This window comes from Oncorhynchus clarkii, chromosome 6, assembly GCF_045791955.1.
Source record: "Oncorhynchus clarkii lewisi isolate Uvic-CL-2024 chromosome 6, UVic_Ocla_1.0, whole genome shotgun sequence".
NCBI classification, from domain to species: Eukaryota; Metazoa; Chordata; class Actinopteri; order Salmoniformes; family Salmonidae; genus Oncorhynchus; species Oncorhynchus clarkii.
The window spans coordinates 56,440,876-56,585,054 of record NC_092152.1 but is presented as its reverse complement, the minus strand read 5'-3'; the positions used below and the strand labels follow the sequence as shown (position 1 = coordinate 56,585,054).

The 144,179-nt window shown below is 41.8% G+C and overlaps 5 protein-coding genes across 7 annotated transcripts; 2 read left to right on the top strand and 3 right to left on the bottom strand.

Moving 5' to 3' along the window:
• Window positions 1–38,634: 38,634 nt before the first annotated feature.
• On the top strand, window positions 38,635–78,672 carry LOC139411336 (anoctamin 1, calcium activated chloride channel a). Of its 3 annotated transcripts, XM_071157584.1 has the most exons (25): window positions 38,635–38,943; window positions 40,877–41,049; window positions 45,517–45,861; window positions 51,895–51,993; window positions 52,425–52,576; window positions 55,010–55,064; window positions 55,468–55,519; window positions 55,697–55,752; window positions 55,839–55,880; window positions 59,057–59,121; window positions 59,299–59,433; window positions 61,041–61,201; window positions 63,043–63,125; window positions 64,592–64,663; window positions 65,753–65,827; window positions 66,700–66,901; window positions 67,168–67,279; window positions 67,475–67,532; window positions 67,884–67,984; window positions 68,173–68,315; window positions 69,872–70,024; window positions 70,545–70,597; window positions 70,756–70,940; window positions 75,920–76,025; window positions 76,188–78,672. In XM_071157584.1, the coding sequence occupies exons 1-25, from the start codon at window positions 38,883–38,885 to the stop codon at window positions 76,398–76,400; spliced, it is 2,952 nt and encodes a 983-aa protein (XP_071013685.1). In that variant the 5' UTR covers window positions 38,635–38,882; the 3' UTR covers window positions 76,401–78,672. The 3 variants fall into 3 exon arrangements, with proteins under 3 accessions (XP_071013685.1, XP_071013686.1, XP_071013687.1); XM_071157585.1 differs by lacking the exon at window positions 65,753–65,827; XM_071157586.1 differs by lacking the exons at window positions 75,920–76,025; window positions 76,188–78,672 and having other exon boundaries at window positions 69,872–70,029; window positions 70,756–70,891.
• A 1,952-nt stretch (window positions 78,673–80,624) lies between these two features.
• LOC139412139 (Fas (tnfrsf6)-associated via death domain) lies at window positions 80,625–82,434 on the top strand. Its single transcript, XM_071158949.1, has 2 exons — window positions 80,625–80,970; window positions 81,407–82,434. The coding sequence occupies exons 1-2, from the start codon at window positions 80,673–80,675 to the stop codon at window positions 81,694–81,696; spliced, it is 588 nt and encodes a 195-aa protein (XP_071015050.1). The 5' UTR covers window positions 80,625–80,672; the 3' UTR covers window positions 81,697–82,434.
• On the bottom strand, window positions 82,282–100,011 carry LOC139412404 (low choriolytic enzyme-like). The gene is made up of 10 exons (XM_071159209.1): window positions 99,961–100,011; window positions 99,772–99,862; window positions 97,800–97,806; window positions 89,921–89,995; window positions 89,680–89,826; window positions 89,458–89,575; window positions 88,502–88,680; window positions 82,904–82,985; window positions 82,566–82,719; window positions 82,282–82,344 (listed from the first exon to the last, which is right to left on the bottom strand). Exons 2-10 carry the CDS (start codon window positions 99,847–99,849, stop codon window positions 82,282–82,284), a joined length of 903 nt encoding a protein of 300 aa, XP_071015310.1. The 5' UTR covers window positions 99,850–99,862; window positions 99,961–100,011.
• A 16,029-nt stretch (window positions 100,012–116,040) lies between these two features.
• Window positions 116,041–119,800, bottom strand: LOC139411335 (low choriolytic enzyme-like). Its single transcript, XM_071157583.1, has 7 exons — window positions 119,680–119,800; window positions 119,437–119,583; window positions 119,215–119,332; window positions 117,130–117,308; window positions 116,755–116,836; window positions 116,450–116,574; window positions 116,041–116,190 (listed from the first exon to the last, which is right to left on the bottom strand). Coding segments are annotated over exons 1-7 (753 nt in total). The 5' UTR covers window positions 119,780–119,800; the 3' UTR covers window positions 116,041–116,188.
• A 12,905-nt stretch (window positions 119,801–132,705) lies between these two features.
• On the bottom strand, window positions 132,706–138,490 carry LOC139412403 (low choriolytic enzyme-like). The gene is made up of 10 exons (XM_071159208.1): window positions 138,416–138,490; window positions 138,266–138,305; window positions 137,461–137,538; window positions 137,221–137,373; window positions 136,992–137,109; window positions 136,643–136,821; window positions 136,190–136,271; window positions 135,912–136,036; window positions 134,896–134,920; window positions 132,706–132,832 (listed from the first exon to the last, which is right to left on the bottom strand). Exons 1-10 carry the CDS (start codon window positions 138,482–138,484, stop codon window positions 132,706–132,708), a joined length of 996 nt encoding a protein of 331 aa, XP_071015309.1. The 5' UTR covers window positions 138,485–138,490.
• Between the last annotated feature and the right edge of the window lie 5,689 nt (window positions 138,491–144,179).

The window sequence follows — 144,179 nt, the reverse complement described above, 5'->3', positions numbered from 1 at the left end:
AGGTTGCAGTGACACATCCATAACCCTAGCGGAAACCAGATTGCATACCTGAGAGAATATTATAGACATCAAGAGATCAGCTTGATCTCCCCTTTAAATAAAGGATGAACCATAGCTGCCTTACAAACAATGGAAACCTCCCCAGAAAGGAGTGACAGGTTAAAAAGGGTCAGAGATGATAGGGGAAGCAACCTTAATGAAGAAAGGGTCTAAACCATCTGACCCAAATGTTTTTGTGGGGTCAAGTTGAACCTTTTCACACGTACCAACAAAAGCCTGTGATCATTCTACAGTGGTCCCTACCGGTGTGATTAGAACGCTTATTTAGAACGTCCAGTTTCAATTGGGGCAGCAATCAGCATTTGGAGCTGGCCACACTTTTTTCACAGAAACATTTTTCACAAACACAGTGATGTCCAGAATGTGACCAGTTTATTTTTTGGATGCAATGTTCAGACATTCACAGAAGTTGCTACAGCAAAACACAATCATCCAAACTGCAAAATGTAGGCTACATTTGTCCTAGCGCTAACTGAGGAAAGATTTACATAACACAAGCCGTCATATTTTTATAACTCTCAGCTGACAGAAACTACAATATGAATTAGCTAATAGCAATTACTATTTATAATTAGTCACATCACGGGTGAGCTCACCATTGATCAAAATAATTGCGCAAATACACTTTCTAGAAATCAAAAGTAATCTGATGGGTAGTTTGTGCACTCCAGCATGTTTGTTTTTTCACATCAATCAAGATAATAAGAGGAGACAAGATGAGTTTGGTCTGTTTATAGTATGCATGTGGAACGGGGCAGGGGGGGGGGGGGGGGGTGTCATCTACGAAAATTCACTTCCGGAAGTTTACCCGAAAGATGAGTGAACCATTCCTTCACCTCATTATAACATCTTTGGTCTGACAGAATGCATTGTATAATGTCAAACATGGCAGCACACATAGCTGGCAAATAGCTTAGCATTAGCTCATTATAATCAGTACAACCCTCAAAAAAGTATTTTACACACATCGTAGGTGTCCATTACAATCTATGCAATATCAGAATGCATTAGTTGTCACCAGTACTTGAAAACATGCATATAACTGTAAATGCATTATGCTCCACACATACATACTGTATGCGCCTGCAGTAGAAACGACAACACGATATACAGGAAATAAGGGACTTACTTTGATAGCAGTGTCCAAAGTTATTAATTATAAGGAAAACAATACAGAAGGCAATGCAGGCGACAGCCAGAAAATGTTCCAATTCATGCAAGACTGTGCAAATATCTGCATACTTGATCTGCACAAACATTAGTGAAGTGTGTGGACTCTCCTCGAAGAGAGATGTTTGTCCAGCTCAGTAAAGCCTCAAATATAAATAATCTGCAACGCTGAAATAGGCTACTTCTATATAAATTAATGAGGCGGAACACACCTCAATTCAAACTGTTGTTAGAAAATGCAACTTGTTAGAAAATCATTTGAAATTGACAAGTTGAAACATAGCCTATAGATAATTAGCAGGCAGTGCGTGTTTACTGTCCTGTTGGAACAGTGAGTGCATTCTGATGTAATACAACTCACGCTGGGGGCGACCATTAGAAATATTTGAAACTCATGTGAGGATAACAGCGAGGAGAATAGCCTTTACTGGGTGTTTGGAGACATACCTTGTGGGATTGGTAATACTCTGAGAAGGATTTGGGGAGTCCCGTTGCTTCAGAACTTGGTCAGGTGGTTTAAGCATGTCCCAGTTTAGGTCACCTAGCAGGACAAATTCAGACTTGGTGTAAGGTGCCAGGAGAGAGCTTAGGGCAGGTAGGTGCAGGCCGGTGCTGATGGAGGACTATAGCACCCAGCAACAGTCAACAGAACTATTTGAAAGTTTAATGCTTAAAACCAACAAATCAAATTGTTTGGGGACAGACGTGGTGGAGACAACCGAGCACTGAAGGTGATCCTTGGTAAATATTGCCACTCCCCCACCTTTGGAAGATCTGGTTATAACCTTTTGATCAGCAAGACAGAAAGGCTAACATCAGTATTCAAAACACTCTTCCTTAACCACATCTCAGTAATGACCAACACATCTGGATTGGAGCTGTGAACCCACACTTTCAATTGATCCATTTTAGGTAATAGCCTTCTAGTGTTAACGTGCAGAAAACCCAGGCTTTTACGAGAGCAGAAATCAGTGATGCAGATATGAGAGCACAAGTCAGAATTGGGGCTAGCAACAGTAGGTGTGCGAGGGTGTACATGCACATTTCCAGATATCATCAACAGTAATACAATCAAGGCACGACATAGCACAGGGAGAGCTCTGCAGTGCTGATTTATGACATCTGAATGTGCATCAGATGGCAACAAGATTATATTGTACAGGAATTTCATTAGGTATCATGAATACAAAACTGTTGAGAGGTGGTTAGAATAGGATGGGAGGCCAAAAGTCTGTAACCAATAGAGAGTCAGAGTCCCAAGTGTGGGAACAAACGTAGTCTATCCCATGTTTGGGTAAATAAAGTTTGTAGTTAACAAAGCATGCAGGAGTCATGAGGCAAATAGCAAAACGCACAAGAAATATATAACGACTTGGGGCTAGCCATTGTAAATTCAGTCACTTGCCCCAACAGTGCTTGTGTACTGGAGGCGAGTGAAAGCTTGGGAGAGAGGGGTGGAGTGTGGTGGGGTACAGGCCAGGGCAGACGGTGAACAGATCGCCATGTGGAATCCAAGCAGCAGTGCAGCAGGCAACTGGAGTAGGTGTCACACCCACTTGGGAGAAGCTTTTATATCTGGAGGGAGATTTCTTGTAGAAAATGCCAGTGAATGGTCTTTGAACAACAGGAGGGGGCTTCATAAGGGTGCTTCAAAGACTCCTGCCACTTGTTGGGCCCAAAGTCCTCCACATCTTTTACTTCATACCTCAGTGCTAATTGAAGTTGTATCTGGTCTGTCCTTGCAAGCCCTGCAGCCTTAACTCAGTCTTCAGTCCCAATAAAGTAAAATATATCATTGTAATGTACTTTTTTTCCCTTTTTCGTATTGGCTTTCAAAATAGCATCAGACCAAACACTACTCACTCAGTTCCAGGTTGGATGGTGTCCTCAGGTCTCTGCTGTTTGTTTGCTAGACCACCCTCCGTATGGCTTGGAAAAGGAAAATTTAGTAGCAGTAATCGTTCCGGTTAATTTTGGTCATAATTAGGTTGTAGGTCTGGAGTTTTGATCTGGAACAGGCAGAATGGTCAGGCAGGCGGGCTCAGAGTCAGAACAGGCAAGGGTCAAAACCAGGAGGGCAAGAAAAAGAGAGACTGGGAAAAGCAGGCGCTGATAACAAAAACGCTGGTTGACTTGACAAACAAGACGAACTGTCAATGAACAAACAGAGAACACAGGTATAAATACACAGGGAATAATGGGGAAGATGGGCGACACCTGGAGGGGGGTGGAGACAATCACAAGGACAGGTGAAACAGATCAGGGTGTGACCATAGGCGGAAATCCAAGGGGGGACAGGGGGGACACGACCACCCCATCCTGGGGCAAATCCCCCCAATATATCACTGTAAACATAACTATGTAATTTCAATAATATTAATACGCAATGAAAGCACTTGTGCTGATTATAGACACTTAATAGCACGTTTTTAAGTTTCAAAAGATTGCGACCCCCCGCCTTTTGTCTCACAATGGTTTGATCCACTGCCTCCAGCAGCGGCACATGATGCAGGTACTGTGCATGTGTGGGAATCTTACATAGTGTGTCAGACACAACGTTCACCAGTCTTAATTTTTGCTGCATTAAATTACAGGTCACTCTCTGTGTTAGCTAGCAGTTAGCTGATGTTCGTTTGCTAGCCAGCTACAGTAACATCAATCAGTGTTTGACTCAAATTCAAATAGCTGCAATGAGAGAAGATAGCAATGCAATGTAGTGTAGTGTTCCTTAGTTGGCAAGGTAACAGAGGGTTCGTGTCTACCGTTTGAAAGGCATTTAATGCACATACAGTGGGGAGAACAAGTATTTGATAACCTGCCAAATCGGCAGTGTTTCCTACTTACAAAGCATGTAGGGGTCTGTCATTTCTTTCATAGGTACACTTCAACTGTGAGAGACGGAATCTAAAACAACAGAAAATCACAATGTATGATTTTTAAGTAATTAATTTGCATTTTATTGCATGACATAAGTATTTGATACATCAGAAAAGCAGAGCTTAATATTTGGTACAGAAACCTTTGTTTGCAATTACAGAGATCATATGTTTCCTGTAGTTCTTGACCAGGTTTGCACACACTGCAGCAGGGATTTTGGCCCACTCCTCCATACAGACCTTCACCAGATCCTTCAGGTTTCGGGGCTGTCGCTGGGCAATATGGACTTTCAGCCCCCTCCAAAGATTTTCTATTGGGTTCAGGTCTGGAGACTGGCTAGGCCACTCCAGGACCTTGAGATGCTTCTTACGGAGCCATTCCTTAGTTGCCCTGGCTGTGTGTTTCGGGTCGTTGTCATGCTGGAAGACCCAGCCACGACCCATCTTCAATGCTCTTACTGAGGGAAGGAGGTTGTTGGCCATCTCGCGATACATGGCCCCATCCATCCTCCCCTCAATACAGTTCAGTCATCCTGTCCCCTTTGCAGAAAAGCATCCCCAAAGAATTAAGTTTCCACCTCCATGCTTCACGGTTGGGATCATGTTCTTGGGGTTGTGCTCATCCTTCTTCTTCCTCCAAACACGGCGAGTGGAGTTTAGACCTAAAAGCTCTATTTTTGTCTCTTCAGACCACATGACCTTCTCCCATTCCTCCTCTGGATCATCCAGATGGTCATTGGCAAACTTCAGACGGGCCTGGACATGCGCTGGCTTGAGCAGGGGGACATTGCATGCGCTGCAGGATTTTAATCCATGACGGCGTAGTGTGTTACTACGTGTTCTTTGAGACTGTGGTCCCAGCTCTCTTCAGGTCATTGACCAGGTCCTGCCGTGTAGTTCTGGGCTGATCCCTCACCTTCCTCATGATCATTGATGCCCCACGAGGTGAGATCTTGCATGGAGCCCCAGACCGAGGGTGATTGACCGTCATCTTGAACTTCTTCCATTTTCTTATAATTGCGCCAACAGTTGTTGCCTTCTCACCAAGCTGCTTGCCTATTGTCCTGTAACCCATCCCAGCCTTGTGCAGGTCTACAATTTTTTCCCTGATGTCCTTACACAGCTTCCTAGTCTTGGCCATTGTGGAGAGGTTGGAGTCTGTTTGATTGAGTGTGTGGACAGGTGTCTTTTATACAGGTAATGAGTTCAAACAGATGCAGCTAATTCAGGTAATGAGTGGAGAACAGGAGGGCTTCTTAAAGAAAAACTAACAGGTCTGTGAGAGACGGAATTCTTACTGGTTGGTAGGTGATCAAATACTTATGTCATGCAATAAAATGCAAATTAATTACTTAAAAATCATACAATGTGATTTTCTGGATGTTTGTTTTAGATTCCGTCTCTCACAGTTGAAGTGTACCTATGATAGAAATTACAGACCTCTACATGCTTTGTAAGTAGGAAAACCTGCAAAATCGGCAGTGTATCAAATACTTGTTCTCCCCACTGTAACTAACGTGAGGTTAATCCAGTCAATCGCACCATAGCGATGTTGTTTGATGTTGGCAGGGTTCACACAGAATAGCTGAATTTGCAGCGCTGGCGCCCAAACTAAAGCAAGTGTTTGCTAGCTAGCTAGTACCTATTCCATTTATATGGCGTCGTCAAAGATGGAATCTTTGCCATCGTCAGTTTATTCCAAGATCAGCATGCAGCTGTAGTGCTTCGAAGTCCCTGTGTTCAGGTTAGCGATAAACTGAACTCCAAACTGAACACTCTCTTCTACCATTGTCTTAAATATATTTAATGTTCTCGTTGCAAAAGCTAAATTGTCGGTAGGGGACTTTGAAGCACCTGTGTGCCAATCTTAGAGTAAACTGACGATAGCAAAGATTATAGCAAACACCACAGAAACGGAATTGGTGCTCGCCAGCTCTGCAAATTCAGCTATTGTTGGAAGCCAGCCAATATAAAACAAACTATATTAAAATTACAAAAGGTTGGAGCATACGTTGTGTAAATGGTGAACTCATCCAGCTGTCAACCCTTGTCACTGCAATCCGTTTCACATTTACTAGCTAACTAGCTAGCTACCTTTAGATTGAAGCCCATATAGAATGATAGAAGATAATAGATGATAGAAGCCCATCTCCTCCTGTAAATAACCTGCACACTGTGTGTGTGTGTGTGTGTGTGTAGCCAGCCAGGTAGAAAAATGGCAGAAAAAAAGATGGACATTAGAGTATTTTTCAGTACACCAAAACGCAAAGTAAGAACCCCCTAGTAGACTAATATCTCAGACTAAATGTTCATAAGAATGAAGAGAAATGCTAATGGAAATGTTTCACAATGATGTCATCAGGCAGAGCAGGCAACAGATGGCACACAGACAGCAGAGCTGGGTACAGATGGGCAGGGACAAATGGGCAGGGACAGGGAGTCTCAGGTAAGTTTGTTGAGTCTTTGTTTGGCAACATTATGAAAGGTTCTCTCTTTTTTAGACTTGTAAAATTGGGACATAATTGGAAAATGTCATGGATACCCCCACTCTCAACTTAAACTGGTTACTGAACTAAGATTTGTTTAAGGCAATGGTGTTGCTGTTGTGATTAATTGAGTAGTTTTGGGTACCGGTAGTTAGGAGTGTGGCAAACACCTTATTTCTTTTATAGGAGATAGTCAGTGAGGGTGGTGAAAGGGAAAGAGCAAGGGAGAGAGACTTCAGAGGACAGTGTCACCGCCACGGCAGGACCAGGTGTCAACCTTGCTGCCAGCTGCACCAGTATAGGGGACAGTGGCACAGCATTGTCCAGTTACCTCAGTGATGGCACATCAGCCACACCACAATTTATAGAACCGCAAACTCTTGCCAGCAGAGTGTTGACGTTTCAAGAGAGAAGGTTTCGCGATTTCCCCTGGCTACATTATAATCCATCAATAAAAGGAGTGTTGTGTTTTCACTGTAGCCAAGGGTTTTCAAGCCAGCCATCTTTTGGCCAAAGAGCGGATGCTGCCTTCATTAGTGCAGGATTTAGGAACTGGAGAAAAGCCATTGAAAAATTCACAGCACATCAAAACGGCCAAACCCACCGCCACTTTGTAACTGTAACAGCACACCAGCTAAATCCAATCAGTGCCCAGTTATCCAGCGCGTGGGGTAAACAGCAGAAATTACGAAAGCTACCTTGCACTGTATGAGAAAGCAACAACAATGATTGAATCCATTGAGATACACTCAATACGTTTTGCTGGCAAAGCAGTGGATCACTATAGGGCAGAATTATTTAAAGTGTTGGATGGTATGGAGGTTCAGTTTGGCGACAGTTTTGACCAGGACAGTCTAAACGTCCTGTAAAAGTTGGAAAGAGCGCCTCTCACGGGGGAGTTGGATGAGTCTCTAGATCAGTACCCTGAGCTGAACATAGATTCTCTTTCAGTGCAGTTGCCTCTCTTTTGCAACAAATACCCCTGTAGCAGTGGTGGAGAGGCAGCAGAGGTCCTCAGGAGGCTTCCAGTGGAGTTGCGGGGGTTGGTTGACCAAGTTGAGGTGCTGATCAGAATTTTTTGGGGTGGTGCCAGTGTCTTCATGTGAGGCTGAGAGGGGTTTCAGTGCACTCCGCAGGTTAAAGACTTGTCTACGGGCCAGCATGTGCCAAGAGAAACTGAGTGGCGTAGTTGTCTGTAATGTACATAAAGGCAGACTGGATGGTCTAGAGGGAAATATCTGCGAGCAATTTGTTGGATCCATTGAAACCCGCAACCATGTTCGGTTCTTTTGTTCAGTAGTGTGTATAGCAGTGGTTCTCAACCTTTTTTGGGTACTGGAACCCCTGCATATATTGAGGCAAGGCGGGCAAGGTTTTGAGTGGTCCTCAGGAACCTCCACCCCCTATATTATATGCAAAGTTACTGAAATCCTTGTGCTGAATACGTTCATTACACTTTTTTATTTAACGGTCCCCTTGCAATTACACCAGGGACCACGGACCCCTGTTTGAGAACCCCTGGTGATGGTATGATATTTGTCCTTTTGTTTAGCAGTTTTTAGTACATGATAGTATATGTTGTTATTTTATCTTATTTTATTTACAATTGCATACTTTGTGTGACATACTTGTCCATAGCTGCTGTTTGAAGTGTTGAGACACTGACTGAACAATAAATACGTATTTTTGAAGGATATTTTTGTTGATTTGTTTGGGTTATTCATTGAAGTAGTTCTTTCGCTTTTAGAACTGCACTTATTTTGAATGTTTTGCTCTTGTAAAGCTATTGTAGTACACTCAGGCCAGTGGCACATATTTCATGACTTTATAAATGTATCAGAAAAAATAAAATAAAAAGGTCAATTCAATACGGAGACCAACTTTGATAGTTCTCAATGGAGAGTCTTTTAGATGAGCTCACGCCATGTTCATTGTATTTACGAAAACTGCACCCATACAGTACCATTGCTACCTACTGGCCTTTCTTGGTATTGCTGGTTGTAAATACAAATACATGCATACATACTGGACTGATAAGGAACACTGCTATAACTATTATTAGTAGTAGTATTATAATTATTTAAACATTTGAACAAGTTGGGACAACCCTTCAGTTAACTACTGTAGCTATCAATTTTCCAGTAGTAGTAATTATGGTTCCTCAATATACATTTTAACATATTACAACGTTGGCTGTGTTACAGCACTACTTTTGGTGTCCCCCTCAGAAAATGTCCTGTAATTGTCCCCTCAAGTTGATATCAGATTTTCGCCCCTGTGTGTGACAGTTACATATGAATAATGTTGTATAAATGTGTTATGGAGGTTATTATGAATGATACTGCAACATTCACCAAGGAGTTTTGAATGGTTTCATGAAGGTGTTTGGTATGCATTATGTATACCCCCTTCATTTAAAGTGTTTACCAAAACACACATACTGGTACCAACACATACAGACTCAACATGTATTACAAACACTCACTTGCCAGTAGAGAATTGCCAATGCCATCCTCCTCTCTTTCATGTTGACAAAAGGGTCAATGACTCTCTTTTGTTGTCCTGGGCTACCAGGCTAAAATGCTTGATCAATAGCCTAGCTTCATGGGCAACGTTAACATTAGCCTACTACATCTAGCTACATATTGAACTTCCATCCTCTCAGGCCAGGGACACAATGTATGAATGTATGGTTGGATCAGAGCCGCCATTATGATCATTGGCCAGTATGGAGAATTAAAGTAAAACCACAAGTCCAAATCTCTATTTCCATCCATATCCATGGCTAATTTAGGAAAGGGACAATTTTATCTGCCTAGTTAGCCACCAGAGGACAACAACACAATGAGATGCAACAATTCAAGTTTTTTCTGTCAATTAATTTTTGCTTTTGATGTGATTGGTGTGAAGCCAAATTCAAACTGGCTTCCCTTGACCCTTTCTTTTGGTGCGCCAGGACCATTCACAGTTGAGCTCACTCAGTTTAGCTCAATGCTGACTGGCTATTATTTTATTTATTTTTTCCTTGAAGTTTTGATGATTTGACTTGATGATCAGATAAATGGTTGATTTAGGTGCAATCTTACTGGCAGCAATATCCCTGCCTGTGAAGCCCTTTTTGTGCAAAGCAATGATGACGGCACGTGTTTCCTTGGAGGTAACCATGGTTGACAGAAGAAGAGCAATGATTCCAAGCACCACCCTCCCTTTGAAGCTTCCAGTCTGTTATTCGAACTCAATCAGCATGACAGAGTGATCTCCAGCCTTTTCCTCACTCACACCTGTATTAACAAGAGAATCACTTACATGATGTCAGCTGGTCCTTTTGTGGCAGGGCTGAAATGCAGTGGAAATGTTTTGGGGGGATTCAGTTCATTTGCATGGCAAAGAGGGCCTTTGCAATTAATTGCAATTAATCTGATCATTCTTCATAACATTCTGGAGTATATGCAAATTGCCATCATACAAACTGAGGCAGCAGACTTTGTGAAAATTAATGTTTGTGTCATTCTCAAAAGTTTTGGCCACGACTGTAGGTGTGGAGTAAACTTGTCTGAGAGCTTAGAACTGAAGACCTAGATTATGCCTATACTTAAGCTTATCAGCGTGATGCAGTCTTGTGGCTTGAAGAAGACCTACGTTAGAAACCAGTCTGTCCTGTTGGTGACGTGACCCAGATTTGGTGAAGGAGGTGAAATGAGTGGTGGAGCGTAAAACATGCTTTTGTGTTGAGTAACATGTCTTGATACTTAAAGAGGATAGAGTGGCAGGCCAGTAACTGGAGGGATGCCAGTTTGAATCCCAGGACTGACAGAAACAATCTGGGGGGGGGTGAACCAGACAGTTGCTGGTGTCCTGGGGCCTCTTGTTACCTTGCTGAACTATGCTGGTTTAAATTCTGGGTCTGATGGGAAAAATCTAGTGAATGTGACCCTGCAACTGGAGGTTGCTGGTATCCAATCTTAGATGCTATCTCCTGCCGTTGTAACTCAGTTGGTAGAGCATGGTGCTTTCAGTGTCAGGGTTGTGGGTTCAATTCCAAATAGAGACCATTAAAATAAATATATGAAAATGTATCCACTCAGTACTGTAATTTTCTCTGGATAAGAATGTCTGCTAAATATGTAAAATGTTGTGCCCTTGAGCAAGGTACAACCACAAAATGGTTCCAAGGTGTAATCTTCTTAATCTCGGGGGAACTAACACAAGTCTTCAGGTCAACATGCACTCAACATGAAACTACCAAACCACCCACCTCTGTTACACTTCACCCCCCTTTGACTTCCCCTTCCTAGAAGAGACCCATCCTGGTACAGACTCGATTCTAACCCGGGTCTCAAGCAAGGTTACTCATCATGATACACAGCCTGTTTTGTGTTTGGTGTGTCAGGGGTTGGATAATGTGACATCAAAAATACAAGTTCCAGTTGTACATTGAAACTTTTTTTGTTGAAAGTCTCTATCCAATGATGTCATGACTGGTTTCATAAAGGTGCTATGAATGACTATCTATAATCAAATATAATGTTACCTGAGAACGTGTGTGTGTGTGTGTGTGTGCGTGTGTGGTCATCGCAGGGGCCAACAGGCGGAATTCCATCAAGACCGCCACAGAGGCAGCCGATAGAGCCTCTAAGTCTGTTTACTGTTAATTGAGATGATCAGGACTATCATACTTTCTTGTATGTCTGTGACTTTAGTTTTAAAAAAGGGGTGTCATAACTAGGTCAATTTTGGAACGAAATGAGAAATGTTTTGATATAAAATTCATGTTCAGTATATCTTATAAAACAAGTAACAAGTACAGACACACACACACACACACACACACACACACACACACACACACACACACACACTGTAGTGTTTGTAATTGGTTAGTGGTGGTATGTGTATCAAATTGAGGCAAGAAATACATACAAACATTGATTTTGGTATGGAGCTCGAGTACAGCTTGCCATGCAGTAGCAGAGAGAATAGTCTATGAGTAGGGTGGATGGAGTCTTTGACCATTTTTAGGGCCTTCCTCTGACACCGCCTGGTATAGAGGTCCTGGATGGCAGGAAGCTTGGCCCTGGTGATGTACTGGGCCGTACGTACTACCGTCTGTAGTGCCTTGCAGTCGGAGGCCGAGCAGTGGCCATACCAGGCAGTGAAGCAACCAGTCAGGATGCTCTCGTTGGTGCAGCTGTAGAACCTTTTGAGGATCTGAGGACCCATGCCAAATATTTTCAGTCTCCTGAGGGGGAATAGGTTTTGTTGTGCCCTGTTCACGACTGTCTTGGTGTGCTTGGACCATGTAAGTTTGTTGGTGATACGGACACCAAGGAACTTGAAGCTCTCAACCTGCTCCACTACAGCCCCATCGATGAGAATGGGGGTGTGCTCGGTCATCTTTTTCCTGTAGTCCACAATCATCTCCTTTGTCTTGATCACATTGAGTGAGAGGTTGTTGTCCTGGCACCACACGGCCAGGTCTCTGACCTCCTCCCTATAGGCTGTCTCGTCGTTGTCGGTGATCAGGACTACCACTGTTGTGTCATCGGCAAACTTAATGATGGTGTTGGAGTCATGCCTGGCAATGCAGTCACGAGTAAACAGGAAGTACAGGAGGGGACTGAGCACGCACCCCTGAGGGGTCCCCGTGTTGAGGATCAGCGTGGCGGATGTGTTGTTACCTACCCTTACCACCTGGGGGTGGCCCATCAGGATGTCCAGGATCCAGTTGCAGAGGGAGGTGTTTAGTCCCAGGGTCCTTAGATAGTGATGAACTTTGAGGGCACTATGGTGTTGAATGCTGAGTTGTAGTCAATGAATAGCATTCTCACATAGGTGTTCCTTTTGTCCAGGTGGGAAAGGGCAGTGTGGAGTGCAATAGACATTGTATCATCTGGAATGGAGTTGGTCTAGGGTTTCTGGGATAATGGTGTTGATGTGAGCCATGACCAGCCTTTCAAAGCACTTCATGGCTACAGATGTGAGTGCTACTGGTTGGTAGGTTTTGGGCAAGTTACCTTAGTGCTCTTGGGCACAGGAACTTGGGTGGTCTGCTTGAAACATGATGGTATTACAGACTCAGACAGGGAGAGGTTGAAAATGTCAGTGTAGGCCTCCCGGGTGGCGCAGTGGTCTAAGGCTCATGGCTGTGCTTCCCTTTGTAGTCTGTAATAGTTTGCAAGCCCTGCCACATCCGACGAGCATCGGAGCCGGTGTAGTGCGATTCGATCTTAGTCCTGTATAGATGCTTTGCCTGTTTGATGGTTCGTCGGAGGGCATAGAGATATTTCTTATAAGCTTCCGGGTTAGAGTCCCGCTCCTTGAAAGCGGCAGTGCGGATGTTGCCTGTAATCTACTGGATAATGTATTAACTATTTACATTAAGCAGAGAAATGTATTACGCTACCCGCTCAACATTTTATTACATTAACTGTGAACAAAACGAAATAGTCCTGTCTGGTGACATACACAAAGACAGAAAACAATCACCCACGAAACACAGGTGGGAAAATGCTACCTAAGTATGATTCTCAATCAGAGACAACTAAAGATGGCAGGGGCTTGGCAGGGTAGCCAAGTGGTTAGTGGCTAGTGGCTAGAGCGTTGGACTAGTAACCGGAAGGTTGCAAGTTCAAATCCCCGAGCTGACAAGGTACAAATCTGTCGATCTGCCCCTGAACAGGCAGTTAACCCACTATTCCTAGGCCGTCATTGAAAATAAGAATTTGTTCTTAACTGACTTGCCTAGTTAAATAAAGGTAAATAAAAAAAAGTTGAAAAAAAGACACCTGCCTCTGATTGAGAACCCTACCAGGCCAAACACAACATAGAAAAACGAACATAGACAACCCACCCAACTCACGCCCTGACCATACTAAAACAAAGACATAACTGTGTCGTCCTCGTCTGAGGAGGAGTAGGAGAGATCGGACCAATATGCAGCGTGGTACGTGTCCATGTTCATATTTATTAAACAGAACACTAAACAAAATAACAACGGAGAATGAAACGAAACAGTTCTGTAAGGTGACATACACTAAACAGAAAACAACTACCCACAAATCAAGTGGGAAAAACAGGCTACGTAAATATGGTTCTCAATCAGAGACAACGATTGACAGCTGCCTCTGATTGAGAACCATACCAGGCCAAACACATAGAAAACCAATACTAGAACAACACATAGAATGCCCACCCCAACTCACGCCCTGACCAACGTAAACAAAAAACATAACAAAGGAACTAAGGTCAGGACATTACAATAACAAAGGAACTAAGGTCAGAACGTGACAATACACTTAGATGCAGGGTATCAGGTAAAGGCTTCCGGGTTGGATAAAGGCTTCCGGGTTGGATGCGCGCTGTGTTAAGAAGCAGTACGGCTGGTTGGGTTGTGTATCGGAGGATGCATGACATTCAGCCTTCGTCTCTCCCGAGCCCGTACGGGAGTTGTAGCAATGAGAGAAGATAGTAGCTACTACAACAATTGGATACCACGAAATTGGGGAGAAAAAGGGGTAAAAAATAAATAAATAAAAATAGGCCGTAGTGGCGAAGTAATTACAATTGAGCAATTAAACCTGGAGTGATAGATGTGCAGAAGATGAATGTGCAAGTAGAGATACTGGGGTGCAAAAAAAATAAAAAAAATAAATAACAATATGGGGATGAGGTAGTTGGATGGGCTATTACAGAAGGGTTATGTACTGGTGCAGTGATCTGTGAGCTGCTCTGACAGCTGATGCTTAAAGTTAGTGAGGGAGATATGAGTCTCCAGCTTCAGTGATTTTTGCAATTCGTTCCAGTCATTGGCAGCAGAGAACTGGAAGGAAAGGCAACCAAAGGAGGAATAGGCTTTGGGGGTTTTGGGGGCGAGGCAGTCATTTGAGAAACCAAGGCTGTTGAGTCTGCCGATAAGAATGTGGTGATTGACAGAGCGAAAGCCTTGGCCAAGTCGATGAATACGGCTGCACAGTATTGTCTTTTATCGATGGAGGTTATGATATCGTTTAGGACCTTGAGCGTGGCTGAGGTGCACCCATGACCAGCTCGGAAACCAGATTGCATAGCGAAGAAGGTTAACTTGGCTTTCCTTAGAAAGGCAGGGTAGGGTAGATATAGGTCTGTAACAGTTTGGGTATAGAGTGTCTCCCCCTTTGAAGAGGGGGATGACCGCAGCAGATTTTCAATCATTGGGGATCTCAGACGATACGAAAGAGAGGTTGAAAGGCTAGTAATAGGGGTTGCAACAATTGCAGAGGATAATTTTAAAAACAGAGGGTCCAGATTGTCTAGCCCAACTGATTTGTAGGGGTCCAGATTTTGCAACTCTTTCAGAACATCAGCTATCTGGATTTGGGTGAAGGAGAAATGGGGGAGGTTTGGGCAAGTTGCTGTGGGGGGTGCAGGGCTGTTGACTGGGGTAGGGGTAGCCAAGTGGAAAGCATGGCCAGCCGTAGAAAAATGCTTATTGAAATTCTCAATTATTGTGGATTTATCGGTGGTGACATTGTTTCCTAGCCTCAGTGCAGTGGACAGCTGGGAGGAGGTGCTCTTATTCTCCATGGACTTTACAGTGTCCCAGAATTTTTGGGAGTTTGTGCTACAGGATGCAAATTTCTGCTTGAAAAAGCTAGCCTTTGCTTTCCTAACCGCCTGTGTATATTGGTTCCTAACTTCCCTGAAAAGTTGCATATCGTGGGGGCTATTCGATGCTAATGCAGTACGCCACAGGATGTTTTCGTGCTGGTCAATGTGCAGTCAGGTCAGGAGTGGACCAAGGGCTATATCTGTTCCTGGTTCCACATTTTTTGAATGGGACATGCTTATTTAATATGGCGAGGAAAGCACTTTTAAAGAATAAGCAGGCATCCTTTACTGATGTAGTGATGTCAATATCCTTCCTGGATACCCAGGTTTTAGGGAGCGTTTGACAGTGATGAGGGGTGGTTGTTTGACCGCAGACCCATTACGGACGCAGGCAATGAGGCTGTGATCACTGAGATCCTGGTTGAAGACAGCAGAGGTGTATTTAGAAGGCAGGTTGGTCAGGATGATATGTATGAGTGTTTACAGATTTGGGGTTATACCTGGTAGGTTCATTGATAATTTGTGTGAGATTGAGGGCATCTAGTTTAGATTGTAGGACGGCCAGGGTTTTAAGCATGTCCCAGTTAAGGTCACCTAACCGTACGAGCTCTGAAGATAGATGGGGGGCAATCAATTCACATATGGTGTCCAGGACATAGCTGGGGGCAGAAGGTGGTCTATAACAAGCGGCAACAGTGAGAGACTTGTTTTGGGAAAGGTGGATTTTTAGAAGTAGAAGCTCAAATTGTTTGGGCACAGACCAGGATAGCATGACTGTCTCTGCAGTAGATTGCAACTCTGCCCCCTTTGGCAGTTCTATCTTCTCTGAAAATGTTATAGTTAGGGATGGAAATGTCAGGATTTCTGGTGGCCTTCCTAAGCCAGGATTCAGACACGGCTAGGACATCCTGGTTGGCAGTGTGTGCTAAAGCAGTGAGTAAAAAAACATAAGGAGGAGGCTTCTAATGTTAACATGCATGAAACCAAGGCTTTTACGGTGACAACAAATCAACAAATGAGAGCGCCTGGGGAATGGGAGTGGAGCTAGGTGCTGCAGGGCCTGGATTAACCTCTGCATCACCAGAGGAACAGAGGAGGAGTAGGATAAGGGTATGGCTAAAGGCTATAAGAACTGGTTGTCTAGTGTGTTCGGAACAGTGAGTAAAAGAAACACGTTTCTGGGCATGGAAGAATAGATTCAATGCATAATGTACAGACAAGGGTATGGTAGGATGTGAATACAGTGGAGGTAAACCTAGGCATTGATTGACGATGAGAGAGGTTTTGTCTCTAGAGACATAATTTAGACCAGGTGAGGTCACCGCATGTGTGGGAGGTGAAACAAAAGGGCTAGCTAAGACATATTGAGCTGGGCTGTCTTATTTCACAGTCTCTACAGTGAAATAAGACAATTAACACTAACCAAAACAGTGATGGACTAGACATATTGACATTAGGGAGAGGCATGCGTAGCCGAGGGATCATAGGGACCAGTGGGAGGCTAGGCAAGCTGGAGACACGGCTATTCAGATAGCTAGCGGGCCGGGGATAGCAGGCTAGCAGAAGGGCCTTAGGGGAGACATCGCATAGGAAGAAGTCTGTTGTAGCCCTCTCGGACGGTCACGTCAGCAGACCAGTCGTGTTGGATTGGCAGGGCTCCATGTAGGCAGTAAAAGGGTCCAGGCCAATTGGCAAAATAGGTATTGTAGCCCAAGAAATTGGCCGATGGTCCTCTTCAGCTAGCAGTCCGATATGCGCTCAACAGCTAGCGGGCCGCTGCTAGCAGGCTAGCAGATGGGCCTTCAGGGGACGCTGCCACGGAAGACCCTGTTGACACCCATAGGGCAGATTATGTCGGTAGACGAGTCGTGCTGGAATCAGCGGGGCTCCGTGTCGGCAGTAAAAGGGGTCCAGGCCAATTGGCAAAATATGAATTGTAGCCCAAGGAGTGGCTGATGGACCTCTTCAGCTAGCCGGGGGATGGGCCTAGCTCGATGCTAGTTCCCAGGCTCACTGCTGCTTGCTTTGGGACAGAGACATTAGCCAGGGGGTAGCCACTCAGATAGCAGCTAGCTAGCTGCGATGATTCAGGTGAAAAAGTTCAGAGCTTGCGGTAGGAAACCGGAGATGTGGAAATAGAGCAGCCTGGTAAGCTCTGGGTTGAAAAGCGCTGTGCAGACTGGCAGGAGTTGACCAGGCTAAAGTTAGCTGATGACTGCTAGCCGTGGCTAACTGACTATTAGCTAGTAGCTAGTTAGCTGGCTAGCTTCTGTTGGTGGTTCCGGTTCTAAAGTATAGAAAATAGCAGATCCATACCACATTAGGTGAGGCAGGTTCCAGGATATTATGTTGAAACTGTGGTTAAAAATATATACGAAGTTAAAAACAGATATATACATGGGACACGACAAGACGAAAACAAAGACGTCTGAACTTCTACGCCATCTTGGAATCGAGAGGAAGCAAGAGGAACCTGTGGTGGCGCCATAAATATAATGTGTCTACAATTTGGCCTACACGATTGCTGTATTTCCGTCTGACCCTCGTTGATTTATACTGTGTGTAACTGCTAAATATTTTGGTTTTCCGGAGAAGGCCAAGAAGAATAGGCCATAACTTTTAGTATATTAAAGGTTTATAAAATAGTGGTACAGTCTGCGGCCATTTAGTAAGATGGCTGCCATGGCTCCCAGGGGCCAAATCTGTGGTGGCTCCATATTTAAATCTTTTTAGGGTACTTAAATTGACCTCTGTGCCAAATTTGGTGTGTTTATAAAAAAAGGCCTTCAGAACTGTACAATTTTGTAAGATGGCTGCCATGGCTCTAAGGGGCTAAATCTGTGATGGTGCCATATCTAAATGTTTCCAGGCTACATAAATACAGCTCTGTAACACATTTGGTGTGTTTGTCACAAAAAATATTCTGAACTAATAAATAGTGCTGCCACAGCCCCCAGGGGCCAAATCTGTGGTTTCTCTATCTTTTCAGGGTACATAAATCAAGCTTTGTGACATATTTGGTGCCACTACCTCAAAGCAGTCTCTCTGACGTGAAATAGGGGCCAAATATGTGGTGGCTCCATATTTAATTATTTTAAGGGTACATTAAACAGCATCTCTGCCAAATTTGGTGCTTTTATCAAAAAGTGAATGATTTATCAGCTTAACTGCCCCGCTAGAGGTGATAAGTGAAATAAACATAAGCATGTTTAGTTATGTTAAAATGGACAGAGGTTTGTATAGCAGCTGAAAATAGTCATACTGTAACTGTGTGTTATTCAAATATGCATTCGGAAATAAACCTTAACAACAGTAGATAATATGATGACCCCTAACATACTGGGCTCAATCATGGCAAAAATAAAATGTATGTCAAAATGTTACCTTAATTCATGATGCCCAGGCACTATGATGTCTCTTACAGACTATCTTCCAATAGGGAAGTGTTTAAAATGTATTACTGATTTCACCCACAGTTGTTGCCTTTTAGAGTATTTGTTTTTCCTTTATGGCTGCAAGAGGACTTCAGAGAGGCACTGTGGTCGAATAACCTGAAAAGTGTGCCTCCCACATGTTAAGGCACGGCTTTATCAAACATTATCACATTGTGTAAACATAAAACACCATGTCTGACAATTTATGGAAAGGCATGTATGGCTACTGTGCAGAGTAGACATACTGATTCCCCATAAAATAACACTTCACTTGCCCTTAGGGCATCACACTAACCAAAGCGAGTAAATCGTGTCTGAGAATTAGCCTGTGATATTTGCCTCCAAGTCTCCAGAAATGAGAGAGTCAAAGCATCATAGCCACAATGCACGACACTGCCCCTGTACTAGAGGCTTGTAGAGTATGTTTCTATTAAAGGGGCAGTGCAGTGTTTTGATGACATTATCACACTATGTGGTCGAAATAATACTCTCAAAATGTGAATATTATGATAATGCCCTTTTAGTGTAAGAGCTTTAAAAAATAAATAAAAATGACTGGAATTTCAGCCTGTTCAGGTGGGATTTTGGCCCACAGCATGACATCACAATCTGATCTCATTATTCTGACCAATGACCAGTCATCTTTAATTTGCTTATGTATCCTCCTACTTTCAAGGTGTAAGCGGGGTAGGCTCTAGTCCAGAGTCTAGACAATCCTATCAGCCAATCCGGGCTGTGTACTGTATGTAAATATATTTCAATTTTGTATCAACATGCCCACACGATCAGACTGAGCACTTCAATGGCAAAAGGAGGCTCAGGGAAATAAATGATAAAAATATATTTTTATAGTTATTTTCATGAAATAAATACACACTGTGATTTATTAGACACAGAGTGATGATTTAAAAATGACATAAAACACACAGCATTCCATTCCAGTTGAAAAGAAATCACTCCAGCATCCAACGGTGCTCTACCAATCTCGATTGCTACTCCCTTTATCTGTGAGAACATGTTCTTGCTGTCTGCTCTAATGGATTGGATCTGCCAGCTTGTTTTAATTTCAGCCTTGTCATGACAGGATGTGTAAGGGGGCAACAGGAAAATGACGGTGCATGGGAAATGGTTAATGCACTTATTTTAGACTGGAGTGTTTGCTGGTGTGAAGAGGACACTTGAAACGCTTCCCATGGAGAATTAGAACCCATGTTTTGCAAAACCATGACTGGTGATTTTGCCACAATCAAAATATTAGGGTATTTGTTTTGACTTTGTAATTGACTCTGAGGTCACATCAATAATGTTTTACTGATGATGAAAGATAGGCTTGAAAACACATTCAAGCTGTTCTCAGCCAAACCTAAATAAGCTGATAATGAGAATAAGATATGAACATAGATCTTCTTTCTCAAACAAACTCCAGTTATGTTTAAATTCCATTCTTTGCCATCTGTGAATGTCAACCATCAGAGTATAAAAAGGAGGAACACTGGTAGTATGCAACATTCCATCCCGACCCGTCTCTTTGTTTGACCTGTTTAGCAGAAGTACGATCATCCATGCAAAGAGATCCCTTACACTAATCAAAAGGCCACAGGGCATGGGTAAAAGTGGAAGCGGAGCTGGGGAACTTAATTGTATTCATTGAGGTGTCTGTGTGTTTGTGCGTGTGTGCGTGTGTGCGTGTGCGAGAGAGAGAGATAGTTAGAGGAGAAAGTAATTCAGTCTGGCTCGGTCTATGTCTAGCAAGACACACAGATGTTGACCAGAAGGAAGCGTTTGTGAAACTGTCCAATCTTCTGTTTGTCCAGCATTCTCATGGGAGTGTGTGTGTGTGTGTGTGTGTGTGTGTGGGGGGGGGGGGGGGGCGGGTTCATAAAGTGTAAACAACTTCCTCTCATGCTTGTCTTCCTCTCCTATACATATCAACTTTTCCACAGTGAAGTTTATGAAATGATGGCCTTATAACTTTCAGGGACGGAAAAAGAAACGAAGCCCCAGGGCCTATGATTTCTTAATCTGGCCCTTCATGCGCAAATGACAGACCACTAAGTATTTACCATTTGGGTGCACCTCAAAGTGGAGGTATTACTCATGGAGCAACACATTTATTTATTTTTACTAACGAAACACCTGCAACTGGACATAGACATTTTGGAAGATATATGTTTGGCCGAATCGAAAACAAAGATAGTATCACCAAGTTAAGGTTGGTTTAAAATTCTCTGTGCTACCCCAAACAGTACCTATCCTGTAACGGGCTAATGGAGCATCGCATTAGCCCGTTACAATCTGCTAGCTATCCTCCCCCACAACTACACACATAGCTCCAATGAAGATGTTCTGCACTCAATGGAAGCAGAAATGCCTCTTTTTTTTTTTCATCGTTCAATAAAGGGTGTGTCCAAACAAATGTCACACAAGGAAGTGTAGGGAAATATGACAAAGACAAAAGGAGTGGCAGAGAAAGGTTGGTTTGTTTAGAGTAGGGATAGGCAACACCAGCCCTTGGGGGCCGGCCAGTCGTGTAACACGATATTGGTGACCTTATTTGACCTTTTCTGTCGTGTTTTGAGACATGGTTCAATCCCACCCAAGGACACATGAATTACAGGAGGAGGGAACCAACTATGATTAACTAGTTTTACAGAAGAGGAGTGGACCCACTGTGATTAACTGAGTGCCTCTTTAGAGCAAGGCATCTATATCCTGTGAGATGTAAAGAAAAAAAATCTAGAGTTAAAAACACTTTCAATATTCTACCTTGGCAGTTACATGCTTCATGATCAGCACCTATTTATTCATTTCTTCATTCAACAAACCTAGATAGTTGTTTTATGTCTGTTTAGTGTAAACGGTTTGATATGGGAATGTAAATACATAGCTTTTTATTTTCTTAAAAATGGCACTCCTTTACGCCTCATGTAACACCTGATTTACTTAACAAGAGGCACATCTCAATAGGTGTTCCAGGTAAGTCATGACATAACAAAAGTGGGGGCTTTCCTCTTTTGTTCCCTAATGTTCCTCAAGCAAGATTAAATCACAAATTCCCATCAGATCAACACCTTGAATGACTGAAACGTTCTGTCTAAAAAAACATTATTTTGTTAAAAATGTATTTTGTAACCTGTGTACTTTACTGTATTTATAGTTGGGATATTGCTCAAAAGTAAAACATCTTGCATTTGGAGGACGTTGTATTTGCCATTGTAATGCATATATATAGACAACATGAAAAAACAAGAGAAGATTTGCTGTACGTTGAGGTTTATTTTAACGAAATCATACTTGAGTAAAAGTAAAGTTACCTTAATAGAAAATGACTCCGTAGAAGTGAGTTATCCAGTAAAATACTACTTGAGTAAAAGTCTAAAAGTATTTGGTTTTAAATACACTTAAGTATCAAAAGTAAATGTAATTGCTAAAATATACTTAAGTATCAAAAGTAAAAGTATAAATAATTTCAAATTCCTTATGTTAAGCAAACCAGATGACACAATGTGTTTTTTCCCCTCAAATTTACAGACAGCTAGGGGCACACTCCAACACTCAGACATCATTTACATAGGAAGAATTTGTGTTTAGTGAGTCCGCCAGATCAGAGGCAGTAGAGATTCTCCTGATAAGTGCGTTAATTGGACCATTTTCCTTTCCTGCTAAGCATTCAAAATGTAATGAGTACTTTTGGGTGCCTGGGAAAATGGATATATTTTTTAGGAATGTAGTGAAGTTAAAGTAAAAGTTGTCAAAAATATAATTAGTAGAGTACAGAACCCCCCCAAAAAATACTTAAGTAGTACTTTAAAGTATTTTTACCTAAGTACTTTACAGCCCTGATAATACTGTATATCCAGTGAAATCCAGCAATTTATGTACAGTAAAGTAAAAGAATGGACAGTACCTGTGAAATAAATACAAATCAAACAAACCACTTCCATCAATGGACATTTTCAGCTCCTATTTACTTCAGTCACTCTCCCTTCCCCACCATCCATCTCTACTTTTCAGTCTCATAAAAGGCAGACTGTTGGCGCATCCGCCAATGCCCTGTATCATTTTCAGAGAAAAAACTTTGGCTAGGCAGTAGATATTTTCCTGCCACTCAAGGAAAGACGGTATGTGTGTGATGGCTGTTGGAGCCTTGTTTCAGCGACTGGTGGCAGAACCTGTACAGATGTAGAGAGGGGTGTTGCGCTAAGGATTTTATTTTTCCTCAGTTTGCTCCTTCCTCACTGCCTCCCTCTGCTTCGAGGCCTCCAGCTCCCACTGAAAGAAGGCAGCGGCAGCAAAATACTGAAATGGCATCCTTGAATTGGGTGAGGCTTTCTGCTGTGTAAGTGCAGGTTGTAGGGGACGTGACTGGGACACTGACCATTTTACTCTCTGCAGTAAAATAATGCCACATCTGTGTGTCTCTAGGAGCTTCTCTGGGCTGGTGTTGAGAGCAAAGCAAATCTACCCACTTCAGGATCTCTTCCTCCCCATGGTGTTTGGCCAGTAGGACATCACTGGCAGCTTTAATGGGCTCTGTCCATCGGTCGTGGTCCAAAATGAAGAGGCAACCTCATCTCTTGATGGGTCCAGTGGAGAAGCTGTCAATGGCAGTGGTGATGTGGCTGGCAGAGGTGTGCTTGGAAGATCTGAACGAGGCACAACATTATTTTAATGACAAAGTCTTTACTATACATGAACCTAAATCAAGTGTGTGTGTGTGTGTGTGTGTGTGGTGTGTGGTGTGTGTGTGTGACAGAATGAGTTAGTGCCTGCGCACACAAGTATGTGTGTGATATCATTCAAATGACCTGTATCCAGCAGGAACTCTTTAAAGGAACCTGTTGAGTCTATAGGGGCGCTATTTCATTATTGGATAAAAAACGTTCCCGTTTTAAGCGCAATATTTTGTCACGAAAAGATGCTCGACTATGCATATTATTGACAGTTTTGGAAAGAAAACACTCTGAAGTTTCAGAATCTGCAAAGATATTGTCTGCGAGTGCTCCAGAACTCATTCTACAGGCGAAACCAAGATGAAACGTCAAACAGGAAATGAGCAGAATTTCTGAAGCTCTGTTTTCTAATGTCTCCTTATATGGCTGTGAATGCGACAGGAATAAGCTTAGACCTTCTGCCGTTTCCCCAAGATGTCGGCAGCATTGTGACGTATTTGTAGGCATATCATTGGAAGATTGACCATAAGAGACTACATTTTCCAAGTGTCCTCCTGGTGTCCTGCGTCGAAATTGGTGCGCAAAAGCCAGGTGCAAGTATTTTTCCATTTGATAGAGAGGAGAAACCAGGCTTCCACGAACGATATATCATCGAAGAGATATGTGAAAAACACCTTGAGGATTGATTCTAAACAACGTTTGCCATGTTTTCAGTCGATATTATGGAGTTAATTTGGAAAAAAGTTTGCGTTTTGAGGACTGAATTTTCTGGTTTTTTTGGTAGCCAAATATGATGTACAAAACGGAGCTATTTCTAATACACAAAGAATATTTTTGGAAAAACTGAGCATTTGCTATCTAACTGAGAGTCTCCTCATTGAAAACATCCAGTTCTTCAAAGGTAAATTATTTTATTTGAAGGCTTTTCTTGTTTTTGTTGAAATGTTGCCTGCTGGATGCTAATGCTAATGCTAACGCTAAATGCTACGCTAAAAGCTACGCTAGCTAGCTACTGTTACACAAATGATTGTTTTCCTATGGTTGAGAAGCATATTTTGAAAATCTGAGATGACAGTGTTGTTTACAAAAGGCTAAGCTTGAGAGATGGCATATTTATTTCATTTCATTTGCGATTTTCATGAATAGTTAACGTTGCGTTATGGTAATGAGCTTGAGTCTGTATTCACGATCCCGGATCCGGGATGGGGAGATCAGAGAGGTAAAGGAATCCTCTTTTGTAGTGGCAGGAGCTGGTGCCAAAGGGGAGCGGAGCAGGACAGCCTGTAGAGAAGACCACTGTTAGAGCTGGGCCTGTTCTGCTGGGGCCTGAGCAGAGAGGAGAGCCAGAAGGTCATGTATGCCATGCCTCTCCTGAAATAGAGATCCAATTACCTTAAATGAGAATAATCATAAAACTAAACTATGTGAGTAAGTGAGTGCATGAGTGAGTCTGTGATTGAGAGGCAAAGAGTGAACTGTGTGATCATGTAGCTGTGCTGTTTCTTTTTTGTTGCATTCAGTCACAAAATGCACAATATTAGCTTTTCCAGACTGCTCAGTGTACCCTCCCTGGCAATCCCTGGTCAGATCTGTATTGACATACGCTTAATCATGTGAAGTTACAAATCTTCTTGGGCTTAGTCATCACTCAAGTTTAACAACGGATGTAGATTACAGTGTGTACACACTTCTCGACCGTTGTGGTATGCATTAATTGGCACAATTAATTGGCACAACAAATGCATTACATATCCGTTTTTCCACCTGAGTGTAAACTAAGGCTGGTCATGATCCAATTCTTGTCAGTTACTCTAAATTTAAATATGAACATGAGTGATCTTAATTTTACTCAATACTAAGTCATAACTCCTAAGCCCCTTTTTTTCACATGTTTGACTACAATGACATGCCAAAATCTAACTTCCTGTAGCTCAGGCCCTGAAGCAAGGATATGCATATTATTGGTACCGTTTGAAAGGAAACCCTTTGAAGTTTGTGGAAATGTGAAAGGAATGTAGGAGAATTTAACACATTAGACCTGGTAAAATATAATACAATGAAAATAACAACATTTTTTTTTGTACCATCATCTTTGAAATGCAAGAGAAAGGCCATAATGTATTATTCCAGCCCAGGTGCAATTGAGACTGTGCCACTAGATGGCAGCAGTGAATGTGCAAAGTTTTAGACTGATCCAATGAACCATTGCATTTCTGTTCAAAATGTTGTAACAAGACTGCCCAAATGTGCCTAATTTGTTTATTAATAACTTTTCATGTTCAAAACTGTGCACTCTCCTCAAACAATAGCATGGTATTCTTTCACTATAATAGATACTGTAACTTGGACAGTGCAGTTAGATTAACAAGAATTTAAGCTTTCTGCCAATATCAGATATGTCTATGTCCTGGGAAATGTTCTTGTTACTGAGTACCTCATGCTAATCGCATTAGCCTACGTTAGCTCAACCGTCCCGCAGGGGACCCACCAATCCTGAAGAAGTTTTAATTAAGCCAACACTTTTCTCTGGTCCTCTTGCTAGGGTCAGGCGGCTTCATGTTCGGGAATGGAGGACCTAGTGTAATGGAATATTAACATGAACTATGCATAACTTAGGTAGGCCTAATAACCACACATATAGTTGGTATAAATGAGAGAGAGGAGAGAGAAGTGTCCTCCCTGTCTCCTGGGACGGCAGGAGACAAGGAGAGCAGTTCTCGTGTCAAAAAAAGCAGATACACCCCTCTTCCACTTTGGGGGAGTCTGTCTTCTGCCCGAGAAGTGGCAGGGCCGGACACTGTATGAGCTGTGCCCTGCTCCTCTCTGCCACTGGGGACAGACCCTTTAGGTCGGCTGCAGTGAAGGACCGCTTGCCCAGGACTGCGTCGGTGGGGTCTGGAGCCCCTGGAGCCCCTAGGCTTTTATAGACATAACAGGGCTCTGTGCCCCTTGGCAAGGGGACATAGAGTGATATATTTCTGGAGGTGGTGACTGATATTTACCAGTCCAGCCTCTGCTTGAATTTAAATCGGTACAGAGGGGACAACTTTAGCTTGGAAGACACTTGTGACCAGAACAACCGTCTTTTAGCCCAGCTTCGGTGAGTAGTTGTAAAAACTAGCCTTGACGTGGTAGCTGGCTTGGTTTTAGAGTCTCTTGGACCGTAGTACCGTGTAAGTGGGACGATTTAAGTAAGCAAGGACAACTGACAGAAAGTAGGTAAACTATATTTAAGAGAGCTAAGCTAGCCGTGTGCTAGCTAAACGAGGGGAGAAGTAACGCTACAAAGTGTAGGTAGAAATAGCTAGCACAAAGAGTGAGCTCTAATCATGTGCTGTCCGACGTTAGCTGTGGAGCTAGTCCAGGCGTCAGCTAGCTAGCATTCACCCCTTGGGCTAATATCCTAGCTATTGCTAGCACACTGCTAGCTGGAGAGAAAGCTTGTTCTTCACGATCTAGATAGGTTAGCTTTGCCCTGCAGCGTAATCTCAAAAATGATATTTTCTCTCTTCCACAATGGTGTGAAAAAGAAGCACGAATCGGGAAGCTAAGTGGGCTAGAGGGGGGAAGGCTGTGGTGCTAGCTTCGACAGGAGACTGAGACGTACATTTTTCGGTACGTGTGCTCAATCCTCATGAAGAGCTTGCCTTCTCTGCAAGGAAGAAAACTAATATTGAATTGGAGGATGGAAGTGTGGCACTTTATAAGGAGTGGGGTTCTCTGACAGATGTTGTGTGATTGGAGCTTCCTGTGACTCTGCCTAGAAGGGTGTGTCCCCATAGTGAGACACCAAAATTAGTATTTGAAAGAGGACCCACTTCCACCATACCAAACTGTTAGTTGAAAGAAAAACACATATGGGTTGTTTCACAGTTGTAACTTAAAGTGAAAGAAGAAGAATGCCTGAGTAGTTGGCCACTCGCACAGATTGCACAGTCGCACAGTCATTGGGATTGTGGTTCGTCACGTGAGAGTTTAGCCTAGCTCAGGTTACCAATGACCTGACATCATGAAAAGGCTCCAGAAAACTCATCAAATTAACAATAGAATGAAACTAATGCTTGGATAAATTTGAAGGGAAATGATTTTTGGCACCACCCAGAATGACATCCCTATTATTCTATTTTCCACTTGTGGATTAAACTGATGTGTTTAATGTTAGTGGTTATCAATTGAGATAGGCCTGTAGGCTATGCACCAGCATTTGTCAAGAGCACTGCAGGAAACATTTTACATATGTAAAGTCACTGTTGTTGCAGAACCATTTAGTAGGAAAATATATTCACATCGTCCCTCGTTGAAACTTGGAGACACAAGCCATATGGGTATACCATAGAGCATGATAGAGAGTGCTTCCCTATATACTTCCCACTATGGTGTCTGTGAGGGCAATGGCAGTGCCATTGAGGCAATCTCCATTTTGAAGTCATCATTTTTCTTTTTCACGATTGGCTGATCCCTCCTGATGATGTAGTTGACAACATTAAAATGGTGGAAGCTCTCTGTGGCGCTGCCATTGCTAAAATGGCCTTTAGGCCACTAGAGGCCTCTATCATTCTCTATTTGGTGCAGGTACTGAAGATGCAAAGCATTGCGGCAAGTTTGACCTTTGGGCACTCCCAAAGTTTCAATTACATACGCTGACTTTCTCTGTTTCCTATTTCTATCAGAATCAAACGTCAGTAGGTCTAATAAGCACACATATTTAACTGCCAATTGGCTGTTAGTTCCCTTCAGTTGGTATAGCTTTCCATTTAAATCTTTGTTTCTTTACCTTAATTTGTTTCCTCTGTAAACGACGTCACGGCCGTTTGGTTGTTACTGAGAATCTCTAACAGTTGAAAATATTTAATGTAAAGTAAAAAAATAAATGTAACCTACCGAGTGGTGCAGCAGTCTAAGGCACTGCATGCAGTGGTTGAGGCGTCACTACAGACCTGGGTTCGATCCCAGGTTGTGTCACAGCCAGCCGTGACCGTGGGCGACCCATGAGGCAGCGCACATTTGATGCTGCGTCGTCCGGGTTAGGGGAGGGGTTGGCCGGCCGGGATTTCCTTGTCCCATCGCGCTCTAGCGACTCCTTGTGGCAGGCCGGGCGCCTGCAAGCTGACTCCGGTCGCCAGCTGGACGGTGTTTCCTCCGACACATTGGTGCGGCCGGCTTACAGGTTAAGCGAGTAGTGTGTCAAGAAGCAGTGCAGCTTGGCAGGGTTGTGTTTCGGAGGATGCATGGCTCTTGACCTTCGCCTCTCCCGAGTCCGTAGGGTAGTTGGAGCCATGGGACAAGACTGTAACCACCAATTGGATATCATCAAAAGCGCTAAAAGTACAACATATGTAGGCTAATTAAATTATTATGGAGTGGAGCACAGACCAAGCAGTTTGAATGTGGCGCATAGCGCAATACTTGACGTGTCATCACAGTTCCGTGGACAACAAACCAGTTTATTGCACACCATTCTCCCTATTATAATTCCATATACAATAATCTTCCAACATTACCTTGGGTTAAAGAACTGAATTAATCAAACCCCCCCTTTTCTTGGCGTAAAGGTTCTCCAACCTATTTTTCCATGAGTGTCTAGGGATCATGAAAACTTCCCTAAAACGACATATTGTGAAATATCTGATTGTTTTTAAATCTACACATGCGTTCTGAAACACAGATATCCAATTGCGATCTTGTTTCATCGCTGCAACTCGCCAACGGGAGAGGCAAAGGTCGAGTCATGCGTCCTCCGAAACAGGACCTGCCAAGCCGCGCTTCTTAACACTCCGCCCACTTAACCCAGCTGCACCAATGTGAAGGAGGAAAGACCGTTCAACTGACAACCATCAGCTTGCAGACGCCCGGCCCGCCACAAGGAGTCGCTAGAGTGCGATGAGCCCACCCGGCCAAACCCTCGAACCCCAGGCTGTAGTGATGCCGCAGTGCCTTAGACCACTGCGCCACTCGGGAGGCTATATGCCTATGTTTTGATGACTATCTTCCATTGAGCTCTAGTTGTACCTTATGAGATCTAGAAAATGTTGCCATTTATAAAATTGTTCTAGAGTAATTCAAAAAAGTCAGGTATACTTTGACCATTGGGGGTTGAAATGTAATGCTTCCCAAGCTGAAGGTGTGCGCTGAGTATAGACACTGTGCAGGAACTTTGCAGTCAGAATTCTAAACCAGGGCTGCCCACTGGGCACAGACGTCCATTCAACATCTATTCCAAGTCTATTCCATGTTGTTTCAACGTAATTTAATTGAAATTATGTGGAAGCAATCTTGATTCAACCAGTGTGTGCCAGTAGATGGGCACCTCTATTCTTCGGGGGTCTGATTGGTGACATCATTTTGCCCCAGACCCTGCTAACACATCTACTGTAACTCCAATAAATTGAAGACCACTAATCATGGTCTTCCGTTTGGAATGCAATTACTTTTATCCGGTGTGTTAGCTATTAGGGATGGGGAAAACAGTGTGACACCAATCAGGCCCCCGAGGGCTGGAGTTGCTTATCCCTGCATTAAACAAATCAAACTTTGCCACTCCTTTGGTCTCTGTCGTATTTCCCTCCACATCCTTGTGTGATGTTTTTCTTGACACACCCTTTATCAAATAATATATATATTTAAAGAGGTGTTTCTGCTTCCATTGAGTGCAGAACATTTTCCTGGGGCTGTGTGTGTAGTTGTGGGGGAGGGTAGCTAGCAGTCTAACAGGCTAATGTGATGTGTCAATAGCTGTTACAGGATAGGTACAGTTTGGGGTAGAGCAGAGAATTTTAGACCAATCTTAACTTGGCAATACTATCTTCGTTCTCGATTCGGCCAAACATATATCTTCTAAATGGTTTGTGTTCAGATGCAGGTGTTACGTTATTAAAATAAATACTTGTTTTGCTCCATGAAGTAATACAACACACTATCTTATCTATTTTAAATATTCTCTCAGTGATCGAAACACCCCACTTAGGTACGCCAGTTCAACGTCTAGTTTTGATTTTCATTTGGTTGAGTTGTCAGCTAACGTGAATTCAACTAGAAATGAACAAACAATGTCACCATGTCATTGGATTTAGGTTAAAAGTTGGGTGAAGATGACGTTTTTCAAATCCAATGAGTTTTCCATTTTGATTCAAGAACTGCAACACTGCTCGGTTTTTCACGCTCAAGTTTCCCCTGTGTATCAAGAATGGTCCACCTCCCAAAGGACATGCAGCCAACTTGACACAACTGTGGGAAACATTGGAGTCAACATGGACCAGTATCCCTGTGGCACGCTTTCGACACCTTGTTGAGTTGCCCCTACAAACTGAGGCTATTCAAAGGGGGAAGGGAAGGTGGAACTCAATATTAGGAAGGTGTTCCTAATGTTTGGTATACTCAGTGTATATATCTTATTTTTTTGCAGGATGTAAAAAGGATAATTCAAACTTCTGAAAGATGCATTAAAGGTTTTGTTATATTTCAGCCGGTAGATTTGAAAGTAGTGCTCACGAGCCAAAATAGGTCCCCAAAAATTGTGCACAACTGTGTACAACGTCATCCATCTCGTATGTTGTACACAGTTGTGCACAATGTTTGGGGACCCATTTTGGCTTGTGAGCGCTACTTTCAAATCTACCGGCTGAAATTATACAAAACCTTTTACGCATCTTTACGAAGGTTGAATTGTACCCTGACAATGTACACCTAATAGCTGTAATTTAAGGTTGCTTGTGTGACCCCGGTTCTCTGATAATATGATTGAGATCTCTCACTATGGGGACACGCCCTTCTAGGCAGAGTCACAGGAAGCTCCAACCACACAACATCTGTCAGAGACAGAGTGGGGAACCCCATTCATTATAAGGTGCCACGGTCCCATCCTCTAATTCATTATCAAGCATATGTTTTCTTCCTTAAGCAAGCGTGAAGGGAAACTTGGTGAGAGACCTCACTCATATTGTCGGAGAACCGGGGCTACGCAAGTAACCTTAAGTTAGCTTGAAGATACTTGTTTTGTTGTCTCACTATGGCGATATAGCCCCCCGAAGCTAGGTAGTCGTGACAGAACCATCTCTCAGAGGCCCCGAACTAAGAGACATATGCGCCGACCAGGGGCAAAGACATCTATTCTGTAGAAGCTTAAAAACAAATGAGGGGTAACCAACGTACCGGATAATAAGTCTCTATACAGATGTGCTGCAAGAGATGCCCTTGAGTGGTCCTGAACATGGTAGCAAAGAAACCCTCAAGACTCACCAGGGTAGCCTACCAGTGCAAACTAAATGGAGGAGAGAGAGGCGTCCTGCCCTTTAGGGCGACACCTAGGAGACAGGGAGAGCAGTTCACGTGTCAATCCCAACTCTAGAAAGCAGATGCACCCATCCTCCGCTTTGGGGGTGGTCTGTCTTCTGCCTGAGAAGGGGCAGGGCCATACACTAAGAGAAGTGCCCTGCTCCTCGCCGCCGCTGGGGATGGACCCCTAGGTCAGGACTTCGAAGAGGCTGCAGTGAAGGACCGCTTGCCCCAGGACTGCGTGGGTGGGATCTGGAGTCCCTGGATGCTGAGACCTGTCCACAAGCCTGATGACTCACACACACCAGGGGTAGGATTTTATAGACATAACAAGACTCTGTGCCCCTTGGCAAAGGAACATTAAGTTATATATTTCTGGAGACAGGGCGCTGTAAGCATGGAGTGGAGACAGTGCTAGGTGGCAACTGATATTTAGCCGTCCAGCCTCGGCTTGAATTTAAAGCGGTATCGAGGGGTGAGCTTTAGCTTGGAGAGCACTTGTGACCAGAACGACCATGTTTTAGCCCAGCTTTGGCTAGAGGTTGTAAAAAATAGCCTTGACACAGTAGCTGTCTTGGTTTTAGAGTCTCTCGGACCGGAGGACTGCGTAGGTGTGATCAGTTAAGTAAGCAAGGACGACCTACAGAAAGTAGGTAAACTGTGCAGGAGAGCTAAGCTAGCCACATGCTAGCTGAGGTACGCCACGTGAGAGTTTAACCTAGCTCAGTTTAGCAGTGGTAACACTAGCCTTGCCAGGTTAGCTAGCCTGTTTAATGCTGTCTCGTGGACTAAATCACTGAGTAGTTGGACCGCTTCAAAAAGTAAGCACAAGCAACTGGGTGCTAGGTGAACTATATACGAGAGTTAGGCTAGCAATTTGCAAGACGGTAGCTAATACTCAGCAGGAATTTGCCGCAAGTGCTAGTAAGCCAGTAGCCTGGCTTAAGCTTGTGGTCTGGCTTAAGCTTGTGGTCTGGCTTAAGCTGACACAGACCAGTTCTACATAACACTGTACAACACTCAAAGGACTAGGGGTCGCCGAGAACTGCCTGAGCATGTTAACTGGGTCATGCGTGTGCTAGACGATGCTTAACTGTGAAGTTCTTGTAATTGGCATTAGCTAGCTAAGTGGTCACCCAGTGGACTACTAGCTTAGCTATAGCTAGCACAGTGTTAGCTGAAGAGAACCATGTTGCTATTCGGTCTAGAGAGCCTCTTTTGACCATACTTCCCTGCTCTATAACTGGTCAGTTTATCCGTAACGAGTAATTCCAGAAATTTGAGTGCTTGGCTTAGTTCGCCCAGTACGGTGAAATCAGTAGACATAACTCCGAGAGAGACTGTTCTGTCAGCCAGGTTATGTGGGTACTACTCAAAGCCTGATCGTGGGGTCTGTAAAGCTTAGCTAGCTAGTAGCAGCCTAGTGGGCTAAACACTTAGCTGTAGTTATCACTTCGTTAGCCGGAGAGCACCGCGTGTGGGTGATACTCTAAAGGCTGAAAATCTCCCACAACTGTAGTACGGAGAGGCAAAACCAGTTTGTCTAGCCAGTGCGGGTGCTGATAAGCTAAAAGAGCAGATAAGTAATGCTACCAAGTGTAGTTAGAAATAGGTAGCAGAAAGAGTGAACTCTAATGGTGTGCTGGCCAACGTTAGCTGTAGAGCTAGTCCTGGCATTAGCTAGCTAGCATTCACCCTTTGGGCTAATATCCTAGCTATTGCTAGCACTCCGTTAGCTGGAGAGAAAGCATGTTCTTTGTGAGCTAGCTAGGTTAGCCTTGCAGCGTGTTCTAACAAAAAGCAGCATGAAGCGGGTAGCTAACTAGGCTAGAGGGGTGAAGGATGTGGTGCTATCTTCGACTGGAGACTGAGAAGTACATTTTTTGGTAAGTGTGTTCAAACTTCACGACGGCATGCTGTTATCCTACGCTCAGTGGCGAGGGCTGAACAGGTCACCTGTGAACAGTTAAGCAGGGCAGTAATGGGTTCAAGTCGTGCTAAGGAGAAATAGAGATCTTGCCTTTGCCGTAAGGAAGAATACAAATCAAATCAAATGTTATTTGTCACATACACATGGTTAGCAGATGTTAATGCGAGTGTAGCGAAATGCTTGTGCTTCTAGTTCCGACAATGCAGTAATAACCAACGAGTAATCTAGCTAACAATTCCAAAACTACTACCTTATACACACAAGTGTAAAGGGATAAAGAATATGTACATAAAGATATATGAATGAGTGATGGTACAGAGCGGCATAGGCAAGATGCAGTAGATGGTATCGAGTACAGCATATACATATGAGATGAGTATATAAACAAAGTGGCATAGTTTAAAGTGGCTAGTGATACATGTATTACATAAAGATGTAGTAGATGATAGAGTACAGTGTATATACGTATACATATGAGATAAATAATGTAGGGTATGTAAACATTATATTAAGTAGCATTGTTTAAAGTGGCTAGTGATATATTTTACATCATTTCCCATTATTAAAGTGGCTGGAGTTGAGTCAGTGTGTTGGCAGCAGCCACTCAATGTTAGTGGTGGCTGTTTAACAGTCTGATGGCCTTGAGATAGAAGCTGTTTTTCAGTCTCTCGGTCCCAGCTTTGATGCACCTGTACTGACATTGCCTTCTGGATGATAGCGGGGTGAACAGGCAGTGGCTCGGGTGGTTGTTGTCCTTGATGATCTTTATGGCCTTCCTGTGACATCGGGTGGTGTAGGTGTCCTGGAGGGCAGGTAGTTTGCCCCCGGTGATGCGTTGTGCAGACCTCACTACCCTCTGGAGAGCCTTACGGTTGTGGGCGGAGCAGTTGTTGTACCAGGCGGTGATACAGCCCGACGGGATGCTCTCGATTGTGCATCTGTAGAAGTTTGTGAGTGCTTTTGGTGACAAGCCAAATTTCTTCAGCCTCCTGAGGTTGAAGAAGCGCTGCTGCGCCTTCTTCACGATGCTGTCTGTGTGGGTGGACCAATTTAGTTTGTCTGTGATGTGTACGCCAAGGAACTTAAAACTTACTACCCTCTCCACTACTGTTCCATCAATGTGGATAGGGGGGTGTTCCCTCTGCTGTTTCCTGAAGTCCACAATCATCTCCTTAGTTTTGTTGACGTTGAGTGTGAGGTTATTTTCCTGACACCACACTCCGAGGGCCCTCACCTCTTCCCTGTAGGCCGTCTCGTCGTTGTTGGTAATCAAGCCTACCACTGTTGTGTCGTCCGCAAACTTGATGATTGAGTTGGAGGCGTGCGTGGCCACGCAGTCGTGGGTGAACAGGGAGTACAGGAGAGGACTCAGAACGCACCCTTGTGGGGCCCCAGTGTTGAGGATCAGCGGGGTGGAGATGTTGTTACCTAGCCTCACCACCTGGGGGCGGCCCGTCAGGAAGTCCAGTACCCAGTTGCACAGGGCGGGGTCGAGACCCAGGGTCTCGAGGTTGATGACGCGTCTGGAGGGTACTATGGTGTTAAATGCTGAGCTGTAGTCGATGAACAGCATTCTCACATAGGTATTCCTCTTGTCCAGATGGGTTAGGGCAGTGTGCAGTGTGGTTGAGATTGCATCGTCTGTGGACCTATTTGGGCGGTAAGCAAATTGGAGTGGGTCTAGGGTGTCAGGTAGGGTGGAGGTGATATGGTCCTTGACTAGTCTCTCAAAGCACTTCATGATGACGGAAGTGAGTGCTACGGGGCGGTAGTCGTTTAGCTCAGTTACCTTAGCTTTCTTGGGAACAGGAACAATGGTGGCCCTCTTGAAGCATGTGGGAACAGCAGACTGGGATAGGGATTGATTGAATATGTCCGTAAACACACCAGCCAGCTGGTCTGCGCATGCTCTGAGGGCGCGGCTGGGGATGCTGTCTGGGCCTGCGGCCTTGCGAGGGTTAACACGTTTAAATGTTTTACTCACCTCGGCTGCAGTGAAGGAGAGTCCGCATGTTTTGGTTGCGGGCCGTGTCAGTGGCACTGTATTGTCCTCAAAGCGGGCAAAAAAGTTATTTAGTCTGCATGGGAGCAAGGCATCCTGGTCCGTGACTGGGCTGGTTTTCTTTTTGTAATCCGTGATTGACTGTAGACCCTGCCACATACCTCGTGTCTGAGCCGTTGAATTGCGATTCTACTTTGTCTCTATACTGACGCTTAGCTTGTTTGATTGCCTTGCGGAGGGAATAGTTACACTGTTTGTATTCGGTCATGTTTCCGGTCACCTTGCCCTGATTAAAAGCAGTGGTTCGCGCTTTCAGTTTCACGCGAATGCTGCCATCAATCCACGGTTTCTGGTTTGGGAATGTTTTAATCATTGCTATGGGAACGACATCTTCAACGCACGTTCTAATGAACTCGCTCAACGAATCAGCGTATTCGCCAATGTTGTTGTTTGACGCGATACGAAACATATCCCAGTCCACGTGATGGAAGCAGTCTTGGAGCGTGGAATCAGATTGGTCGGACCAGCATTGAACAGACCTCAGCGTGGGAGCTTCTTGTTTTAGCTTCTGTCTGTAGGCAGGGAGCAACAAAATGGAGTCGTGGTCAGCTTTTCCGAAAAGAGGGCGGGGGAGGGCCTTATATGCATCGCAGAAGTTAGAATAGCAATGATCCAAGGTTTTACCAGCCCTGGTTGCGCAATCGATATGCTGATACAATTTAGGGAGTCTTGTTTTCAGATTAGCCTTGTTAAAATCCCCAGCTACAATGAATGCAGCCTCAGGATGTGTGGATTCCAGTTTGCAAAGAGTCAAATAAAGTTTGTTCAGAGCCATCGATGTGTCTGCTTGGGGGGGAATATATACGGCTGTGATTATAATCGAAGAGAATTCCCTTGGTAGATAATGCGGTCGACATTTGATTGGGAGGAATTCTAAATCAGGTGAACAGAAGGACTTGAGTTCCTGTATGTTGTTGTGACCACACCACGTCTCGTTAACCATAAAGCATAAGGATACAAATGCTTGGATAAATTTGAAGGAGAAATTATTTTTGTTACCGCCCAGAATAACATACGTATTTGTCCAGAGCACTGTAGGAAACATTTTACATATGTAAAGTCACTATTGTTGCAAAAGCATTTGGTAGGAAAATGTATTCAGATGGCCTTTCATTGTCCATTGATTATTTGCATTAAAAAAGTCCATCAACTGAATATGATTATTTATTTTTAACCTAATTACATCCATCCCCTCAACAGGTATTTCTATTCCATTTCCCATCTGTGTTTTCAACATTTTAAACAAGACTGTATGCACAGACACAGGCTACTTTTTAAAGATGTGACAGAACAGGTAGTTGAATCCAGATGTGAATGATGCACAATATAATACTTTTTATGCATGTACTGTCACTTTCCTACTGCATTTAGAAGTCTCAGGTTGTCTGGCTCTGATCTGAAAACAGCTGAGAGTGCCATCCTGTTGGACCTTATTCCCTGCTGCATACCAGTCCCCACACGCCCAGGCTGGAATGTGTGTGCAGAGATTTTGAAAGCATTCCTAATGTGTTGAATTGCATTTCCTATTGTCATCCTAGGCTTACCTGATATTGATATATTATTATTCTGATTCACAGACTTGCAAGACTATTTGTAAACTTCAATGGTAATCCAATGCCAAACTCTGTAGGCTATTGTTTGTGGCACTAAGGTGACGACAACAATACATTTTTCCTGATTCATCCTCGAGGAGGGAGTAGTAGCAGGGAGGTCGTTAAGCAGGTAGACACACGCAGAGAGGAAGAAGCGAAGGGACAGGCTTTACTCTTCCCAAAATCTGTCCATGTGAGATGAGACATTTTTTGAATGGAGGTCTATAAGAGAGTGTCGAATTACGTAAGGCATATTTCATCAAATATAAGTTCCATAATGTTTCGGCTGTTACAAATGTACTGACATAAGTGGAAGCAAATGGCATACCGGTAACTTTGAGAAAAACGACTTCGTTGTTTTGCCTTCTCATTGGCTAGAATGGTCCCACCTGATCTTGTTTGACCCTAAACATTGAGGACACGTATTTCTAGTCGGCTATCTTGTCATTCATTATAACATACAATCTTCGACACAGGTGAGTCGCAAAAAAAGGTGAGACTGGAACCATGTTGGAAAGTGCAGTTTTTTAATTTTTATTTTTTTTTTATTTTTACTTGTGTGTGTCTGGACATGATTGCTTTATTGTGCTGAACTAAAGTAAGCCTAATTGCTGTCTTTCAGTAATTTCAGTAAATATTGTTTCGTTTTACCAAGTTAATTCAAAGCCCAGGTGCGTTTCGTTGTCGCGGTGGTGGTTTCCCTGGTGTTTCTCTGTGGCATCCCGGTAACCCAATCGTAAACAGTATATTTTCCAGAATGTTTCGAAAAACAGATTATCCACATGTAAATATGGGCCTATGAAATATTTCTACATATAAAAACACCTTTTTAAATATTTTGTTATGGAGAGTTACATTTTGTACTATGATCATGCTCCTGACAAATGTAAGCATCGTACAGAACGAAGTCGTTCCCACGCCGGCTACGTAAAATTCAAATTCTGCAGGTATCCAGAATGTCCCCCATAAAAGTTAGATATTGTGTGCGACTGGGCATCTACATTTTACATTCTGTATATGTTCTAGGGTACTTCTGACCTTTTTCTTGATCGCTTCATCTGTGACTGTCCCTCTTGGTTCGGACTGTCGCCTCCAGGTATTGACTTGGTGAAATGCCCTCATTCGAACTACTAAATACTGTTTGTTTGTTTTTTTCATTGAAAAAGTAAATCCATTGATTAAGTTAATTTCCTCATTTTTTTGGGTTCACCAAATCCGCAATCAATAATTTGATACGGGTATGAAAAGCCGAGTGCATGACAGTGCAGGTCAAATAATTATATTATTAGAAATCATAGAACCATATGTAATATGTTGCCGCGTTGCTCAGTCAAATGAGTATCGTAATGCATGAAACATCTGATTTTGACGGATACCCTCACACCTACCCATGTTGGAGGCGTGGGCGGCACCAGCTGTCTTTTGCTGGTGCTCTCGCCACCACTTTTACCATCCTAGTGATGAACTGCATTGAAATATATTACAGCTATTTTGCGCGACGTATTGTGGGAGGGCACATTATATAGTTCGTAACGCGTATGGATTAGATGTCTTGTTTAGAGAGAGCGAGCCTCTGTAGTAGGCTAGCCTTCGCGGGGAAGCAGTGGGACGTTTGTGGGAATCCCAAGGTTTCCTTGCCACCATGGGCGCAGTGAAGGCATCGTCTAGATAGATGTTTTTCAGAGCGTGGAGGACAGAGAGAGGAAATATGTTGTGATCACCGGTTTAAATAGTCTGTTCAAATGGAGAGGCATGGTGAAAATGATCCGATGCAAACCATAAACAATCATGATACAGTATCTGGTAAGTTAATGCTGTTTGAATAATGGTTAATTTGAATTTATTTTCTAAATGTAGGCTATAAACTCCAATAAAAAGCGCACCACAGGTAGTCTATGGTTGGATAAAGTAGAGCTTTATTTGATGGATATGAATATGCAGCAGATTAGCGGTTAAGAGCGTTGGCCAGTAACTGAAAGGTTGCTGGTTAGAATCCCCGACCCGAGTAGGCGAACAATGTGACCTTTAGCAAGACACTTAACCCTAATTGATCATCTAAGTCGCTCTTGATAAGTGTCTGCTCAATGACTAAAGTAAATGTAAAGTGTAGGAAGGCAGGCAGGCTGTAGCCTTTAATTAACTATATATAAGCCCATCCGATTTAGTTTTAACACATTATTTGTGCATGTTTATATTTTAGGCATTTTGGGGGGTTTGAAACGATTTATTACACATTTGTCATCATGACCATTCACTATAATGTAGCTTTGAGAGGTTTGTCTACCTGGATGTCAGTATTCTGAGACAAGTGTTCATTGTGGAACCAGTTGGACTACGCTAGGCTACAGTAGCAGATAGAGAGATACGCACAGACAGATATATTTACGTAAGCACGACTCTATTCAAGCATGCCTTATACTATCATTCAAACCATTCCAGCTTGAATTCGTAAAAACAAATATGTTAAGAAATATGTTTCTGACAGCTTTTGGTATATACAGTATCTATCTACGACTGCTATTGAATTATTCTAATGTTGAATGGGATGAGGAATGGAATTAGCATAGAAAGGTGTTTTTTCTGATAAGCATGAAGGCTGGTTCATAGTTGGCTGGTTCATAGTTGGGAAATGTCCATCGAATTGGTGTAATTTCATTTTGTATTAGCTACTCCATCACATCATATTCCTTCACCTCTCAATAACTTGTTTTATGTTGATATAGCAAATCAAGCTTCTAAATCAGAATAGATTCACTTGACTGTTTGACCATTTATAGCATCTTTATGGAGAGATACACAATTATTTTTGTATCACTACTGAATTGTAAATTCCAACACAGAATTTTGCAGTGCAAGACATCAGGTCACAGATTTTGATTTGAATGGAGCTGTCAGTGTAATTATATATCATGTAATTCTTAAGCCTATTATGGTCCATATCAGGCTCCTCCAAATTTCATCACACACTCCTTTTTTCCCCCTAAAGAGCACCCAAGGCCCCTTATCTGTGAAAGGTTATTACAATGATTTGACTTACAGTATATAGGAGTCTTTGACTGTCAGAAGCTGTCCCTAGCATTGCCTAGGGTAGGGGAATCCTTGTGAGTCATTGCCCAAGAAAAGGCAGATACTTGGTGGGGTTCCATTTTATTCCCTCTAGAAGATTTTCTCAATGTACTGTAAAAGGCATCTCAAGGATTCCTAATCAAAGACCAGATCTGTACGTTGTCTAGGTATGCTCAGATGTTAAAATATTTATAAAAATATTGTCATACAGGCATGTGGGGGTGACAAATGAACAAAAGACTAAGCGGTAAACCGAAACAACATTAGCCTTTAGGCCATGAGAGATTCATGGAAGTGCTTACACAAACCAGTGCTTTTACATTAGAGCTTTGAAAAAAACCTTTTTGCTCAACATTCACACAACATGCACGTAGATGTTGAGTGCGATTTCAACTACGGTCAGATTCTCAGTGATTATAGTCAGCTATATGGGTACTTCCTCATCCACATTGTTGGTTTACCCTAGAAATGAATACCCAAAGCATGTTGGTTATTTTATTTTGTGGCTGTCAAGAACCTCATCAGACAGTACACAATGGTGGGATGCTTCTCATGCCATTGAGCTGGACAGTACCCTCTTAGCACCATTTGACCTGGAAGCTCATCCCAGAGTATCAAATACTTACAGTATATTGTGCCATACTAATCATATCTCTTTCCTCCTACACAGGTACAACTTTCCTAGTACACGACCTCTCTGGTAGTCTTCTCCCTGAGTTGGAAGAGCAAGGCACCATGAGGAGGAATGACTATTATATCCCTGTATCTGGCGAGGAGAAGGCAGCTGACTTTGGGAACACTAAGGATGGTGGCGTTAGCAAATATAGCAAGTATGACTCCATCGTAAGTGGTCTTCTCTACATTGGGAATGTGTATTTATTAGGGATCCCCATTAGTTTTGTCAAGGCAGCAGTAAACCACTACAAATCTACAATACAACATGTATAATAACACCATACAACAAGATTACAATGTACGTGTGTGTAGAGTGCGTGTGTATGCGCGTGTCTGTACAGTACCTGTGTGTATGTATGTCTTCAGTCTCCGCTGTTCCATAAGGTGTATTTGTATATATTTTTTTATCTGATTCTACTGCTTGCATCAGTTACTTGATGTGGAATAGAGTTCCATGTACTCATGCCTCTATGCGCTATTGTGCACCTCCCATATTCTGTTCTTCACTTGGGAATTGTGAAGAGACCTCTGATGGCATGTCTTGTGGGATATAATTCAAAATAATGTGACTTTTTTTCGCCCTCAAGATCAAAGCATTTAATAAAGTGTATAAACAGTTGATGGGCATACAGTTGAAGTCGGATGTTTACATACACCTTAGCCAAATACATTTAATCTCAATTTGTCACAATTCCTGACATTTAATCATAGTAAAGATTCCCTGTCTTAGGTCAGTTAGGATCACCACTTTATTTTAATAATGTGAAATGTCAGTATAATAGTAGAGAGAGTGATTTTTTTTCAGCTTTTATTACTTTCATCACATTCCCAGTTGGTCAGAAGTTTTCATACACTCAATTAGTATTTGGTAGCATTGTCTTTAAATTGTTTAACTTGGGTCAAATATTTTGGGTAGCCTTCCACAAGCTTCCCACAATAATTTTAGTGAATTTTGGCCTTTTCCTCCTGACAGAGCTGGTGTAACTGAGTCAGGTTTGTAGGCCTCCTTGCTTGCACATGCTTTTTCAGTTCTGCCCACAAATTGTATATGGGATTGAGGTCAGGGCTTTATGATGGCTACTCCAATACCTTGACTTTGTTGTCCTTGAGCCATTTTGCCACAACTTTGGATGTATGCTTGGGGTCATTGTCCATACGGAAGACCCATTTGTGACCAAGCTTTAACTGATGTCTTGAGATGTTGCTACAATATATACACATAATTTTCCATCCTCATGATGCCATCTATTTTGTGAAGTGCACCAGTCCCTCCTGCAGCAAAGCACCCCCACAACATGATGCTGCCACCCCGGTGCTTCACAGTTGGGATGGTGTTCTTTGGCTTGCAAGCCTCCCCCTTTTTCCTCCAAACATAACAATGATCATTCTGGCCGAACAGTTCTATTTTTATTTCATCAGACCAGAGGACATTTCTCCAAAAACTATGATCTTTGTCCTCACGTGCAGTTGCAAACCGTAGTCTGTATTTTTTACAGCGGTTTTGGAGCAGTGGCTTCTTCCTTGCTGAGCAGCCTTTCAGGTTATGTCGATATAGGCCTTGTTTTACTGTGGATATAGATACTTTGGTACCCGTTTCCTCCGGCATCTTCACAAGGTCCTTTGCTGTTGTTCTGGGATAGATTTGCACTTTTCGCAAACAAAGTACATTCATCTCTAGGAGACAGAACGCATCTTCTTCCTAAGCGGTATGACGGCTGCGTGGTCCCATGGTGTTTATACTTGCGTACTATTGTTTGTACAGATGAACGTGGTACCTTCAGGTGTTTTGGAAATTGCTCCCAAGGATGAACCAGACTTGTGGAGGTCTACAATTTTTTTTCTGATGTCTTGGCTGATTTCTTTTGATTTTCCCATGATGTCAAGCAAAGAGGCACTGAGTTTGAAGGTAGGCCTTGAAATACATCCACAGGTACACATCCAATTTAATCAAATTATGTCAATTAGCCCATCAGAAGCTTCTAGAGCCATGACATCATTTTCTGGAAATTTCCAAGATGTTTAAAGGCACGGTCAACTTAGCGTACTTAATCTTCTGACCCACTGGAATTGTGATACAGTGAATTATAAGTGAAATAATCTGTCTGTAAACAATTGTTGGAAAAATTACTTGTGTCATGCGCAAAGTAGATGTCCTAACCGACTTGCCAAAACTATAGAACAATAAATTTGTGGAGTGGTTGAAAAGGGAGTTTTAATGATTCCAACCTAAGTGTATGTAAACTTTCGACTTCAACTGTATCTAATCCTGGGTGGAATCTTTGTTTTGATCCTCAGTCATCATTTTTACCACACTAAGATGAACTTCTGTGTATAATTACTGTATGTTAATAACCTAAAACCGTTCAAAATCTCTTCAGCACTGTTCAACTGGCTTTTAAAGAAAGAAATGGTGCAAATAATGAATGCTCATAGGAAGTCGCCCTCATGTACTGCCCTGTGTTAGCGGTGTAGAAGGTTAAAAAGTCAGAGTTGGTGTTCCTCTCTTGATGAGGACTACTGCCCCATCACTGTGAAGACTGCATTAGGTCAAACTTGTGGACCTTCCATTGGGTCAGAGGGTCATTTGGACAGTAATTGCGGTCTTGGACTATCTAATCACAGACACACTGGAATGATTAAGCAAGCTAATGTATGCACCTAAAGCAGTTAAGGTCAAGTACATTGCTCGAAAACACTGAGTCAATTAAATCAGTGCGGAATGTGGATGTATTGTTATGTATCAAGTGACTACTTAAACAGACACTGATGGATTTTTCTTGTTGTTATGAGGACCTACTTCCAGAATTAATTTATGTATTCATTATGATATTAAAATGATGCAGTATTGTTGTTCATCTATTCTATAGTGACCCTACAGATGTTATGTTCAACCCTCTCCCACAGGACTTAGCTGATAGTGAATGGGCATGATAATTAGGTGGCTTAGCTTCAGTAGCCATACACCTGGAAAGGTTGATATGCAAATGTGTCAGAAGTTATGCATGCCTCTCTAGATTAGGGGGGCCTGTGGCTGAGTAATAACACGATTGATATGCATGCTGGTTTTGCTCACAGCACAGGAGCTAGGAGGTGGGTGGCTGAAGGAAGGTTACTGGTTCTCTCCGTTCCTTTATCTGCAACATACCGTAACCACATCCTTATATTCCCTGTGAGGAGTGACCTTTGCTGTGACTTCCTGTTCTGAGGGGGCTGAGGCTTGTCGTCCAGTGGGATGCTTGGACTGAGATGTTTCTCCCACAACTATAGCTATTTTGTCTCTCGATTTATCAAATAGGTTTGTTTTCCATAAGAAAGCGACTGTTTGTTCTCAACAAAAGCGATGAATTTCTAACAGATGATTGCAGAGCAAATATTGTGTTTGGGTGTGCCGTACCAGTAGAGAGAACATACAGGTGAGGCCATTCAAACTAGATCTACACACATTTAGTTTGTATTAATGCGTACAATCCATTTTGAATGAGTTATTTTAAGGTAAAAATACCTATATCCCTATTATACATCAATGTGTGTCACTATACCTAACAGTTATTTTGCAGTAACACATCTATATATCACAAGGGGAACATATTTGTGCTTAATATATAAATGTGTAAACACGATTGTATTCAGGAACCCTTCCCCGCAGAGTAGGATTATTTCAGAGTCAAAGTTGTGGTGTTTGTTTATAACATGCTATATGGCATAAGTGTAGCTTTTCACATATAAGCTGTTATCAGATGCAGTAAATTTAGTTTGACAAGGTCATGAGTTCAATGCGGACAAGAGCAGTCCATTTTTGAAAGATGAATTTCAATCCATGTTTCATTACACAATCCTCATCTGTAAAAACAAACATCTTTTTGATTTTGTCAATGGGGACAATTTGAACTACAACATTCATCCTTTAGTATCCCGTTGGGCCAGGGATGGGGGCCTCGCCTGGCCGGTGGCTCGAGGTGGGAGGGGAACCTGGATCTGCCCTGTTTGTTTGCATTTTTAGAAATAGTTTTAGATGTATGTTTTGTGTTTTGATGCTTGTTTTTATTTGTGATGTATATTTTTTTAAACAACATTTAACTTAAAGCCTTACTTCAATTTGCTGCCAAGTCCCATTTCACACTACAGCAAATAATGTATTTAAGGATAATGGAGCAAAAACGTTTTTAGGTCACAGGCGAAGATAAACACCAGAGTCACTTTGTTACCATATCTTCCTCTATGAGTCGTACTGTCAAATAGCGTTTAATTGATTTGGTCACTGGTCTTCCGGGACAGTATGTCCTTATGAGTTGGATTAGGACATGAAGTATTATGAGAAAGTCTAACGTAATGTGTTGAAGGGTGCAAAGATTATTTTGTCATCTTTTGCGGGGCATAATTTGAATCTGTACAGAATGATTTAAATCCCCCCTCCTTGAAGAAGGCAGTAGCAGAGATGGGGTTGAATGCACTGATTTATCATGGTGGAGAGGGGCGATTTTACTATCCACAGGGCTTAAGCTTTTGCAATTTGAAAAGATAAACAAATGTTCATACGACACAACTCTCACAGGCTAGAATACACATGCCTTCTCCTCGTGATCTGCCAACATGTCTCCATTTAAAACTACAATCCCCCTTTCTCTCTCTTCTCAGCCATTGAACTCCCTCAAGTCAGATGAGGCAGCCTCAGGCCCAAAGCAGGGGCCTACATTCCAGGATGGCCAGCGGCGGGTGGACTATGTTCTCACATATCATGTCCAGAAACCCCAGAGTGTTCGCCGCAAGACATCCCGGTTTGCAGATTACCGCATCCTCAGGAGCCTGCGCCGCAGTCTGAGCACGATGAGAAGTGGGGGCACGCCACCATCCAAAGAAGACCCTGAGATTGCTGCCCACAAGCATCGCCTTGACTACCATGAGGATGACAAGCGCTTCCGCCAGACTGAGTTTGAGGATAACCTTCGAGAGGTGGGACTGGAGCTAGAGAAGGATGAGGGGGTGAGTTAGTGGCCTTGGACTGTGTGTTTTCCCCACACGTTGGAATACCTCATCAGTAGAACATCTCAAGAGGTATTTTTGGAATAACCTAGCAATTAGACTCCCTTAACCTAACTGATACAAAAATGTTGATCAAACTATTCTGTAGTAGACTCTGGGGTAATATTCAAGCCCTGGTGTGTTGGCGCATTTAGCCTAAATGCTAGCTTGTAGCGGCATTCTTTCACATCTTGGCAATCAATGTTCAGATGTTGTCTTTGAGGTCAGGTTGTTCTATTGAACACAACTTAATTCTCCATTCCTCCTTACTGGTTGACATTTGTCCATCTATTTTTCATGTAGCGATTGTATCATGTATCTTTTTCAATAATGGAACAAGGCATTGAGAGTTTACTGTGATCCATGATGATTTTTCAAATCTATAATAGACCTGCATTCGTCACGTTATTGATCTGTATCAAATGAACAGCTTTCACCAAATATATATCTGATAAGAAAGGACAGCATTTTGTGGTGGCTCATTTCTGTACTATCAAATGAGGAGAGACTTTGCCAAAAGTTTTAACTACAAACAAAACCTGATAATAATGATAAGTCCACTGTACTCCCTCAAATCATTAATCATTAGTTTCAAACTTCCTCAATTTTGATGTGCTTCATTTAGCATGCGCTACCCTTAGATACAATTATCCTGGTATCGTTACTAGACCAATGTCCAACAAATATGTGATAGCTGTGTCTCCTTAGATTGTTCCTGAATCCTACTCAAAACAGATCAGATAATACAGTGTTTCATTAAGTGAAATTGACACCTACATTAACCCCTTTCCAGTAATCTAATAATTTCAAACTGTTGCATACATTTAGTAAAAACAAACCTGTTGTTTAACAAATGTTTAAAAAAAACAACACAGTGTGCATGTTCCTCACAAAGAGGACAACTGATGCCACTGAGCCAGATGTTTATGTGTCAGGGGAAAAGCTCCAGTACCTTGGCATCATACTTGATTCCAACCTCTCTTTTAAAAAAGCAAATGAAAAAGGTAACTCAAATAACCAAAGTCAACCGAGCTAATTTCCAAAACATATGAAATTGTTTGACTACAGAGGTAACAAAACTGTACTTAAAATCTATGATACTCCCCAACTTAACATTATACTTGACTAGTTGGGCCCAAGCTTGCTTTACAACATTAAAACCCATTCAGTTTGTCTGCAAACAGGCTTTCAAAGTGCTTGATAGGAAGACCAATAGCTATCATCACTGTTACATTCTCAGAAAGCATGAGTTGAAAAAATCTTGTGCAGTACACTGACGCATTTCTTGTATTCAAGATTCTAAATGGCCAGGCTCCCCCTGCACTCAGTACTTTTGTTAAACAGAAAACCCAAACCTTATGGCAGCAGATCCACAAGGTCCGCCACGAGAAGTGACTGTATAGTTCCCTTAAGGAAAAGCATCTTTAGTCAATCTGCTTACTCTGTGAGAGCTTCCCATGTCTGGAATACCCTGCCATTAGATACACACAACTGTGATTAATGTGCACTGTCCCTGTAAATATAAAGTCAAACTCAAACGGCAATCCACTTTAATGACCTAACATTGTTCTTCGTAATGGAAACAGATTATAATGTTAGTGAGTAACTGGTGTTACCTAAACTATAAAACCAAGCAACAATAATCAGAAACTGTCACAAAACGTTTCCGATTCAACTATTCAGACCTGAATCCCTTACAGCCCAATATAACCCAGCGAGCACAACCAACTCTCCTATTCTTACCAGTAGGAAAAAATATAACCCATTCTCAAACAACGTTCTGCCTTACCTCTATCGTAAGATTAAAAACAAACTTTACAACTTTCTTTTCTCTTTCGGCTTCACACTTATGAAATGTCCAAGACATGTAATGCGCCAAATGTATAAAATACATCAGTCGATCCATAAGAATAAAAAACACATTTCGGTGGGCACAACTCTATCGCAATTACCTATCCGCTATTATTAGAATTCATTAGATTTAGGTAACTGTCTCTTCTTTGATTCAGTTATTTAAATACGACTCCATTCTCAATATGTTATTCCAGCAGACCATTTAGGAAACAGACAACGTATTACATTGAAATCGCCTCGCTATTTATGTTGAATGAATTTGTCTTTCAATTTGAACTAAGCAAGCTGTTAAAACGTTCAGTATATACAGTGCCTTGCGAAAGTATTCGGCCCCCTTGAACTTTGCGACCTTTTGCCACATTTCAGGCTTCAAACATAAAGATATAAAACTGTATTTTTTTGTGAAGAATCAACAACAAGTGGGACACAATCATGAAGTGGAACGACATTTATTGGATATTTCAAACTTTTTCACAAATCAAAAACTGAAAAATTGTGCGTGCAAAATTATTCAGCCCCTTTACTTTCAGTGCAGCAAACTCTCTCCAGAAGTTCAGTGAGGATCTGTGAATGATCCAATGTTGACCTAAATGACTAATGATGATAAATACAATCCACCTGTGTGTAATCAAGTCTCCGTATAAATGCACCTGCACTGTGATAGTCTCAGAGGTCTGTTAAAAGCGCAGAGAGCATCATGAAGAACAAGGAACACACCAGGCAGGTCCGAGATACTGTTGTGAAGAAGTTTAAAGCCGGATTTGGATACAAAAAGATTTCCCAAGCTTTAAACATCCCAAGGAGCACTGTGCAAGCGATAATATTGAAATGGAAGGAGTATCAGACCACTGCAAATCTAGATTAGCAGTCAGAGTTAAATTGACATTCATTGACTAGGAAACAGATCTTGCACTTTTTAATAAAACTAGATTATGTTTTCTCATGCAACGTATTTCAATTACTTTACTACATCACAATAATCACGCAATGATAATTAGTTTGATGGATACCCTAGGCTTCGTACGACGTTATAAATTAGGTCGAGATTCCATCTTAAATCGCTCTAACTTTATGGAAAAAGGTTTATTCAATAAATCCAGCAACTCCTCATACTGGGAAGAAAAAAAATAAAACAAATTTTCAGGCCTTAAGGGCAGTTTTATTTCAAATGTTGTACCCAGATGGAGAAAATCCAATAAGCGTTTATTACTTACATCATTAGGGTAAGTTAACCAAAAGTGGACATACTCCAATCAGTTTTTAGACAATTGCCCAGACTTTTTAGACAGTTTAATAATGCTTAAACCTAATCTTTATCAAATGATCCATTAAAGATACCAACTCAAAACATATGTACAGTACGTCTACGAATGGGTGGTTTAAATCGTATCTAATTATATTCCCAGTATTACTTTATTAAATCTCTAGTAATCTTTTATACACACATACAATTTATCATATTTTCATATATTCACAGAATCCATATAAAACGTAAGAAATTCTTAGGTACTCAGGACAACCATTCCATTTGCTTTTTCAAGGACTTTCCACAGATACGAAGCAGAACCCCAAAAATCTACTTTTGTTTCCCGGACAATGACCATTGGATCCTCAACGGTTCTCTAACCTCCCAGAGACCACGGCAAAATCAAGCCTCTCAGGAACTATAGACCTTCCTCTGCTTTCTAAAATATCATCACACTCTCAATACCACCCCGTGATATTCTATGATGGGCAGTGAAGGAACAGAGCCTCAAGATAACGTTATATCAAAGCTTAAATTCAACATTTCAATAATCTGATTAAGCATATGTTACTATCCAAGCATCAGATTAAGACTAATTTCCACATTCACACAACTCTCGTATCACAGTCACACAATGCTATTCTCAAACATACCTAATCAATTAGTTATTTTTCAACAATATTTTAACCTGCAAGAATAGTTCCTAGGATAATGCAACTCATACATTTACATCTTTCAATACTTATAAAATGGGGTACAGGTTTAAAATAATTACAGGTTTAAAACAAGTACAGGTTCACATTACTAGGTCGCCCGCAACTGACCAATGATAGGTGTCTTTGAGTCGACGAACTCTCAGATCATCTTCCACTGACTCTGCCCTGTTTACACCTGCAAGGTGCCCCCCTCACACAGGAATACACACTCAGGGCCTACGTAACAGAGGCTTTTCTTAAAAACTCAAACTCAAACTTCGCATGCTGTTCGCTCACCTCTTTTTTTTTTTCTTAAAAAAAAAAAATATGTTTGAGAGGTATCAGATCAACAGTGGGTCCATCTGCTTCATTCCTGTAGTGTGGTCTCCCTGAGATCCCAAATTTGAGGGATCCCTCGTGCACGATTTACCCATGTCATTAGGAGCGGTCACCAAGTGAAGATTCACATCCCATCCTCGTTGCCAAATGTGGTGGTTAATTTCTGTACTGTTAATTTTTGTTAATTAATTCTGTTAATTTCTGTATCAAATGAGGAGAGACAAACTTATTACACAAGTTAGAGTTATACTTAAACTGAATCTTTATTAGTGAGAGCTTTGCAATAGCGATGGCTGGTTGACGAATCAACGTCTTTGATGATTCGTTGAGAGCCCCGAGACAAAAGTACAAAGGTCTTTTATAGCCAAGATACACCCCTTTCAACCTACATGACGAACAGCAGATATATAGAATGGGTCACAAGGTTAAGATTTGTATGAAAGATACCTATAATACATAGCAGACAGTATCTGCTGTGTCAACAGAATTCATTGTAAAGACCCGTGTCTGGCCCTCCGACTCCAAACTGGAGCCATCTCTCCCTGGTACTGTATAGAACAGAAACATTAACTCATGCTCTGGAATGCTCTTTAGGTTTTATCATCCAAACAACATGGTAAATCTTCTGTCAGTGTTATCTCCCAGAGGCCCAACACACACACAATTGTTAAGAATACTCTATTCTGTTGCATAAAACAACCATTTGATGCAATACAAGTATTATAACATAATCTTGCAATTTTGCCACCATAATGAACAATAGATTTTATCTAAAATGGGAGTAATTCTTTTCAGCCTTAAAAGCAAAAAGAGGCCTATTGTCATATGTAATTACATACTGTACACCCTAGAGAGTGGCTATTGACCCATTAATCATTATTCAGTCATCATAAATCATTGCATTGATCAAGACACAAGATACATTGTGTGTCCCATTCAGATTGAAATACCTTTCCAGCGTAAAACATATTTGGTATTTAAAATCCATGGCCTAGGTCCTAACCACTCGATTTTGCAGACCACTACTGAAACCACGTAAGAAAAGATTTGACATGTGTTTACTGTTCTATCTTTTATCGTTGACATGTGTTTCGTAATGTCTGTTACGCGACATTTCGCAGAAAAATGGTTGGAGGCATGTGGTTCTGTGGGGAGTTGGTTTCCCATTGCATGCATGAAGAGGTCTCTTACCATTTAGTGAGTGTTGCTCACAATGGAGAAGTTTTGTTTTGAGTGATATTAAGGCAAATTCAAAATGATTTCATACTTGTTGACAACATCCTTATGCTTTGTTGAACATAGTTCATTCAACCCTCCTTGTTTTCTTTTATTAACTTACTTTGTCCATGAATGAGGGTTGTTTGTGGATAATCGAACCAGAGCCCCAAAATAGAATTGGCAGGATCTTTTCTGCTTGATATTGCTGTGGAAATTGTAGTTTGACACGGTGTTCTCAACAGACAGGGCCAGGATCCTGAAGTGGGCTGACAACAACAACCATTGTTGTTTTTTTATAGAGGAGATTGTGGAGAGAGAACTTTTGTCCGGTATATATTCGACTATCCGACATTTGTTTTCTATTCAAGTGGACACAGCCTTTGGCTGACACTAACCAACGTCAATCCTTGCTATTGTAGCATTGCGACTTATTTTCAGTTGCAATGCCACAGTAGCATTTCTGTGCTTTACCTTGGAAAGACTTACTGTAGTCCCTTAGTGACGTGGCAGTAGCTTTATTCTAGGTATGCATATATCACGCAGATAAAACAGGGGAAACTTATTTCAACACACATAAAATATCCATGAAAACCTTTTGCCTGATTTATTATTTTATTCAACATCACATTCTCTGTTTTCCAGAACAAAATCCCAGGAATTGGCTTCCTGAAGATCCATGCTCCCTGGAATGTGCTCTGTCGGGAGGCAGAATTCATGAAGCTCAAGATGCCCACCAAAAAGGTATGGCTTGCCTTTAGATGGATCACTGGTTAGTTTCTATGGGAGGGCAATACCCGCTCAGCACGGTTGAAGCTCTTCTCTCTCTTAGCACCCCAATGGTGGAACAAGCTTCCCCTTAAAGTCAGGACAGCGAAGTCCCTGCAGATCTTCCAAAAACATCTTAAATAACTCTCACAGCACCCCGACGCCACCCTCCCCACCCCAAAAAAGTAAAAAAGGGACTTTTTCTACTAGCACTGACATTGGTGATAAACACATTGTTGAGGGAACATGTCCTATCATAAGATGTACTAAATGTAAGTCGCTCTGGATAATAGCGTCTGCTAATTGCCAATTTTTGTATTTTTTTTTTTAAAATAACAATAATGTAATCAACCTTTCATGTACTAATTTCTCAACATGTCTTCTTCCTGTTTTCCCTTTCCCTTCAGGTATACGAGGTCAAACAGGGAAGTAATGTGGTGGAGAGGATCAATCTGTTCATCCACAAAGTGACTGCGCCACTTCATCCTAAAGTGGAGCCAAATAGACCCCAAAATGTGAAGCATCTTTCCCACCCATTCTCCCGGGAAAAGCAGCACCTGTGAGTATAGTAGTAGCACTGAGACCTGTGGCATGGGTTCCAGGGGTTTAGGCTCATCATTGAACATTAAGCACGTTCTGACAAGGGATCAAGGATGCAGAGCTCAAAGGTTAATGGGTCTACTTCCAGTACCATGCATGTGAGAAATTCAAAGCGGCCTGAAGTGTTTGTAATGCGATAGGAAAGAAATGTATTTGCAATTCAAGACATGGGTACAATGCAAGAGTATAGCTATTGAAATTATTACAGTACTGGTTGTGGCGTTTTTAACACTATAACCGCTAAAGCAGTCATTCTGACTGCTCATGAGTTTAAAACAATTATTACTCTGCCATTTTTAAAGTTTTGCCGCCTCAGTCCTTGACTTATTCATAAATAAGTATATATAACACACTGCCGTTGTTAGAATCTCAATAGGACAAACAGAACTGGAGTTATAACCAGTTTTATGAGGACATGCCATTTAAAAAATATATAATAATAATAATTGGGGGTGGGCACACAGTGAGAGCGTGCGTAATTTACAATGGCAAGACGACCAAGATGAATGGATGCACATGTTGCGTTAGCGACGCTGCAAGAGCCGATTGAAAACAACTCGGAGGCGGGAAGAAATTAATCATGACATCTCTGATGATTATTGTTCTGATTCTGAGCCTCAGCCTGAATAACCTACGCCTTCTAGAGTTAAGAGCAAACAAAGCCAGAATGGTGGGCACTGCGTAGGTCCCCCCCCTGCCATTACGAAATGTAACAGTGAGACAGGAGAGCGGAAAGAATGTCACCATTTAGATAGAACAAGCCGATGACATTTGCTACATGGCGATGATCAACTCAAAATGTCATTACGGGGTAAGGAGACACTGCCTGGGATCTGTCTGTTGAGCCGAAAGCGTTCATTTTAATCCTGTATGTCCATGGAGCAGTCGGTGGACAGAGCGTGTATATGGAGAGCTTCTGGTCAGACTTGTATGGGATACTTTTATTTGGATAAAACATGTCACGGGATCACTTCAGATTTTGCTAACGAAGTAGCAAACACATTTGACATGGTATCCAACGTATAAATAATTAACTCTTTTTCGCTGCTGTCATATCGACACTTCTTATAATGCCATTATTGCTTATGTGCTGATTTTCACTATTTATTAAGCACACTTGGGCTTATAATGATGTTTAGGCTACTGATGTTTTCATCATTAGACTGCGCGTCTTGCTGTCTTGGTAGTTGGGTTATTATTATTTTTTATTTTTTTTGGGGGTGGCTCATTTATACAAAAAATAAGATGTTAGCGTGTTCAATGGACATACTGTATGCTTTCTGTTTCATAGCTGTAACAAAGGCACTCCACTAATAAAATTGATTGAACACTTACATTTTTGTGTTTTTATTTTGTCATTTTCTTTACATACGGTATAGCCTACAGTAACATAATCTAATGAAAAAGCAATTGTTATTTGAAATAAAATAAAGAGTATTCTGTTACGTTAGACCTTCATAAGCACAATCTAATTGTCATTTTTGGCGATCGCATATATGAAATATATTACACTGTTAGTGTTGCAGTAAAAATGACTGCTCATTTAGCTTGAAGGGGGGGGGGGTCCCACAAGGCCCAGTGGTTTTAATGTTAAAAGATTTTAATTAGTGAGCTGGATGCTTTATGTGTAGAAGATGTGATTATGTATGAATGATACAGGCTGCTACCTGTAATTATTCATCTCAGTAGGTGCATTTCCCCTTAATGTGATCTGGCTGAGCTGAAATAAATGGAATTGAAATGGTTCTTCTACCCCCGCAGTCTTCACCAGTCTTGAGCTCTTTGTCATTTTTGACATGGCTAATGGCCCCACTGTGCCTTGACAGTAATAATGTAGAGGTGCAATCAACAGGCCCAAAATCACCAGGCACAAAACCAACGGATACAAAATCAACAGAAACAAAATCTGAACCGAGATGTTGTTTGGAAGACATCCACACTGCTATTCAATATTATTTTTAATCCGAGATTTATCCTCTGATTTTCCGGGAATAGTTAATCTGCGTTTGGATTTTAGAATATTATGTATTGTAAAAAGCACAATATTTGAATGTGTTTTGAGTGAGGCTAGTCAACAAGCTCGGTTTTATTCAAGAGAGTGGGCATAGAGGTTACAGGCTATTTTGAGCTCCTGACTCTCAATGAACACTGTGTAGGCCAGGCGTCTGACTAACACTAGCTACCAAGACATGTTGCAACCGGTATTATCCCTGTAGCCACCCTGTATTGTATGTTTGCTCTAAATAATGACAATGTGTGTGACATGTTGGCCACACACACACACAAAAAAACATTGCTCTCCACGTACCTAGAAAACTAACATTTTTTCTCCTGGTTGAGTACATGGCTCTGTTAAATAAACTGCTGACAGAAGGCTCCTCTGTATTAACAGGTTTGATCTCTCAGACAGAGCGTCTTTCTTCGACAGCAAAACCAGGGCCTCAATAGTAAGTACTATAGATCTGCTTGAATGATGGGCAAGTCAATGAAAAGCCCTTCGCACCACAAGTAAATGTATGATTTTGCTAATGTAATTTACTTTTCATTGGATTCTTTCTCAGTCAGCGTATGTTGCTCGCAGTGGAGATGGTGTAGAACTTTACTGCTCAACAGAAACATCACTACTGAGCTAAAATGACTTTTGGAAGATTGCTGTGAAGTTTGAAAACAACTTGTCCATCAATGCATTTAGAGTTGTTCATTAATGGCCAGGAGCTGAGGTCCATTTCTTAACAAATTCATGGCACAAGACACGGTTTCTGCCCTATTTGGATGGGATTCTCACCTGAGATCATCTTCATACATTGCAGAAGTATTTTTGTATTTATTTTCATGTTTTTACCCATTTAGGTATATGAAGTGTTGAAACGTACAAGATGCACGAAAGCCAAATACACCATGGGTAAGTCCCCTATCTCTTAAGGATATTACAATGAATTTGGATCCTTTAGGGGTGTAAATGACATCTGTCTTATCTTTCTAGACTGCACTACATGTAGTATGCTGTGGTAGAACATGATTGCTATTGTGTGCCTTCTGCTTGATAGTAAATTTGATCTCTTGAAAATGACGTTTACAGGAATCACCAGTCTCCTTGGCAACGGTGTTTACACTGCTGCGTACCCTCTTCACGATGTGAGTATATTACCACACATATCAATACCCATGCGAAGCCAGGCACTCTGTGACCAGATATAATTCTGTCATTACTTGCCTTGCAGGGGGATGTTGACGGCATGGGGGCGGAGGCCAATGACAGAAAGGTGAGGCGAGCAAATCATTGGTCAATAAGCAATCAATGAAACCACAAACACATCCATTATTTGTGTCGCTGTTAGCGATTATCATAAACCAGGAAAGGACAGGAAAGTCTTGTCGCTGGCGTCGGAGCATATCGAAAAGGTTAAAGCACAGAATTCAAAACGCTTTCTAAACACAAGCCGTCAGCAACGCTGGAGAGGAAAAGCCCCCTTTGGCTTAGATAATAATTATACTGTATGTATTGAAAGTGTCACCACGGCAACAGGCTTAATCCCTTTTCACCATCCTCAAGCATTGTACGACAACGAGTCTGGTCGAATCTAAGCGATTTAAGCCCAGAGCAAAGAAAATCTAAAGCCTCAGAGAAATACTCAATTCCCAAGCTGCGATATGGCAGTGGTATTTTTTTCCCCACCCATCTGGTGTAGTCCATGCACAGAGCAAATTGAGTGCTCTGTCACAGAAATGACTTATGTCCTTGAGATGACGGCATGATTACATTTCAGAGGCTATGTCGTTATGAGTTGTTCCATGGTTTGTTGTTTTTCCAGTCGTGTGTTCTGTTACGCTAGACTGGTCTATGATGAGTCACAAGCATCACTAATTTGTCTTGCAAAGTGGGAGCTCTGTTTGGGAACAGACGGGGCCATTTGGCTGGAGGATAGTAACCTACCGAAGCTCTGTTTGGTGCTGTGCCATTGGGACTACTGTTCAGTGTTCATTAAAAAAATAATATTTGTGAGGCTCTGATGGCATGACCCCTGGCACTTCATTAGTGAAACCTCATGTATGACAGGCAACATGAGACCAACAGTGAAATTCACTTATATTATTTAATGCAGATACACTCTAGGAACGAGGGGCAATATAAGTGTAATCTAAATAACATTTGATGCTCGAGGATGACCTTGACATGTCAGACGACACAGACCACAAGCACCCTGTCCCTACATGCTGATCCTGGGCCCAGTTGCATAAAACATCGTAAGTGTTTCCCTTAAGTACGAAAGTCCAGAGAGGACATATGAATAAAAATAATTCCCTCGTTATCGAGATCACAACTTATTTATCCCATGATCACGACATAACAAAAGTTGTTTTGTCGAGATCCCGAGAAACTCTATAAATAGGAGTGGACGTAATGATGATAGATTGTCAGTATGGCTGGGCGGCAGAATCCACAGTGGATCGGCGCATGCGTTTTTATTGATTGCTACACTAAGGGATGGTACATTTCATGCTAACATCATGCTTTCGTTTGTGTTTGGCGCTCATGATCAGTTTATAAGTTAGAACGTTAGCAAGCTAAATGTTCCTTACCTTGACCTAAGAGCTTCTGAGCTCGTGGGGTATTTAAGCCCTGAATGATGCCTGACAGGCAGCCCTGTCTCCCAGGCCGAGTGCCACCCCAAAGACCACAGCCAATCGCATGCCAGCAACAACGCAGATAACTTGGCTAGTCTTGTGAGGGAGTGAGCTACCTAGGTAGTCTTGTTAGCTAGCTAGTATCTCGGGCTTTGTAGTAGTCATTATTATTATTATTATTATTTTAAAAAATGTACCCCCTTTTCTCTCCCCAATTTTGTCTCATCGCTATAACTCACCCAACGGGCTTGTGAGGCGAAGGTCGAGTCATGCGTCCTCCCGCCAAACTGAGCTTCTTAACACCCACCCACTTAACCCGGAAGCCAGCTGCACCAATGTGTCAGAGGAAACACTGTTCAACTGGCGACCGAGGTCAGGCTCCCGGCCCGCCACAAGGAGTCGCTAGAGCATGATGAGCCAAGTAAAGCCCCCCCGGTCACACCCTCCCCTAACCCGGATGACACTGGGCCAATTGTGTGCCTCCCTATGGGACTTCCGATCACGACCGGTTGTGACAGCCCGGGATCGAACCCAGGTCCCCTAGGGAGGCCCAGTAACAATATTTCTGACACCTTTATCGGAATCCCACAGTTCTTACCTTTCTACGTAATGAGGGTAGTATACAAGAGTATGCATAATTTAGAAAATGCCACCAGAGGGGGTCAGAGTTTAACAGGTTAAGGGGGTTTTGTGGTAGTTTGAAGGTATGTACTGCAGAAATAGTATCTGGTTACCATGGAGACGGGCTGATTCACTGACTGAACATCTCATCAAAGAGCTGACATTTATTTTGTGAGCTAGCAAAATAGAACTTCTACAATCAAGACAGGATAGCCAAATTGCTTCAGAAGATAATGAACCACATTTCTTGTAGTAACTTCTTTCTCAAATTGTTTCTATTCGTTTCTACTAGCTGTATAGCTATGGATTGTGCATCTTCCATTGTTTAGCTAGGTAGCTTAGCAGGTTGATGTTCTCCTATTGTAACCAGGGCAGATAAATGCAACATTCACCTTCACAAATGCTGTTTACATTGATATCCACACTGAAGGAAGCAGTTAAGGGGCTTCATAGGCACCTTTAACTTTTTTACTTAATTTAAGGGGGAATTCACCTTAAAATGTGTTCTGCACCTGATTCAAGTTAAGGAAACTAGAAGGGAAAAGATCAGGGGAAAAAAAACTTAAGGGGTTTTATGCAACTGACCCCTGGGCCTTAATGGCACTGATTTCTTTGGCAAAACTCAGGCAGCAAATATAGCATTGTGATGTCACGTGTGCTCCCTCTCCGGCCTCTAGGTCACCAGGCTGCTCGTTATGGCGCACACCTGTCACCATCGTTATGCGCACCTGCATGTCATCAGACTCACCTGGACTCCATCACTTCCCTGAATACCTTCCCTATACATGTCACTCCCTTTGGTTCCTTCCCCAGGCGTCATTGTTTCTGTTTCATGTCTGTGTTTCTTGTTTTTGTATTATGTCCTGTTTATTTGATTAAAACACTCAGTCTCTGAACTTGCTTCCCGACTCTCAGCGCACATCGTTACAATTGAGATCACAGCATAGCTGTGACTAGTAACGGGCTATGCAATATTTCATAAGGGCTTTGTAATGGGACTTACCTTTTCCTGTCAGCATTGTTTAAATGAATAATTTGCATGATGGATTTCAATCATTTATGAGGCCAAACTGACTTTTCCTCTGTTCTATAATGAGATAAGAAGATATATTAAATGTAGTCTTCCATCATGGTTTTGCCTCTAAGTATTGTTTAATTTAAGATGTTGTTTTACCTGTTATTGTCTCATCAGATCTTGTATGAAGAATGGGCAAGCTACAGTGTCTTCTACAAGTACCAACCAATTGGGTTAATCAGGTGAGAGAATCCTGCTCTAAACTCTAAGACATGATAATGCAGAGACTATATGCTATACTGTATTGTAGCAATCAAAAAGACAAAGTATTATATCATTGTCTCGGCTTGAGTTAATCACCATATCTGAACTGATTCCTGACGTATGTACTCAGTGCTGCTTTCCTTCCTCTCCTGCAGGAAGTACTTTGGGGAGAAGATTGGCCTGTACTTTGCCTGGCTGGGGGTTTACACCCAGATGCTGATCCCTGCTGCCATAGTGGGGGTCATAGTGTTCCTGTACGGTTGTGCCACTGTGGACAATGACATTCCCAGGTACAATGGCATCTTACAACTACAGTTAAATCCACAACTACACTTGCATGGTTCGATTTCTAACGGCATGGAAGAACAAGTGATGGTTTATCAATAACCCAAGAGCTGCTGAACACAGTACTGTACAGACATGCTGTGATTTTGTTATTTGCTTTTCATTTTGAGTCTGTGCGTTCTTGGTGGGTTTTCTCTCTCCCCTGTATGTATCTATAAGCGACCCTACCTGTGTAGCGCCTTCTAACAGTCTGTTGGTCTGAGTGAAGGGACTCTGCCAGTTAGGACAGTATGTCACCTTGGCCATAAACCAATGCTCATGTGGACCTTGTCACCACACAGTCTACCTAGAGCAGAACGATTGGGCGGCAGACCCACTTTCTGATCACGTATCCTCCTGTAGGTTTTTGCTCCAACCCCAGTTGTAACAAACCTGATTCAGCTTAATCAACCAGCAAACTATTAGAATCAGGTGTGCTAGATTCGGGCTAAACCTGCAGTACGGTAGCTCTCCAGCAGCCTCGTATGTCAACCATGCATACATTTCTCACTAGATTCTGGCGTCTGTGGACATTCTAGGATTTGCGTGCAACATATACACGTTTTCATTGATAACTCAGACCCATACTGTATTTCTGCGCTCGTTAACGAGCGTTACAACCCCGCCTAGAAAACGCCCTCTATTCACCTTTTATGGTAAAAAAAAAAAACAACACCCTAATTTGCTGTATGATTTGGAGATGTTGAATCTGGACCATGACAGTTTATAAAAGAGAGAGCAATGGCAAAGTTGATCACATTTCTGTAAAGGTGTGGGCAGAATGTTTTTGAAGTAGTTTCTTTTTTTTTAAACAAAAACAATTCATGCTGCCTATACCTAGAGCCAAACACTGGCCGCACAATCTACAAGATTGATTGTCTATTGAACAGTTTAAAAGTAAATGCTGCCTACAGCCAACACTTCTAATCAAAATACGAATTGCCGTTCAATGTTTTGTTCATCAGTACATGATTGTGTTTCTGTCTCCTACCTTGGTATCGGCTCTGAGATTTAAACAGGCCATTGTGTTGCGCTCCTATTGCACAGCAATTCTGTAGCCTACCCATACTGTCATAGGCTACCGGTCTATTTACTTTCGAGCATGGTTGGCTATTAAATGAGCGATGGAATGGTAGCCTAATAATTGTTGTGTATCAGTAAATAAATGCTGCTATGCCATCTTCTTACCAATGGCAAATGCACCTGTTTTATCACTAGACCTATGTTTTTATTAGCCTACTAGAATTACTGTTCATCAACCACCACCTCCATTTCCCAAAATGACAGTGTTTGCTTGCAATACAGTTGATCAACCACTAGAAGTTGTGCGTACGAGATTTGCGTGGAGATACCCACACTTTCCCATCAAGTTCAACATTTGATAAATACCAACCTTTTGCGGGAACTGGTGCATGCAAGGTTTAGTCTTTTTTTTTTTTTTTTTACATTCTTTCATTCCTGGTTGCTTTTGGACTCTATAGCCTCTCAAACTGGTCATTTAGTTTATGCTGACCATTCTGGTTAGACCTCTTTTTACTGAGGCTTTCCACTAATGTTCTTTTCCCACACGCAGCATGGAGATTTGTGATCCGAGAAACAACATCACCATGTGCCCACTGTGTGACCGCGCTTGCAGCTACTGGAAGCTGAAGACTGCATGCGGCACGGCCAGGGCCAGCCATCTTTTTGACAACCCGGCCACCGTCTTCTTCTCCATCTTCATGGCCCTCTGGGGTGAGCCGTCCCTCCCGTGTTCTCTCCCTCATCTTCTGCCAATAAAACAATGCCATCTGCTACAGACCACAGGACCAGGCAGTCCTGCAGAGCAACCTGGTCTCAGAGTCACCCTACTTTTGTTTATGACTTAAATAACCATCTGTCTTATGTAACCATACCAAACATAACATGTCATACTAATTTGTGTCCCGGATTTCCATTTACTATGTTAGTCTATGAGACCAGGAAGTGCAGGAGCCACGGGAGACCAGTGTCAGTTGCCATTAGAAGACAGTCCTTTTGAGTTAAAATAATGATAATGGTTTGGATTGTAGGTTCCTATATTTGGAGGAGATAAGATCGTGACCTGTTTGAGTTTCAGAGATGTTGATCTTTTTGACTATATTTATAAAGTATAAACCCTGGTCCCTGGTTCTTTTTCGTACTGTAGTCATTAAGCAGGGGTGGCTATAAAAAATATGGTGGCAAGTCTGATACTGTTCATTGCAAAATGCGATGATTTTGTCCAATTTGTCACATACGCTGAGGGAAAAAGTTTGACATGTGGCTTGATTGAGCCATATTATGCAGTAAATGTGCCGTGATTGGTTGAAATTGTGAGTCCCCTTTGTTATGCGGTGATCGGTCAGTTTTAATGACACATTACTGCAATGAGTTGACTGTTTTAAGTGGTAATAGTGCAGTAATTGGTCAAATTTGCAAGCCCTTGCATAATAGTTTTGAAAACCAAACCTTAGGCAGTAACTAGACCTAGGGTCTGATTTCAATGTTGGACTCTTTTGGCAGAGCAGGGGCATTCAACCAGGGGTCCGTGGGGGTACTGCAGGGATCCGCATTTTTTCCAAATGTATTGCTAGCACCAACTGAATAAAGGAATTTTGAATTACATACCTATAGTCGAAAATAGGACAATATCTTATATCTAATGTTGTCAACTTTATTTCTCAACTCCTAATGTTGAGCAAATAACACTCATTGGATCCAATTACACTAACTGGAGTATCTGACAGACTTTAAAAAATCATCTGTGAATAGACTGCAGTGTGGCTGCTGGTAAGCTTTCTTGACTTGGATATACATTGTTGCCAACCATGGCTAACCTTTGTCTCAACAGCTGCTCTTAGGAGTTCCGAGTTACCTTTCTAGCTTATGGGCTATGTTAGTTTACACTTTCTCTTCCAATTATGTTGGGAGATCAAAATAATGAATAACTATCTACCAAATCTATACATTTTAATATATTGATAATTTTTTTCTCCTTGCCATATTATTATTATTATTATTATTATTATAATTTTTTGCTAACGTATGATGGGGGTCCCTGGGCCTCCGGTTTGCCTGGGAGGGGATCTCTGGGCAAGAAAAGGTTGAATACTCCGGCATAGAGGAACTTCAACATTGCCGACGTCCGTCAGTACACTTTAATAAAATACAAAATAGTAGCTAGCAAGATGGAGATCAGAGGTTATTTTTAATGAGTGCATTTCACAAGTGGCTAGTTTTACATCAATTACCTTTCTAAAACCACTGCAAAGGTTTTGCTTTCAAACTTTTGGTTTGAATCGCGACGTCCTGGCATGTCTGCCTCGTGATATGTTGGTCGAATATTCTGTCTGAATAGGACCCACCCTGGATAGAGTAGTGATGTAGGCAGAGATGTAGTTCCTCTATGCCAAAAGAGTCCATCGTTGAAGCCAGACCCTGGTCACTGTTGCCTAGTGTCTGGTTTTCGAGACTATGCACAATATGCTGGCTATTGTTGATTTTGCAAAAACTAATTTTGATCGCAAAATCCTGGAGGGACTGATTTTAAGGATGGGTTGTGTTTTGTTTCCCAGCTACCATGTTCATGGAGCACTGGAAGAGAAGGCAAATGAGACTCAATTACATCTGGGATTTGACTGGCTTTGAAGAGGAAGAGGTGAGCCTATGCCTTTGTTTTGGACCTGTTTGGCCAATTTGGACATGCACGTCTAATACAATGAGATATTATTTAATCATGTTTTTTCTTAATCATGTTTTTTATGTTTTATATTATGGTGGTTCCTGACGCAGGCACACAAGGTTTGAAATTGATTTTATTTATTAACTTAATTTTCTTGCAGCTTTCTCTACAGCTGCTGTTACTCAATACTAACCAACTTTCCCCCCGACAAGGTTTATATCACTCTCCCTCACTCTGACATTCTTATCTATGTCAGACAGAATTCATGGTATGTTACTTGTAAAAAAATAAAAAATAAGGCATTGTTTATATGACCCCCTTTCAAACAGTCCCTTATTTGCCACTTTGAGGGGTGAGGGGTGGGAGTAGCTTAGTGGCGATCTGGCCATCATTGCAAGTTTCAAAGTTTATTCACCACATCCACAGGATACAACGGATGTAAAACAGTACAGTGGCATGCTTAGTTGTGAGCCTATTTCCCAACAGTGTAGTGATATGAAATAACAAATAAAAACACAAGAAATATGAGATAAGATCAAGACAATACCGCAACAACGACTAGGTCTTGAGACGGAATGTAATGTACCACGTTTTAGCCCCACCCCTTTTTAAATATAAAGAAGAGGCAGTGTAAAGAAGGTGTCTTTTTGTCTAGATATGGAAGGAATATCTGTTCTCTCTCTTTTTGTCTCGCTCTCTCACTAAGGTGCTTCTTAATATCCCCTGTCCTTAAAAAAAAAAAAAGTTGAGTCACTAGGTAGCACCTACTGATGTTAGCAGAGTTGACAGTTGTTTCCCCTCATACCTGCCTTACCACCAGGGTGTCTGGTAAACTGTGCTTCGTGACTGCCTGCCCCGGTTCTCCCTCGGGTCTTTGCATGTCAGAGATGGTTAAAAGACACTTGCTTAGCCTTCTCCGTTTCTGTCTGCTCGCACAGTTATGGGCTTGTTTCTGTTTAATATCAAATGACTGCAATGACTGTTTTATGTTTACCGGTAGATGGGCTAAGGTTGTTAAGTAGACTGGCAAGATAATGAATAGAACCCGTAAAGGTATTCTAGTAGGGTGTCCTTATCAAAATGAGGGTGAAGTAAACATTTCCAAATGCATGAATGCCAAACTCATTTTTGAAAGCCTGCATCCCCTCTTACAGATACTGTACTCCTAACATTGTTCTGTCACACATTTCCTCTTGTATGCTAGAAATGTTGGTGGTGTACCCCACCGCACTGAGCTGAAACACTTAGCAGATGACCGAGTTTTTTTTTTGTGTGGGTGTTGCTATGTTCTTGACAACTGGTAAAAACGCCATTTGACCTGTTAGTTCCTCCGTTTTGAGTAAAAATGTGTTGATACCGCTAAGGTGATACCGCTAAGGTGATACCGCTAAGGTGATACCGCTGGACGAGCGTGTATATTAATGTGCATCTGTCCCCTCTAGGATCACCATAGGGCTGAGTATGAGATCCAAGTCATGCAGAAGACCCTGAAGAAACAGGATATGTCTCCCAAGGTAGGCCTTTTCCCTATCACTCATGTGCCTCTTGGTGGGCTGTCAAACACACCATAAATATTATTGCATTATTTATTTCATTCTATGTATGCATCCATGCATAGAATAAATTAATTGTTGAAGATTATTTATGGTGTTCAGTGTTTCTCTCTCTGTTATTTTGCTGCATCAAGTGTCTGTTGCGCTGGTGCTCTTGACTTATGGTGTCCGAGATGGGGACTGGGACCTAATGGAAGCACCACAGACTGCTTCTCCCCTCTCTCTTGTCTCTGGGCGACATTTCCTATTCGCGAACACATATGCGCTATGAGTAAAGGCACTGTTACGTAACACATGGTTTGTCGTTTGTCGCCTCCCACTTTTTGTTCTCTCTTGAACTTCACCATAAGTTATCGACGTAGTCACAGTCCAGAATTGTATTCAATGTCACCGATGAATGCCAATCTAAAGTTGGACTCCTATATAGATGACCTCAATTCTACTGCCACTGTCTCCACATGCACGTCTCGTCTTCTCCTAGGCTCTAAAATAAAATGTATCCTGGAGTTGTCCACAAGCCATAACACCACCCTCAGGTACTCCTATCAGCTATTTTATTAGTCTTAGATGCTCTGCAGTCTATAGTAAGCTGAACAACCTTCACTGTGTCTGTTTATTGCTGCACAACAATAGTTAGCACATGTTGGATGTCAACATATGCCAGGGTGGTTGTTTATGTCTGGCTTCCTCTGAACTGCAGCTCGTGCATGTCAGCTCCTTTCTCATCAGACCACGAAGGGGTCATTACATTCCCTTGCTCATCTGGAACCACGGTCTGAAGTCGCTGACCCTCTTATTTATTTTTGTATTATTATTTTTTTTTTAGACACGTTGAGATGCGGTTTGACTGCACAGTTTTGTGTCCAGGAGCTCAGATTATGTGTGCTTGGCTGGATCGGCATCAGTCCGCTCGGGGCGAGAGTCGCTCTGACTTGTTTGGAAATGGGTGTCAGCATTAAGCAATCACGGCTGAGGACACATTGCTGTCAGGTAGTTGTTTAGGTTTGCTCCTATTTCTCACCTGGTTGTGTGTTAATTACTCTGTTTCAGGATACAAAAGTGAAACTGACATGTACAGACCGTGCACCAGCATATATGATGGGACTTTTCATAATGCTTTTTATGGTAAGTTGATGTGCCCAGGGCCCACACAGCATGTTAGTTTGTGGTATTAGATCCAGGGATGTCACTAGGATCGGGCTTTCAGGGATTTAGCCTTGAATGATTTTGGGTTAGCCCCAAGGCTTTTGCGCTGCTGCGACTGTTACATTTTGGTTGTTGTTTTAAGGTGAACTGAATGCATCGCTTAGTTCGTAGAGCCGGGGGTTACGTGAATTTTCCCAAAGTCATCCAAGCGTTATAATAAAACGGAAAGCAATTGCCGTGTGTGGTCAACTAGATGGTCATTTCAGCACCATTGAGACAAGCACAGGAACTCATCTTGATCAATCAATGTCTGATTTTTTGTTTTCACTGAATCTTCATTTGTATATTTGGTGACACAATTAGGCCGGGAAACTTTATCTAAGTTAAAGTGAGTGCTCTTGATCATTAGTCTAGCAGTTGAAAGCAATGCAGATCTTTTGGACACACACACACACACAATTAGGCCTACAGGTAACTCCCAAAATAATGGAAACACTTGAGTAAATGAGGGATACAAAGTATTTTGAAAGCAGCTGTGGACAAGTCCGGTCCTGGAGTGTCCTGACAAAAGGAAACAAAAATATTTAGGTTGACTTCACCCAGTGTCCAGAAAAATTAATTTGCATGGTATGCTAATATGTGCATGTTTACTTAGAGATATCCCAATTTGCATATTTCAGAAACATTTTAATACAAAAAGTATTTAATTTGTGTTTACATTCAACTGGTAAAAGATGATTTGTGATACGATCAAGATAAAGCAAATATATATATACCTTTTTATTAGGGCTTGGTGCCTGGCCTTAAACAGCTCATGAAGTCAAAGGTTTTCTTCTCTCGTTCCTCTGCAGATTGGTGTGACCTTTGCTGTAGTGTTCGGGGTCATCCTGTACAGAATCTCCATCAGGGCTGCCTTACACATGAGCTCCAATCCCACGGCTCGCTCCAACATCCGGGCAACTGTCAAGGGCACCGCTGCTGTCATCAACCTGGTGATTATCATCATCATGGATGAGGTCTACGGTGCCGTAGCTCGCTGGCTCACTCTTCTTGGTTAGTCGCTCAAATATGAAAAGGATGCTGTGATTTCACAACTGTACCATATTAGCAAAGCTCTCCCTGTATTAGACCCTACAGTCTATCTGGGAGTGCTACCTGTGTCCAATGTATTTACCACGTTTTTTAAAACTACATTTTTAACTACTTTTTGGTGTTGTCAACAAAAGCTACAGCTCTGGATGATAACCCCCTTGACCACTGAAACCTCTTCAGTTCTTCATCAGTCAAGTGATATAAACTCATTGTGTTTTTATTCTCAGAGGTGCCCAAGACTGACAAGAGTTTTGAAGAGAGGCTGATAATCAAGACCTTTGTTCTGAAGTTTGCCAATGCATTCTCCCCCATCGTCTACCTCGCCTTCTTCAGGGGCAGGTTGAACTCTCCTCTACTCTATTTGACTAATAAGCTTCTCCACAACTCAAACATCTTAACAGATATTCGACCATAGATACACTTTCACCATGAAACCTGATTTTGTGATTAATCACTTGTTTTGTAGTGTGATTTACGCCTCATAAGGATGGTGGCCAATGAACATGAACTTTTTTTCAACCTGTATGTCCACAGAATGGTTGGGCGTCCTGGGGACTATGTGTATGTTATCGGGTCATACAGGATGGAGGAGGTAATCAACTGTGTTCATCTTTGTTTATCTTTAAACATTGACCAGAATGCCTTTTTAAATGTTGACCAAAATAAGTTCTAATGATTCAATGCTGGATAATTAATGTAAATATTACCATATGCTGTAATGGTTATAACCCTCCCTTATTTACGAAGTAACAGGGGCAAGATCCGCTGTAGGTATCCCAGGGCAGTTGTATAGGTTCCAGGCCGGGTGCCCTTGAGCCCTATCCTAAAGACAGGTTGCTTTGTAGATCAAATCAAAGCTAGCCAACCTTCAAACCTGTTAGATTGAGATTACCTCTTATCTGTGTGTCTGACGGGGTTGACTGCTGTCTCGTCTGCACACCAGTGTGCCCACGCAGGTTGCCTGATGGAGCTGTGTATTCAGCTCTGCATCACCATGCTTGGCAAACAGCTCATCCAGAACAACCTGTTTGAAATCGGCATCCCGTAAGTACAGTACAGAGCAGGCGCCATTCTGTCTGGATGAAACTAGGACATAATCACACACCCACTCTCTCACACATGCAGGCACACACACACACACACACACACACACACACACACACAAGCACTAAAAGAAAGATGCTCAGGGCTAGACTCATATTACTACCATTTCTTTTCTCTGCTCAAAACAGTAAAATAAAGAAGCTGATCAGGCGTCGGAAGTCTGACATGGACTCTCAGCAGCAGGAGGACTATAACATGACCCTACAGCGTCATGAGAAGGACCACTTCCTGGGTCCCTTTGTGGGCCTCAGCCCAGAGTACATGGAGATGAGTGAGTCATATGTCAGTATGTCCAGTAAAGCTCCTGACAGCTTACTGAGGATCAGCCGCCCTCAGCCCACCCTATACCAAATGCTCGTTATCACACGAGACAGTAGGGAAATGAACTACTGCGGTGTGCCGTGAGTAGAGATTTGGAGCAAAGGAACATAGAGATCATAGATATACTATTTAATTCTAGGGGGTGTGATAAGCATGTCTGATTGGATTTTCCCTTTTAAGGTCAACCAATTACTGCCGATGAATTACTTCTAATGTACTGTGCACTACATACATAATTGGTCAACTAATGTACATTAGTTGACCAATTATTTTAAGCTTTTAAGCTCTTGCTATTGAGGTCAGGTCTTTGTGTGTGTTTATGCAGGGACGACACAACCATGTTTGTATGAAATTGGCAACTTCTATAAATGTCACTGATTACGGCGTAAAGAGCGGTGTTACCGAGGATAACATTTTCTTGCTTGCTAATTCCAGTAATCACTTTATCGACGGCATAGCTTGACATTTGATTTAATGATGAGAAATGTTGCTTCATGCCGCTCACGGTATTAGAGCCTGATTAGTTGTAAAACCTCCAATGTGGAACCCTTTCTAAAAATGCATATTCTCTGCTTGAGATAATCTATAGTGGAGGAGCAGAGAACTGTTTTGTCTATGATGCCCACGTAATCAACGCAAGTGGATTTAGTTGACCTGATTTCACTTTAGTCCTTAGTAGATGTCTTTATCAGTGGCTTCTTTCATAATTGCAGCATCCGACTGAATAACTGGACAATCTCAAAAGCATGTTAATTGAAAAGACACATTGTGTAAGACTATATTACTTACTGTATACCAGGAGCGTTGGGCCAGTAACTGAAAGGTTGCTGGATCGAATCCCCGAGCTGACAAGGTAAACATTTGTTGTTCTGCCCCAGTTATTAACCCACTGTTCCCCAGGCGCCGATGACGTGGATGTCGATTTTAAGGCATATTGTTGTAGCATAGCAGTACCTATATACACTGACTCAAAGATTCAGTCCATCTTTAGGTTGGTAGGCATGCCTGTTTTTAAGTGGCTTTTTCCAAGGGTACTCGACTGAAAACCAGCTAGGTTTAATATATGGATGCAGCAGACATGAAACCTGCACACAGGCACAAAAGGCCAGAGTGTTTGTACCCATTCAGAATGTGAAGTGGGCAATTTTGTATATATTTTGTTGCTTTGATCTCTGGAAGTTTTACCCAGTACATTTCAGTAAAGTTTCTGACTGGCGACCCGGAAAGCGAGTGCCAAAACATGGCGTGTCCTCACTCCACCATCTCATTCATGTTCATCTCTCATATGTTCTCCTTGTAGTTTAATACTGTGTATTTTAAATGTAAACGCATATCTAGTGTAGTCTGGAATTAAGAGCAGACTATTATAGGCTTGTGCTCCTCTTTCCACTTCCCTCTATACTCGTGCTCCAGTTATCTAATCTACCCAGCATGCTTTGTGTTGATTTCCTTGTGGTGATGTCCATTTGAATATCATTTTTTTTCTTTTCTTTTTTTAACTTGCAGTCATCCAGTTTGGAATGGTGACCCTGTTTGTGGCCTCCTTTCCCTTGGCACCACTCTTTGCTCTGCTCAACAACATCATCGAGATCCGTCTGGATGCTAAGAAGTTTGTCACAGAGGTCAGGCGGCCCATCGCAGCCAGAGCAAAAGACATTGGTACAGTAGGTTTCCATCTCCACACTTTAACAGCACTGGTCTATTGATGCTCTAATAAAAGGAACATTGTTACTTAATTGGAGAGTCCTAGACTTTACCCTACACAATAGATACCAAATTGAATTAGATTGCAGGAGTTTCCCATCTGAAAACACAGGTCCCTCACAAATGTTTTGGTCTTGTTTGTGTGATTACGTAATTGAGTCAGTCTCTGACTTTGACCAAATACTGTGGCTATTTGGTTTGAATGCAGCACATTTTTAGCCTACAATAATGCAGTAAAATCTAATGATCCTTAAAAGCCCTTATTATATCCATTCAGTATATCAGTGAGATATACATTTTATGTTAATGTTTTTCTGGTGGTGCACATTTATGGTGTGACCATTATACATTTTTTTTTAACCAATGAATCAACCATTGCGTCTACCATTTTTTAAATGAAAATCGGTACATGTTATGAAGCCTGCTTGTCTATTGGTGTTTCGGGCATATCTCTATATCTTATTTGTTCTCTCAGGCATCTGGTATAATCTTCTGAGAGGGCTCAGCAAAGTAGCAGTCATTGTAAATGTAAGTGCATACCTTCACATGAATAAAAAACATCTTAACGTGTTCATTATTTCCAGATCTGTTATACAATGCTGACATTTTGTCATTTGCATTAGTGGACATTTGAAAATAATTTTGGTCATCACACCACTCCCCTCTCCTCTGTCTGCTCTCTCCAGGCGTTTGTGATTTCCTTCACGTCAGACTTCATCCCTCGACTAGTCTACCAGTACATGTACAGCCCTGATGGCTCCATGCACGGCTTTGTCAACCACACTCTGTCCTACTTCAACGTCAGTGACTTCCAGCCTGGCACTGCCCCTCTGCAGCCTATGCACCTGGGGTATGAAGTGCAGATATGCAGGTAAGACAGTTAAAATATTATTGCCCCCCACGATGAAATCGGGAAGTGGACTATGAATCTGTCTCCGTGTGTGTGTGTGTGTGTGTGTACGTCACCACTGGCCCGATTTTTGACTTGGGAGAATGATATCTTGCCATAGAGGTCTGGCATTTACAAAATTACACTGATTGGCCAGATGATGGTGGTGCTATAACAAGCGATAGAAAATGGCAACTTTGAAAGGTCACGCTCCTCCCTCTGTTTGACATAATGTCATGAAATTCGCTACATAGGTCCCTCTCCTCACAAGGAACAAGTTTGCCTCAGCGACCCATAAAATCCACCATGATGGATTTTCCGCCATTTTGAATGTTGTGAAAAACACTAAAAACGCTACTCTGGTACCGAATTATCCATCTGCACGAAAGGTCTCAGTGCAATATTTTCCAGACTAGTAATTAAAACAACATGGCCGCTATTGACCAAAGCTAATGGTAATTTACCATAGTAACTGGAGTCTTCGACTTGACCCTACACAATAGATACCAAATTGAATTAGATTGCAGGAGTTTCCCATCTGAAAACACAGGTCCCTCACAAATGTGTTGGTCTTTGTTTGTGTGATTACATAATTGAGTCACAGAATCTATGGTAACTTTTGTCATTTATACTTAAATAACTTTTATTTGTTATCTGTGTCCATGAGTTTATATTAGATAGATCATATGGTTCAAGAGAAAAATAGCCTAATTAATGAAAAAAGCATCTAATCAACAATGGCAATCAATCTAATCAACAATGGCATTATTTTCAATAAACTCTGCAACTATTGACTTTCTTCACAACTTCCACCAGTTTGACGACAAAACATTGAGAACAAATACACTACAAGACCAAAATCTCAAACATTTAATTCCAAGATCATGGGCATTAATATGGAGTTGGTCCCCCCTTTGCTGCTATAACAGCCTAGATGTTGGAAAATTGCTGGAGGCACTTGCTTCCATTCAGCCACAAGAGCATTAGTGAGGTCGGGCACTGGTGTTGGGCGATTAGGCCTGGCTCGCAGTTGGCGTTGCAATTCATCCCAAAGGTGTTCGATGGCATTGAGGTCAGGGCTCTGTGCAGGCCAGTCAATTTCTTCCATACCGATCTCGACAAACCATTTCTGTATGGACCTCGCTTGTGATGGGGGGCATTGTCAAGCTGAAACAGGAAAGGGGATTCCCCAAACTGTTGCCACAAAGTTGGAAGCACAGAATCGTCTACAATGTCATTGTATGCTGTAGTGTTAAGATTTCCCTTCACTAGAACTGAGGGAACTATCCCGAACCATGGAAAACAGCCCGAGTCCATTATACAGTTGGTACTATGCATTCTGACAGGTAGCGTTCTCCTGGCATCTGCCAAACACAGATTTGTTTGTCAGACTGCCAAACCCAGATTTGTTTGTCAGACTGCCAGATGGTGAAGCGTGATTCATCACTCCAGAGAAGCGTTTCCACTGCTCCAGAGTTCAATGACGGTAAGCTTTACACCACTCCAGCTGATGCTTGGCATTGCACATGGTGATCTTAGGCTTGTCGGCAATGGAACCCCATTTAATGAAGCTCTGACGAACAGTTATTCTGCTGACATTGCTTACAGAGGCAGTTTGGAACTCAGTAGTGAGTGTTTCAACTGAGGACAAGCAACTTTTACGCATTACGAACTTCGGCACTTGGCGGTCCCGTTCTATGAGCTTGAGTGGCCTACCACTTTGCGGCTGAGCCGTTGTTGCTCCTAGACGTTTCCACTTCACAATAACACCATTTACAATTGACCGGGGCCGCTCTAGCAGGGCATACATTTGACGAAATTACTTGTTGGAAAGGTGGCATCTTATGATGGTGCCACGTTGCATGTCACTGAGCTCTTCAGTAAGGCCATTCTACTGCCAATGTTTGTCTATAGAGATTGGATGGCTATGTGCTCGATTTTATACACCTGTTAGCAATGGGTGTGGCTGAAATAGCCGAATCCACTAATTTGAAGCGGGGTCCACATACGGTGTCCACCTACATACCAATGGTATTCACAAAGTTGATGGTTTAGGATGCTTTACAGCTTTGTCATTCTATATTATTTAATATATTTTACATGTGATAAGGCCACACAGTGGGCCAAAGATAATTACAGACACCTGTAATAATCTGTTTTGTGATAGATTACATAAACAACCAGAATTTTGGTTTCTTTCAAGGAGTTTATGTTGTAAACTTCACAAGTTTCCAGTAATATATCGTCCCTTTGCAACCATTCTCAAGACTCAACATATGCAATCACATTCATATCGACCACACAATGGCACTATAACGGGCACATGTTTTGTTACTTTCAGTATAGTCTAGGTTGAATTGGGAGAGGATATATGGACATGCCTGCTTCCCAATATTGATGACTTATGTCATGCAGGGAGAGTTGAGTGGGGACAAATGGATTGGGTTCAGTCAGTTCCATCAGTCATCCTAATGAGCCTTCTCCAACTAGCTAGTTTATTCTTGTGGCTAGAAGATGCAGTGAGGATTTAAAACTTGTCTGCCTTAGTAGGGACTTGGGAGAGTGTTCAGAATCATTCTGTTTTTAGCAGAGTAATAGTTTTTTTTCTCCCAAAATATAGATGTTAATGCCATAGTTGTACATTGTGGGTGAAATTCACTCCAATGAATGTGTTTTAGCTGTCACACTGGTGTGATGATATTGGCTACACTATCGAGCTACTTCCCCCAGCAGTGCTCTGCAAGCGGGAGCGAAGGAAACACTGCCCAATGATTTATATACACCGAACAAAAATATAAATGCAACATGTAAACTGTTGGTCCCATGTTTTATGAGCTGAAATAAAAGATCCCAGAAATGTTCCATAAGCACAAAAAGCTTATTTCGCTCAAATGTTGCAAAAATGTGTTTACATCCCTGTTAGTGAGCATTTCTCTTTTGCCAAGATAATCCATCCACCTGACAGGTCTGGCATATGAAGAAGCTGATTAAACACCATGGTCATTACACAAGTGCACCTTGTGCTGGGGACAAAAGGCAGTAAAATTAGCAGTTTTGTCACAACACAATGCCGCAGATGTCTCAAGTTTTGAAGGAGCGTGCAATTGGCATGCTGACTGCAGGAATGTCCACCAGAGCTGTTGCCTGATATTTCAATGTTAATTTCTCTACCATGAGCTGTTGTTTTAGATAATGTGTCAGTACGTCCAACTGGCCTCACAACCGCACATCATGTGTAACTGCGCTAGCCCAGAACCTCCACATCCAGCTTCTTCACCTGCAGGATTATCTGAGACCAGCTACCTGGACAGCTGACGAAACTGTGGGTTCACACCACTGAAGAATTTCTGCACAAACTGTCAGAAACCGTCTCAGGGAAGTTCATTTGCATACTTGGAGTCCTCGCTAGGGTTTTGACTTGACTGCAGTTCGGCGTCGTAACCGACTTCAGTGGGAAAATGATGAATCACAGTTTCAACAGTAGCAGATGGCAGACAAGTGTGTATGGTGTTGTGTTGGCGAGCGGTTTGCTGATGTCAACGTTGTGAACAGAGTGCCCCATGGTGGCAGTGGGGTTATTGTATGGGCAGGCATAAGCTACGGACAACGAACACAATTGCATTTTTATCGATGGGATTTTGAATGCACAGAGATACCGTGATGAGATCCTGAGGCCCTTTGTTGTGCCATTCAGCCATCACCTCATGTTTCAGCATGATAATATACAGCCCGATGTCGTAAGGATCTGTACACAATTCCTGGAAGCTGAAAATGTCCCAGTTCTTCCATGGACTGCATACTCACCAGACGTGTCACCCATTGAGCACGTTTGGGATGCTCTGGACCGACGTTTACGACAGCGTGTTCCAGTTTCCGCCAATATCCAGCAACTTCACACAGCCATTGAAGAGAAGTGGGACAACATTCCACAGGCCACAATCAACAGCCTGATCAACTCTATGCGAAGGAGATGTGTCGCGCTGCATGAGGCACACCAGATACTGTCTGGTTTTCTGATCCATGCCCCTACTTTTTTTTTTTTTTTTAAGGTATATTTGACCAACATATGCATATTTGTATTCCCAGTTGTGGAATTTATTTCATTTTCCTTATGAACTGTAACTCAGTAAAATCTTTGAAATTGTTGCATGTTGCGTTTAATTTTTTTGTTCATTGCGTACACTAGATGACTGACAGAGTGCGCTGTTTTGAAGCCACCAAACATTTGTCCGTCTTGGCGCTAACCCACCATTTGTATAAAAAAATAAAAATAAAAAAAATGCATTGATTAATGTGTACATTTAGTTTTTTCCATGTTTATGACATGACACCTTAATGCATACTTTTAAATTGTATCATGTGAGCTAAACAAAGTAGCTAACATAGCTACCGCCAGCGACGTGATACAGCTGCCCGGTGAAGCAACTGCTGCCCAATGGGAAGCAACATTGGTAACTGGGAATCACTCTCGATACTAACGTTACACTGTTGCACTTGTCATTCACACCGACTTGTCATTGCGATAGCTTGTTGCCATGTCACGGTGACATCCAGAGGGTGACCAATACTACAAGTTATTTCTCCCTCGCCCATTGAAATAATCACTTTATTTTACAAGTTTTAACTAGAGCCATGCTGCTGCTGTTGCCAGCTATCTAGCAATTAACTAGCTAGCTGGGAAGGGCTCATCAGGACGACTGATTAAACCGAATCCGTTCGTCTCCACTCGACTCTCAATTTGTGCACCAGGCGTGTCCGGATAGCCTCTCCCGTTTTTGAATTGTTGCCACTAATTGTCCCAAGTGGGGGGGCTGCATCATTTGTGCGGGGCCGACATGTTTACTGTGCCTTGTTTTCAAATAGGTATTGCATTCATGAGAATGTGCGTGAAGGCTATCATACTCGTTGGATGCGTTGTCATTTTATAGTAAATAATTTTGCCAATTCTACCTTCTCTCCAGATACAAAGACTACAGAGAGACACTATGGTCCAATACCCCTTATGACCTCTCCAAGGAGTTCTGGGCTATACTGGCTTGCCGGCTGGCCTTTGTCATTGTTTTTCAGGTCAGATGCCTACACAAAAACAAACCCAAGAGTCATTTGAGGGTTCAATCTTTTTATGCTGAAAGTGTTTTATCATATCCTTTTGAATGACTGTTTTTGGAATTGTATTGAAGGAATTGTGAAAGAAATGCCTCGCTCCATACCGTCTGTTTTCCCTTCTAGAATGTGGTGATGCTGATGAGCGACTTTGTTGACTGGCTGATCCCAGACATCCCCAAGGACATCAGTCTGCAGATCCACAAGGAGAAGATCCTCATGGTGGAGCTCTTCATGAAGGAGGAAGAGGGCAAGAAGCTCCTCCGAGATAACCACACCAACCAAAGTCCTTTTCAGCCCCGCTCTCGCCCTGCCTCGCATGCACCTTCTAAATGCTAGTGCCCTAGGGGGCGGCTCCATCTGTCCATTCATCTAGTCTGTTCAAAAACCTTCAGTCCCTCTGTCTGGACTTGCACACTTCACACACACACAGTGGCCTACTCAAGAAACGAGGGAGGCATTTATTGGCAGGCTTTTGCATCTGCACCCCTTCTGACTTGTAGCAAGTCATTGCCCATCTTTTTGGTGAACCAGGTATCAGGCAGAGGGCTCAGAGTGTTTTTTATAGTACAATGCAGGAAAACATGTAGATCTTTTTTGAATATGCAATTTTGCTAGCTAATGTTTTTATTTTGTAACTTTTGCCTTTTTAAGACGCTGAGATCAGGTAAAGGAGCTTGCCATTCTGCCTGTTTACCATGCCAATTTGCCCTTATGTCATGTTTTTTTATGTCCTGTTTGTTATTATACTAATTCATAACTATCATGGGCTATGTTTCCATCCAATTGGACAGATTTTCATGCAAATTTTCCCACCAGAGATGTTTCCATCAAATTGACATGTTGCAGATAAAAGTATGTCCATGATGACGTAGTACACATAAAAATACCGTTTGCAGTTAAATTCCAACTTACCTAATAAAAACAATTGCCTACAAGTTAAAGGTTTCCATCACATTTTCAAATTTACTGATGGTTTTCTCACAAAAAATGTTACGTTATATAGCGAGTCCGCCCACTCTGGTATTGGCAAGTGCGCTCTAGCCAATGTATCTGCGCGCTGTTGGCTAGAGTGCGCATATAGCCTACATGATGATGACATTATGGACAAAAAAGCAAGATTATTTTAATTTGTCAAATAGCAGCCAAGCATCGACGATCATATCACCAGAATAAGATCCTCGATATTTATTGGCAAGCAGCATCAAACTCATCACCTATCACTTTCACTACCATGTGAAGTTCATCATAATGGATAGAAACTGCTTGCTTTTCCGACGATTCGTAGTGGCAGGACCACACGTCATCGCGTCACTCCCAAATCAACTTCGATATGATGGTTATTCCACCGATATCTCGCATAATTAATTTTACCTACACAAAAATAACCCACCTTGTCGATGTTTGCAAGGTTTACTAAACATTTTACTGTTTCCATCAGACCTGTCACATTTTTTACACTGACATGTACTATACTAGCATAAAAAGGTTGGCTGGAAACCTGGTTACGGAAAATGTATAATAGCCATGTTGTGAATAAAATTCTAGCAATGCTCTGTCAAACATTTAGAAGGGGGCAATGGCCTCCATTTTTGTTTCATAAGCACAAATTATTTTGGAGTTTTTATTTTCTGATTAACAAAAATTTGAATGGATCCCATGCACAGACAACTATTTCAAGGAGAGGAAGAATGTATTTTGTCAGCTCATTTTGTATATTGTTTGTAAGTAAACTATACTTTTTAATGCATATCCAATACACAGTCAATATTGAATCCTATTAATATACAGTCTACAAAACATTAGGAACACTGTCCTAATATTGAGTCGCACCCTCTTTATCCCTTAGAATAGCCTCAATTAATCAGGGTATGGATTCTACAAAGTGTTGAAAGCATTCAACAGGGTTGCTGGCCCATGTTGACTCCAATGATTCCCACAGTTGTGTCAAAAAGGCTGGATATCCTTTGGGTGGTGGACCATTCTTAATTCACATAGGAAACTGTTGTGTAAAAAAAAAAAAACAGCAGCGTTGCAGTTCTTGACACTCAAACCAGTGCGCCTGGCACTTACTACCATACCCCGTTCAAAGGCACTTTAAATCTATTGTTTTGCTCGTTCACCTTCTGAATGGCACACATAAACAATCCATGTTTCAAGGATTAAAAATTATTCTTTAACCTGTCTACTCCCATTCATCTACACTGATTTAAGTGGATTTAACAGGTGACATCAATAAGGGATCATAGCTTTCACCCGGTTTCACCTGGTCAGTCTGTGGAAAAAGCAGGTGTTCCTAATGTTTTGTAAACTCAATGTATATGATTTGTAAAACAGGATCAACTTTCATAAAAAAAAAAATCTTAACACAAGTTAAACATTAAAAGCCTTTTTAAAACCGCATGATCAAATGAAGCACAAAAACAAACGAGAATATTAAAAAAAAACTTCTATCCTTTGTGGTACCATGTCCCTGTTCCCTGTTTTGCTTGTTTGTGACCACAGTTTTTTTTATACAGTATGATCTGTAAATCTGTGTTTAGGAATGTGACTGACCTTTGATTTAATCCCTTTTTTTGTGCCATAAGACTTCTGATCAAAGAGGTGTTTTAAAAAATAAAATGTACTTCACTTCAATGGAATGACATGGAACCTGCCCCCCCCCCCCCCCCCCCCCCCCAGACTGTTGGAATGAGTTACATTATTCACAATTATATTTTATTTTCAATTATCTGTACAATATTTAACTGTCTTAAACTTCTGTTTTGTGTGTCTGCGGTATTGAAATGTATCAACATCGACCTCTTGCAATCGAATATGTTTGGAATATTACATTACGCCTGGATCCATACCCAGGTGTTTGATACTGATTTATATAAGATGTCTTTCATTTTGCTTATAGAAAGAACTCTGACCATTAACATATTCTAAAATGTATTTGTTAGGACACTGCAGAATATTGCATTACCTCATATTGTCATTTCTGATGCAAGGACATGTTCTTGTTTTGTTTTTTTCAACTACTAATCGATTTAATATGGTTTGTTCATTGTACGACCTATAGGCCGACGCTGAATGGCAGCCGCAATACCTTGTTTTAGATTTGAGTGGCATCTTATTCCCAACTGATCCTTAGGTATTTCAGTCCTTGATATTCCTCTTGCTATAGATTTAACTGGAGCAGTAGAGAACAACTTGGTGTATTAAATATTTACCTGAATTGTACAGCAACATTACAACTATATTTGATTAGGATAGTACTACATTTATTTCAGCTGTTTTTTTTGTTTTTTTGACAGCAGGGCTTATATTTACACTAGAGGACTGTCAGCCTAAAGTTAACATTTTTGGATGTTTGAATTCCAATAAAAGAATACAAGTTATGAGAAGTGTACAGTATATGTATGTATGTATGCGTGTCATGTGTTCTTTATATAATTGATGCCTCACGTTAGCAATACAATGTTTTCACCCTGAACATGGAACAAAAGCGCCACTAGTGTTCATCAAAAGCGAAACATTGGCAAGGGCTGTCGTGTGTGTGTGTGTAGCGAGGAGGGGGTAAGCAGAGGGCCTATGGGGACGTGACAGGCCAGAAGAGAATGGGGTGGGGACATGAGAAGGTGTGAGGAGAGATGTAGAGAGAATCAGTTTTATTTGTATTTAAGAATATATACAGATGGTTCAAAGGATCCAGTGACTGGAAGGGTGGGGGCTTGGGTATATATCCCAGATTTTAATGTTGGAGTATGTAAGCGGTTAACTGATTGTGTCAGTGGATACGATAGAGATGATGGCCATGATTGTAGGTTTGAGATGGATGGAGGAGGTGAAACCACACAGTGGTGGTCCACTCTGATTCAGCTGCAGTGTTGGGTAGTGTGAAGAAGTGCAAGTTGAATTTGGGAGACATGTTTGAGGAGATAGTGCTGTCAATGGGATTGGAGAGGATGGGAGTGACGGTCATCTTTTGTTGTGTTCCCAGCCATGTGGGGGTGGAGGGTAATGAGAAGGCCGATGTGGTGGCTAAGAGTGCTGTGAGGAGAGGGGGTAGATATTCAGGTCCCGCAGGGCCCCGCAGAGAAATCAAGTCCTTGATCCTGGAAAAAGGGCTCAATCTTTGTCAAAGGGAGTGCGATGCTAGTAGTAGAGGGAGGCAATTTTTTGCCATGCATTGGTCGGTAAAGGAAGAGGTGGGGAGTATGGGATGGAGGAGAGATTAAGTTGTGTGGAGTAGACTACGGTTTGGGCACACAAGTTTGAATGCCACCTTGTGGATGATAGGGAGACATGAAACGGGTATGTGTGATGAGTGTTTACCGAAATGAGGTAGACAGAGAGTTTGTGTGACAGGGTTAGAGAGGCATGTTCGGGTGGTGTAGTGGGGGGAGACGAGAGGAGGGAAGTGGTGTCTAGGGGTCTATTTCACTTTCTTAGAGGAACGGGACTAATGAAGAAAATGTAATGTAGTTTGGCCGTGCCTGGCCTCCCAATCCAGTACAGTAGGTGGCGATGTATACGCCTTGAAAGTTGAATGCGATCCGCCAACCCAATCCCAAAGAAGACGGGCTGTCGTGTGTGAGGAAGTTACTTGGTTCCACTACAGCCAAGATGAGCGCATTTAACAGCTTGTTGCTGAAGATTTCAGGTGAACTTGTTGGTGATCAATTGGAGAAAATGAAGTTCCTTTGTATTAAAGAAATAGGGAAAAATCGTCTCGAGAAGATGACCAGTGGTTTACAACTTTTCACGGGTTTAATGGAAAGAAATAAACTTGGACCTGACAACACGGTATTTCTAGTTTCGCTTTTGAAAGACATTGGTCGCCTAGATCTTGCAGACAAAATTACCAACTGTGAAAGTCAATATGCTGGATCACCGAATGATCTTCCTAACGATGAGGAGCAAGGTAAATTAAGTGGTTATCCCCACTCCCGAATATTGATGGCAAAATGTTGACAAAGCATAGGCCATTTTTTTCTTGGGCTGCGACGCCTGTTTCAATAGTTAAAAGGGAGGTGTTGCTTAGTCATTCTACAGAGGGAAGTGCCCTATATATTGTTGAATGTAAGAATATTTCAGAGAACATGACTTCATGTTATTTGGGGAACCCTGTCACAATTGCTATGAAAGATATTAGGCTACATTGTCACTATCTTTCTGACATGATCTCCCATACAGTAAATGTTTGCCAGTGTAAATAGAATATTTCCTCTGAGGGCAAATATAAAATGCAACTGTATGCCTCAGATAATGTATAGCTTACTGTATATAGTGCAGTGTGTTGGAAATATGACTTTTGTAGGAGACTTATTTACATTCCATGGCATCTTCTCTCTTCCCAGCAAAACTTGACATTGCAACCAAAGTGATCACTGACAACCTTGGAAGGAGGTGGCGAGCATATGGCCGTAAACTTGGTCTGCCAGAGGCCAAACTGGATCATATCGCACAGAAGCACCCTAATGACCTGGAGGAGCAAGTGGTGGAGCTTTTGAAGGAATGGCGGAAAATGCAGAAATCTGAGGCCAAAACAGACACTTTGATTAAGGCCCTTCGCTCCTGTGATCAGAACTACACTGCTGATCTGATACAGACAGAACTTGAAAAACGTAAAGCCAATGGTAGACAGTGAAAGTGTGACAAACAACATTCATCTCTTCTCAGGCCTCTGTTATTTTGTTATTTACTCAATGGATTATATATGCATTGCTTTCCGAGTGATGTTGGTACTTTTATAAGATTCAGTAAATCACCACAATTTGTTTGCAATATTGGTATACCAGTATTCTCATGGACCAGTATAGTTTTATACAGAGTAGCCCAGTGCACTCTGGGTACATACATTCCTGCTACGTACTGTAAGGGAATTTGGGAGAAACTTGATTGAACTATGGATATTATGAAATTGTATAGATAATGTGCATTCAAATTTGACATTGATGTATCCACTGTTGAGATTAGTACAATTTTGTTGAAAGAAGTCTTTCCCTCAAGCTGGTAAAAAATAATTGTCTACTTATGTAATACTTGTTTAAAGCATTGGAATACTTATATTTGGAGAACTGTATTGAAAGGAAGGATCAATACAGATTAAGCTTTTGATTTCAGTTGATCAGATGTTTATTGTGATTTATTAGAGGTTGCAGTCTTGATGTTTTGAGGCAAATTACATTCTAACAGTTCTACCACTAGAGGTGGTACTCCACCTTTACCACTCTTACTCCTTCAGCGGAATGATCTTGAGTCCATCGGAAGTGAGACCACAGGTATCCAACTGTTTCTGTTGGGGGGAAATTATAATTTTGTTGATTATTTAATCATGCACATAAAGCTATGTCCATTGTAATATATCCTCCCACCATCAATGTCACAATTGTCACAGTTATTAAGCTCTATTAAGCTATATTAGCTCTGGGGAAGAGGCATCCAGGAGGTTGTAACGAGGATGTATGATCCATTCCAGCAGCCTTGGCCTAGATTGAATCATCCAAACCCAAGTACAGTAAGTTGTTCAGTGTGACAGTACTCACAGCAGCCATACAGCCTGTTCAGCCTGTCGATGTCGTTCTTGCTCATCTGAGTGGCCTCGCCGAAAGACACGTTGCTGTCGGGGATGGGCTCCATGGTGGGGCGGTTGTTCTTGGAGAAGGCGTACCTGTAACCACACCAAATCACAATGCAGCACAATTTAGGCCTACTCAACAATGTCACTGCTGAAGGTGCAATATCGCTTGGGCTGAATGAAAGCTCACAGGGATGGATGGTGTATTAGCACTTGCAATACAATAGGTGTCCACTCCAGACATATTTGTAATGATTATAAAGACATCATAGCTGACCTGTGGTACTGCATGACAGAGTTGTAGTCATAGGAAGTTCCCTGGTTCAGGGTGGCAATCTTTTCGAATGCGTACTTATACTCTGGAAAAACACAAGACAAAATGTTCACAGAGTTGGTAGGCTGTGTTTCAATCTACTTCATGAGTAAGGTCAGTGAGGGGATTTGATTAAGATGGCCCTGGTGCCCAGGTCTAAAGTGATTGCATTCATTTTGGAAACGGGCTGCCTCTACTCTGGCCAATGGCGTTTTGGGATCAAATCAAAAGTGAAGCATGTTAAGCACGTGGAGTAATGTAGGATTCTGTGTTTTAACATGCAAATGTGATTGCTTTTAGTAAAAACGTTTTGAGCTCTATTCAGTCCGTATTGCGGAAGTTCAGCATTACAGCATAATTTAAATGTAAAGGCAATATTCCTGTGTTAGCGGAGACTGGATTCACATATGTCGGCTCAATCGGAAATTACCATAACATTTCTATCAATCAATCTATTATGCTTCAGCTACACAGATTGAATAGAGGCCGAGATCTGCCTTCCCAATGAAAACTAGTTTGACAAGTCAAACATATATTTTATGGAAAAGAGACCTAGGCCTATGTTTCTGAACGATGCATCATGCTGCCTTGTTGACAATAAGTCAAGAGGCTCAGATTATGGTTAGATTTCAGCAGGTCACGCCTCCCCACCGATTATCCATTATATTGACCAGATAGGCTACTCCATTGGCCACTCTTAACTCTAGCTCCGCTAGGGATTTGAAGTTAGGGTTAAGGCTAAATTCAGGAGTTAGATTAAAGGGTTAAGGTTAGGAAAGGGGTTAGCTAAAAGGGTTAAGGTTAGGGGACGGGGTAGCTAACATGCTAAGAAGTTGCAAATTAGCTAAATATTAGTAAGTAGTTGAAATGTTGCTAAAATGCTAAAGTTGTCCGTGAGGAGATTCAAACACACCCACCCCATCCACCCGACCAAACACCCTCTTTTCGTATTTGCATGAAGTACCTTCTATCTTATGTAACCATACCAAACACAACATATCATACTAACTTGAGTGTCCCTGATTTGCATTTACTATGTTACGCCTAGTCTATGAGACCAGGCTGCCATTCTAGCCAATGAGAAGGTAGATACAAGTGTGATATAAAGGGTTTTTTCTCAAAGTTGCCAGGATGTCATGTGTCCTACGTATATCATTACACTAATAACAACCTAAACATTACACAACTTCTACTTGATCAAATAAGCCAAGCATAGCAAATAAGAAATTACATTTTTTGTTAACCAAATTCGACACTCTCATTGACCTCCATACAAGAACTCGCCACATGCAGGAGAACTCTTCTCTTCCTCTCTGGCCTCCCCGACCGGCTTCATCCAGTAACGTGACTGGCCATAGCCTGGTGCAACCCGGGCTAGCTTAATTGAATCCCCTCATTTGTTGAAAAGGAACATTCCTTTCAGCCAATCAGCATGCCTGAATGGAAATTTGGACTCTGGCCCATCCCACTGTAGGTCAGAGTGGTTATCTTGTCAGCAGATAAAGAGGGAAGTGGCAAAAAGGATCAAAGTTGTTGATGAAGATAAGTAGTCTAATAATCCCTCGTTTCTTTTTGGAGTATGTTTCATCAGCAATGAAGTGTTTTTCGGAGCTCCAGCCACCCTAGTCATAGACTGTTCTCTTTGCTACCGCACGGTAAGCAGTACAGAAACGCCAAGTCGAGGTCCAAAAGGCTTCTGAACAGCTTCTACCCCCAAGCAATAAGACTGCTGAACAGCCAATCAAATGGCTACCTGGACTATTTGCATTGACCCCCACCATTTTTTTTACACTGCTGCTACTCACTGTTCATTATCTATTATGCATGCATAGTCACTTTACCCCTACCTACATGTGCAGTACCAGTAAAATGATTGGACACTACTCATTCAAGGGGTTTTCTTTATTTTTACTATTTTATACATTGTAGAATAATAGTGAAGACATCAACACTATGAAATAAAACATATGGAAACATGTAGTGACCCAAACAAGTGTTAAACAAATCAAAATACATGTTATATTTTAGATTCTTCAAAGTAGCCACCCTTTGCCTTGATGACAGCTTTGCACACTCTTTGCATTAATCTCAACCAGCTTCATGATAAATGCTTTTCCAACAGTCTTGAAGGAGTTCCTACATATGCTGAGCACTTGTTGGCTGCTTTTCCTTCACTCTGCGGTTCAACTCATCCCAAACCATCTCAATTGGGTTGAGGTCGGGTGATTGTGGAGGCCAGGTCATCTGATGCAGCACTCCATCACTCTCATTATTGGTCAAATAGCCCTTACACAGCCTGGAGGTGTGTTGTGTCATTGTCCTGTTGAAAAACAAATGATAGTCCCACTATGCGCAAACCGGATGGGATGGCGTATCGCTGCAGAATGCTGTGGTAGCCATGCTGGTTAAGTGTCCCTCAAATAAATTCTAAATAAATCACTGACAGTGTCACCAGCAAAGCACACCCCACACCATCACACCACCTCCTCCATGTTTGACGGTGAGAACAACACATGGGGCTGTTTTTCTGCAAAGGGACCAGGACGACTGATCTGTGTAAAGGAAAGAATGAATGGGGCCATGTATCGTGAGATTTTGAGTGAAAACCTCCTTCCATCAGCAAGGGCATTGAAGATGAAACGTGGCTGTGTTTTTCAGCATGACAATGATCCCAAACGCACCGCCCGGGCAACGAAGGAGTGGCTTCGTAAGAAGCATTTCAAGGTCTTGGAGTGGCCTAGCCAGTCTCAACCCCATAGAAAATCTTTGGAGGGAGTTGAAAGTCTGTGTTGCCCAGCAACAGCCCCAAAACATCACTGCTCTAGAGGAGATCTGCATGGAGGAATGGGCCAAAATATCAGCAACAATGTGTGAAAACCTTGTGAAGACTTACAGAAAACGTTTGACCTCTGTCATTGCCAACAAAGGGTATATAACAAAGTATTGAGATAAACTTTTGTTATTGACCAAATACTTATTTTCCACCATAATTTGCAAATAAATTCATAAAAAATCCTACAATGTGATTTTCTGGATTTTTTTTCTAATTGTGTCTGTCATAGTTGAAGTGTACCTATGATGAAAATTACAGGCCTCTCTCATCTTTTTAAGTCGGAGAACTTGCACAATTGGTGGCTGACTAAATACTTTTTTGCCCCAAATGTACATGAATGTATAGTTAAACTGACTGTGCATATATGATAAACAGAGTAGCAGCAGCGTAAAAGAGGGGTTGTGGGGGGGGGGACACAATGCAAATAGTCTGGGTAGCCATTTGATTACCTGTTCAGGAGTCTAATGGCTTGGGGGTAAAAACTGTTTTTTTCCTAGACTTGGCACTCTGGTACTGCTTCCCATGCGGTAGTAGAGAGAACAGTCTATGACTGGGGTGGCTGGGGTCAATTTTTCTTCCTCTGACACCGCCAGTGTAGAGGTCCTGGATGTCAGGCACTGGGTCCTCCTTTTCCTGTAGTCCACAATCATCTCCTTAGTCTTGGTTACGTTGAGGGATAGGTTGTTATTCTGGCACCACCCGGCCAGGTCTCTAACCTCCTCCCTATAGGCTGTCTCGTCATTGTAGGTGATCAGGCCTACTGTTGTGTCGTCTGCAAACTTAATGATGGTGTTGGAGTCGTGCCTGGCCATGCAGTCGTGGGTGAACAGGGAGTACAGGAGGGGACTGAGCACGCACACATGAAACTTATATATTGCAGTAGAGGTAACTTCCTTTCCTGTGGCGGTCCTCATGAGAGCTTGTTTCATCATTTAATGGTTTTTGCGTCTGCACTTGAAGAAGCTTTCAAAGTTCTTGAAATTTTCCCGGATTGACTGTCCTTGATGTCTTAAAGTAATGATGGACTGATGTTTCTCTTTGCTTATTTGAGCTGTTCTTGCCATATTACGGACTTGGTCTTTTACCCAATAGGGCTATCTTCTGTATACCACCCCTACCTTGTCACAACACAACAGATTGGCTCATATGTCTCAAGAAGGAAAGAAATTCCACAACTGAACTTTTAACAAGGCACACCTGTTAATTGAAATGCATTCCAGGTGACTACCTCATGAAACTGGTTGAAAGAATGCCAAGAGTGTACAAAGCTGTCATCAACGCAAAGGGCGGCTACTTTGAAGAATCTAAAATCGAAATCAGTAATTAATAGGCTAGGATATTCTACATGCAACAGACGAAGACTGAACACACGCTCCCATCATTAGCAAAGCGAAAGAGCAGGTGAACCAGCATGAGGGAGAGCGGAAGGGGGCAAGCAGAAAGAACGATGCGCATGTCTTGGTAATTTGTATCTCGCAATGTCTTGTCTTGAATGCCTCGTAAATTCACTAAAGTATCCTTAAGTTCATGTCTTTCTTTGCGGTTGAGATTGGGAACCTATCTGGGATAGCTGAAGCCAAATTGCTAGGTGGCTAGTAGTATTACGGCGAAACAATAACAAAGAAAATGATTGAATACATTACCATTATTATTTACAACAGGCCAAATTTGAGCTTCAGTGGCCTGCCCACCATTATCCAATGAGGTTGCAGGGCTGCACAACAGCTCAGTGGACACAAGGGGGGGTGAGAGAGAGAGAGATATGACGTGGTGCACATATCTGCACATATGTGAAATAGGATGCAATTTTCGGGTCCCACTTTTGGCTCCTGAGTACTACTTTAAGAACTGAACTCTTAGAAAAAAGGGTTCTTCAGCTATCCCCATTGGAGAACCCTTTTTGGTTCCAGGTAGAACTCTTTTGGGTTCCATGTAGAACCCTCTGTGAAAAGGGTTCTGCCTGGAACCAAAAAAGGTTCTTCAAAGGGTTCTCCTATGGGGACAGCCGAAGAACCCTTTTAGATTCTAGATTGCACCTTTTTTCCTAAGAGTGTACTGGCGGTGTGATCACGCTCTCCATAGCCGATATGAGTAAGAGCTTTAAACAGGTCAACATTCACAAGGTTGCGGTGCCAGAGGGATAACCAGGACGTGTACTCGGAGCATGCGCTGACCAACTGGCAAGTGTCTTCACTGACATTTTCTGTAATACCTACATGTTTCAAACAGACCAGCATAGTCCCTGTGACCAAGAACACCAAGATAACCTGCCTAAATGACTACTGACACATATCACTCATGTCTGTAGCCATGAAGTGCTTTGAAAGGCTGGTCATGGGAAAGGCCTGATCACAGACAGCGAAAGACTGTTCATTTGAAAGGCTTGATCACAGATAATGATGTGAGACTATAAGGAGAAGGTCAGAGACCTGGCAGTGTGGTGACACGACTTCAGCAGCTACCTGTGTACTAAACAGAAATGAACAACAACTGTAATATCATCTATAGGCCTCAAATTTGGAGTCAATAGATTACACTAATGTTACAGCTGGACAAACAAAAAGTAAAAGTAGGCATACTGACAAGTCATGTGCAACCCCAATGAAGTCACACATTGAAAACCCCAGTGTCTATTGTTAGACTTATCAGTGAGATAGAGGCACTCCATTTCTTATCATTAGAAATGAATGTCAGTGAAAGGGAAACAGAATAAAGGCATGGAATCAAACCATCAATGATGTTCTCCCAGACGACACGGATGTGGTTGTCACGGTCGCTGCGGGTCTGCTCATGGTTAAAGCCCAGGGCGTGGAGGAGCTCATGCTGGACGGTGCTGTGGTACAGGCAGCCCTGACGGGCCAGGGACACAGTCTGGGCATAACCCAGACGGCCAACATAAGAGTAGCACCTGGGAAGAAGAGCAGAGGAGGGTCAAGGTGCCCCAATCCAATGCCAGAAATAGGGCCTTCCCTAATCATCTAGTTTATTGTAAAGGTTTTAGGAAACCTCAGGGTAATGGGTTCATAAGAGATGAATGGTGGTGGGGATCACCTGACAGTGCAGGTTTGCAAAACCAAAAATTGTATGGATTATGATCTTCAAAGGGAAATTTCATGAACTATGTGTTGATGTGACATTATAATTGTTTAAGGATGTTATTGAAATTCTAGGCAGAAATTCTAGGATCAAGGCAGACCATTAAATCCAATGTCAGAAAATATCCTAATTATGTATGTAGTCAGTTCAGTAATGCTGCGTTCATAAGCAAGTGGGAGGTGGGAATTTACCAGTTGTGAGGTCATGAATACCAGTTGGATGCATTTACAGGCTTTGAACTCGTTGAGAAACCCTGATTGGCTAATGGCCAACAACTTGTGTAAACCATAAACTAAAAGTGCAGCTATCGTGCTTGTAAACGAATTATAGTGTTCAAAAACCATATTCATAGATTGCTTTTTATAAATAAGGTTTTGTCGTCTCCACTTCCCACTTGGTTATGAACGCAGCATAACGTTCAGAAAACTTCAGGCTAATGAAAGATAAAGGTAAATCATGAAGGATAAAGGAAACGGGCATGTTTGCAAAAACAATTATTGTATGGATGATCCTCAAAGGGAAATTTAATGAATAATGTGATGATTTAATATTCTAATTGTTTAACGATGTTATTTAAATTCAGGCTCACCCGCTGCGATTCTCAATGCTCAGGTAGTCCCTCTCATTCTGGCGCTGGAAGAAGCGGATGCAGGTGGTTTCGGCGAAGGAGTCAAGACCCCGCAGGATGATGGCTACTTCGCGAGATGCTGTTGTAGAGATCAAATTAACAACAACCGATAGTGAAAGTGTTGCATCGCTTGTGCAATATCTCAACATATGAAATGAAATGTACACGAAAGTGAACACTTACAGAAGTGGTTGGCAATGACGTAGGGCACCCAGATGTTTCCGTCACTGTACTTTTGCCACAGACATCCGCGGGCGGTGCATGGGTCAGCGTTCTTCTCCAATGGCATGGCAATGTCTCCCATCAGAGTAGGCTCATCGGCTTCGGGGGCTTGAGAATAGAACACGTAGAACAGGTTACTCTGAGGGTTAGTAAAAAAAAAAAGCTCTTTAATCCATGAGCATTGAACATAGTGCCAACTTACTGAGATCCCTGTTGGCTCTGGCCAGCAGCTCACCAACAGAGAGCTCAGTCGACGTGTCTTCCTCAGCAACATTCTCTGTAAAAAGAACATCGGATCCGTTAAGTCTGCTAAATCATGACATGACATTGTTAATATTTGTCATATGGTTGGAAATGTGTGCTGGTGCCAAAATAGTTTTAGTTCATCTCACCTTTAGACTTCGGGGGAACAACATGAAATAAGACAGACAATGACAAAGTAGAATACAAATGAAATGAATGTAAAGTGTATGAACTTTATAAAGAACACACAGCATGAATATATTACAACAAACAAACGTTTGCATTATTTTAGCAAGTAGCCCCTTAATGGTTACAGAAATGTTTTACTTGCTGTGACTGTGATTGTGTTTTTTTATCTGCCTTAGTTCAATCCACTACCTGCAAGTCGCTCTGCATAAGAGTGTCCGCTAAATAATTCGAATGTAAATGTACAAATGAACAACTGAAAAGCAAACCGTATTTGTATTGGCCTTGTTTCCGGGCAACGCTCATAAGAATAATACTAGGTATGCTTTGCAAGTGTTCATTTCTACGTCAACATGAACATTTTGGCCATTTAACAGACATCCCGCTGATAATTATAGAATGCTTGTAGAAATCACTCACCTGAGGTTGCCAGAACGTTCCTAGAACGCATTTTGTCTGTTGTGTAAAGGTTCCCAGAATGTTTTATTAGGTTGTGTGTACAGTCTGGTGAGAAGATTTTTGGAACATCACAAAAGATATGTTCTTTTGCACCTGTGCTGACATTCAGATCATGTTCATATCAGGGTGCACAAAACATTCCTTTGATGTTGCAAGGATGTTAACAGGACAGCTTTTCTGAGCTCTTTAAAGGTTGCCTGAACATTTAATCAGGTTGTGGGAACAGTGTGGGTACATTACAAAATATACTCAGTTGTGATGATATTCATGCAATGTTTAAGTTAGATTGCACAAGACATTCCTATAAGGTTGTAGGAATGTTGACAGAACACCTGTTCTTTAAATGTTCTTGGAATATTTAATTAAGTTATGGGAGTTGTCTGGGATGTTTACTTTAAGCATTCAGTCTTTATACGTTCCGACCAGCAAAATAAAGTTAGGAAACCGTTTGAACCCCAAAAATATAATGGTTTATATGATTAGTTTCTGTTCCTTTTCAAACCTCTGAAGTATGTATAGTTTTACATTTAGCTCAACATTATATTTCTCCACCAATCAGTGCGGATAGAGCAGCTTGCTGGAGTGGGTAAGCTATAGTTGTTTACATGCATTGGACAGACAAGTGTAGGGTGTGAGATGCGGCTGCAATTTTGTAGGTTGGGAGAGAGCAAGAGAGGGTGGAGGAGGTATGAAATATTATATATATATATATATATTATTATATATATATATATGAAAATTGATAACGATAGTATCCTTAACTAGCATTAAAAAAGTAAATCCATTCTTCTCTAATTAAATATCTCTCTCCCTAATTTCTGAATCACACTTGTAATGTCACTAGGCTACAGTAGCCTATGCTTCAGAGGGGGAGGGGAAGGTAGCCTACACACACACCCACTGGCAAAGATTTTCAGCTGGTAGGCAGACAATGGAATACGTTTTTGAGTGACAAGAGTAAGGGCTTTGCATGGAAGCTTTGTTGTGTTTTTTGTGGGACTGGAAAAAATAGATTTTAATAACACTATTATCTGTTTTCCATGCTTTTAAAATAATGGTTTTGTTCCAAAACAGTATACAGTTGTGGCCAAAAGTTTTGAGAATGACACAAATATTAATTTTCACAAAGTCTGCTGCCTCAGTTTGTATGATGGCAATTTGCATATACTCCAGAATGTTATGAAGAGTGATCAGATGAATTGCAATTCATTGCAAAGTCCCTCTTTGCCATGCAAATGAACAACATTTCCACAGCATTTCAGCCCTGCCACAAAAGGACCCACTGACATCATGTCAGTGATTCTCTCGTTAACACAGGTGTAAGTGTTGATGATGACAAGGTTTAAGATCAATTTCATGCTGATTGAGTTCGAATAACAGACTGGAAGCTTCAAAAAGAAGGTGGTGCTTGGAATCATTGTTCTTCCTCTGTCATCCATGGTTACCTGCAAGGAAACACGTGCCGTCATCATTGCTTTGCACAAAAAGGGCTTCACAGGCAAGGATATTGCTGCCAGTAAGATTGCACCTAAATCAACCATTTATCGTATCATCAAGAACTTCAAGGAGAGCGGTTCAATTGTTGTGAAGAAGGCTTCAGGGTTCCTTAGAAATTCCAGGAAGCGCCAGGACCGTCTCCTAAAGTTGATTCAGCTGCGGGATCGGGGCACCACCAGTACAGAGCTTGCTCAGGAATGGCAGCAGGCAGGTGTGGGTGCATCTGAACGCACAGTGAAGTGAAGACTTTTGGAGGATGGCCTGGTGTCAAGAAGGGCAGCAAAGAAGCCACTTCTCTCCAGGATAAACATCAGGGACAGACTGATATTCTGCAAAAGGTACAGGGATTGGACTGCTGAAGACTCTGGTAAAGTCATTTTCTCTGATGAATCCCCGTTCTGATTGTTTGGGGCATCCGGAAAAAAGCTTGTTTGGAGAAGACAAGGTGAGCGCTACCATCAGTCCTGTGTCATGTCAACAGTAAAGCATCCTGAGACCATTCATGTGTGGGGTTGCTTCTCAGCCAAGGGAGTGGGCTCACTCACAATTTTGCCTAAGAACACAGCCATGAATAAAGAATGGTACCAACACATCCTCCGAGAGCAACTTCTCCCAACCATCCAGGAACAGTTTGGTGACGAACAAGGCCTTTTCCAGCATGATGGAGCACCTTGCCATAAGGCAAAAGTGATAACTAAGTAGCTCAGAGAACAAAACATCGATATTTTGGGTCCATGGCCAGGAAACTCCCCAGACCTTAATCCCATTGAGAACTTGTGGTCAATCCTCAGGAGGCAGGTGGACAAACAAAACCCCACAAATTCTGACAAACTCCAAGTATTGATTATGCAAGAATGGGCTGCCATCAGTCAGGATGTGGCCTAGAAGTTAATTGACAGCATGCCAGGGCGGATTGCAGAGGTCTTGAAAAAGAAGGGTCAACAATGCAAATATTGACTCTTTGCATCAACTTCATGTAATTGTCAATAAAAGCCTTTGACACTTATGAAATGCTTGTAATTATACTTCAATATTCCATAGTAAAAAATATCTAAAGACACTGAAGCAGCAAACTTTGTGGAAATGAATATTTGTGTCATTCTCAAAACTTTTGGTCACAACTGTAGATCACTTGCATTCCAGGTTGTGATTCTGTTCCTCTGAAAATGTCTTTCTGTTACGGTTTTCTGTTCTGTTCCCTGAACCGGTTCCAACCCCTGGTTGGAAGGTTAGTGTACATAGAATTATAATAGGGATAATAGTGTACAATAGAAGGCTATACCCTTGTCTATTGCCTACACTAACCATGGTACTGTGTGATGACAAGGGCAAGTATTGCACCATGAGTAGGGTTCAAACTGTTACGGCTTGGTCTGCGCTCTGCTCGAAAATGATTTCATTAGACAACATGCCTTTTTTTATATTATCAACTGTTATAATGGTCCTCAGCAATGAAACAAATCAAGTTAAACCAAACAATGTAATTAAATTGAATGATAATGTGGGCAATACAGCTGAAGGGAACTAACAGTAAATTGGCAGTTGAATATGCGTGGTTAGGCCTACAGAGAATCGATATTGACAGTGGCTAATATTTAATATGATAGAAATATGAAACAAAGGAACTCAGGGTAGCCTATAAATAAGACATTCGAGAGTGCTCATCCCTACAAGTTAAAAGGTAATTCAATAAAAATTCTGCATAATGGCACAGCATTTAAAAAAATGTACTGTGGGAAAGTTGATATGTTGATATGTATCAGTTCTACATTTCTCTGGTAGAATCGGGAAGTTACAATTTCTTCTGTATCTTCTGCTCATTGTGTACCACACAGTCTAGCATTCATAGTGAATGCAGATACCACCTGCTAGATAGATGGGGGTGCCCACAAACGTGGATAATTGTTTACTTCGAACGACCAACACAATAATCTCAGAAACTTCTCTTGGCAATATTATTTTTTTTAATGTTTATTTTCCACTAACGTTTGTCATCATGCCCGTGTGGTGTTCTGTGTCTGCCAGTGCTAATTACCAGAGGTGTGGACTCGAGTCACATGACTTGGACTTGGACGTGACATGACTTGCATCTCGACTTTGACTTTAACACCAATGACTCGTGACTTAACTTGGACTTGAGCCTTTTGACTCGACCTGACTTGATACCCTCCCCAAGCCCAAATATTATAAATAATGCTATTTTTAAAAAGTGTGCGGCGCATCAACTCTTAACGGGTTACAGTTTGAATCGGACAGCAGCCAATCAAATTGTGCCAGCTGAGAAAAAGTTGCGTGTGGCAGTGCAGAGGAACGTCGGCGGGTGAATTCAGATGGAGCCCTTGGAAAGATGATACCCCAAATTATTATTTTTGGATATAAAGACGACGCTGTATCAACAACAAAACGGATTGCACCTTGCAAAACATGCGGGAAGAAAATTACAGATGGAGGCCAACAATTTCCAACTTTGTTTGACATTTGAAGCTGCACAAAGAACGGTAAGTCGTAGCTAATATAGCCAACAGCTGTATAATTTATATCTTTACTAGTGTAGCATGTAGGCTAATGAAAAAAACAATGAGCCTCCACACAGTCAGCCAGTGCGGGAACATGATCATTGCACCCAAGATTGAGCTACAACTGGCTAGGCAGTTGGCAGCCTGCCAGTGGCTTGAGGCTGACCACCAATCCAAACTCATCTTTCGGCATGTCCAGCCCAGCTATTATCTCAGCCAATCATGACTAGCGGGAAGGTTCCAGTCTTTTTCCGGAGCTAAACTAACTAGGCTCGTAATTTAACAATTTTATTCTTATTTACAGATGGCATACAAGTTTGCCAAAAAATGCATTTTGATTAAAAAAGAAAATATATATATTAAGTTCAAATGCCTCTCCTGTGAAGTAGTTACACGCGACATACACATAGTTTCCTGAAACGGGTCACATATTGCCATGGCTATATACTGAAAAAGAAGATGTAAGAGACCTTCCCTGGTGGTGCAGAGGCTGAAAGACCTGGCTTGGGAAAGAAACCTCACATGTGTAGATTGTCAACATATGTGCAAAAAATATGATTGTGTTTGTATGATGTAAAAAATGTATATATAGGCAAGTCAGTTGAGACAAATTCTTATTTACAATGACGGCCTACCCCAGACGACACTGGGCCGATTGTCTGCCTTCCTATGGGACTCCCAATCACAGCCGGATGTGATACAACCTGGATTTGAATCTGGGACTGTAGTGGCACATCTTGCACTGAGATGCTGTGATGTTCAAGTTTTTATATTTACGGATAGCCAAGGGCACAGTTCAACACTCAGACATAATTTACCAACAAAGCATTTGTGTTTAATGAGTAGGGAGGCAGTAGGCATGACTATGTGTGTTTTCTTGATATGTGAATTCCTGCCCTGCTAAGCATTCAAAATGTAACAAGTACTTTTGGGTGTCAGGGAAAATGTAAGGAGTAAAAAGTACGTTATTTTCTTTGGGAATGTATTGGAGTAAATGTAAAAGTTGTCAAAAAATATAAATAGTCAAGTGATGTATAGATGCCCCAAAAAACTACTTAAGTAGTACTTTAAAGTATTTTTACTTAAGTACTTTACACCACTGATATTCCAACATGCTTTAAGGAGCTACAAATTTTAATGCTGAGAATGCAGTGGTAAATATAACATTTTCTAAATGTTCTGAAGACATCCGAGACAAAGTCAAATATATATTGCGTGAACATCAATAGAATATTATGTTAAACCTAAAACAAATATGCTATGAACATCATAAAAACGGCATGACTTGTTTGAAAATTGTGGAACATTGTGGTAATGTTCGTGCAACCTTTGTGAATAGCACAATCATATTTTTGCAACATCCCAGACAAGTCCCATAACTTAATTAAATCTTCTGCAAACTTTTAAATAACTTAGACCAAGTGTTCTGTTAACAGTTTTACAACATTAGCGTAATATCCTATGCAAAATAACTTCTACATTGTATGAATGTCATCACAACTGAGCATATTTTGTGTTTTGGGAACCTATCTCTTGTTATAGCTACACATGATTTGTTCTGGGAACGTTCTTGTAACATCAGGTGAATGTTTTTTTGCACCCTTTAAAAAAAAATGTAACCTTTATTTAACCAGGAAAAGCCCATTGAGACCCAGAGTCTCTTTTTCAAGAGAGACCTGGCCAAGGAGGCAGCAATAATCAATACATTACATAATTAAAACATACAACAACATGATCCAGCCTAAAAAAAAGCATTTACACTCCTCCGTTACAGCGTCTCCCTAAAATAAACATTCTATAATCATCTGCACAACTGAACCGTTTTTGTGTTTTGGGTGCATATATTTTGTGATGTTCCCATAATGTTCCGACCAGACTGTTCCCACAACCTAAAGATATATTCTGGAAACCTTTAAAGAACAGACTAAATGTGTTCCGGAAACATTCTTGTAACACCAGGGGAATGTTTTTTGCACTAAAATGAACATTGTAGAATGACTCGCACAACTAGACAGTTTTTGTGATTTGGGAACCTATCTCCTGTCACAACTTCACATTATTCCCACAACCTAAAGAGATATGTTTAGGATTTCTTTTGTCAATTTTTTAAAATATTTTTACCCCCTTTTTCCATTTTGTCTCATCGCTGCAACTCTCCAACGGCTCGGGAGGTGAAGGCTGAGTCATGGTTCCTCTGAAACATGACTCAACTAACCGTGCTTCTCAACTAACCGTGCTTCTTCCGCTTAACCCGGAAGTCAGCCGCATCAATGTGTAGGAGGATACACCGTTCAACTGACGACCTGGGTCAGCCTGCAGGCGCCTGGCCGGCCACAATGAGTCACTAGAGCACGATGAGCCAAGTAAAGCCCCTTTCTTGTAAAATCAGGTGAATGTTATTTGCACTAAAATATACATGGTAAAATTATTCCCACAACTGGACAGTTTATTATGTTTTGGAAACATATTTTTTGTGATGTCCCCACAATGTTCCCACCAGACTGTCACCACAAGCTAATGAAACATTCTGGGAACCATTAAATAACGTACAAAATGTGTTCGTAGAACATTCTTGCAACATCAGGTGAATGTTTTATACAACCAGTGTTTAATCATCAGCACGACTGTACAGTTTTTGTGTTATTTGCCGTGGCCTAACAAATGTTCTGGGAACTTTTACAGAACCAAATTTTGTTTGCTGGAAAAACCTTACTGGAACATAGTGTTATTAGATTACCTGGAAACCTAATGAGACATTTTGGGGAATGTTTTGTCATTGATGTTACAGATGTTGTGCACAATATTTTAGTGAATGTTAGAGCATTCCAAGGACATTTGATTTAAAACATAAAAAAATATTTTTTAAATTATCAAAAGCATTATTTTAATGTTTTTGGGATGTTATCATGCTAATGTTAGATAAAACCCTAACTAGAATCTAATAGGAATTTTAAGATAATGTTCTGTAAATGGTCCCGGTTTGCGGGGATCAGACTTCGGATACCAACGCAGGCTGAAAGGGGGTCACTAAATTGTGAACCACTACAAAAACAATTTTTATAGAAAAGTATTTTGGCTTTTTTTAAATAAAAATGGTAGCTCTCAAAAGTATTTTGTTACAAAATACATTGGATTGTTCAGGTAAATGAAATATACAGTGCCTTCGGAAAGTATTCAAACCCTTTGACTTTTTCCACATTTCGTTACATTACAGCCATATTCTAAAATGGATGAAATATTTTTTTTACTCATCAATCTACACACAATACCCCATAATGACAAAGCAAAAACATGTCTTTTTTGCAAATAAAAAAATGTATCAACTGAAAAATCACATTTACGTAAGATTTCAGACCCATTCAGACCCTTCAGACTCAGTATTTTGTTAAAGTGCCTTTGGCAGTGATTACAGCCTCGAGTCTTGTTGGGTATGACGCTGCAAGCTTGGCACACCTGTATTTGGGGAGTTTCTCCCATTCTTCTCCGTAGATCCTCTCAAGCTCAGGTTTTCAGGTTTCTCCAGAGATGTTCGACCGGGTTCAAGTTCAGACTCTGGCTTGGCCACTCAAGGACATTCAGAGACTTGTCCCAAAGCCACTCCTGCATTGTCCTAGCTGTGTGCTTAGGGTTATTGTCCTGTTGGAAGGTGAACATTCACCCTCGTCTGAGGTCCTGAGCTCTCTGGAGCATGTTTTCATCAAGGATCTCTCTGTACTTTGCTAAGTTCATCTTTGCCTCGATCCTGACAAGTCTCACAGTCCTTGCTGCTGAAAAACATCCCCACAGCATGATGCTGCCACCACCACCCTTCGCCGTAGGGATGGTGCCAGGTTTCCTCCAGATGTGACGCATGGCATTAAAGCCAAAGGGTTCAATCTTGGTTTCATCAGACAGGAGAATCTTATTTCTCATGGTCTGAGAAGCTTTAGGTGCCTTTTGGCAAACTCCAAGTGGGCTGTCAGGTGCCTTTTACTGAGGAGTTGCGTCTGGCCACTCTACCATAAAGGCCTGAGACTTACATTTCCCTCACTAACTTTAAACATCGGCTATCTGAGCAGCTAACCGATCACTGCAGCTGTACATAGTCCATCTGTAAATAGCCCACCCAATCTACCTACTTCATCCCCATATTGTTTTTATTTACTTTTCTGCTCTTTTGCACGCCAGTATCACTACTTGCACATCATCATCTGCTCATCTATCACTCCAGTGTTATTCTGCTAAATTGTAATTACTTTGCTACTATGGCCTATTTATTGCCTTGCCTCCTCACGCCATTTGCACACACTGTATATAGACTTTCTTTTTTTTCTATTGTGTTATTGACTGTACGCTTGTTTATTCCATGTGTAACTCTGTGTTGTTTGTGTTGCACTGCTTTGATTTATCTTGGCCAGGTCGCAGTTGTAAATGAGAACTTGTTCTCAACTAGCTTGAGAACAAGAGAACAACTAGCTAAATAAAGGTGAAATAAAAATTACAAATTGGTGGAGTGCTGCAGAGATGGTTGTCTTTCTGGAAGGTTCTCCCATCTTCACAGAGAAACTCTAAAGCTCTGTCAGAGTGACCATCGGGTTCTTGGTCACCTCCCTGATCAAGCCCCTTCTTCCCTGATTGCTCAGTTTGGCCGGGCGTGGGCAACTCTAGGAAGAATCTTGGTGGTTACAAACTTCTTACATTTAAGAATGATGGAGGCCACTGTGTTCTTAGGGACCTTCAATGCTGCAGAACGTTTTTGGTACCCTTCCCCAGATCTGTGCCTCAACACAATCGTGTCTTGGAAAATCTTCGAAAATTTCTAAAAACCTGTTTTCGCTTTGTCATTATGGGGTATTGTTTGTAGATTGCTGAGAAAATAGTATTTAATCAATTTTAGAATAAGGCTGTAACGTAATAAAAAGGGAAAAAAGTAATTGGGTCTGAATACTTTCCGAAGACACTGTATATTACAAAATACTCAAAGGTAATGGAAATACTGTACGTATTTCAAATGCATTTAACAAAAATACTGCCATTCTCTGGGTCCCAGTAGGTCTGTGTTCCTTGGGTCCCAGTAGGTCCCAGTGTTACTTTGGATATGCATTGACTGTTCGATCGTTTAGCAAAGCAGTCATTCTTATGGCATGGTAGCTTCGTATCCTGTGTCACTCACCTCAGTCAGTTCCTCAGCCCAAGCAGAGGACACCAACATCAGAGCCAGGAGACCCACAGTGAACTTGAACACAAACATGGCAGCAAAAGGACTGTAGGATAAATACAACCACATAGGGAAAATCATTAAAACAAAGACATAATGTTAGTCATTGAAGCTCACTCACACAATACATAACACATTGCTTACCTCAGAGCTCCGAGAAAGTATGAGTGAAATAGCAGTAGTTAGGGTTGTTTTTTTATACTTTGTCCTCAGGCATATATACACGTAAATAACGGACCCCCAGATAAGGGAATATGAGCACAAAAATAGGCTGACAGTTGAGGACATTAGGTGGGAATTCTGCAGGAAATCCTTGAAACCGGTGTGAAACGTGACATGTGTGAGGTGTGGATGTCAACTTTTTGTGTTCCTATGTTCGACCTTGAGGACTTCAAACCAGGTGCCTTTTTTCATATTCCGAAATAGTAGTTATACTTTGAGGTGTACGGTTGTTTTTTTTCTCAGAAAGTTGTTGGATCTTTTTCGTAATTTTCTCATTGAACAGAATACAACTTATATTTAAATACACAACATGTTGGCAATCTCCAAAAGGCTGCTCCAATAACGCACTGTGAAATCCTATGATGTAATATCTGCTGCTGTGAAAGCCTTTGTTGGCAGCCCACACGCTCCATTAGGTGTCAGCGTGTTCTCTCATTCAACATAGATGTTACATTACTCTTGTGCACATAGCGTAATCAAATGTTGTCTCTTATACGGTAGGCCTATGGATGGGGCTAGAAGTAGCTTGCTATATCCTTATTGTTGGGTTTGTTAAACTTTATTTCTCTCTAAGGTGGCCTGGTTTAGTCATTTGAATGTGTGCAAGAACACACTGGATAAGATTGTAACGGTTTCCAGCAAGGTCATAGAAGGGCAACCGACACAATCATAAGAGGTGTTTCACAAATAGACTTAAGTAGTTGGGAAAACAAATAGGCTACCATCCTTGACTGTACTGGACACTCCCTCTACAGTGATTGTAATCTCCTCCCCTCATGTCATTGCTTCAGTCTTCCAAAATGCAAAAGTAACAGAACAATGGTTCATTTCCTTTATCCTGCGTAATAAAGGATTTTCTGTCTGTGGGTGTGGGAGTTGCTATTATGGAACCCTTTCACAACCACTATGAGAGATAATCTTTCCTTTTGATCTCACATACAGTAAATGTTTGCCCGTGTAAATAAAGCACCTGTAAAATAAAAGAAAACACAAAGAGGGAACATATAATTGTATTAATTTATGAAGAATGTCTCTGAAATATTATTTTTTTTGTGGTGGTGATATACAGTACATTTACATTGTTGGTACCTTCTCTTTTTTCTAGAAAAACTTTGCAACATTGCAACCAAAGTAATCACTGACAACCTTAAAGAAGGTGGCAAGCATAGCCGTAAACTTGGCCTGCCAGAGGCCAAACTGGACCATATCGCACAGAAGCACCCTAATGACCTGGAGGAGCAAGTGTTGGAGCTTTTGAAGGATTGGCAAAAAATGCAGAAAGCTGAGGCCAAAACAGACACTTTGATTAAGGCCCTTCGCTCCTGTGATCAGAACTACACTGCTGATCTGATACAGACAGAACTTGAAAAACTTTCTTTTGTTGTTTACTCTTTGGGTTAGGCTTGACCTGGGTTGGTTTTCTCAGGGGTTGGGTTTTCTCAGTGGTTGGTTGTCATAGTCCAGTGTAATAATTTTAAGGGTGAAATGTGTGAATTCTTTGAAAGAACTATTCCAACTGGTCAATTAATGTCAGCATGACAAAACATAGAGGGTGAGGGGAATTAATGTGTTTTTTATAGGTACTTTCTTTGTAATGGCGTAGCAGTAGGACGTATTGTCGTGTAGTGTCCCTTGTATATATCGTTTGTTTTCGTTTTTTTCTTCACATATCTTTAAAACTTTTTGCTGAACCTCAACTTCTTCTAAATACTCTCCTGCAACCCGCCTCACCCAACGTAGCTATTTTTCCTAAAGTATTTATATTTACTTCGGACCTGGAACCCCTCAACTGAAGCTAGCCAACGAACTACCAGCTTCAGCAAAACATTGCTAGCGGTCTTCAGCTAACCGGTCATCAGCTAACCTTTAGCTCGGAAAGCTCTCGCCAGTTCGAACAACGCGACTCTAACCAGGGCATAACGGACCTATTTATTATTTTATTTTATTTTTCATCCCCGGATTCCCATCGCAAACGGAACATTTTGAGCTCCTGGGCTACAATATCCAGACCCACGACCGGTCCATCGATGTCACTGCATGAAGAGGAATAAACAGATACCCCCATCGCGACGTCCCCAAAGGCTAACTCTCTAGCCCTTGCTATCTCCTTGCTTGCAAATTCGGCCTGCTAACTGCTAGCTTGTTTAGCCCGGTCCGCTAACTGCTACCGTGTTTAGCACCGTCTACTAACTGTTAGCTTGTTAGCACAGGCCTGCTAACCGTCTGAATCGCCGCGTCCCAAACACTCACTGAACCCATATTTACTTTCTATCCCTTTTCGATTTCTAATTTGTTTATACCTTCCGGTAACCTGCCTCACCCAATGTGATACGGAACCGCTATTATCTTTACATTTTTAGAACACACTCAAGAACCTCCAGAAGCTAACCAGCTAACTGGCTACAAGCTATTTGGTCATTGTTAGTTTTCTAACCTGGATAACACTCGCCAGTCCAGCTTCCCTGCCCCATCCACCGCTGCCCCTTGGACACTGATCACTTGGCTACATAGCTGATGCATGCTGGACTGTCCATTAATCACGGTAATCCATTCTGCTTGTTTATGTTTTATCTGTCGGCCCCAGCCGCACTTAGGCTCTGTGTGTAGTTAATCCGACCCTCTCTGCCTAATCAATCGCCATTCTACCTGCTGTTGTTGTGCTAGCTGATTAGCTGTTGTCTCACCTACTGTTTTAGCTAGCTCTCCCAATTCAACACCTGTGATTACTGTATGCCTCGCTGTATGCCTCTCTCATATGTCAATATGCCTTGTATACTGTTGTGCAGGTTAGTTATCATTGTTTTAGTTTACAATGGAGCCCCTAGTTCCACTCTTTATACCCCTGTTACCTCCTTTGTCCCACCCCCCACACATGCGGTGACCTCACCCATTACAACCAGCATGTCCAGAGATACAACCTCTCTCATCATCACCCAGTGCCTGGGCTTACCTCCGCTGTACCCGCACCCCACCATACCCCTGTTTGCGCATTATGCCCTGAATATATTCTACCATGCCCAGAAACCTGCTCCTCTTATTCTCTGTCCCCAACGCCCTAGGCGACCAGTTTTGATAGCCTTCAGCCGCACCCTCATACTACTCCTTCTCTGTTCCGCGGGTGATGTGGAGGTAAACCCAGGCCCTGCATGTCCCCAGGCACCCTCATTTGTTGACTTCTGTGATCGAAAAAGCCTTGGTTTCATGCATGTCAACATCAGAAGCCTCCTCCCTAAGTTTGTCTTACTCACTGCTCTAGCACACTCTGCTAACCCTGATGTCCTTGCCGTGTCTGAATCCTGGCTCAGGAAGGCCACCAAAAATTCTGAGATTTCCATACCCAACTATAACATCTTCCGTCAAGATAGAACTGCCAAAGGAGGAGGAGTTGCAGTCTACTGCAGAGAGAGCCTGCAAAGTAATGTCATACTTTCCAGGTCCATACCCAAACAGTTCGAACTACTAATTTTGAAAATTACTCTCTCCAGAAATAAGTCTCTCACTGTTGCCGCCTGCTACCGACCCCCCTCAGCTCCCAGCTGTGCCCTGGACACCATTTGTGAATTGATCGCCCCCCATCTAGCTTCAGAGTTTGTTCTGTTAGGTGACCTAAACTGGGATATGCTTAACACCCCGGCAGTCCTACAATCTAAGCTAGATGCCCTCAATCTCACTCAAATCATCAAGGAACCCACCAGGTACAACCCTAACTCTGTAAACAAGGGCACCCTCATTGACGTCATCCTGACCAACTGGCCCTCCAAATACACCTCTGCTGTCTTCAACCAGGATCTCAGCGATCACTGCCTCATTGCCTGTATCCGCTACGGAGCCGCAGTCAAACGACCACCCCTCATCACTGTCAAACGCTCCCTAAAACACTTCTGTGAGCAGGCCTTTCTAATCGACCTGGCCCGGGTATCCTGGAAGGACATTGACCTCATCCCGTCAGTTGAGGATGCCTGGTCTTTCTTTAAAAGTAACTTCCTCACCATTTTAGATAAGCATGCTCCGTTCAAAAAATGCAGAACTAAGAACAGATATAGCCCCTGGTTCACTCCAGACCTGACTGCCCTCGACCAGCACAAAAACATCCTGTGGCGGACTGCACTAACATCGAACAGTCCCCGCGATATGCAACTGTTCAGGGAAGTCAGGAACCAATACACACAGTCAGTCAGGAAAGCTAAAGCCAACTTCTTCAGGCAGAAGTTTGCATCCTGTAGCTCCAACTCCAAAAAGTTCTGGGACACTGTGAAGTCCATGGAGAACAAGAGCACCTCCTCCCAGCTGCCCACTGCACTGAGGCTAGGTAACACGGTCACCACCGATAAATCCATGATTATCGAAAACTTCAACAAGCATTTCTCAACGGCTGGCCATGCCTTCCGCCTGGCTACTCCAACCTCGTCCAACAGCTCCCCCCCCCCCGCAGCTACTCGCCCAAGCCTCTCCAGGTTCTCCTTTACCCAAATCCAGATAGCAGATGTTCTGAAAGAGCTGCAAAACCTGGACCCGTACAAATCAGCTGGGCTTGACAATCTGGACCCTCTATTCCTGAAACTATCCGCAGCCATTGTCGCAACCCCTATTACCAGCCTGTTCAACCTCTCTTTCATATCGTCTGAGATCCCCAAGGATTGGAAAGCTGCCGCAGTCATCCCCCTCTTCAAAGGGGGCGACACCCTGGACCCAAACTGTTACAGACCAATATCCATCCTGCCCTGCCTATCTAAGGTCTTCGAAAGCCAAGTCAACAAACAGATCACTGACCATCTTGAATCCCACCGTACCTTCTCCGCTGTGCAATCTGGTTTCCGAGCTGGTCACGGGTGTACCTCAGCCACGCTCAAGGTGCTAAACGATATCATAACCGCCATCGATAAAAGACAGTACTGTGCAGCCGTCTTCATAGACCTTGCCAAGGCTTTCGACTCTGTCAATCACCGTATTCTTATTGGCAGACTCAGTAGCCTCGGTTTTTCGGATGACTGCCTTGCCTGGTTCACCAATTACTTTGCAGACAGAGTTCAGTGTGTCAAATCGGAGGGCATGCTGTCCGGTCCTCTGGCAGTCTCTATGGGGGTGCCACAGGGTTCAATTCTCGGGCCGACTCTTTTCTCTGTATATATCAATGATGTTTCTCATGCTGCGGGCGATTCCCTGATCCACCTCTACGCAGACGACACCATTCTATATACTTCCGGCCCGTCCTTGGACACTGTGCTATCTAACCTCCAAACGAGCTTCAATGCCATACAGCACTCCTTCCGTGGCCTCCAACTGCTCTTAAACGCTAGTAAAACCAAATGCATGCTTTTCAACCGTTCGCTGCCTGCACCCGCACGCCTGACCAGCATCACCACCCTGGATGGTTCCGACCTTGAATATGTGGACATCTATAAGTACCTAGGTGTCTGGCTAGACTCTAAACTCTCCTTCCAGACCCATATCAAACATCTCCAATCGAAAATCAAATCAAGAGTCGGCTTTCTATTCCGCAACAAAGCCTCCTTCACTCACGCCGCCAAACTTACCCTAGTAAAACTGACTATCCTACCGATCCTCGACTTCGGCGATGTCATCTACAAAATTGCTTCCAACACTCTACTCAGCAAACTGGATGCAGTTTATCACAGTGCCATCCGTTTTGTCACTAAAGCACCTTATACCACCCACCACTGCGACTTGTATGCTCTAATCGGCTGGCCCTCGCTACATATTCGTCGCCAGACCCACTGGCTCCAGCTCATCTACAAGTCCATGCTAGGTAAAGCTCCGCCTTATCTCAGTTCACTGGTTACGATGGCAACACCCTTCCGTAGCACGCGCTCCAGCAGGTGTATCTCACTGATCATCCCTAAAGCCAACACCTCATTTGGCCGCCTTTCGTTCCAGTTCTCTGCTGCCTGTGATTGGAACGAATTGCAAAAATCACTGAAGTTGGAGACTTTTATCTCCCTCACCAACTTCAAACATCTGCTATCTGAGCAGCTAACCGATCGCTGCAGCTGTACATAGTCTATTGGTAAATAGCCCACCCATTTTCACCTACCTCATCCCCATACTGTTTTTATTTATTTATTTTTCTGCTCTTTTGCACGCCAATATCTCTACCTTTACATAACCATCTGATCATTTATCACTCCAGTGTTAATCTGCATAATTGTAATTATTTGCCTACCTTCTCATGCCTTTTGCACACAATGTATATATAGACTCCCCTTTTTTCTACTGTGTTATTGACTTGTTAATTGTCTACTCCATGTGTAACTCTGTGTTGTCTGTTCACACTGCTATGCCTTATCTTGGCCAGGTCGCAGTTGCAAATGAGAACTTGTTCTCAACTAGCCTACCTGGTTAAATAAAGGTGAAATAAAATAAAAAAATAAAAAATATATGCATTTTTGGAGTATCCATCAGCAATTATGTTTATTAAAAAGAGGAAATGGAGAGCTATAATTCAAAACTATTTCTGGGGGGTTGTCACATGGTATGTGGGGTTGATTGTCGAAACTCCATTCTAACAATTGTAGGGGTTGGTTATGGGCAATTCCACAGTAATATAATGTTGGTAACAGAATGACATCATGGGTCCCCGATACATAAATGCATAATTATGAATGTCATTCTCTTCATGGTGATGTATCCTGCATAGGTACACAAAGTAGAATATTAGAATTTTCCTTTGCATGTTTGGGTATTATTCTACAATGGCTAATATGTTCATGAGCCCCGCCCCCCAAACAAGACCACATTTGGTTGGCCCGGACCGGAACAAATCTTTACCAATCATAGATGTCTATGTTTCACAGGTTTGGACATCCAAATAGTGCACAGTAAATCACAGTGGAGCGCAGCACATCACAGCACAATAGAGTAGAGTACAGAAAAGTTCAGTACAGTACAATACAGTGAATTATACTGTACTCTACTCTAGTGTGCTGTACTGTACTGAACTATAGTCTACTGTACTGTACTGTACTTTTCTATACTGTATTGAACTATACTCTATTGTTTTCTAAGACTAGAAATCAAAGCCTTACCTTTTTCCTTGAAAACGGTATGTACAGTATGCCTTAATTGAAAAAATATATAGCCTAGACTTCATTTGACACTAAATTGGAGACATAAAACGCAGAATTTTGTTAGAATGATATTCTTATCAAAGAAAGGCTATTTCTAAGACTATACTATATTGCTTCATTTCCTGTTACAAAAGGCAATGGGGCTGGTTGTCACAGGTGGACAGAGTGTGTTTGATGGCTTATAACTCCATGTTGGAATAAGATATGAGGATAAACAAGGATCCCCATTTCAACACAAGACCTTGGCCTTTCTCCTAATATTGAAAATAGTCTTGTAAGATATACTGGTGAGAAGAAATACACAGAAGAGTAAAACGTGTGACAACCAACCCTGGTCTCCGCTATTCATTCATTGCCCTCACAATGAGTTTAGTGCTTTATTTATATAATGGTGACATTCTGTTGCTGCTTCAAAACCCCATGCCATCAATCCAACCGCTGCTCAAAACTGTAGAGATGTTTTCAGTTATTTCTGGATGGCATAAATAATGGAATAAATACAAGGCAATGCCCGTCTCTACTAAATCAGATTAAGTCAGAGTGCTAACCTCCTTGCTGTATTCCCCGGGCAACGGCTCCAGCGATGACCCCAGCAATGACCCTAGTATTCCATACCACATCGAGGAGGAGCTACTGCTGGCTAATAGCACCTGCACTGCCCTCGCAGGGCGAAATATAAATGAATGGGGAGGTTGTGCACTGGGCTAGCAACCCACCACAGGAAAAGACATTGCCACAAAACCTTGACAACAATGTAGTTCTACTCAGACTGACCCTGATGACTTGACCCTGGACCACCTTGACCATAAGAATAATGGACCCACACTCAACATTGCAACCTGGAATGTCCTATCTATGAAAAAAAGATGGCTCAGCTAGTAGCCAAAGAACTGTTGCGCATGAACATTGCCATTGCTCTGCTAACTGAGGTGATCTGGCCAGGCTCTGGCGCCTGCACCTCCAACGGCATGACCTCTCTCTGGTCAGGCAGAGAATTACATCGTCAAGGTGTGAACCTAGCTTACTCAGCCGCTGCAAATCGGTCCCTCGTATCCTGGAGAACAACACACAACCGATTCCTACTAGCCTGACTATGATGTAACACGGCAAGTTGACAGTTATAGTGTGTTATGATCCACCAGATGTGGCCTCAGAAGATCAAAATGACTTATTTTACACACAGCTGGAAAGCCTAACCAATTGAACTACTGGCTCGGACAGCAATGGCTTTGATAGCGCACTAGGACAACCATGCCTCTTGCATCCGAAAAGACAATGGTAACGGACTCCTGGAATTTTTAACCAGCCACAGTCTAAGGACTGAACAATCCGTCTACTCTCATAAATACATACATTCCAGATTAGTAATGATGGCCGCAAAATCAAATAAATAGATCGCATGCAGGTCAAATATTCACTAACCCCCGCAAACACATATCACGCAGGCTTCTATCCATGACCCTCCATCTTCACCTAAAACGCAACGCATCCTCCTCCAATCAACCCAGGTTTGATGCTGCTAAACTACAGTTCCCTGTGGTAAAACACAGGGCTTAAAAGCCGCACAACCGCTTCTCTGTTCCCGCCCACAATATCCCAGCCAATCCAGAGGGGGATCTTCAAGAACCAAATCACTGAAGCAGCATGCAAAGATATTTGGTCACAAAATAACAAAGGAGTACCTCATCTCAGGAAACTCTGAGTACAAGTGAGGCCAGAAGTGTACAGAAGTACAGAAGGCGGGACTCCTTGTGCAACCAGGACAAACAGACGTGGCATGACACCCTTGCTGATGAAGCCACAGCTGCCTCTAATACAGTACATTTACATTGTTGGTACCTTCTCTTTTTTCTAGAAAAACTTTGCAACATTGCAACCAAAGTAATCACTGACAACCTTAAAGAAGGTGGCAAGCATAGCCGTAAACTTGGCTTGCCAGAGGCCAAACTGGACCATATCGCACAGAAGCACCCTAATGACCTGGAGGAGCAAGTGTTGGAGCTTTTAAAGGATTGGCGAAAAATGCAGAAAGCTGAGGCCAAAACAGACACTTTGATAAAGGCCCTTCGCTCCTGTGATCAGAACTACACTGCTGATCTGATACAGACAGAACTTGAAAACGTTTCTTTTGTTGTTTACTCTTTGGGTTAGGCTTGACCTGGGTTGGTTTTCTCAGGGGTTGGTTTTCTCAGTGGTTGGTTGTCATAGTCCAGTGTAATAATTTTAAGGGTGAAATGTGTGAATTCTTTGAAAGAACTATTCCAACTGGTCAATTAATGTCAGCATGACAAAACATAGAGGGTGAGGGGAATTAATGTGTTTTTTATAGGTACTTTCTTTGTAATATATGCATTTTGGGAGTATCCATCAGCAATTATGTTTATTAAAAAGAGGAAATGGAGAGCTATAATTCAAAACTATTTCTGGGGGGTTGTCACATGGTGTGTGGGGTTGATTGTCAAAACTCCATTCTAACAATTGTAGGGGTTGGTTATGGGCAATTCCACAGTAATATAATGTTGGTAACAGAATGACATCATGGGTCCCCGATACATTAATGCATAATTATGAATGTCATTCTCTTCATGGTGATGTATCCTGCAAAGGTACACAAAGTAGAATATTAGAATTTTCCTTTGCATGTTTGGGTATTATTCTACAATTGCTAATATGTTCATGAGCCCCGCCCCCCAAACAAGACCACATTTGGTTGGCCCGGACCGGAACAAATCTTTACCAATCATAGATGTCTATGTTTCACAGGTTTGGACATCCAAATAGTGCACAGTAAATCACAGTGGAGCACAGCACAATAGAGTAGAGTACAGAAAAGTACAGTACAGTACAATACAGTGAATTATACTGTACTCTACTCTAGTGTGCTGTACTGTACTGAACTATAGTCTACTGTACTGTACTGTACTTTTCTATACTGTATTGAACTATACTCTACCGTTTTCTAAGACCAGAAATCAAAGCCTTACCTTTTTCCTATAGACTATACTATATTGCTTCATTTCCTGTTACAAAAGGCAATGGAGCTGGTTGTCACAGGTGGACACTGGTGAGAAGAAATACACAGAAGAGTAAAACGTGTAATAACCAACCCTGGTCTCCGCTATTCATTCATTGCTCTCACAATGCGTTTAGTGCTTTATTTATATAATGGTGACATTCTGTTGCTGCTTCAAAACCCCATGTCATCAATCCAACCGCTGCTCAAAACTGTAGAGATGTTTTCAGTTATTTCTGGATGGCATAAATAATGGCATAAATGCAAGGCTATGCCGGTCTCTACTAAATCAGATTAAGTCAGAGTGCTAACCTCCTTGCTGTATTCCCCGGGCAAGATTAGTATGGCCGCAAAATCAAATAAATAGATTGCATACAGGTCAAATATTCACTAACCCCCGCGAACACATATCACGCAGGCTTCTATCCATGACCCTCCATCTTCACCTAAAACGCAACGCATCCTCCTCCAATCACCCCGGGTTTGATGCTGCTAAACTACAGTTCCCTGTGGTAAAACACATCTTCCAGCTTAAAAGCCGCATAACCGCTTTTCTGGTCCCGCCCACAATATCCCAGCCAATCCAGAGGGGGATCTTCAAGAACGAAATCACTGAAGCAGCATGCAAAGATATTTGGTCACAAAATAACAAAGGAGTACCTCATCTCAGGAAACTCTGAGTACAAGTGAGGCCAGAAGTGTACAGAAGTACAGAAGGCGGGACTCCTTGTGCAACCAGGACAAACAGACGTGGCATGACACCCTTGCTGATGAAGCCAAGGCTGCCTCTAAGGCAAGCAACCCCCCCCCCCCCCCCCCCCCCCCCATGGCATCAGTGAAGGCGCTCGATGGGTCTGAAGTAAACACTTCCCCACAGTCCTCAATCTCCCTCTCAACTACTAGACAAGCTTTCCTTCTCCACAGTGGAAGACTACACAGCCAAGTCAGAGCCACCTTCTGAAGAAGAGGTTGAGAAGGCCCTAGGATAACTGAAGCTAGGCCTGAGCAGCAGGCACAGACAACATCCCCCCCAGCCTTATCAACTCCATCTGGCAGACGATGACAATCCCCAAAGACTGGCTCCTGGGAGTCATTCTACTTTTCTGGAAGAAAGGACCCAAGGACCAGTGCCGCAATTACGGAGGCATCACACTCCTCAGCATCCCAGGAAAAATACTGACCCACATACGCATACACCTCCTACTTCTGCAAAAACAGCGCTGTGAACAAAGCAACAAGCCCTCTGGGAAGCCTTTGGGATCCTTTAGGATCCTAGGAATTTCCAGGGAAGCTGAGAAGCCTGCTGTCCCTGCTATACAGGAGTACCCTCTCCTGTGTCCTCGTCAACGGCCGAACCCCTCCCACATTTAATATCAACAGTGGCTTGAGGCAAGGCTGTATTTTCTTCAACACAGCCATCGACTTTGTCATGGGAAGGACTGTCGCCTGAAGTATGTGTGGTACCAGATATGGGAATCTCAGCTTCTCTGACCTGGACTATGCACGTTGCAATCCTGGCTAAACTCATTGACATGTTACATCTTGCACTTGAAATCATGGATGAGGAGACCTGCTCAGGCTCATGATCAGCCTGGACAAAACAAAAATCTAGTCCTTAAAGATGCACTCCGGGATCTTAAGCACAACACATTTGTGGAATATCCCATGAAATGGATGACACAGTACACAATTGGATGACATAATCCACAAAAAATGGGGACCACTTCTGGCTCGTGAACACCACTTTCAAAACCACTGGCTGAAATTATACAAAAGTTTGAGAGTGTGACTTTGAACCCCCCTCCAACAAGCCTGCTATTGATACCCACCATCTTGGTGTTGTCCCTAAGTTCTGCTACCTTGGAAGCACCCTAACAACTAACTGAAGGAGCAACACCGACATCTACCTACAGTACTCATTGGCCGGGCATCCTCAACCATGACCAGCCACGACAACATCTGGAAACAACGAACCCTCTCTCTAAAAACAAAACTCTGCATTTACAATAGCATGGTCATCTGCATCCTGGTGTATGGATCAGTCATGGACTCTCACCTTGGACCTCACATGTCACCTGGACGCCTTTGACTGCAAGGGCCTTCGCAGAGTACTGGGTAGTACATGGCGCGACCACATCCCAAACTCTATAATACTCCAAAAGACCAACCCAACCACCTGTCTCCACCCTGGTTAGATTCTCACGTCTCCGACTGTTTGGTCACCTGGCCAATCTAACCCACTTTAGGAGCCTGCCCTTATCCTCAAGGAGCCATGCCCCAACTGGCCACACCAAAGACGAAGACCAAGAGCCAGAGATGGTCCTACCAGTTGGATGATGACCTACACCACCTCGGACTCAGCACCAGATCAGCCTGGGACCTGGCCCAGAATAGGATGGTGTGGAGATCCATATGTTGAGGCGTCACGCTCCAAGGAGCGAGCAAAGACGAGTTAGTGAGTATGCCATTTTCTACAATATGGCATCGGCCATGGTTACTTACCCCTTTTCATTTAAAGTCGATGCAATCCGGTATGAGGTATCTTGAGATTCTATTGACATCAGAGTTAAATAAGATAGAATAGAACAACTTTATTTTTCCCGCAAGGGAACTTCTTTTTGGCGTGGTTCAGAAAATAAAGAAATAACATTAACATAGTAGGTTAGGCTACACACAGTACCTAGCTACTAGGCATAACTTGCTTGCAAAAGTAACAGAGGATAGGACGACAATAACACAACATAAAAACAAACTAAAACAAACAGTGCTTATGCCTCTCGCCATGGTGCTGGCTGGTATTGGCATTCTAAATACAGCAAAAAAAGAAACGTCCCTTTTTCAGGACCCTGTCTTTCAAAGATAATTAGTAAAAATCCAAATAACTTCACAGATCTTCATTGCAAAGGGTTTAAACACTGTTTCCCATGCCTGTAAAATATACCATAAACAATGAATGAACATGCACCTGTGGAAGGGTCGTGAAGACACTAACAGCTTACAGACGGTAGGCAATTAAGGTCACAGTTATGAAAACTTAGGACACTAAAGAGGCCTTTCTACTGACTCTGAAAAACACCCCAAAAAATATGCCCAGGGTCCCTACTCATCTGCGTGAACGTGGCTTTGGCATGCTGCAAGGAGGCATGAGGACTGCAGATGAGGCCGGTGCAATAAATTGCAATGTCCGTACTGTGAGACGCCTAAGACAGTGCTACTGGGAGACACGACGGACAGCTGATCATCCTCACAGTGGCAGACCACGTGTAACAACACCTGCACAGGATCAGTACATCCGAACATCACACCTGCGGGACAGGTACAGGATGGCAACAACAACTGCCCGAGTTCCACCAGGAACGCACAATCCCTCCATCAGTGCTCAGACTGTCTGCAAGAGGATAGACTGAGGGAGGCTGGACATCACTGGCAACAAAGTCGCCTATGGACACAAACCCACCGTCGCTGGACTAGACAGGACTGGCAAAAAGTGCTCTTGACTGACAAGTCGCGGTTTTGTCTCACCAGGGGTGATGGTCAGATTCACATTTATCGTCGAAGGAATGAGCGTTACACCGAGGCCTGTACTCTGGAGTGGGATCAATTTGGAGGTGGAGGGTCCGTCATGGTCTGGGGCGGTGTGTCACAGCATCATCGGACTGAGCTTGTTGTCATTGCAGGCAATCTCAATGCTGTGCATTACAGGGAAGATATCCTCCTCCCTCACGTGGTACCCTTCCTGCAGGCTCATCCTGACATGACCCTCCAGCATGACAATGCCACCAGCCATACTGCTCATTCTGTGCATGATTTCCTGCAATACAGGAATGTCAGTGTTCTGCCATGGACATCGAAAAGCCCGGATGTCAATCCCATTGACCACGTCTGGGACCTGTTGGATCGGAGGGTGAGGTCTAGAGCCATTCCACCCAGACAAGTCAGAAAACGTGCAGGTGCCTTGGTGGAAGAGTGGGGTAACATCTCACAGCAAGAATGGTCAAATCTGGTGCAGTCCATGAGGAGGAGATGCACTGCAGTACTTAATGCAGCTGGTGGCCACACCAGATACTGACTTACTTTTGTGTCCCCTTTGTTCAGGGACACATTATTCCATTTCTGTTTGTCACATGTTTTTGGAACTTGTTCAGTTTATGTCTCAGTTGTTGAATCTTGTAATGTTCATACAAATATTTACACATGTTAAGTTTGCTGAAAGTAAACGCAGTTGACAGTGAGAAGTTTCTTTTTTTGCTAAGTTTAGATGGTATGTAGCTGGCTGAGGTTGTATACTGTGCTAAAAGCCTTTGTGAAGCTTAGAATTAGCCATTCATGTGAATAGTTTTTGCTAATTCCTGTTGATTACTACTCGTAATACAAAGGATTACTATTTGGTTGGTTTTGGAGGATGCCATGATCTATTCTAAGGAAAACTGTGGAGATATTCTCCAACAGGCCGGATTTCCCTCAACAATAATTCCACAATAATGAGGAAAAGTACGCACTTGAATGGCTAATTCTAGGCTGCACAAAAGTTAACACAATATAACCCCAACCAGGTACACACTAACTAGGAGGGGCAGTAATGTCAAAAGACAACAATGTTTTAGAAAAAAAAATCCCACTGCCATCGCTGTACAATCAGCTCCCTTATGTTACGAAATGCTTTTAAAAGTTAGTAATGACACGTGAAAATGTGAGAATTGTATGGCAAAGGTATGTACAATGTGAGATAGATGCGATGAAATGGTTGTATATTATATCCAATAATTGGACAAAATGTCAGAGAAGCCAAGGGAAAAGGTATTCAGCTGAAAGTTATTCATAAATTAGATTTGACTCTCCTTAGGTTACAATAGGATGGGTTTGTCACAAGACGATGTGTGTTGGCAATGTAAGGTAGGAAAAGGAACCCTACTACGTGCACTGTGGGAAAGCCAGGTGATGCATCCCTTATGGGACAAACGCCTAATCGTGCATGGGGGAAAAGTTTGGAGTTCCTATTTCTAGATCACCCAGAGCTCGATTCAGTCCGTAGCATTGAAGATCCGTGCTGCAGCGCAATATAATAATCAAAAGTCAATTTTCCCGAGTGCGGAGACTACATTACTTTCACATTTCAATAATGCACATTTCAATCGTGTTATAACCTGCGACTTCTGCAATACGTATTGAGTTGAACCCCTAGACTGTCTGTTGAGTGACACGTCCGAAGTAAGAGGGATTAACCAATTTAAGAAACACAATTTAAGAAACACATACAACAAGTTTGTAGTCATAAGCTTGATGTATTCATTGCATGCTAGGAATATGAGCCCAAATACTGAACTTGACTAAATTGAATACGGGGGCACTAGATACGTAAAGTGCTTTAATTTCTAAACAGTAAAACAGATATGAATGAAAATACCCTCAAATAAAATGAGAATTTCGGTATTGTCGCCTCATATTAAACATTGATCTCAAATCCAAAATGCTGGAGTATAGAGCCAAATTAAACATAATAGCTTCACTGTCTAAATACCAACTATGTAGTATAAGGGAATTAGGGAAAACTAAACTATGACTATTGTACACTTTTATAGATGATATTGTGCATTCAAATGTTATATTGATGTTTTCTCTGTTGAGATGAGTTAGATGTTGTGAGGGAGAAGACACTTTTTATGTTTTCCTCAAACTGGTTATAATACTTTTCTTACATAGAAGTAAACACAAAATACTTTTATGATTGTATTTGTTATTCAACACAGTCCACAATTGTTTCTGTTTAGGGTTCCCGTGAAGATGTTCCATAGCTGTAATACTTGTTCAAAGCATTATAATACTTATGCTGAGTAAAGCATGTATGGACACATATTTGGAGAACTGTATTGAAATGGAAGGATCAACACCGATTAGCTTTTGATTTCAGTTGATCATATTTTTATTGTGATTATTAGAGATGGCAAAGCCTTGATGTTTTGAGGCAAATTGAATTCTAATAGTTATACCACTAGAGGTCACTCTACTCCTTCAGCGGAATGATCTTGAGTCCATCGGAAGTGAGACCACAGGTTTCTATTGGGGGGAAAGGAGAAAACAATAGTGGTTATTTAATCATACACATAAAGTTATGTCCATTGTAATATATCCTCCCACCCTCAATGTCACAATTCTCACAGTTATTAAGCTCTAGATATATTCAAGCTATATTAGCTCTGGGGAAGAGGCATCCAGGAGGTTGTAACGAGGATGTATGATCCATTCCAGCAGCCTTGGCCTAGATTGAATTATCCAAACCCAAGAACAGTAAGTTGTTCAGTGTGACAGTACTCACAGCAGCCATACAGCCTGTTCAGTCTGTCGATGTCGTTCTTGCTCATCTGAGTGGCCTCGCCGAAAGACACGTTGTTGTTGGGGATGGGCTCCATGGTGGGGCGGTTGTTCTTGGAGAAGGCATACCTGTAACCACACCAAATCACAATGCAACACAATTTAGGCCTACTCAACAATGTCACTGCTGAAGCTACAGTATATATTGGCCTGAATGAAAGGACACTGTGGAAGGGATGGAACATTACGTATAATTGAGGTCCATTCCAGAAATATTTGTAATTTTTCGAAAGACATCACATAGCTGACCTCTCGTACTGCATGACAGAGTTGTAGTCATAGGGAGTTCCTTGGTTCAGGGTGGCGATCTTGTCGAAGTTGTACTTCATGTCTGAGATAAACAGATTAAAGACAAAATGTTCATAGAGCAGATAGGCTGCGTTTCTCCCTACTTTATGAGCAAGATCACTCAGTTACAATATTAAACAGAAATGAACAACTATAGAACTATAGATTACACTACAGCTTGAAAAACAAAAAGCAGGCATGCTGACAAGTACAGCATTATGCAGCCCCCAAAATACTGTCTTTTGTTAGAAGTAGCAGTTAGAGATAGAGGCCGTTTCTTATCATGTAAAGTGAAAGTAAGTTCAAGGGAAACAGGATAAATTATATGGTATCGACCATCAATTATGTTCTCCCAGTAGACATGGATGTGGTTGTCACGGTCGCTGCGGGTCTGCTCGTGGTTAAAGCCCAGGGCGTGGAGGAGCTCATGCTGGACGGTGCTGTGGTACAGGCAGCCCTGACGGGCCAAAGACACAGTCTGGGCATTACCCTGACGGCCAACATAGGAGTAACATCTGGGAAGAAGAGCAGAGGAGAGTCGAGGTGCACCAATCCAATGCCAGAAATAAGGCCTAGCCTAATCATCTAGTTCGTTGTAAGGGTTTTTCGGAAATCTCGGGGTAATGGGTTCATAAGAGATACATGGTGGTGGGGATCAACAACTATTATTGTATGGATTATAATCTTCAAAGGGAAATTCAGTTACATACAGTGCCTTGCGAAAGTATTCGGCCCCCTTGAACTTTGTGACCTTTTGCCACATTTCAGGCTTCAAACATAAAGATATAAAACTGTATTTTTTTGTGAAGAATCAACAACAAGTGGGACACAATCATGAAGTGGAACGACATTTATTGGATATTTCAAACTTTTTAACAAATCAAAAACTGAAAAATTGGGCGTGCAAAATTATTCAGCCCCTTTACTTTCAGTGCAGCAAACTCTCTCCAGAAGTTCATTGAGGATCTCTGAATGATCCAATGTTGACCTAAATGACTAATGATGATAAATACAATCCACCTGTGTGTAATCAAGTCTCCGTATAAATGCACCTGCACTGTGATAGTCTCAGAGGTCCGTTAAAAGCGCAGAGAGCATCATGAAGAACAAGGAACACACCAGGCAGGTCCGAGATACTGTTGTGAAGAAGTTTAAAGCCGGATTTGGATACAAAAAAAATTCTCAAGCTTTAAACATCCCAAGGAGCACTGTGCAAGCGATAATATTGAAATGGAAGGAGTATCAGACCACTGCAAATCTACCAAGACCTGGCCGTCCCTCTAAACTTTCAGCTCATACAAGGAGAAGACTGATCAGAGATGCAGCCAAGAGGCCCATGATCACTCTGGATGAACTGCAGAGATCTACAGCTGAGGTGGGAGACTCTGTCCATAGGACAACAATCAGTCGTATATTGCACAAATCTGGCCTTTATGGAAGAGTGGCAAGAAGAAAGCCATTTCTTAAAGATATCCATTAAAAGTGTTGTTTAAAGTTTGCCACAAGCCACCTGGGAGACACACCAAACATGTGGAAGAAGGTGCTCTGGTCAGATGAAACCAAAATTTAACTTTTTGGCAACAATGCAAAACGTTATGTTTGGTGTAAAAGCAACACAGCTGAACACACCATCCCCACTGTCAAACATGGTGGTGGCAGCATCATGGTTTGGGCCTGCTTTTCTTCAGCAGGGACAGGGAAGATGGTTAAAATTGATGGGAAGATGGATGGAGCCAAATACAGGACCATTCTGGAAGAAAACCTGATGGAGTCTGCAAAAGACCTGAGACTGGGACGGAGATTTGTCTTCCAACAAGACAATGATCCAAAACATAAAGCAAAATCTACAATGGAATGGTTCAAAAATAAACATATCCAGGTGTTAGAATGGCCAAGTCAAAGTCCAGACCTGAATCCAATCGAGAATCTGTGGAAAGAACTGAAAACTGCTGTTCACAAATGCTCTCCATCCAACCTCACTGAGCTCGAGCTGTTTTGCAAGGAGGAATGGGAAAAAAATTCAGTCTCTCGATGTGCAAAACTGATAGAGACATACCCCAAGCGACTTACAGCTGTAATCGCAGCAAAAGGTGGCGCTACAAAGTATTAATTTAAGGGGGCTGAATAATTTTGCACGCCCAATTTTTCAGTTTTTGATTTGTTAAAAAAGTTTGAAATATCCAATAAATGTCGTTCCACTTCATGATTGTGTCCCACTTGTTGTTGATTCTTCACAAAAAAATACAGTTTTATATCTTTATGTTTGAAGCCTGAAATGTGGCAAAAGGTCGCAAAGTTCAAGGGGGCCGAATACTTTCGCAAGGCACTGTATGTATTGATGTGACTTTCCTAGTTAAATGAAGGTTACATAAAATAATAATGTTTCATTTGTTTAATAATGTTGTTTAAATTCAGGCTCACCCGCTGCGAGACTCAATGCTGAGATAGTCCCTCTCATTCTGGCGCTGGAAGAAGCGGATGCAGGTGGTTTCGGCGAAGGAGTCCAGACCCCGCAGGATGATGGCTACTTCGCGAGATGCTGTTGTAGAGATCAAATGAACAACAACCGATAGTGAAAGTGTTGCAACGCTTGTGCAATATCTCAACATATGAAATGAAATGTACACGAAAGTGAACACTTACAGAAGTGGTTGGCAATGACGTAGGGCACCCAGATGTTTCCGTCACTGTACTTTTGCCACAGACACCCGGTGGCGGTGCAGGGGTCAGCGTTCTTCTCAGAGGGCATGGCAATGTCTCCCATCAGAGTAGGCTCATCGGCTTCGGGGGCTTGAGAATAGAACATGGAGAACAGGTTACTCTGGGGGCTAGTCCAAAATAATTAATCTGCATCCTCTTTATTCCTTGAGCATTGAACCAACTTACTGAGGTCCCTGTTGGCTCTGGTCAGCAGCTCACCAACAGAGAGCTCAGCAGAGGTGTCTTCTTCCACAACATTCTCTGTAAGAAAGAACATTGGATCCATTAAGTATGCTAAATCATGACATTGTTTTTATTATTTATATGCTTGGTAATATGAGATAGTGCCAAAACTGTTTTTTTCTCACCTTCAAACTTTGTATGACAATGTGAAAAAAGACAACGACGACGGAGAATACATATAAAATGAATATAGAGAATATGAATTCATGAAGAACAAAATACATGAAAATACATCGAGCTCCAAAAGTATTGGAATTGTGACACATTTGTTGTTGTTTTGGCTTTGTACTCCAGCATTTTGGATTTGAAATTATACAATGACTATGAGGTTAAAGTGCAAACTGTCCGCTTTAATTTGAGGGTATTTTCATCCATATCACAAATGTTATACCCTCAAGGCATGCTATCTACTCACCATTACAATAACAGAAGGTTAGCATTTTCTGGGGGGTATGATATTCATGCGTCTGTAACTTTCTCACTAATCATTATTTTATTTTTATTTGTATTTCACCTTTATTTAACCAGGTAGGCAAGTTGAGAACAAGTTCTCATTTACAACTGCGACCTGGCCAAGATAAAGTAAAGCAGTTCGACACATACAACAACACAGAGTTAAACATGGAGTAAACAAACAAACAGTCAATATTACAGTATAAAAACAAGTCTATATACAATGTGTGCAAATGAATAAATAGGCAATAAATAGGCCATGGTGGCGAAGTAGATACAAAATAGCAATTAAACACTGGAATGGTAGATGTGCAGTAGATGAATGTGCAAAGTAGAAATACTGGCGTGCAAAGGAGCAAGATAAATAAATAAATACAGTAGGGGATGAGGTGGTTGTTTTGCCTATTCACAGATGGGCTATGTACAGGTGCAGTGATCTGTGAGCTGCTCTGACAGCTGGTGCTTAAAGCTAGTGAGGGAGATAAGTGTCTCCAGTTTCAGTGATTTTTGTAGTTCGTTCCAGTCATTGGCAGCAGAGAACTGGAAGGAGAGGCAGCCAAAGGAGGGAATTTGCTTTGGGGGTGACCAGTGAGATATACCTGCTGAAGTGCGTGCTACGGGTGGGTGCTGGTATGGTGACCAGCGAGCTGAGATAAGGCTGGGCTTTACCTAGCAGGGTCTTGTAGATGACCTGGAGCCAGTGGGTTTGGCGATGAGTATGAAGCGAGGGCCAGCCAACGAGAGCGTACAGGTCGCAGTGGTGGGTAGTATATGGGGCTTTGGTGACAAAACGGATGGCACTGTGATAGACTGCATAGAGTCGAAGGCTTTGGCCAGGTCGATCAATACGGCTGCACAGTATTGTTTCTTATCGATGGCGGTTATGATATCGTTTAGGACCTTAAGCGTGGCTGAGGTGCACCCATGACCAGCTCTGAAACCAGATTGCATAGCGGAGAAGGTACGGTGGGATTTGAAATGGACGGTAATCTGTTTGTTAACTTGGCATTCGAAGACCTTAGAAAGGCAGGGTAGGATAGATATAGGTCTGTAGCAGTTTGGGTCAAGAGTGTCCCCCTCTTGACCGCAGCTGCTTTCCAATCTTTGGGAATCTCAGACGACACGAAAGAGAGGTTGAACAGGCTAGTAATAGGGGCTGCAACAATTTCGGCAGATAATTTTAGAAAGAAAGGGTCCAGATTGTCTAGCCCGGCTGATTTGTAGGGGTCCATATTTTGCAGCTCTTTCAGAACATCAGCTAACTAGATATGGGAGAAGGAGAAATGTGGGAGGCTTGGGTGAGTTGCTGTGGGGGGTGCAGGGCTGTTAACCGGGGTAGGGGTAGCCAGGTAAAAAAGCATGGCCAGCCGTAGAAAAATGCTTATTGAAATTCTCAATTATAGTGGATTTATCGGTGGTGACAGAGTTTCCTATCCTCAGTGCAGTGGGCAGCTGGGAGGAGGTGCCCATATTCTCCATGGACTTTACAGTGTCCAATAACTTTTTTTGAGTTTGTGTTGCAGGAAGCAAATTTCTGCTTGAAAAAGCTAGCCTTGGCTTTCCTAACTACCTTTCCTAACTGCCTTATTCACGATTCATGCAGGATTATCCGTAATCATGGTAGCATCTACATTAATGTAGAAGTGTTTACAAACATATTATATTCCTATTTCCAATAAAAGTAACTCCAAAATGACAGAATACATTATTTACCATTAATTTCTATTGGGCACAAAATAATCTGAAACACAACCAAAACAAACAGCAAATGCATCTAACAAATTTGTAGAGTCACAAGCTTTATGTGGTCATTGTGTGCTAGGAATATGGAACCAAATACTTAACATTTTACTACTTTAATACACATAATACATGTTTGTTCCCCTAAAATGGGGTGACTATGTACAAAAAGTGCTGCAATTTCTAAACGGTTCCCCCGATATGGATGAAAATACCCTAAACTTTTTGCTGACAGTCTGCATGCTAATCTCATAGTCATTGTATCATTTCAAATCCAAAATGCTGGAGTACAAAGCCAAAACAACAACAAATGTGTCACTGTTCCAATACTTTTGGAGCTCACTGTATTTATTGTGTGAAGGATTTTTAAGGTCCCAGTGTTACTTTGAATGTGCAGACTGTTTGACTGAGTTTAGCAAAGCAGCGATCTTATGGCATGGTAGCTCCGTATCCTGTGTCACTTACCTCAGTCAGTTCCTCAACCCAGGCAGAGGACACCAGCATCAGGGTCAGGAGACCCACAGTGAACTTCAACACAAACATAGCAGCAAAAGAACTGTAGGATAAATACAAACACAAAAGGGAAAATCATTAAAACCAGACATAGTGTTAGACATTGCAGCTCACACACAGACAGTACGAATACTGAGCACAGCGCTTACCTTAGAGCTTCGAGAAGGTATGGGTGAAACGGCAGTAGTTAGGGTCGTTTTTTATACTCTTTCCTTAGGCATATAAACGTAGATAACGGACCCCCAAATAAGGGAATATGGGCACAAAAATATGCTGACAGGTAAGGATATTTTATCTTGAGTCGAGGTTGCTGAAAGTCAGGTGGGAATTCTGTAGGAAATCCTTGAAACGTGTGTGAAACATGACATGTGTGAGGTGTGCATGTAAACATTTTGTACCATGACATCATATCATGGCTAAATATGTTTGACCTTGAGGATTTCCAAACAGGTGTGCCCTTCTCTGTGTGTCATTCTTCCTTTTCAAGATGCATATATGTAATTAAATTAATGAAGCCTCTTAATTAAAGTTCGATTTTTTTTTCTGCTTTCATTCATTGCATTTTTTCACATTCAGAAATAGTAGCTGTGCATTGAGGTGTGACAGGTTTGTTACTTGTGTTAACATTTATTGATTCATTTTTTGTGATTTTATCATTGAACAGAATAAAAAAATATATATATATACGTGTTCACAATCTTCCAAAGGCCCCTCAAATAAAATGTTTACATTTGAGTAATTTAGCAGATGCTCTTATCCAAAGCAAGTTACAGTAATGAGTGCATACCTTTTTGTTCACACAGGTCCCCCGTGGGAATTGAACCCACAACCCTGGCATTGAAAATGCCTCTAAAACCAACTGAGCCACAAGGGAGCACAATAACACATTGTGAAATCTTCTGATGTAATCTCTGCTGTTAGGAAATCTTTGTTGGTAGCCCACACACTCCATCACGTGTCAGTGGGTTCTCTCATTCGCGTTTATTTCAAGAGAGTTTCATAGATGGGCAGCTCTCACAAATTTGGGGTAATTTCTCCTAAATATTACATTACTCTTGTGCATTATGAAAGAGGCACATGTTGTGCAGTTTATAATAGGGCTTATAAAGTATGGATGGGGACTGAAAGTAGCTATTTCTCCTTACTGTTGTGTTTATATACTCAGTCTTTCTCTATGGTGGCCTGGTTCAGTCATTTGAATGTGTGCAACAAGAACAGACTGGATAAGATTGTGATGGTTTCCAGCAAGGTCAACCGACACTATTATCAGAAGTTTTTAAGAAATAGACCTAAGTAGTGAGAAAGAATCGCTACACTTTACAATAAGATTCCATTTTAAAAGGGATTATAAAGGGTTTGTAATTATGTCATTAACAGTTATTTAATCATTTGTAAATGCATTATAAACTATTAATAAATGGGTTATATAAATTGGTTATAATTGGTCAAAATAGTGTGAAAGCCAGTCAGTGCTTGCCAAATAGTGAGTCACTATTTACCTCCAGCTATTCATCATTTATAAATACACTTACAAATCCTCATGCAACCTTATTTTTCTATGGTTGCACAGTTTCTCTCTTTTGTGTGTGATGAATTGTTGCTGTCATAGGAACAGAAATGGATGGTTTTTAGACCAATGGTCAACTCCAATGATGTGTTTTGCCCCACATGTGAAACTGATAATGCATTGGTACCCTTACTTATTCCAGGAACGAAGGCTTCATCTGAAGATTTCAAGGCATATTATTGGTGTGGTTTGCTGGATTAGGAGAAATTACCCCGAATTTGTGAGATCTGCCCATCTATGAAAAATTATTGAAATTCATTCTTTAAACCTGAAATGTGCCCCGAATGTTGTGTTGACACTGACATCGTGTGACAGTGTGTTGTGAAAGGATGGAGAGAAGTGCGCAAAGGCCAGACAGAAGAGTTGTGGGATAGAAACTACCTAGCTAGCTAGCTCGGAAAAGTTAGCTAGCTAGCATTAAGTAAAACCAGAAACGTTTTTTTGAATATAGAAATTCTGCTAGACGATTTAGCATGATATAATCTTTGGCATGATACAGTTAGCAAGCTAAGTAGATAACGTTTTCTGGCTAGGTAGCTTCGCTAACTAACGTCAACATGACAGAATTTCCATGCAATTTGTTTATCCAACTTTTTTGGATTAGCACGCTAGCTAGCTAAATTATCTAACCTGTGAACTCAGGTACTGTCTAGCTAGGTAGCTGGTAAATTAGTTAGCTTGCATCATTTTCAGCACAGTAGTGCTGAGCGATGAGTGCCTTTTGATGTCAGTTTGGTTTCAGTTATGATTATTAAAAAATAATCATGTTTTTGATTTAGGTTTCAATTATTTTTTTAGACATTAAATGCACTATGCATTATGTGGTTTGAATGCTGTAAGAACATTGAATAAAACAATTAATAAAAATCTCATGATGGTAGTGACTGTCCATTACTGCTTATCACTTATTAACTATCATTTATTCACATTACTTGCTTAACCATCAAACTTATTTGATGACTTTATGATTTCATTTCTTTGTCGTCTCATCTCTATAGAGCTGCTGCCTAGTTCTTCGGAGTAAATATGGCATATATATATATATATATATATATATATATATATATATATATATAATTTATAAAACATTTAAATCAGAAATATCTTATTTCCATAAGTATTCAGACCCTTTGCTATGTGACTCGAAATTGAGCTCAGGTGCATCCTGTTTCCATTGATTATCCTTGAGATGTTTTTACAACCTGATTGGAATTCACCTGTGGTAAATTCAATTGATTGGACATGATTTGGAAAGGCACACACCTGTCTATATAAGGTCCCAATGTTGACAGAGTATGTCAGAGCAAAAAAACAAGCCATGAGATTGAAGGAATTGTCCGTAGAGCTCCTAGACAGGATTGTGTCGAGACCTGGAGAAGGGTACCAAAATATTTCTGCAATATTGAAGGTCCCTAAGAACACAGTGACCTCCATCATTCTAAAATAGAAGAAGTTTGTAACCACCAAGACTTCCTAGAGCTGGCCGCCTAGCCAAACTGAGCAATCTGGGGAGAAGGGCCTTGGTCAGGGAGGTGACCAAGAACCAGATGGTCACTCTGACAAAGCTCTAGAGTTCCTCTGTGGAGATGGTAGAACCTTCCAGAAGGACAACAATCTCTGCAGCACTCCACCAATCAGGCCTTTATGGTGACCAGACGGGAGCCATTCCTCAGTAAAAGGCACTTGACAACCCACTTGGAGTTTGCCATAAGGCACCTAAAGAATCTCAGACCATGAGAAACAAGATTCTGTGGTCCGATGAAACCAAGATTGAACTCTTTGGCCTGAATGCCAAGCATCACGTCTGGAGGAAACCTGGCACCATCCCTACAATGGAGCGTGGTTGTGGCAGAATCATGTTGAGGGGATGTTTTTCAGCAGCAGGGACTGTGAGACTAGTTAGGATTGAGGCAAAGATGAACGTAGCAAAATACAGAGAGATCCTTGATGGAAACCTGCTCCAGAGCTCTCAGGACCTCAGACTGCAGCGAAGGTTTACCTTCCAACAGGACGATGATCCTAAGCACACAGCGAAGACAACACAGGAGTGGCTTCAGGACAAGTCTCTGAATGATCAGCCAGAGCCCAGACTTAAACCTGATCGAACATCCCTGGAGATGTGCAGCAACGCTCGCCATCCAACCTGACAGAGCTTGAGAGGACCTGCAGAGAAGAATGGAAGAAACTCCCCAAGTACAGGTGTGTCAATGTCACACCCTGACCATAGTTTACTTTGTATATTTCTATGTTTTGGTTGGTCAGGGTGTGAGCTGAGTGGGCATTCTATGTTTCATTGTCTAGTTTGTCTATTTCTATGTCTGGCCTGATATGGTTCTCAATCAGAGGCAGGTGTTAGTCATTGTCTCTGATTGGGAACCATATTTAGGTAGCCTGGGTTTCACTGTGTGTTTGTGGGTGATTGTTCCTGTCTCTGTGTTGTTCACCAGATAGGGCTGTTTCGGTTTTCGTTACGTTCTTTGTTTTGTAGTGTTTGTATCGATTTGTGTTTTACGTTTGTTTATTAAACATGGATCGCAATCTACACGCCGCATTTTGGTCCGACTATCCTTCACATACAGAAAACCGTGACAGTCAAGCTTGTAGAGTCATACCCAAGAAGACTCGAGGCTGTAATCGCTGCCAAAGGTGCTTCAACAAAGTATGAGTAAAGCATCCGAATATTTATGTAAATGTGTAATTTACTGAAATGTACGTAAATTTCAGTTTTTACTTTGTCATTATGGGGTATTGTGTGTAGATTGATGAGGGGAAAAAACGATGTAATCATTTTTCAAATAAGGCTGTAACCTAATGTAATCATTTTTCAAATAAGGCTGTAACCTAATGTAATCTTTTTTTCTCCCTTATTTTACCAGCTAAGTTGACTGAGAACACATTCTCATTTACAGCAACAACCTGGGGAATAGTTACAGGCGAGAGGAGGGGGGGATGAATGAGACAATAATATTGTCTTACATTGTAATCTGGGGTTGAATAGGTGACCATGATGATATGAGATCCAGATTGGGAATTTATTCAGGACACCAGAGTTAACACCCCTACAATAAGTGCCATGGGATCTTTAGTGACCACAGAGAGTCAGGACACTCATTTAAAATCCCATCCAAAAGACAGCACCCTACACCGGTCAATCATTGCCCAGGGGATTGAGATATTTTTTTTAGACCAGAGGAAAGGGTGCCTCCTTCTGGCCCTCCAAGCAACTGCTTTCTATCCCTCTCGATCACCTGTTCTTTCTTCTCTCAGTCTCCTTGTCAGTCTCCGTGTCTGCTCCGCAGAGACAGGACAAGTTTAAATGGGAGCGCAATGGATTATGGTCATTGTAGTTAATTACTATGTTTTCTGTGCTAAACTATGTATAATATTGGCCTGTTGGAAACAACAACATCGTGTAACATTATAGCTTCCGTCCCTCTCCTCGCCCCTACCTGGGCTCGAAACAGGGACCCTCTGCACACATCAACAACTGCCTCCCACGAAGCATCATTACCCATCGCTCCACAAAAGCTGCGGCACTTGCAGAGCAAGTACTTTAAGGTCTCTAAATCAAATCAAAATCAAATCAAATTTTATTTGTCACATACACATGGTTAGCAGATGTTAATGCGAGTGTAGCGAAATGCTTGTGCTTCTAGTTCCGACAATGCAGTAATAATCAACAAGTAATCTAGCTAACAATTCCAAAACTACTACCTTATAGACACAAGTGTAAAGGGATAAAGAATATGTACATAAAGATATATGAATGAGTGATGGTACAGAGCGGCATAGGCAAGATACAGTAGATGGTATTGAGTGCAGTATATACATATGAGATGTGTATGTAAACAAAGTGGCATAGTTAAAGTGGCTAGTGATACATGTATTACATAAAAATGCAGTAGATGATATAGAGTATAGTATATACATATACATATGAGATGAATAATGTAGGGTATGTAAACATTATATTAGGTAGCATTGTTTAAAGTGGCTAGTGATATATTTTACATCATTTCCCATCAATTCCCATTATTAAAGTGGCTGGAGTTGAGTCAGTGTGTTGGCAGCAGCCACTCAATGTTAGTGGTGGCTGTTTAACAGTCTGATGGCCTTGAGATAGAAGCTGTTTTTCAGTCTCTCGGTCCCAACTTTGATGCACCTGTACTGACCTCGCCTTCTGGATGATAGCGGGGTGAACAGGCAGTGGCTCGGGTGGTTGTTGTCCTTGATGATCTTTATGGCCTTCCTGTGACATCGGGTGGTGTAGGTGTCCTGGAGGGCAGGTAGTTTGCCCCCGGTGATGCGTTGTGCAGACCTCACTACCCTCTGGAGAGCCTTACGGTTGTGGGCGGAGCAGTTGCCGTACCAGGCGGTGATACAGCCCGACAGGATGCTCTCGATTGTGCATCTGTAGAAGTTTGTGAGTGCTTTTGGTGACAAGCCAAATTTCTTCAGCCTCCTGAGGTTGAAGAGGCGCTGCTGCGCCTTCTTCACGATGCTGTCTGTGTGGGTGGACCAATTCAGTTTGTCTGTGATGTGTACGCCGAGGAACTTAAAACTTACTACCCTCTCCACTACTGTTCCATCGATGTGGATGGGGGGTGTTCCCTCTGCTGTTTCCTGAAGTCCACAATCATCTCCTTAGTTTTGTTGACGTTGAGTGTGAGGTTATTTTCCTGAAGTATCAACTACTTCAAGGTCTCAGAGCGAGTGACGTCACCGATTAAAACGTTATTGGCGCGCACCCTGCAAAATAGCTAGCCATTTCACATTGGTTACAAACGCACAGTTCAGACTTCATCTGATTTATCTCTACAGAAACTGCACATCAAGCTAACCTACTTTAGTCAATTAGTTGTTGAAAAAACCAAAAATAACCAACGTTTTGGTTAATTGCTCAGCACTACAGTACACTAGTGGTTCCAATTTAAACACTAACTTACTAGCTATTGTATTAGCAAAAATTGTGATAACCAGCAAACACCTTTAATCTGTGGTAGCTAGATATTAGTCTTAGCAAGTAATGTTAAACACCAGATAGTTATTATTATTAGCTAGCAGTGGATAACATAACTAGCTAAGCCTAAGTTGTATAAATCATGATAATGAGGGTAGAGTTATGTGTATAGTACATAGATAGTGTCTATTCTAAATTGTCATATATTCCTCTTCTCTCTCACATATCCCATAAAGTCTCACACTCCTGGATGAGAAAATGCTTCACAAGAAAGAAACAAATGAAGACAGAATGGGACCATGAGACAGGGACCAAGGTTGGCATGGTGATGGAGGACGCCTTCCTGGCTAACGGCTGTGCACATGCTGATATACCCTCCATGCTGTCCAGGGACATTCACAATGGCACCGTGGCCAATAATGTTCCTTCCGTGTCCCCTTCTTTTGGCTAGGTTGAAGCCAGCCTCATAAATGTAAATATAAACCAAGACTCTCTGAAACAGACAACAAGACAATATAGACCTAGAGCAGTCAATATGGTGAGGCACAATACACTGGATTACAGTACTGTAATGTGTCTATACAGTGCTGATATGATAGTAAATGCACAGTATAGTACTTGCACATATTCATAGCGCTGTTCTTTAGCCCTCTCTGAGTTTCACTCAAATGGTACCCTGTAGACCCTGTTTCATCCGGATTCGGTTGAGCTGTAATACATGGACCAATGTAGAGAAGCCCACCTGGTGAATGTTATTGAATATTGTGTTGTCTGCAATTATGTGGTTCAGGATTTCTTGTAGTCTAATGGTGTTGTTTGCCACCACCATGTTCACAATAGCGGTCCCCTGTTCTGGTGTGAACAGCCAGTGTCTTTCACCATGGTCTGGCCGTCTCTCAGTTCTGCAGGAGATCCACAAATATAATATGATTGGTTACAGTAAGCTAAACTAATCTATTTTCTTTCCATATGAAATGGCATTACTGTAACATTGGCCAACAATCACTGAGGAACATAGGCCTACTGATATGCCGGACTGCAGTATACTACAGTATCCATACATAAAGAGCATAGTGTAGATGGTAGGTAACTTACCGGTTGTCATTTCTAAATGTACAGATGATAGATGTAACCGTGTGGCGGCTCAAGGTTAGCCTCCCTCATACTCAATTCATAAGTGAACAATTCAGCAACTAGTGTTCACACCTGTGAGGAGTGGGTGTTGCCAACTGGTGTATAGAGCTTGGCATTGTGATTGGCGTTGCTTTCCAAAGGGGCTAAAGAAATATTCATTTTGAATGTTGTGCCTAATGTAGAGAACTGTGTCTAGTGTTTAACAAAACGTGTGATATGGAATTGAAAACTGAGTGTAAAGCATGAATTGTGCTTGCAATTTTGCAGACTTGGTTTAGGGATTTGGTACATGAGTTTCAGGTTTCGGTGATTGCATCTCAAGTTCCAATTTTAGTGTGTAAACAATTGGGAAAAACTGTAAAATTGCTTACCAATGTATCCTTCTACTAATTAAATTACGTTTTGTTCTTACTATGTATTGCATGATTGAGGAGATGATATGATGTTATAAATATTTGCAACTCATTAACAAATGGTCAGTAGGTTTCCACTTTCTTGAAAGGTTTCTTTTCAGCAGTTTTAAATGTTGGTAACTCATTTGTTAATAGTCAGTGGATTGTCACTTTACAATATGGTACAATTTTGCAGTTATAAATGTTAATAACTGTCATACATGTTTGTAGGTCGGTCACTTTAAAATAAGGTATACTTTTAGCAGTTATATACAGTGGGGAGAACAAGTATTTGAGACACTGCCGATTTTGCAGGTTTTCCTACTTACAAAGCATGTAGAGGTCTGTCATTTTAATCATAGGTACAGTTCAACTGTGAGAGACGGAATCTAAAACAACAATCCTGAAAATCACATTGTATGATTTTTAAGTAATTAATTAGCATTTTATTGCATGACATAAATATTTGATCACCTACCAACCAGTAAGAATTACGGCTCTCACAGACCCGTTAGTTTTTCTTTAAGAAGCCCTCCTGTTCTCCACTCATTACCTGTATTAACTGCACCTGTTTGAACTCGTTACCTGTATAAAAGACACCTGTCCACACACTCAATCAAACAGACTCCAACCTCTCCACAATGGCCAAGACCACAGAGTTGTGTAAGGACATCAGGGATAAAATTGTAGACCTGCACAAGGCTGAGATGGGCTACAGGACAATAGGCAAGCAGCTTGGTGAGAAGGCAACAACTGTTGCCGCAATTATTAGAAAATGGAAGGAGTTCAAGATGACGGTCAATCATCCTCGGTCTGGGGCTCCATGCAAGATCTCCCCTCGTGGGGCATCAATGATCATGAGGAAGGTGAGGGATCAGCCCAGAACTACACGGCAGGACCTGGTCAATGACCTGAAGAGAGCTGGGACCACAGTCTCAAAGAAAACCATTAGTAACACACTACGCCGTCATGGATTAAAATCCTGCAGTGCACGCAAGGTCCCCCTGCTCAAGCCAGCGCATGTCCAGACCCGTCTGAAGTTTGCCAATGACCATCTGGATGATCCAGAGGAGGAATGGGAGAAGGTCATGTGGTCTGATGAGACAAAAAAAATAGCTATTTGGTCTAAACTCCACTCGCCGTGTTTGGAGGAAGAAGAAGGATGAGTACAACCCCAAGAACACCATCCCAACCGTGAAGCATGGAGGTGGAAACATCATTCTTTGGGGATGCTTTTCTGCAAAGGGGACAGGACGACTGCATCGTATTGAGGGGAGGATGGATGGGGCCATGTATCGCGAGATCTTGGCCAACAACCTCCTTCCCTCAGTAAGTGCATTGAAGATGGGTCATGTCTGGGTCTTCCAGCATGACAACGACCCGAAACACACAGCCAGGGCAACTAAGGAGTGGCTCCATAAGAAGCATCTCAAGGTCCTGGAGTGGCCTAGCCAGTCTCCAGTCCTGAACCCAATAGAAAATCTTTGGAGGGAGCTGAAAGTCCGTATTGCCCAGCGACAGCCCCGAAACCTGAAGGATCTGGAGAAGGTCTGTATGTAGGAGTGGGCCAAAATCCCTGCTTTAGTGTGTGCAAACCTGGTCAAGAACTACAGGAAACGTATGATCTCTGTAATTGCAAACAGGTTTCTGTATCAAATATTAAGTTCTGCTTTTCTGATGTATCAAATACTTATGTCATGCAATAAAATGCTAATTAATTTTAAAAATGTATCTGTCATTTTGGAGCTACTTTTATTTTAAATAAGAGTAGAATAGGTTTCTAAAAACTTCTACATTAATGTGGAGGCTACCGTGATTACGGATAATCCTGCATGAATCAGGCATAATGATGAGTGAGAAAGTTACAGATATCATACACCCCCCCCCCCAATAATGCTAACCTCACGTTATTGCAATGGTGAGACGTTAGCATGTCTTAGGGGTATAATATTTGTGATATGGATGAAAAAACCCTCAGATTAAAGCTGTCAGTCTGCACTTGAACCTCATAGTCGTACAATTTCAAATCTAAAATGCTGGAGTACAGAGCCAAAACAACAACAAATTAGTCACTGTCACAATACTTTTGGAGCTCACCATTTATTGTTTGAAGTATTTTCAAGGTCCCACTGCTACTGGTGTCCCAGTAGGTCCCTATGTTACTTTGAAAATGCATTGACTCTTTGATTGAGTTTAGCATAGCAGCGATCTTATGGCACGGTTGCTCCATATCCTGTGTCACTCACCTCAGTCAGTTCCTCAACCCAGGCAGAGGACACCAGCATCAGAGCCAGGAGACCCACAGTGAACTTGAACACAAACATGGCAGCAAAAGGACTGTAGGATAAATACAAACACACAGGGAAAATCTTTAAAACCAGCCATAGTGTTAGTCATTACAGCTCACACACAAGCAGTATGAATACTGAGCACAGCGCTTACCTCAGAGCTCTGACAAGGAATGGGTGAAATGGCAGCAGCTAGGCTTGTTTTTTATACTTTTTCATCAGGCATATACAAGTAGATAACGGACCCCCAGATAAGTGAATATGGGCACAAAAAAATATGCTGACAGGTCAGGACATTTTGACTTGAGTCGAGGTTGCTGCAAATCAGGTGGGAGTTCTATAGGAAATCCTTGAAACATGAGTGAAACATGCAATGTGTGAGGTGTGTATGTTAACATTTTGTACCATGACATATCATGAGGATTTCCAAACAAGTGTCCCCTTCTCTGTGTGCCATTCTACCTTTTCAGGATTCATATAAGTAATTCAATTAATGAAGCCTCATAATTAATGTTAGATTTTTCTTCTGGTTTTATTCATTGCTTTTGTTCATATTCATAAATAGTAGGTATACACTGAGGTGTGACAGTCGTGTTATAAGTGTAAAAATGTACTGATGGATTTTGGATTTTGTAATCAAATTCACGTTGGCAGTCTCCAAAAGTCCCCTCAAATAACATTTTAGTATCAGTACTTAGGATAAGACCCAGACGCAGACAGTTCGAATTGCAGATGTTTATTGACAAAACAGGGGACAGTCAAATGACAGGTCAAGGGCAGGCAGAGGTCAGTAATCCAGAGCAGAGTCAGTAAGGTACAGAACAGTAGGCAGGCCCAGGGTGAGGGCAGGCAGAATGGTCAAAACCAGAAGACCCTAGAAAACAGGGACTGGAGAGAACAGGATTACGTGAAAAAAACACGCTGGTAGGCCAGACGAGACAAGACGAATTGGCAACAGACAAACAGAAAACACATGTATAAATGTACAGGGGATAATGGGGAAAATGGGCAACACCTGGAGGGGGGTGGAGACAACCACAAGACAGGTGAAACATATCAGGGTGTGACATTTAATAATTTAGCAGAAGCTCTTATCCAGAGTGACTTAGTGCAAACATTTTCGTTCGCACTCGTCCCCCGTGGGAATTAAACCCCTCTACCCTTGCGTTTCAGGTGCAAGCTACACCAATTGAGCTGCAAGGGACCACAATAACACCTTGTGAAAACTTCTGATGTAATATCGGCTGCTGTGAACTCTTTGATGGCAGCCCAAACACTCCATCACGTGTCAGTGGGTTCTCTCATTCAACATAGATATTACATTTACCTGAACACATAGCGTAATGAAAGAGTCAAATGTTGTGCAGATCATAATAGGGATTACATAGTATGGATGGGGGTTAAAAGTAGCTATATCTCCTTACTGTTGTGTTTATATACTCACTCTTTCTCTATGGTGGCCTGGTTTAGTCATCTGAATGTGTGCAACAAGAACAGACTGGAGAAGATTCTGAAGGTTTCCAGCAAGGTTATGTGCTGTCTGACAAAATCACTATTAGCAGTTCTTCAAAGTAAATAAATCATTCTTACAGTGTCTGTGGAAGGTATTCAGACCCCTTGACTTTTTCCACATTTTGTTACGTTACAACCTTATTCTAAAATGCATTAAAAATATATATTAGCAGTATACACACAATAACCCAAAATGACAACGCAAAAGCTGGTTAAAAACAGAAATACCTTATTTCCGTAAGTATTCAGACCATTTGCTATGAGACTCGAAATTGAGCACAGGTGCAGTCTGTTTCCATCGATCATCTTTGAGTTGTTTCGACAACGTGATTGGAGTCCACCTGTTGTAAATTCAATTGATTGGACATGATTTGGAAAGGCACACACCTGTCTACAGTATATAAGATCCCACAGTTGACAGTGCATGTCAGAGCAAAAACCAAGCCATGAGGTTAAATCGTTTTGGGTGTGATGCATTGGTGTTCTGTTCCATGAACAGAGGAGGATGGTTTTAATGATGTGTCTTGACCCACTTTTGAAAACCCTGATGCCCTGGTCAAATGTACATTATTCAATCATTCCTAATACATGACCTCTTACCAGATCATGTAAACACAGGTAATACCTTTGGTTGGTGAAACAGTGGAGGAGGTATCCTCTCACAACGTTGAATATATTTGTCATCACACCCACCGTGCACTGACTGAATATGTTTAACAAAGTGTTGAATCTTCTCTCATGTGTGTCGTGATGATTACCCAATACTGCCTATAAGTACAGTATATCTAAGCTCTATTACAGAGAGAAAAATAGGCTATTATCCTTGACTATACTGGACACTCACTCTACAATGAATTTAAGCTCATGTCATTGCTTCAGACTTCCAAACTGCAAAAGTAACAGAATGTTAAATTTGCTGTTTCCTGTATAATACATGATATTCTGTGAGTGTGGGAGTTGGGACATGTGTTATTACTGTAGGCTTTGGTGAGATTGCCTTGTTAACTCCCCTAAAAATAAATACAAAAAGGTTGTAGTTTTACCCACTAATCCACTTGCACTCCTGTGCACGTTATATGACAAAAACCATCAATGTACCCTTTGCAATCAGAAAAATGAACCAGAACAAACGTAGAACGGGCTATCAAATACACGTTGCTACACATGTTTATTGTGATAATGTTTCAGTAGACTACAGTACTTTGCCACAATGTTCTTTCAATGATAAGCCATAACAGATCTGATACACGGACGTAAAGATATACTTGAACAAAAAAAAAATGGTTATCTGCACTCAATTCATTGAGTGTGATCCATCGCACTTCTCAAATCAGTTCAGCTGCTTTCCTAATAAAAGAGAACGGACAAATAAAATATCATTAGAATTGACATGCTGTATTTCTGCCTTTTTGAGTTGATGGCTTTAAAAAATAATCTGTACACCCATTTATAACAGTGTAAAAACAGAATATCACTAAATTCATTTCAAATACTATATTCCCAAATATCTCAAATTGATGGAGCAACGGTATCGTGAAGGTTACAGGCGGGTAAAATAATCACAACTCTTATTCTTTGCAGTTGTGATAAACAGGTCTTCTTAAAATGGCACTTACTGCAGTTGTAGAGACGATTGATCCGCAGAATATCAATGGGGCTCATCTGAGTTGCCCTGTCAATAACTGCATTATTGTCAGGGATTGGAAGAATGGCGGGCTGTTCGTTCCTGGAGAAGGCAAACCTGGAACCAGACAACATATGGCAGAAAGCTCTCACGCAATCAATTGAAATTAGAGGATGACATGAGTAGACTATGAAAGGGGAACATGTTAGCCATGTCATTTTGCAGCTGTTATAGTAGTAGAAAACCTTTATATTAATTTCCTCAACTTACCTTGAGTATTGCATGACAGAATTATAGTCATATGGAGTCCCCAAGTTTATCGTGTTGATCTTTTCGAAATTGTTTTCCATTCCTATGATGGAAAATGTATGATAAATCATTTTCTTACACAGTATAATAACTTTCATGAATTTGTCGCGCTTATAAATAAATGCTTTACAGACTATTATGAATGTTATAAGTGCGTATTAATTGAAAAGCTTATCATGCTCATAAATCCATGTCAGTGTTTCATATGCCATATGTTTACAAATAATGAAATACTAATGTATCATTATAATCAGATGGAAGTACACTAAAGTTTACATTAGATTTATTAAAGTTTTACTAATATTTACTAATACTAACATATCTTGTAAACAATAGTATTTATTATTTACTTACGAAATTATTTAAAAAATATATATTATAAATTCAGCATCTATGGATGTAGAAAGCACTAACCAGGCAAAATGTTCCGAGTCAGGGTTTGAACATGGCTGTCACCGTCACTGCGCGAATGCTCGTGGTTGAAGCCCAAGGCGTGCAGCAGTTCATGCTGCACCACAGACAGATGGACACATCCGTTCCTATGCAGAGACACCACCTGGCCATTTCGCTGGCGTCCAATATACGAGAAACAGCTACAAACAAGAGTGTATACGGAAGACATAAAGGTAATTTCTAAAAGCAATAAAATATTATTTTTTTGTAGCAATAACAGTGAAGTAAATTGTCATGTAAACACCAAGTAATTAAGAGTGTCAGAAGACAAGTATACCAGGTCTCGTAATGTAATGTGCAGTGGTCATACCCTGCCTGAGACTGGATGTCCACAAAGTCCTTCTGATTGGTTCGGGGAAGGAATCGGACGCAGGTTGATGCAGAAATGGTTTGCAGCCCACCTTCAATAACGGACCTCTCCCGGCCCGCTGCTCAATGGAGCAATAAGAAAGTCAGAAACTCAATACACATACACACACACACTCTCTCTATATAGTATCGTAAAACCAAACCATTAGGCTCAGAATAAAAATATTTACAGTATGGGTTAGAGATCACATAGGGCACGTAAACGTTCCCATCAGAGGACTTCAGCCATTTGCAGGTGCGAGCTGTGCAGGGGTCAGCATTAATCAACCCAGTATTTACTGCAATGTCCCCCAAAATGACTCGTGTCTCGCCAGGTCTTTCCCCTAGAAAACATCACCAAGTGAAGGTTATTATCTGTGTTTCATTCTCGGTGTCATTAAATGCAGAGTAGGAATATACAGGCTGCGTACCAAGGTTTCTGTTGGCCTTCTCAATGAGCGTTGAAGCAGAAAAATCCTCCTCCTCAACGCTGTTCGTGCTGGTTCTGTCTGCAGAATGGGATCAAAACAATTGCTTAGATGCAACTGTGTCCCTAATAACTAATATTACAATAAGATAATATATTGTACCCGTCAAACGTTTGGACACAGCTACTCATTCAAGCGTTTTTCTTTATTTTTACTCTTTTCTACGTTGTACAATTGTCACGCACTGACCTTAGTATTCTTTGTTTTCTTTATTGTTTTGGTTAGGTCAGGGTGTGACATGGGTGATGTATGTGTTTTTGGACTGTCTAGGGGTTTTGTATGTTTATGGGGTTGTTTACTATCTAGGTGTTTATGTATGTCTATGGTTGCCTAGATTGGTTCTCAATTATAGGCAGCTGTTTATCGTTGTCTCTGATTGGGAACCATATTTAGGCAGCCATCTTCTTTGGGTATTTCGTGGGTTATTGTCTATGTCTAGTTGCCTGTGTCTGCACATTTATATTATAGCGTCACGTTCATTTTGTATAGTTTGTTTAGTGTCCGTCTTTATTAAAAGTAACATGTATTCATATCACGCTGCGCCTTGGTCTCCTCCATTCAACGAACGTGACAAAAATAATAGTGACCATCAAAAATAAAGAAAAACCCTTGAAAGAGTAGGTGTGTCCAAACTTTTGACTGGTACTGTATGTCTTATACATTCTAACAATGAATGATTAATAAAACCAGGTTTAATTTGATACAATGTCAACAACTCAATTTTTTTATAAAGACAGGATGAACATACCAAGTTCCACGTCCTCTTCACTCCTTTCAAATGAAGCTTTCTGTATGACAACAGCAGGAGGAAATATGCAACAAAAGGTTCAAATGTATTTCAAACTCATATAATTCATCATGCACAGGGTTTTCCCAATATTCTCAGATAGACCCTTACCCCTGTAGATCGGCCCTGAACTGAGCAGAGAACAGCGATGAAAATGGTCAGCACAAAGACGGGTACCATGGTAAATGACTGCAGGATGCCTAGGATCAGTCTGTTGTGAACATGATAGATGTGCAGTTTATATACTGTAGGCTGACAGATGCTGTTGTTCCTCAAACTATTGGTCAATTGCAAAAAAGCAGCAGATGTTGACCAAGTCAACCAAAGTCTTGCTTCAAAAACAAACAAATTCTCAAACATATGGGAGTGTGGTTTTCTGATGTACAGTGGGAGTGATACTATTGCATACGCCTACATGTCATTGGTAATTAATAAGAAATACTATCCAACTGTACAATAACGTAAGGATGCCATTGAACTCAAATATTGAAAACGAAATAAGTGCTTGCGTAAAGGAATAAGTGCACTCAGGTCACACAGTAATGAGATGTGTATTTTATTTATTTTTACTTGTAAGAGGACAGAATAGTAACCTACTTGATTTCTCAGGTGGGCATTCCATATGCCCCATGTCTGATATTTGGACTTGGACAGAAGAAACAGAGTTCCTGAGGATGCTGAGTTTTGATGCAGTGAAGTTGGCCATTATACGTGATTTTGATCCTGTTTTACTGGCAGCTATATACATTTTCAAAAACAAATAATGGGGTCTCATTATATAGTCACTTAAGAACTTGGTCATTAACATCATATACAAACTCTATTGCAGTCCAGTTTGCAGGTTACGTAGGTATCAGTGAACGTTAAGCAGACATGACAGATGGCCTTTGGCAGGTTGAGACCTATGCAAACTCCCAAAAGGTGGTTTATGTTAGGACATACTACCCTTGATGTTTTGCTTTGTTCTTGTATTGTTTTCATGGAAACTGTGGCATAATGCTAGCAGGTTGTTTTACGCTTGAAAACGCATGTTATTTGACCATGGGAGTTTGTTAACACAGAATGGAAAAAGAGCACATTATGTTGTCATCACATCAAACCTCTACCATGTGAGAGACAACCAATTTTTTTTTTTACAAAATGTAAGTGAATGTCTTCAGTTATTTGCACAATGTTGTGGTGTCATTGCACACCCGCATGAAGAAACTCTTCCTACGAAAAAGGTACATCAAAGATCAAATTAAATATAGACGATGCATTAAAGATCACATGAAATCTAAATTAAAACAGTTTGTCAAGCCGAGACCCAGGTGTAACGTGTGTTGTTTGAAGGAGAACAAGGCACAGCGTAATTTGTGGTCATCATATTTATTCACCGAGATCCAGCAGTAAAATAACAACGTGAAGCTGTACAAAAACAAGATCCCACAACATAAGTGGGGTAAAAGGCTACCTAAGTATGATTCCCAATCAGAGACAACGATAGACAGCTGCCTCTGATTGGGAACCACACGCGGCCAAACACAAAGAAATACAAAACATAGAATGCCCACCCCACATCACACCCTGACCTCACCAAATAGAGAAATAAAACGGCTCTCTAAGGTCAGGGCGTGACACCAGGAGGCATATGGTTGGAGTCTTACAATGTTTATTACAGTTTTTTCCAACTGCTTACACACAAAATCTTTTCATGTCACACAATTTTTGAAACCTCTCACTCAAAGTGCAAAACTACACACCAAATATCCAAAACCATGAGCTATATCTCAGCCTTTGACTCAGTTGTCAATTGCATAAAACACTTTTTTCAAAACACTACACAGAATTCTCTACCTAAAACACAAAAATCTAACAGGAAGTGACTTGCTTTCCTTTTCCAAACACAACCAATCAAAATGCTACACTTATTCACCAGGTCACACACACACTCCTCACATGTGCAAACACTAATAGCTTATCTGATCACAAACCAATCACTGCTTTACTGTAGTAAAGCCTATAAATAGGTCAAAGGTCAGATTACCTGTTTTGAACAATGGATGCCAACAATGGACAGAGAGCAAGAGGAGTAGGAGGGAGAGAAAGAGGAAGAAGAGGACATGGGCAAAGAAGAAGGAAGGAGAGCCATTTCTGATGAGATTAGGGCAACACTTGTTGATCATGTGTCTTGAGTCGATTGACAGTGGCTTCCATAATTCAAACCTTCAGAAATGAGAACAGGTATGCAACTATCTAATGACTATTTTAGCATTACAGTAATGTACTGTAAAATACGTATGACTGCATAGTATTGCATAAACATTTGTAACTCTAAGACATCCATTTACTGCACTGCATTGAATGAATGAGGTTGGTTATCATGCTGTACTACATTTTTTTTGTACATTGTTACAGTTCCTATGCTGAACTCATACTGTGTTTGAATTCTGTACAGAGTGGAAAGGCAAAGACAAGGTCGAGGAGGTCGAGGACGCTTGTTTACAGATGTACAAGAGACTGCAATTATAAATATGGTTTTGGCAAACAATGCAATTAGGATTTGAGAGATCAGGCATGTCAACCATACAACGCATCCTGCAACGGCACCGAGTGACGATGAAACAACTCCACAAGGTGCCATTTGATAGAAACTCTGACAGAGTCAAGAATATGCGACATGACTTTGTAGAGGTATGTATGCAACACTACTTCCAGTACTTCAGACATACCATATTTACTCATCTGTATATCCTTTTGTCTGTTACAGTGAGTGTTGGAGCTGGATGCCCATGTAATTCGCCATCAATTTATTTATGTGGATGAGGTTGGCTTCAACCTCACCAAAACCAGGCGCCGCAGAAGAAATGTAATAGGACAGAGGGCAATTACCAATGTCCCTGGACAGCGTGGGGGTAATATACAGTGGGCCAAAAAGGTATTCAGTCAGCCACCAATTGTGCAAGTTCTCCGACTTAAAAATGAGAGGCCTGTACTTTTCATCATAGGTACACTTCAACTATGACAGACAAAATGAGAAAGAAAATCCAGAAAATCACATTGTAGGATTTTTAATGAATGTATTTGCAAATTATGGTGGAAAATAAGTATTTGGTCAATAACAAAAGTTTATCTCAATACTTTGTTATATACCCTTTGTTGGCAATGACAGAGGTCAAACGTTTTCTGTAAGTCTTCACAAGGTTTTCACACACACTGGTATTTTGGCCCATTCCTCCATGCAGATCTCCTCTAGAGCAGTGATGTTTTGGGGCTGTTGCTGGGCAACACAGACTTTCAACTCCCACCAAAGATTGTCTATGGGGTTGAGATCTGGAGACTGGCTAGGCCACTCCAGGACCTTGAAATGCTTCTTATGAAGCCCCTCCTTTGTTGCCCGGGCGGTGTGTTTGGGATCATTGTCATGCTGAAAGACCCAGCCACGTTTCATCTTCAATGCCCTTGGAATGGAAGGAGGTTTTTTACTCAAAATCTCACGATACATGGCCCCATTCTTTTTTTTGCACGGATCAGTCGTCCTGGTCCCTTTGCAGAAAAACAGCCCATAAGCATGATGTTTCCACCCCCATGCTTCACAGTAGGTATGGTGTTCTTTGGATGCAACTCAGCATTCTTTTTACCAAAAAGTTATATTTTGGTTTCATCTGACCATATGACATTCTCCCAATCTTCTGGATCAATCAAATGCTCTCTAGCAAACTTCAGACGGGCCTGGACATGTACTGGCTTAAGCAGGGGGACACATCTGGCACTGCAGGATTTGAGTCCCTGGCGGCGTAGTGTGTTACTGATGGTAGGCTTTGTTACTTTGGTCCCAGCTCTCTGCAGGTTATTCACTAGGTCCCCCTGTGTGGTTCTGGGATTTTTGCTCACTGTTCTTGTGATCATTTTGACCCCACGGGGTGAGATCTTGCGTGGAGCCCCAGATCGAGGAAGATTATCAGTGGTCTTGTATGTCTTCCATTTCCTAATAATTGCTCCCACAGTTGATTTCTTCAAACCAAGCTGCTTACCTATTGCAGATTGTCTTCCCAGCCTGGTGCAGGTCTACAATTTTGTTTCTGGTGTCCTTTGACAGCTCTTTGGTCTTGGCCATAGTGGAGTTTGGAGTGACTGTTTGAGGTTGTAGACAGGTGTTTCATACTGATAACAAGTTCAAACAGGTGCCATTAATACAGGTAACGAGTGGAGGACAGAGGAGCCTCTTAAAGAACTTACAGGTCTGTGAGAGCCAGAAATCTTGCTTGTTTGTAGGTGACCAAATACTTATTTTCCACCATAATTTGCAAATAAATTCATTAAGTCCTACAATGTGAGAATTTTTTTTCTCATTTTGTCTGTCATAGTTGAAGTGTATCTATGATAAATTACAGGCCTCATCTTTTTAAGTGGGAGAACTTGCACAATTGGTGGCTGACTAAATACTTTTTTGCCCCACTGTAACTGTGCTGACATCAATCAAAATGGGGTCCTCCATCACAATGCCACACTGGGTCAGTCTTCCCCCATATTCACCTTTTCTAAATCCCATAGGGGAATTCTTCTCAGCCTAGGGCTGGAAAGTGTATGATCGCCAACCCTATGCCCGCATGCCGCTTCTCCAGGCAATGGAGGACGCATGTGGGGACATAGAGGTTGCCTCTGTACAAGGTTGGATACGCCACGCTAGGAGATACTCCCCTCGATGTTTGGCAAGAGAAAACCTTGTGATGTGGACAAAGTATTGTGGCCAGACCCAGGCCGGAGAAGAGATGATGCGTAGCTTAGCACTGGTGACTGCCCTCCCCCCTACCAATTCCTGGACTGCCCCCCCGGGACCCCACACACACGATTGTGTTCTTTACAGTATTCTAAAGAATATACTTTTGGTTTACATATGTTTATGGTTTTGTTGTATGCTACTGTATACAACAGTAATGTTTGGCCTAATAAATATTCTGGTGTCTAGAGTGTACTTGTTACTCCTCTCAGCAGATTACTTTCACTGTAGAACATTGTATTGCAATGTAGATATAAGCCTATGAAAGACCAAAGAGCTTTAGATTTAGAACAGTGTATACATGGTATATCCAAAAATGTACTGTTATGAAAGCAGTGTTTGCCATTCGATGCAAATGCTTCATTCTGACATGTGTTTATGGCGTTTTGAATGCAGCGTTACATTTTGAAGGAGATGAGGCATTTTGTGTGTGTGCAGCTTTGGGAATTGTGTGTAGAGTTTTGGAAAAAAAGGAGACAGTTTTGAAAACTTGTGTAAGCAGTTGGAAAAAACAGTATTAGAAAAAAAACACAAGGAAATATGAAATACACTAAGTACGCAAGTATATTATATACAGGAAGTATTTAAAGTCAGTTCCCTTACCAAATTTAAATGTGCAGGGATACTGGAGTGATGGAGATACAGTATGTATGGGGGTTAGAGGACTAGGCAACCAGATTTAAGATAAAGAGTGGAAGCAGCTTGATAGTGAATGGGTGTGCGGGTCTGTAGAGTCAGTATATATTGTATGTGCATGTTGTGTGAGTGAGCAAGTGATGGAGTGAGTGTTTGTGTATGTGTTGGTGTGACGGTGTGTATGAGTATGTAGAGCCTAGTGAGTGTGCATAAAGATAGTGCAAATATTTAAATAAAATATCATTAAAGATTCAATTCCGCGTAGCAATTTTGTTTGCTATTTATTAGTCGTATTGCTTGGGGATAGAAGCCGTTCAAGAGCCTGTTGGTGTAGAAATTGATGCACCTGTACCTGTTGCCGTGCTGTAGCAGGGAACACAGTCTACGGCTTGGGTGGTTGGTCAACTCCCATGATGTGCCATGCCCCACGTTTGAAGCTCTGATGTTGCATTGGTATACTTATTTATCCCAAGAATGAAG

Coding starts and splice junctions, on each gene's coding strand:
- LOC139411336 (XM_071157584.1), top strand. CDS start 38,883: ATGGAGAGGCATGGTGAAAATGATCCGATGCAAACCATAAACAATCAT. Junction 65,828..66,699: donor TTTTCATAATGCTTTTTATG/GTAAGTTGATGT, acceptor GTTCCTCTGCAG/ATTGGTGTGACCTTTGCTGT. Junction 67,280..67,474: donor CTCGCCTTCTTCAGGGGCAG/GTTGAACTCTCC, acceptor GTATGTCCACAG/AATGGTTGGGCGTCCTGGGG.
- LOC139412139 (XM_071158949.1), top strand. CDS start 80,673: ATGAGCGCATTTAACAGCTTGTTGCTGAAGATTTCAGGTGAACTTGTT. Junction 80,971..81,406: donor TCCTAACGATGAGGAGCAAG/GTAAATTAAGTG, acceptor CTCTCTTCCCAG/CAAAACTTGACATTGCAACC.
- LOC139412404 (XM_071159209.1), bottom strand. CDS start 99,849: ATGTTTGTGTTCAAGTTCACTGTGGGTCTCCTGGCTCTGATGTTGGTG. Junction 82,720..82,903: donor TCTGTCATGCAGTACCACAG/GTCAGCTATGAT, acceptor GTGTGGTTACAG/GTACGCCTTCTCCAAGAACA. Junction 82,345..82,565: donor GTCACACTGAACAACTTACT/GTACTTGGGTTT, acceptor TCCCCCCAACAG/AAACAGTTGGATACCTGTGG.
- LOC139411335 (XM_071157583.1), bottom strand. CDS start 119,779: ATGGATCCAATGTTCTTTCTTACAGAGAATGTTGTGGAAGAAGACACC. Junction 119,584..119,679: donor CAGAGCCAACAGGGACCTCA/GTAAGTTGGTTC, acceptor TCTATTCTCAAG/CCCCCGAAGCCGATGAGCCT. Junction 119,333..119,436: donor CGTCATTGCCAACCACTTCT/GTAAGTGTTCAC, acceptor TCTCTACAACAG/CATCTCGCGAAGTAGCCATC.
- LOC139412403 (XM_071159208.1), bottom strand. CDS start 138,484: ATGGTACCCGTCTTTGTGCTGACCATTTTCATCGCTGTTCTCTGCTCA. Junction 137,539..138,265: donor TGAAGAGGACGTGGAACTTG/GTATGTTCATCC, acceptor CCCATTCTGCAG/ACAGAACCAGCACGAACAGC. Junction 136,272..136,642: donor GACTCGGAACATTTTGCCTG/GTTAGTGCTTTC, acceptor TTTCCATCATAG/GAATGGAAAACAATTTCGAA.